The 144179-nt window shown below is 42.8% G+C and overlaps 1 protein-coding gene across 4 annotated transcripts; it reads right to left on the minus strand.

The window, feature by feature from the left end:
* Nucleotides 1–2340: 2340 nt before the first annotated feature.
* PPP2R3B (protein phosphatase 2 regulatory subunit B''beta) lies at nucleotides 2341–105547 on the minus strand. Of its 4 annotated transcripts, XM_074992183.1 has the most exons (15): nucleotides 105093–105325; nucleotides 99683–100138; nucleotides 34592–34777; nucleotides 33341–33444; nucleotides 32525–32627; nucleotides 31103–31177; nucleotides 23542–23628; nucleotides 22906–23062; nucleotides 21058–21106; nucleotides 19346–19435; nucleotides 15861–16036; nucleotides 13302–13420; nucleotides 13084–13190; nucleotides 11796–11853; nucleotides 3458–3595 (listed from the first exon to the last, which is right to left on the minus strand). In XM_074992183.1, the coding sequence occupies exons 2-14, from the start codon at nucleotides 100028–100030 to the stop codon at nucleotides 11829–11831; spliced, it is 1626 nt and encodes a 541-aa protein (XP_074848284.1). In that variant the 5' UTR covers nucleotides 100031–100138; nucleotides 105093–105325; the 3' UTR covers nucleotides 3458–3595; nucleotides 11796–11828. The 4 variants fall into 4 exon arrangements, with proteins under 4 accessions (XP_074848276.1, XP_074848266.1, XP_074848294.1 ...); XM_074992175.1 differs by lacking the exons at nucleotides 11796–11853; nucleotides 105093–105325 and adding an exon at nucleotides 105412–105547 and having other exon boundaries at nucleotides 2341–3595; XM_074992165.1 differs by lacking the exon at nucleotides 11796–11853 and having other exon boundaries at nucleotides 2341–3595; nucleotides 105093–105322.
* Nucleotides 105548–144179: the final 38632 nt, after the last annotated feature.

Raw genomic sequence — 144179 nt, forward strand, 5'->3', positions numbered from 1 at the left:
GGAGGTATTTCACACCTAGTGGCAGAGCTAGGAATATCAGTAGCAGCTGTTAAGTTGTTGCCAGCATCAATACTGGTAGAGGGTGAGGTTCGAGTGTGTACACCAGGGAAAAGGGAGTGCAGCAGTGCCACCCGAAAATCCCTCTGTGCCTCTCAGTGGAGATGATTCATGTTCTTCCAGTACCCAGAGATCTTCATGATAGAGGCAAGTGGTCAGTACCCATGAGCCAGAGCCCTGTTCCTCAATGAGGTGAATCAGCACCAGGAATGAGTCAGCTGGTTGGCCTGTATCTGCCTTGTATTCACACCTCATAAGGTTGCTTGGGGTGGGTCAAAGTGATTTCTCTGTGCCCTTGGTTCTCAAAACTTCTTCATATGGACTCGAACTCTTTTCCCCAGTACTGACATCTATGTACCAGAAGGTTTAGGTAGAGCTGAAGGTCCTACCAGGACCAGTTCTCCTCATTCTCTGACCTCTGGGGCAAGGTTTCCCTTTCTTTTCAGGCTCCCTGTGAGGAGCAAAGCTTTTCTCCTTTTTTGAAGGCTCTGAAGCCAGCCTTTAGTCTTGGCTCACTGGAATCCAATCAGAAGTTGCTGGAGTGGTTTGGGAGCTGATGTGAAAGTCAGGGGCAAGCCTGAGTGTGACTCCCCTACCCCCTTCTGCCCAAGTGACTCCTAGCCTTTGAGTGTGACTCCCCCAGCCCGACTGGGGGGAGCAGTTTGGAGATGAGTGTCTTTCCAGCAGCACAACTCTAACTATAGTAAATGTAGTATTATTTTACTAACCTTTCCCCCTTTTCTATGAAATAACTATTATGACTATATAAGCATGAGGGGGAACCATTTTATATTCTTGCATCAGGTGCAAAATTAGCTAGTTACAGCTCTGCTCTCCCCCTGCCCCCCTGATTTTTGAATTGCCTTGAGTTACCAAGTCTTCCTGAATTGTGAAAATGGGTCCCCATTTGGAAAAGGTTGGGAACCGCTGATCTATCAGAGCTATGGTTGGAATTCCTGATAGTGAGGCAGAAAGACCTATGGAAGTTTTAGCAGGCTTTGAAACCCAGAGTTGGGAGCACATCATCTAGAAAAAAGGGCCACAAACCAGGGCAGTGAAGTCCTTGATCCCCCAAGGGGAAGTGGAAACTCCTCTGAAAGCAAAAACATGTTCTATAAAAGCAGTCAACTAAATAAAACAATAGTAATACAAATGAGAACATGCAAGCTGAAGGAAGGAGGGGGAGTGTTGTGTATCTGAGAGCTAAGCTCCAAGTGGTAGAGAAGCATCTGCCACACCCCATACACCCTGACTGAGGATGTGTAGTGTGCAGCTGTGCACCCATAAATAACACTGAAAATCTCACATCTAAGTGCATGTCCCTCTATGTTCTCCACATTAGGGATGCCTACAGCCAATAGCTCAAAGAACCTTGATTACTGGCAGTGAAACAAAACCAAAGTGACAGATTATGAAACACTGGCCCTTAAAAATTAGAAAAGCAACTCTGCTGTAATGTCTAACAGCGGAACCTGCTCTCCTTTGCCACTTTTCAGACAAGAACTGCAGTTTAAGTGCAGGAATGTCAGTTCCAGAGGGGAACCAGGTAATTAGCAGCACATCTGTGTTTACAAATACTTTTACAATGCTTATATAGCATCCAACAGCGTACATCCTTATTCATGTTTTGAAGTTGTATCTGTGTATGCTCTGTGAAGCCAATTTACTCATGGGAAGGCAAATCATCTCCATGGTATCCAGGGAGTCATGACGAAGCTTGAAATTAAGTTGGTAGGAGCCCTGCTCAGAAATGTGGCTTCAGGGTCAGACTTAAGTTGGTGGCTGCGAGGTGTTACAAGACTGAAGAAATTTATTGATGTAATTTCCACTACAGAAATTGCAAAAACTAGTAGATGGGGTTCTATTTATAATCTCCATCAAGTGATTGGAACACTGCTTGCATTTTCTCTTATTACATTCTGGTGCTGGAAATCAACACTGGAGCTCATGTTACAAAAGGGTATTCTTTCATTATGTGACATTTTGAAATATAACTCAGGCTACCAAGTACCTTAGATCATTACACAGTATCTTGCTTGTTTAGTACAGCAGCCTTCATACAGTTTAGAAACAAGCTGCCTTCTTTAAACAGTGGAAAAGTCCTACGGATTTTCACGTTTTAGTTCTAAATAAATATGCCAAGCTGATCCACACTTAATATTTAAAGAGGCATGTATGAACATGCACAACTTCTACTATTTTTAAAAAGGAAGCTTGAAATTAAAATAGTTAGACATTTACTGTCAGTATTAAGTGAGTACAGGTAGATTACATGTATGAAAATCTTTATTTGAAAATACAAACATGATCTTATTTTAAAGATTTTAAACAGATCTACACTGCAAACAAAAATAACTTACATCTTTTTGTACATTTTACATGAAATCAGTTTAGCAGTAAAGTATTGCTGAAAACATTCCATACCTTAATTCTCTATTATATTTGTACATTTCAAGGCACTACAACCTTATGATTTAACTGTGTAACAAATGTCAACTTGTCTAAGCAATTTGTTGCTGTAAGTAGGCAGGTGAGGCGACAATTTCAAGCTGCTGTGACACAGAATATTTATGGAATGTGTCAATAGCTAACCATCGAAAAGGAGGAACGAACAAACACTGAATGCCCACAAATTAGTGCACATCACAGATCAAGTAACATTTATACAAAGTTTAAAAAAATTGGTTCCTTCTACATGGAGTAAAATACCCATTTCGGCATCAAGTATGAACACTAAAACAGACCTCAGTATTCGAGAAGTGGACATTAATGAAGGGATGTGAGGTTTAAAAGGGCAAAGTTAAAGTTAGGCAAATAAAATGAGAAGGTGGTAGGGAAAGAGGAGATGCTTGTTTCAGCCACTGTGTGGTCTACCTGGCATACCAATGTATTCAGCTTGTCAAATGACCCTTTACTCAAAAGGTACCAAGCCAAATCAAGATTTTTATCATGACACCACAAGCACCAGCAGTCACGCACAAGCATTCTCCTTATTTCCCATTCTAGCACAGGGACTTCAGTTCACAGACACTGGATGAAGCTGGTCAGTGCACTATGTATCAGCTCTAGAGAATTATACAGTCATCTCTTAAAATCAATAGAGTACTTTAGAGAAGAACTCAAATAGGGTTACTCTTCCATTAAGGAATTATGCAACATCTATAAATAAATATTTTCATCTATTTTACAAGCTATAGTAGACTACTAATAAATATAAAAGAGTTTCATCATTCCATACAAATGCACTTCATTTTCTTTAAATGATAACCTAATAATTATTTTGTAGCACAAAGAACTAACTTTACTTTCTCTTGAGACAAATCCATTCACTTTGTATATGTATAGCAGACCTGCTGCAGACTGTCCTTTTCCTTCTGCATGTGTTGAACAGAATCATTCAAAGTCCTCTTCATAATCATAGTCATCCAAGTCTACATCAGCCAGATGGGCAGGCATGTCAAAGAAAGGTCTCTTCTCCAGCTGAAATTTTAGGACATTGACCTTCTGATAGTCTACAGGATTCAGTTCTGCCTCATAACTAGGAAACAGACAAGGAATAAAAAGAATTAAAAAGAAGGGTCCAGAGTCACAGGGAAGTGTGTATTAGTGTACTAACAATGCACTTGTTTTAAGAGATTTACTTCTGACAAAATACAATTAGCATGTAAATATAGGTAAACACATTTGAATACAGCAACACTCAATGAAGTTACTGTATTAGTTTTATTGGCTAGTCAAATGCTACTGGCGATTGTGTACCCCCCATTCATAAAAAGTACACGAGACATACTACGAATGGAATAAATTAAAAGGACTCAAGCTCATAATGTACAAGTGGAGTATTTGTAAGTAAGAGGTAGAGATCGCCACAATGTATCCATCCATGCACATATTTAACAAATAAACAAAAAATCCCTTCTTTAAAAAAAATGTAGAAATTAGATTTGGAAATTATCAAATTTTGAAGAGTGAAATTACATAATGAAAAGTAGGCCTGAACTAGGAGGAAGCCGCAATAACCCAGAAAGTTAGAAAGTGGGTGATAAATCAAATTAAGCAGGTGCTAGAAAACAAAAGCCAACCATTTGCATTACTGACAAAAACCTACAGGTTGCACCTCCCTCATCTGGAACTCTCAGGACCCTACTTGTTCTAAACAAAGGAATTTGCTGGATGAAGGAAGGTCCCTTGCCTGCAGCCACCCAGTCTGCTGCTCCTCCCTGCTGCTAGTTCCACTTTTGCCTTCCCGTTCCCATCTCCGGCCCTACTGACCCCTTACATCCTGCCCAGTCCTTGGGCTGACACTGGCCACCCATGCTCGGGCTGCTGGACATGGCCTGCAGATGCCTCTGCCAGCTCCAGCCCTGGTCATCCTAGTGCCAGACACGATCAGGGCCCCATGGGCACTGGCTCTGGATGCTGCTAGTGCAGTCCTGGCCTGAGCTCCTAGTGGAAGCCGACTCCAGCCGTGCCTTGGGTGCTAGCTCTGGTTCCAGCCCAGCCACCGGAGCAGGCTGTGACCCTGGCTGGACTGCCAGCTCAGCCACAGCCCAGTGAGCATCAGGGTCAGCCCCGGCCAGGCTGCTAGTGTGGCCCCAGTCCTGCTGAGACAGGTTCTGACCCAAGACACGAGTCCTGCTGGGCTCCTCTGCCCAGGGTGGCCAGGCTCCCATATCACTGGGCTCTGGCTGGCCCTCCCTCTAATAGCCTCCCAACCCAGGTCTTTGGTCCTGGGTCATGCTGGACAACAGATGTTGCTGGACGAGAGAATTCCTGTTTTGGGACATTGAACCTGTACTTCATAAATGTTCAAATATCCCAATCAAGAAAAGGATTTCCCCTGATTTTGGCAGAATCCAAATGACCGGTTTTGTCTCTGGTGTGTTAACTGGCTTCCCACTCCAAACCTGAGAGAATTCCAGAAAGAGTCTTCTGAATGATCCCCAGTTTCTAGCACTCAGGAAGGAGCAAATGTCATGAGTCGTGGTCAGATAAAAAATTCCTGTGCCTCAGTTATTTTCTAAACTGGGGTTATTTTACGGTTTCATGTTTGTCATTCAAACCATTACTGATGCCATCGCTTTGCACGGATGCTGCCTTCCCGCAGAAAACAGCGCTTCTGAGCGCAACTGCTTTATAAAAGGTACAGCAAGGACAAGTTGGTATACAGAGACACTAAAGAGACCCAATCCACAACAAAGTTAGTAGCAATCTTTCCACTGTCTTCAATGGGATTTGTATCAAACCCATAAGTGAGTGGCTCATGTGACATATCATAAGAGCATTCCTTCAGCAACCGACATATGAGCAAGTTGGGAAGTTCTTTTCATGAATATGCAGCACCTCATTAGCATAATGGCATCCACATGCAATTTGAAAGCGCCACCCGTGTAGACAGGGGCCTTTCAAGAGGATACCCCGGGCCCCTTCTTCCTAAAACCAAATATTCATAGCAGTGCCTCAATAGCATCTTCCCAACTCTCTCATTACCATGCTCCTTCCGAAAGGAGGGGGCTACTGTAGATACGGCCTTAGCATACCAGAAATCCACTTAACCCTAAAACAGAATGACAATATTACAGCTGGCCTGAAAAACTTAAGGTATAATCAATTTCTGTCAGAGAAGTCAACTTCATCTAAAACCTGTGAAATTGTATGAATTTTAAAAGTTTGATATAGAAAACAAAAAGTTTTCACATCGCCAAAACGTCCCATTTTAGCATTTTTCAGACAAAACATTTATTTTTTCCTTTCGAAATGACTGAATTTTAAAATTTTTATCACATGATAATGTCAAAATTGAAAGTAAACATGTCAGTCAACCCAAAATAAATTTTTGTTTCTGGATTTTCTTTCAAAGCAAGTTTAGAAATTCTAGAAATTAACTGGAATTAAAGAATTTTCAAAATCCTTCGTGAAAGAATTTCTATGCTCCAAACTACTCTCATAATTATAAATGTTATCAGATGCCTATTTCAAGGGGTAGATGGGATTCAACTACACAGCTACATAAACGTGTGTGTTGGAGTGGGAGAGGGTAAAGCTTCTACTTCACACAAATTAAAATTGAAACAGACTAGTCAGTTTTCCCTGACAAGCTTTAAAAGAAAATGTGTGTTTTCTCAGATCCACTGATTCTAAATTATATGAACTGGTTCACAGCAAATAGTGCCAAAAAAGACATAAAATTCACCAATTAACACATCCCTTCACACTATGTCCATCTGCTTAAAAAACACAGTAGATGTGTATGTGAAAATACATATTTAAAATCACTGAATAACTTTAGGTGGGATCTGCAGCGGACTGCACGAGTACACAGTCCAGACAGAAATTGTATTGGTTTACCTTTAACTTCACTGCAGCCTATTTCAGGATGGAACTGAAATCCACATTTGCTGTTTTGACTTCTGATGGAACAAAACGTCTCTCTCTCTCTCACACACACACACACACACACACTTTGAGTGGGAGTACTAGCCCAAATTTTCACAAGTTTTCACAGGCACAACTTAGTGCCAGTATCAAGGCTGATTCCCCACTCTGATACTGGGTGCAGAAGGTGAGAGCCCTCAAGAGACCTAAAAAATACCTTCCCTCTGCAGGCTTCTGCTTGTATCTTAATGTTATGCTAGAACAGGTTGAACCTCTAATCCAGAACTCTGTCAAACTCAGTAATCCAGCATGATTTTAGTTCACTAGTCCTGTTCTAGACACAAGTAGGTGACAGCATTAACAATGGCCAGGGAAGACAAAAACAGAAGTTTGGGAACAAGCGAATTGGGCTACAGGTCACAAATGGAAAAGTCTTAGAGCTGGAAAATGTATTATGACAGCAGCCATTTACAAGTTACGCAGAAGTGAGAGTCTACTTCAGAATTTTCTCTTCAATTTTTTCTAGTTTTATTTATAAGCTTTTTGGCTCTCATTACTCTAGCGTATGTGCACCTGTCTCAGTGACAATCACACTGCCCACATACAGGATAAAGGATCACTATGTTGATGCCAGTCCTTTAAGTATGCCCCTTCAACATTTTGTTTCAAGAGGCAGGACAGCTGTTTGATAGCAGTGCTGAAAGCTAACAATATAGAAATGCTGATTCTGTTCTCTGCCACTACAGAAAAGCAAGCAATGGCACAATTAAGGACAACTATATTAGCTTTTCCAGTGTTTCCAAAAACAGAATGCAGGCATGTGTACACACCCACAGCCATGATCACAAGATCTCACATCCAAGCTTTGTACATCCCAGATACTCAAAATTTTGGAATAGGGGCAGGTAGATACCATCATGGCCACTGGGTCCCCAGCTATGTTAATCTAAGATAGAGTTGGGAGAGAATTTAAAAACAATTCACCGTTAAGCTAATATCTAAAAAAGGGGGCCTGTAAAGTTTTTTATGCACTTTCATGAGTCTTTAAAGTTTCAGGTGTCTCAAGATATGCAGAACTGCACATTAAGGTAAACAGTAAAGGTGAATTTAGAAATAAGGACTCCCAGTGACACAGTAAGAAGGTTCAGTTTTAATAATGACCAACAAAACAATGTGGCAAAGTCCTGGATATTTATATATATGTAAGTAGAGCGCCGCAGTTTGTGTTAAATCAGTGAAATGTCCAAGCAAGTATGCGTGGTACACAAATGTCTAGTACTTTGCTTCGTTCTTTGCAATCACAATTAATTTTCATGTGTCAGAATATATTTGTCTCCATTTAAGATTCAGCTGATGAATGTATAAAATAAAAATCAAGAAGCTGTTTGAGTTCTGGGACACAAGGTCAGTCTTCAGTGATGCATATTTTCCACATGTATGTGCAGTAAGTTTTTCCATATCTGACATTCGATCATCTGGAACTCTCAAATAACTGGCATTTAAGTAAATTTTAGTTACGTCTTCCATAAGTACAGTCTAGTTAAAGTAAATACAAATAACTACAGCAAATACAGTATAAGTTTGCAGTATACGATATTACTGTTGTTGGTAAATAAAGTAGTCTGCATAAGTGTTTGTTTCTTAATATCTAATCTTGTTTTTCTTTAGTGTTATGCATTGCTAGGTATACCTCTCTATTATTCAGAATATCTTAATATCCGGCAACCTCCTTATCTCTGGGCTGCCGGATATGAAAGCGTTTACTGTAATCCTAAAAGCAGACCATTTTTTCCCCAAAATTTCCCCCCCAAAATTCATCACTGGACTGAGAACAAACACGAGAAACTTCTTCCTAAATGTTAAATTTTTCACTAAAGTTAGAAGTGTCTAAAACCAAGAGTTTATAATGAGTGACTCTTCAGCCATAATAATGGGGTTGCTAAAAACACTATAATTTACAGACTTCTACATCATTAATGCCTTCTTTGGGAGACTGAAATAGATTCTTTTTTTTTAAAAAGAGGGGGGAGCAAACACCCAGAATGTACTGTTTGCATTTATGTCACTGTGCGCACACTATGCAGTCAGAAAGCAGTGGCAGCATGAAAGTATCACCACAGACACTGTCCTACAGTACGAAGTTAGGACACCCATGTAGTTAAGAATTTGTAAGTACTCAAGTTGCACATATGCCAGCTTTTATGCAGTTTTGTTTATTTCTCAATACAGCGGAGACCAGCCCCACACCCACCATATCAGAAACTCACCAGTTCCTTTATATAATGCACTAACTTAAAGCCAGGTGCCAACTTAGTCATCTGCAGTAAGAAAAGTTTGTGATTTTAAAATCACGCTTACTCTTCACTGTTAAAAATCTTATATCTCTCTTAGCCTAAACAATGACATTCAAATGAAATCTTCACTTGCAAAGTTCTTACATTATATTTTCAGGGAAAAAAGTTTAACTGTTTCTTTGGAATATTAAAATTGTAAAAACTACTAGTTTATCAAATCTTGTTTTAACAGCACATCAATCCTAAGCCAACTTTGACTATAAAATAACTTGTCTTATTCTTCAAACACCTTTTACTATGCACATGGCTTTTAGTGGGTACCTTAGTTTTGATGTATTTGAGACATATTCATTGGGTACTTCCAAGCTAGTGGTCTCTAAATTGATAATGTACGATTTAGGCACACAAGCCCAATTAAGTAAGATAAGTTGCAATTAGTAGTGGTTTCGGTCAGGGAGGACAGATTTAAATTAACATAAGGACTGCCATGCTGGATTAGATTAATGGTTCATCTAACCCAATATCCTATCTTCCAACAGTGGCTGATGTCAGATGCTTCAGAGAGAATGAAAAGAATACGGCAATTATCAAGTGATCCATCCTGTGCTCCAGTCCTACCATCGGGCTTTTTAGGGTACATCTACACTTACTGGAACATCAATGCAGTGTCTGCTACCTTCCAGGGTTCACTTTAGCGCACCTAGTGGGGCCATGCTAAATTGAAAGATCAGAGCTCCACTGTCAACCTTGGTACTCCTTGCAGTTGTGAGGAGTAAGGGATGTTGATGAGAATTTCTCCTGTCAATCTCCTGCTGCGGGGATGGCAGTTAAAAACAAAAACCAACCAACCAACCAGCCACTTTAGGATATGTCAGCTCTAGCTGCACAATTTATATAGCTGGAGTTGTGTATCTTAAATAGATTTTTTTTTCCCATAGTGTAGACCTGGCTTTAGAGAAATCAAGGCCAAATGATTTAAATTATGACAAATCAGGAAGCAAGAAACCTGGATTTAAATCCTGAGTTTTAACAATGTTTTGCATTTACATATTTTAGTTATTTTGTTAAGGTAAGACATTTGCTTTGGTTGGTAAACATTAAAACACACTGCTTTGCAACTGAATATACCCTCTACTTTAAATTTGGTGCTTTTTGCTAACCTGGATAACACTCTACATTTACACATATTTACTAAAATTACATAAGTCACCTTTTACACTAGAATAAAAAAAAAAGTTACTTAGAACTTTTGTCAAGCTCTGTGGATGGAAATTCAAATTAACATGCATAAATATGGTATTAAAAAATACCTAGAGCTACCTTAATTGTGCAGGACACCAGAAAAAACAAGATTTATCAAAACATTTTGCATTTAAAATTAACTGAGTTACTAGACAAAGGAAGCATTATCTGTACTCATTCAATTGAGCTGGGCTGTTTCTGCTCACTTGTCCTTCAAGATCTTATGTTTTCATTTCAAGTATTTTATTCATAGATTGAAACAGAACAAAGCTTTCCTGTTTTTGCAACTCCCCAATGCTTCTTAACTTTGAACGTGCTAGTCACCAACCTGAACTAGTTTAATAAACTGAAATGTAAAAATATATTTTCTTTGCTTGTGAATGAATCTCCAATTGTCAAAAGCTGGTTTAGCACTTCAACAAACTTCCAGGGACTCGGACATTATTTCAATAGTTTGACCTTTTTTTAAAAAAATTGCAACAAATGTGTACTGCTTAAAATAATTTAAATACAAAAAAAACAGTTATAACAGGTTCAGACCTTAAAACATCATCAATTTCAACTATTTGAGAGCAACTCCTCCACTGGTTTTGAGCTCTTATTGCTGTCCTATTTATTTCCATTACATAAAAAAGCACAGTTCCTTCAAAAAGTAAAGCTCTTTTTCATTTAAAATCAATCCCATATCTTTATTTTTATAACAAGGTTATATAAAGGAAGGAGGATAAAAGTATTTTATCCACCCTTGCTCCAATTAGACAACAGAAGTATACTGCATCACTTGAAAGATTAAAGTAAATTAGGACACTAATACAGCATATTATGCTCAATAGCAACTTGGATATTAAAAAAATTTCCACACTGCACTGGAAATCAATCCCATCCCAGTGATTTCAGTGTTAATGGGATTCAGATTTTGGCAATGGCATGTTGCTTATCAAGGACATTTCTGGAACAAGGTCACAACTGCAAAGACTGTAGCCAGGGGCGAAGTCATGGGACAGGTTTTCCTTGGCTGCAGTCTTGCAGTCCTGCCTGTGGATGGCACACAATTGCCAAAGCTCTTCCTTTTGAGGCTCCAGCCCCAAAACTTACCTGTGCACAGGGACCACACACACACAGGAACTACGGAGTTACAGGTTGGGAAGGGAGGCCGTGGGCTGCTATGAATCCCTGCACCTTCTAGATTGCACACTGCTTGGGCTACACACAAGGAATGCAGTGCTGGGGAATGCAGAGCACCAAAACCCCAGAAAGCAAATGGAGAAATATTGTGCATCTCTGTGGGCCCCCACCACATCTACTACCAACACAAAGCCCTGGCATCCCCATCCCCAAGGCAGGTTTGTAGCCAGGATAGGCACATCCTATTGATTCCTTCCCTAGCTCTAGTCTCACAAACTTGTCGTATTCACTGACAATTACCAGATAATAGCAACTTTTTGCTGGCATCTGAGAGGTTGCTAATCATCAGTAGGATCTGCTGTAATTTTAAAACATCACCTCAATGATTAAAGTGTCAGAAAATTAATCTTAAGGCAATGAGTGATTTACGTTACAGAATAAGAAAAGCAGCAGCAAGACTATAGAAACAAGGATAAATTATGCCTATAGAAATATTTAACAAACTCTCTCGGGAACCCTCAGTTAAACCCTACTCTAATTACCCTGCCAACTGGGGATGTCGATGTTTAGGAGGAGAGAAGTTAGAAAGTAAGAACATTAAACAAACTCAACCCTGAATCCTATACGAGTATGTGATATTTAGAAACATGCAGCCCTACACCAGTGGGAACCTCTGGACCTTTTAAAAACAAGCATCCTTACCTTAATATGTCCTTACCCTTGCCTTGGGCAAGGCTAGTAGTCAGAGAAATCAGAATCCCTAAAATTGTTACAGAAGGAATGTCAGTTTCTGCTGATGCAGTATTTTTATTTTTCTGGTTAAAAACAGAAGAACATAAAACCACTAATAGCTGAATCTGAAGGCACATCTGATAGTTTTTGCTGTGGCAACACAGATGGTAGGTTTACAAGTATGAAACTGAGAAACCCAGTCTCAATTTATCCTGTGGGTGTCTAGGTACATGTTTATTTCTCCTGTAAGTATTTACACATAACAGGTTTGCACTGATTCGTTAAAGATACCAAGGATACCAGTAACATTTAAAGGACAGAGGTTTTTTCAGTCTGGGAATTTGAAACAGGCTACACTTATGCCTGGACATCTCTCTTAAGCAGGCCTTTTGGACTCTAGCTATTAGAGCCTCTTGCGTGAACAAGCTCTAGAGCAGAGGCTTGCAGTCCTTTCAATCCTTTTTAGAAAAGATGTTGTAAGGCTGAAGGTCCAATTGATTGGAGGCAGATAGGTACTTTTCATGCCCATCTGACATGTAAAACCCAGGAACATCAATACCCTTTATTCTTCCTAATAGCTTTTTCACCTTTAGTCTCATGGGAACTTTAAAAAAGCAAAAATTTAAATAGTGAAACAAAGCTACAACAGCAACTACAAAAGCTTAGTAGTCAACACTTAATATAGAAAAGTACTTAAACTATTTAAGACTAGATTTGAAAATCTAACATGGAGTAAGGTAGATGAGGCATGACTGGATGCGGAAGGAGTGTTCAGTAGAACAGGAAGAAAAATGAAGTTGTGAAATAATTTAAACTTGTTTCCATCTTACAGGGTCCAAAGTGGACCTTTTTTTTTTTAAAAAAGCTTTGTAGTCACGTATTTTGCTTATTCAAAAGCAGGGTTTTCTGTAACTGAAATTTAAAATTCAAAAATTGTGAAAAATTTTTTTTTAAATTGGTTTGCCTTGGAGAAGTGACCTTTTACAAAAAAAACTTTGTAAAACTTCAAGAACTTCTAGCATTTTATACCTCCGTCATTGAAATTTACTGCTTGGAGATACATCATCAGGTCTTCTTTCCCCCTCCCCCACTTCCAATACCATCTATTCTACTACTCCAAAAGGTTCTTTGGCCATAACACTCCAACAGGGGGCTCTGTGAAAGCAAGGTCATGTTGAACATCAAAAAGAGTTTAATGGACAGTACTCTAATTAGTTCAGCTAACTCATAGTATTAACATTCCACACATCATTCTTACCCCTCATTCCACTGGTCACCAGCTGCCTCTTCAGCTACCAGGATATCATATTCTTCAGCAGCATATTTCTCCCAGTCAGAAATCTCTTGGCTTTCATTTTCACCATCCTGAACAGAATCCAGGTTTATGTTTTATTATATGAAATACGTGCATAAAGCATAGTATTACATTGTACACGTTGTTCATGATCAACAAGACAAAGTTTACTTGGCACTTACCCTCAACATAGAAAACTGATCCTTCTGCTCATGGTCAAGGTATTTTTCAATGTTGAAAAAGGTATCAAAGAACACATTTGCTAACTTGCACTTCTTTAAGTCATGGAGAGTAATTTTCTCTAGAAAAAGATTAAAAAATAAGTTGTGAAATATTTCAAAATGTAAACTCTGATTCAGTTGTGATTCATTCCTTCCCTGAAAGTGCAAGTGGGCTGAAAATACAAAAAAGAAAAAAAGTCACCACTTTCCTCAAGAAACAAAAAATGCTAAGTTAATTGGCACTATTTCAGTTTAAAATTACAATTTCCAGTAGCCCTTTTGATGGAGAATGGTTTCATGTGCTGTGGGTACCTTTAATAAAAATATTCCAACAGGTCCCTATCTGCCTTAATGACAAACTTGGATATTTAAAACAAGTCAACATGTGGTCATTGAAGCATAGGTGTCTGCCTGTGGCAGGTCAGAGAGAATTAAAGGCAAGCTTCAAGGGTGCTGAATGCCTTCATGAAGAGGACACATCATAATGGTATGATAAGTTATCTAAAACAGCAGTTCCCAAACATTTCCAGACGGGGACCCATTTTGACAATTCAGGAAGACTTGTGACCCAAGGCAATTAAAACAAAGGGGTGGGGGACAGCAGAGTCGGAGCTAGCTAATTTTGCACCTGAGGCAAGAATATAAAATTGTGTCCCCCCCATGCTTATATATTCATAATAGTTATTTCACAGAAAAAGGGAATACACATTAATAAACGTAGTGTTATTATCATAGTTGATCTGAGTTGTGGTAGAGGTCAGACCCTCATCCCCAAACCACTTTCCATTCAGCTTAAACCCCACACCTCACAGGCAGGAAGGGCTGGCTGAGTCACATTCAGTGGTTGGTGGGAAGATACAAACAAAACAAAATAAAATAAAATAAAAACTGAAATCAGCTACACAGAACAAGTGTGTGTGTGGGCAGGGAGTGAAAATTACTTACTGCAGTAGTCTGTTAAGTGGCTTGCCTGGGATGTCTACAAATATCACAGAGGTGGAGAAACTGTTTGCAATGTGTTATTGCTTCTCTATTGGTAGAGATAGCTGCTGGATGCAGCAGAGGTAAGGAGCTGCAAATGGCTTCTTTAAGATCCATAGGCAGCTCTGAGCTGCTGATGACCCTTAAATGTAATTGTGACCCATGTTTGGGTTGTGGCCCATAGGCTGGGATTCCTGCTGTTTCAGAAACAGTTGGGAGCAAACTCCTCAGCTGGCTTTGAGTTCCTATTGCTGCCCTATTTATTTCCTCCACATATACAAAAAACCCAAAACACCCAAACCCATACTGCTCCTCTTCCCTGGAGGGTTACCAATGCTCCCTGAACTGTGACTGAGGCAAGTCTTCCTGGATGTTAGCTTGTCTTTTGCTGGGTTCCATCTGCCCCCAAGATTTTCCCATGGTCTCTGACCTATTTTTCCCCCACAGTAGCTTCCCTACTCTTTTCCTGATACAATCCCTCCACCTGCCTCTTCCTCTTCTTGTTCAGCAAACAGTCTGTCTCCAATGCATCTTTCTCTGCCCAATATCTCTTCCTCAGCCCTCAGCCTCTTCCATCACATTTCCATTGTCCCAGCTATGACCTATTTCAAACCACAGGCTTCCTCCTGTTTTTTTAAATTTAGTTTGAAAGCGTTCAAGAATGAGGGGTTCACATCACTACCAGTGCAAGATGAAAAACACTTATCTTCACAGTATAGGGGAAAAAAATCAGACATAAGAGGCTGCTGACAAAGGGGGTGGTTTTTGCCAGCAGAACCACATTTACACAGCATTTTTTTGTGCCGGCAGCAGCGTTTGCCAGTGAGCAAATATGCAAATGAGCATCTATTTGCATTTCTGAGACCAGCCATTTGCATACTGCTGCTAGCAGTTTGGGTCAGTGTAACTATAGCCTTAGAGTTTTTGTCCTCAGGCATAACATTTTCTATATTAAACTTGAATTTCTGTAGGTATCAGCAGCTAAGGGTCACGTTTCTGTCTCACGGTTTGGAAAATTAAAAAGCAGTAAGCCCCTAGTGAATTTCAAGTCAATGTGAGCTCCTCAATGCTTTTGAGGATCAGGCCACTTTTTAGGTGCCTAAATACAGAGTTAAGTGACCAGCATTAGGCACCCACATTTTAAAATTATTGCCTTTATCTTAGACTAACAGATTAAAAGGTAAATGAACCGCTGGTTACTTTTTGGAGCATAAGGGAAATAATACTAGTATGGAACCTGTTAATGTGAAATACATAGCTCTGGGTTGTAGTCAGTCCTGCTGAATTTCCGTTTTTGACCAAACTACCTTCTTATGGAGAAAGAATCTATATATTACAGGGTAAAAGCACACAGAAGGCCATATTTCACTGTCCATTCCATGTTTTACACGGCTGTGAATTTGGCAGGCCCCGAAGTAGTAGGCCTGAACAACTAGCAAAGGCAGATTCACAACACAGTGCAGTGACTCTCTCATAGGCTAACAGCAAATTGATCAGAATCAGCAACAAATACTTATGGAATGGATAGAAGCCCATTACCTTCACATTGTGGCTTTACAAGATCCAGCATCTGGCACAGGCAGTCTTCAAAAGGTAGAGGTTCAATGGCCATGTTATCCAGTTTTTGGCACTGTTCCTCATAAAAGTACTCCAGTTCATACATAGACAATGCACCATCCCCATCAAGATCCATGCAGCGAAACCAATACTCAATGCTGAAAAAAGTGATGGTACTTTTTAATTGCAAAGAGCTTTTTGTGCAGTAAACAAAGGTATTCTTTAAAATTTTTATTTAACTTTTACAGGCATTGGACAGCTCATACATCTCACTTCACAACTTCATGGTTTACCTAGTAGGTATTTGCATTAAGGCAAGAACGGTCTATCATGACACAGCAGGTATCTGCATAAACCCCTCTCTCCCTGGTTGCCAGCTCAAATAGTACAGGATAAAACTATGCTGTGTCATATGCATTTTAAAAATACCTATAAATAAGTAAGAGAACCAAACTCCATCCTCCACAATTCCCAGGAAAAGCAATGAAAAGTGAAGTCACTAAGTCAAATTCTGGCTTCATACAAGAGTTCATATTATTTTTCATCAATATGTCACAGCTTTATTTTGTCATAGCTCGGGCCCGATCAAATTCACAGCTGTGAAAAACATGTTGTTGACCATGACATCTGGTCTTTGCATGCTTTTACCCCACACTATACAGATCTCATGGGGGACTACAGGGGAAGACTAGCATTTCTCAAAATTGGGGTCCTGACCCAAGGGGAAAACAGAGTGTGTGTGGTGTGTATGTGTGTTGGGGGAAGTAGCAGTATTGCCTCCCTTATTTCTACGCTGCCTTCAGAGCTGAGTGGCTGATGAACGGAGGCTTCTGACCAGGAATCCAGCTGTGAGGGCAGCACCCCATCACTGGCAGCAAAGTAGTAAGGATAGTAATACTGGACACCCCTCCTTCCCCACCACAGAATCTTGTTCCCTCTCCCATCTCCTTTTTGGGTCACAACATCAGGAATTTTCAGATAGCTGAACTCATGACACTTACGAGTTTTAAAATCTTGCCTGTGAAACTGACCAAAATAGGCCGTGAATGTGGCAGGGCCCTAGTCATAGTGCAGCTCTTACTGAAGTCTTTGTTGCCGTATCACTATGCAGAATTTGATTATTTGCAAGCCTATCCCTACTCAGTACTAGGGTTGAATAAAATATAACCCCATAAAATATAAGCACCACTTAGTTAACCATATTCAGTCAAAGTACTGCTTTGGGGAAGAATTAACATACACCAAAACTGAAAGGAGAAAAACTCTAATGTAAAGATATTCCCTCAGTTAGCTTTGAAAAAAATTAATATATGGAGATACACATCTCATGGAACTGGAAGAGACCTCAGGAGGTTGAGTCCAGTCCCCTGCCTTCTTGGCAGGATCAACCACCATTTTTTTTTCCCCTCCTCTTATTAGCCCCAGATCCCTAAATGGCCCCCTCAAGGGCTGAACTCATCTCACAACCCTGTCGCTCAGTGTATGAGCTAGTATATGAAGCTAGATTACTAAATCTAGTTAGTAAGAATAATTTTACATGAAGGATAGGCAGACTGTTTAAGCCTGGGTATATTTAAAAATATTATTCTAACACAAAACCCCTCTTCAAATTTAATCATTCAACAGCTGAAATGAGGACAGAGAACATAAGAACATAAGAATGGCCATACTGGGTCAGACCAAAGGTCCATCCAGCCCAGCATCCCATCTGCCGACGGTGGCCAATGCCAGGTGCCCCAGAGAAGGAGAACAGAAGACAATGATCAAGAGATTTATCTCCTGCCATCCATCTCCTGCCCTTGTACTGAAGGCTTGGGCACCATACTTTACCCCTGGCTCATAGCCATTTATGGACCTAACCTGCAAAAATTTATCAAGCTCTTTTTTAAACCCTAATAGAGTCCTGGCCTTCACAGCCTCCTCCGGCAAGGAGTTCCACAGGTTGACTGTGCGCTGTGTGAAGAAAAATTTCCTTTTATTAGTTTTGAACCTACTACCCATCAATTTCATTTGGTGTCCCCTAGTTCTTGTATTATGGGAAAAGGTAAATAATTTTTCTATATTCACTTTCTCCACACCATTCATGATTTTATATACCTCTATCATATCACCCCTCAATCGCCTCTTTTCCAAACTGAAAAGTCCCAGTCTCTCTAGCCTCTCCCCATATGGGACCCATTCCAAGCCCCTAATCATCTTAGTCGCCCTTTTCTGAACCTTTTCTAATGCCAATATATCTTTTTTGAGGTGAGGAGACCACATCTGCACGCAGTACTCAAGATGTGGGCGTACCATAGTTTTATATAGGGGAAGTATGATATCTTTTGTCTTATTATCGATCCCTTTTTTAATAATTCCTAACATCCTATTTGCCTTACTAACTGCCGCTGCACACTGCGTGGATGTCTTCAGAGAACTATCCACTATAACTCCAAGATCCCTTTCCTGATCTGTCGTAGCTAAATTTGACCCCATCATGTAGTACGTGTAATTTGGGTTATTTTTTCCAACATGCATTACCTTACACTTACCCACATTAAATTTCATTTGCCATTTTGCTGCCCAATCACTCAGTTTGCTGAGATCTTTTTGTAGTTCTTCACAATCCCTTTTGGTTTTGACTGTCCTGAACAACTTGGTGTCATCTGCAAACTTTGCCACCTCACTGCTTACCTCATTTTCTAGATCATTGATGAACAAGTTGAACAGGATCGGTCCCAGGACTGACCCCTGGGGAACACCACTAGTTACCCTCCTCCATTGTGAAAATTTACCATTTATTCCCACCCTTTGTTTTCTGTCTTTTAACCAATTCCCGATCCATGAAAGGATCTTTCCTCCTATCCCATGACCACCTAATTTACATAAAAGCCTTTGGTGTGGGACCGTGTCAAAGGCTTTATGGAAATCTAGGTATATTATGTCCACTGGGTGCCCCCTGTCCGCACGTTTATTAACCCCTTCAAAGAATTCTAATAGATTAGTTAGACACGACTTCCCTCTGCAGAAACCATGCTGACTTTTGCCCAACAATTCGTGCTCTTCTACGTGCCTTGCAATTTTATTCTTTACTAGTGTTTCTACTAATTTGCCTGGTACTGATGTTAAACTTATCGGTCTATAATTGCCAGGGTCTCCTCTAGAGCCTTTTTTAAATATTGGCGTTATATTGGCCGTCTTCCAGTCATTTGGTACCAAAGTGGATTTAAAGGATAGGTTACAAACCACTGTTAATAACTCCGCAATTTCACATTTGAGTTCTTTCAGAACCCTTGGGTGAATGCCATCTGGTCCTGGAGACTTGTTAAGTCAAGTGAAGCAAAGATTAAAAACAATTATTAGGAGTCTTCCACTGAATTCCAAAGGAGTTTAGATGTGGTCAGAAAAGTATATTCTGCCAGTGTATAGCTAGAAACAGTACCAATAAAGTAATTTTCTAGTACGCTTGAGTTTCAATTAATTCTTACCTAGTTGGAGTCTTTTTATCCTCTTCAGATATCAAAAACCACACAAAGTCAGCATAGCTAATTTTTCCTTCTTTCTGTGCTTTTCTTCCCCTTAAAGAGCAAAGCAGGTATTGACATAAATGGAAAACAAGAATATGTAAGTAATTTAAGACAATGAAATACTAACAAATAGGACTCAATTTCACCTCTGTAAAGAATGTCATGTTCATTTTGTGAATTTTAAAATTTACTCACAAGGATGCAACATAGTTTAACATAAAGTACTACAGTGTTGGCTAAGGATCAGCAACACTCCATGCGCTGGCCCAGTCCTAAACCATGCTGTATGAAGGAAAGAGGAAGTGGATGGCATAGAACATGGTCAGGAAGAAACTGGAGCTGGTTTTTAGAGCAGCTGATTAGGCCTCAGCTGGAGAATTACGACCAGTTCTGGGTGCCACATTTCAGAAAGATGTGGAAAAACTAGAGAAAGTCCTGAGAACAACAAAAATGAAATGTTTAGAAAATATGATCTGAGAGAAAAATTGTAAAAACCAGCCTTGTTTAGTCAAGAGAAGGTAAGCCCGAGGGGAACATGGTAATTACAAGGAGAAAAATTGTTGTTAACCTCTGAGGAGAGAAGAAGCAGCAATGAGCTTATATTGTAGTAAGGGAGGTTTAGGATGGAAATTAGGAAAAACACCTTCCTAACTGTTTAGGTGGCTAAGCACCGGAATAAATTGCCTAGGAGGTTGTGGAATCTCCAGCACTAAAGATTTTTATGATCAGGTTAGACAGACACCGCTCAGAGATTGTCTAGAGTCTAGACAATACTTAGTCTGGACAGGAGTACAGGGGACTGGACTAGAAGACCTCCTGTGGTCCCGTCCAATCTTATGATTATTGCTGCCTTGGCAGCAAGTGAAGCTGACAATATCGTTCACTATAATGTATATATAAATTCTCTCTCACTCACTCACACAAAGAAATAGAAGCAGAATCAGGCAGAGCAGCAAACTGAATCCTAGTCTTCTATTATCCCAAGTGGACCTCTTGCTTTTTGGGCTACTTGCTATTCACGGTGATTCTCTCATTTTTAATCAAACAAAAAAATCTGACAGGTCCAGTTTTCGTTCTGATGCAGAAGTACATGTCAAAACCTCAGGTTTTAACAAAATGGAATTACTTTTCAGTGAGCCCTAGTCATCATGGCTCTCACAAGTCAGGAAATACTCAGGACCATAAAAAAAATGAAGCTCATATACTGTGTTGTCAAAGACACTTCAGATAAATATTTTTTTAACTTTAATTACAGTAACCTTATGTGTTACTTGTAATACTAGTAGCAAATGTTTTCAAATGGAAATCTGAGTTTCCAGCTGGAATCTCTAAAATTTTAAGCTGGAGAATGTAAAAAAACAGAGAAAGCCAGTGATTGCTTTCCACCTTCCTCTCACCCCAAATTAGATCTTAAAAAGCAATGGTCAACTTTGTTTTACCTCATTTACCCAAAACAAACACCTTTTCCCAGAGTACGTTATGTACTAACACCACAAAAATGCCTGCTGAAACAGTGGATTTAAAAACTTGGAGTTGGAGTGATGACTCCTAAAACCAACTATTTATTTTAAGCAGAACTCAACTCTCCTAGGAACTTAATTTTCAATTTTTCATAAGCAAGTCTGACCATTAAATTGGATTACCTGCATTTAAATTAGTATATAAAAAACTACCTTGTAACTGCTCCTGAGAATATCCTCTCTATCATTCTGTTTGATATAGCTGTGAAAAAGAAAAAAAAATTAGAATTTTTTTTATATTTTATTTAGCTGATTAAATATAGTTATTGAAAGCTACCTAATTACATACATATAAAGGTACATAACTCAAAATATTAGCTCATTAATATTTGACTCCCCATGAATGGGACCATTTTGACAAATAGAGCCTCCAAAGCTGGATCCAAATGACCTTAATTCTGATATGGAGCATAAGTTCTAGAACAATGAATACACAGCATAATCCTTTTCTATTAGGCTGTATTTAATGAGCTCTGCGCCTTAACAAGTACATCTTACTTTCAAGGTCTTTGCATTTTTAAAGCCCTATAATTCATCAGAGAGTTGACATGAAATTAGGGATTTTAATGTTCAAAGGTAGTACTTAAATATCTCTGACTCACAGTTTTGAGATGCATGTTTTTCTTTTGTTACCAATTCTGTTTTTTTTTTTTAAATAAAGATGAAGTTTATTTGGTTAAGTGATTGTGTCTTAATTTGCATAACATTATGGTATTTTTTAAGAGTATACTCTAAGTACAATTTCTCTACCAGAATACAAAAGGTATGACTAACGAATTTAGACTTAAGTCTTTAACAGTTGTATGTTCTATAAAAAATACTTCTACCTTTCAAAGTTTAATATTAGAAAGCGGACCCAGAATTGCATCTGATTAACCTAAACATCAAAACCTTTAATTTCAAAGTTAAAAAAACAGAACAAAACCAACCCCCAACCCCTCCCCCCCCCAATAAAAAAAATAAACACCCATCAATGTTTCTATAAGCCTTGCCCTATGGTACACATTTGTTTTTGATAATCATCATACATGTAATAGATTATAAGGCTCAAAGGACCACTCTGCATAACACTGGCCGTTGGATTTCCTTGAATGAATTCTTCTTTGACTTAAGTTTTATCTTTCAGGAAAACATCATTATGATGTTCTGAGTTAATGGTTCTGAACCAGGGGTATATGTACCCCGGACGGTATACCGACATCTTCCAGGGAGCACAGCAACTCATCTAGCTATCTGCCTGGTTTTACAAGAGGCTACGTGAAAAGCATTAGGGAAGTCAGTAAAAACTAAAATTTCACACAGACAATGACTGGTTTATACTGCTGTATATACTAAATGCTAAAACATAAGCACAATTTGTATCCCACTTGCATTATATTAAATTGTAAATTAAGAAAGTAAGCAATTTTTCAGTGGTAGTGTCCTGCAACGTTTTTGTATTTTTATGTCTAATTTTGTAAGCAAGTAGTTTTTAAGAGAAGTTAAACTTAGGGTACACAAGGCAAATTAGACTCCTGAAAGTTGTGTAGTAGTCTGGAAAGGTTAAGCCCCACCATTGTAAGGGACACCAGCAACCTATGAGCTACTTATTCCAAGAACTGTATGACACCTCCGCTGCTCTAACTTGATGCCACTGACTCAGAGTCACAGTCATGCACTTCTCCCACCATGCATGCACAGAGCAGCGGTCTGCACTCGTGGTGTGTGACTCTGGAGGCACGCTAAGCACAGCTCTGCAGAACACCAGTGTGCCACGGCACACTGGTTGCAGAGCACTGATTTTAGGCATACCTCGCTCTGTGAATAGTAACAGACAGGAAGCCGTGCTAGTCTATACACTATCAAAACAAAAAGCAGTCAAGTAGCACTTTAAAAGACTAGCAAAATAGTTTATTAGGTGAGCTTTCGTGGGACAAACCCACTCTATGAAGTGTCGCATGGCTTTTCAGCTAATGTTTCTGTAAGTAAAGTAGGCTGTTAAAGTTGTTCGATGTGCCATACCATGATCATTATGCCGGGCTAAGTCCTTTGGATCAATATAGAGGTCATGGTCTGTATCCAACTCCCAAAATTTACAATAGATGACATAGAAGTGCTCATAAGAGAAGTATTCAGTCAGTTGGTTAATATCAGCCTCTTCTTCCAATAATGCCACGTTCTATTATCAGGGGGAAAAAAAAAAATCTCATTACAGAACCTGCAGCTGCCAACTGGTTACAATAGCAACTGGAAAGATAATTGAAAGTTTTCATACCATCAATAAGTGTCACTAGTTTCTAATAGTTTTGCAGTGGAATTATTTTATCATCAAAAGCCATGTGCACAGGACAGCATGCTAAGAGAGGATTTTAATAAAGTGAGTTGAAAATTAAGGTGCCAGAAAAAGCTGTAAGTATCGTGAGGATGGCCAACTTTTTGCTAAGTGAGAAATACAGCTCTGAACACAGTAATCTAAATTGGAACGATCTTGTATTAATAATTGCTCCTTTGAAAATTAACACACTTCAATCTTCATTGATCTGGGAAGAAGCAAGAACAAATACCATCTTTATTTGTACCCTTTTAAGTATTTAACTTAAAGCTTTTAAGTAAGCAAGCAAGCACACATCTCTTACTTGAAAATTTTTATGTAAATACCTGCAAAAAGCTGCTTTTCCTGAGCTCATTACATGTGATTCTTCCAGACCAAGACCTATTTACTGTATAAAATATCCTTTGTATAACCTGGAAGAGAGAGGGAAAAGGTGACATCTACTTTTAGCTATCTGAACTAAGCCCAGTATTACTCCAAGTCTTGGTTAAGTGTTTAAAAATACATGGGTACAAATACAAACAAAGGAAATATAAAATAAGGTCCTGCAGTCTAATGCTGTATTCACTTCCCACTGTTTATTATTATTACTTAATAGGGAATGTTTGGTCACTGTAACCCAAAGAGTCTCTCTCTCCCTTTTTAAGTACGTTTTTCCTTCTAAATCTAGTATACAGACCTAGTACCAGGTTGAACCCTTAAACTGGGATTTTCTGATCTAGCAATATCCATCGTCCAATGTTTCTGGACCAGAGCGCCCTGGCAGCTGGGATTCAGTTAGCATGAGGGCCACCTACAGGTGCTGCAGGCTGGAGCCGGTGGCAGCAGGGATGGTAGCCCCTGCCAGAAGGGGCTGGAAGTGGAGTAAGTCTGGGGGACCAGAACTGACCCTTCCTGATCCAGAAAACTTCCTCCACTGAAACCAGCCACGTCCCAAGGATGCTGAACCAGTGAATTCTAACCTGAACATCCAAGATACTAGTTCTACCCACAAGGATTCTATCAGTGATGTAAATTTATGTCAATTACACAAAAGCATATTTCAGCTGTCTGGGATCTTAATCTAACTTAGAAAGCACAAAACTTGTGTATGTATTCATACTGTAAATTCATGTTTAGAAAAGCAAGAATAGATGATATTTCCTAGTTTAAAAGAATTTACAATCTACAGGTATGTCTACACTTACCACAGCATCAATGCTGCGGAAATCGATCTTCCAGGGTTCTACTAGCGTGCCCAATAGGGATGCACTAAATCGAATGCTTCAGGTCTCCTCCAACTCCAGCACTAAGAGAATTTGACATCGATCTTTCGCCATGGTGACAGCAGAGAAAAGTAGACATAAGGTATGTCGACTGCAGTTACACTGTTCTCTTTGCTAGAGTTGTGCATCTTAGGTTACAAAAACACAAAAGCAGTCCTGTAGCACTTTAAAAGACTAACAAAATAATTTATTAGGTAATAAGCTTTTGTGGGACAGACCCACTCCAGATCTGGAAAATTCTGATCAGCTAATAAACTTTGTTAGTCTTTAAAGCGCTACAGGACTGCTTGTTTTGTTTTGTGAAGACAGACTAATACCTCTGCCTAAATCTTAGGATGACTTTCTCCCCAGTATAGACCAAGCTTAAACTAAGGAAGCCATCTCCAGTCTTCCTCCAGAGAATTATTTGGAGGAAAGGCATGAAAGGAAAAGAGTCAGTTTGAAAGATGTCCTTTATCGTATAATACATTTTGTTTTTATGCGAAATGTATAAACTTTAAAACCTAGTATTAGATGGTTCAGTTCAAAGAATGCATGATTTTAATTCCAGATTCACTACTAAAACCATTACCAATCTGGCAACGAAACTCTTGAAATCCCAAGTTATAAATCAAATGAAATTGGCTTTGAGCTATGAGTACAGGGTATTAAGTGATTGCTGATATTTTTAAACATGAAATTTTACACATAGTTAAAGCTGCAGCATACAGCACACTCTGCTGCTCATATTTTGAATATGAGCAGCTAAATTCATAAGTCTGGAAAGGGGAACAGCCTAATTTACTTCTGAAACTTAGTTTAGTCTCAATTGTGTGTTTAGGGAAAGCCCATTTTTGGCTTAAACTACAAAGCAATATTTTTCTAGCAAAATTTCGCCTTCTCTTTGCAATTTAATCCATCTGGACATCATTATCTCATCTGTAACACATGTAACTAGCCTAAAAATAAAACCCCAAATTGAACGTTTGCTAGAGACAACTAGACTAGTCTTGAGACCTGGGTCTCTAAAACAAACCAAAGCAAATGACTACTTTTTTCCATTTACTATGCTCAAAAAGTCAGTTGCTTCAGTAAAGTGGTCTTGATTGTGGGAAGGAACATGACACTGTTGAAATTCTAGAGATATGTTTAATTCCTATGGAGGCTGCCTACACAAACCTTGTGTCAGTATTTTTTCTACAGATCAGCTTTATATTAAGCCCACCAGACCTGACTCCTAAGACCATGGGCAATTAGTCCTCTGAGGTACTGCTCAGATGGCATCTTACATAGAAGGGGAAGCAAAGCAGCAATTACATTTCAATATTTAAAATAAATTGTTGTGAGAACCCACAAAAATGCCAGCCTACAATTTTAATTTTGTGAAGGCCACATCCTCCAGAGACAGCTTCCACCCAGCAGGAGGATCATTAAAGGTACAAGGAGCTACTTAGACAACTCCACTTGAGAATATAATGCTTATCTACAATATTTAACTAATGGGAAGATCAACTGATGTGTTATTCTTCAGATAATTACAGGACTTAGTGTCTCCACAGATCTGTACTTGTCAGCAGATGCTTTGTTTTCTAAAAAGGAACAATACAGCTTCCCCCGACCCCCAACATGACTGATTGGTGGACTGGTGTTAAGAGTTCCTTTTTCAGGAGGAATGTACAACGCAGTTTGGGCTGCTTTTCTAGGACCTCAATATAAAACGATAATTTAGGGGCAAAAGTAAGTAATTGAAATTTCATTAGCTATGCCTGCTGGACAACTGCTAAGATGAATTTTTCAAATGTTATTTCAACCCATGCCACCTAAACAAATCTGTTCCTCAACTAAAGAAAGGATTGCGGAATGAGGATTTAGCTGCTGCAGCATGCAGAAGGAACAGCAGTTTTCCCACAAATCAGACAAGCCAGACCCCACCTCCGTTGCTTGAGAGAGATACTCCCAAGATGATGTTTCTCCTTTTTAACTTTCTTTGGTTCAGCCATCTCTTGAGAAATAATTAATTGAGGAATTGCTATGGCCTCACTGGAGATAGGCAAAAACTAATACCATCAGCTCCTAGCATCAAAAACTCAACAAAGCAGTTGCATTGTCAACTCATGAAGTTATGAGTCCCACACATTTGCACCTGTTGAAGGAGCTCTTGTAATGACATGAAGAGCTTCTGACCTCATGTGACTGGGGAGCAGTTGCCTGCAACAACTGTAGTGCACCATGTTCCAAGCTCTTCCTGCTCACTGTGGCAGTCTTCTTGTGAGGACCTGGTTGTTTTAATCCCTGCCTCCCCACTGCATGCTTCTACAGGTGACTAATTGGTCTGCATCCCTCTCTTTTGGCAGCCTACCATAGGAAAGGAGGCAGTTTTTCCTTTGGGTGGACTACATAAGCTGTCTCAGAAGTAAAAAATCTCCAATCCTAGCAAGCTATCTATCTGAAGAAAGCCCATAATGGACAGGTGGAACAGACATCCATTACAGCCCTTTTTGGGGGTTACTCTATGATTTTTGAACTCTTGGGGATAGGTTTATTACAACTGATCCATTGGCAACGTCTGTTGGAGTGAGAAGCCTTCAACTCCAGAGCAGGGTATGAAAGGTGCAGAACCAAAATTAATGTCTCAAAATAAAAGAAGACTTGCTCTAGAGGCTGTCAAGATCAGTAGTTGACGCAAACTGATAGAACAGTTACCTGCTACGGATAAGGACAAAAAGAGGACTTCAGTGACAGGAGCCTCGAGCTGGAACCTTTCATATATACAAGAAAAACCTTGAATTGTGAAGGTGAAAGTAACTTAAAAAAAATCAAATCTATCACAATCTCTTTACAGTCATATGATATTGTGGCGTTTATACATTATCTCCATAGGTCACTTTCGTGAGTGGGATGAGTCATGAATAAGGTTCTGACTCTCCACATCTGTCTTCCTCATTGGCTGCATTGGGATAGACCAAAAACTGAGAAGTAGATGTAAATGATGTAACTGCCAAAATTGAAATAATAAATCAACTTGCCTCTGGCTCGGTAGCTGGAATGTTCAGACCATGCGTCCAGGACTTGAATCTGCCCATGACCTTATGTACACTGACTCAATATGCAACACAGCAGTCAGATTAACAGCTGCACAAACAGAAAGTTGACATCGCTGCTCTCCAGAAACACCACCTCTACGGAGTTAGATTTGCTGTTCAGAACAAGCTGCTGAAATCTATCAACACACCCACAGCTGAATTGGAATGTCTTATATCCCTGAAAATCTGCACCAAGTCAGGATACGTCAACATCATCAGTGCTTAGGCACCCACATTGGTGTCACGTGTCGAAGACAAGGACCGCTTTTTTTATAATCTTCACAAAGTTATCAACTCCTTTCCAACTGCAGAACAAATGTACATCCTTGGTGACTTCAGTGCTAGAGCTGGATGCGACCATCAGCCCTGGCCTGTTTGCCTCAGTCATCATGGTATTGTGAAAATGAATGAAAATGGTCAAAGGCTTCTCAAATTCAGCTCTCAGAAATCAGCCCTGCATCACTAATACTTTCTTTAAATTGAAAGACTATCGCAAGGTTTCATGGTGTCACCCCAGACCCGGTCACTGGCATCAACTTGATCTTGTACTGGTACACAGGAAACATCTCAATGCCATCAAAATTACAAGCACATATCACAGCACAGATTGACACTGACCAGTCCTTGATCAGCAGAGTGCAAATCATTCCAAAGAACCTCTATATGACAAAGGAATGCAATAAGCCAAAAAATCAATACCCCCAATACCAGAGATACCCTGAAATGCTCTGTCTTTACAGATGATCTCACTTGCAAAATGGAACACAAACCTGACCAACAAACTATTGATGAAACATGGTCCATGCTGAGAGATGCAATATACAAAGGTGCCAAATCTGCCTATGGAACACGTAAATTCTCTAAGACCGGATCGATGAAAATGCAGACAGACATTCTTAGCCCTCTTCTTACAGAAACACACAAGGCACATCTGAATAACAAAGAACCCATCTCATCAAAGCACAAGAGATCAACTTTGATATGCAATATCCGTTCTTCAGAGAGAATCCAGGCAGTGTGTGAACAAGTATTGGGCTGACCTATGTTCTAATATTCAAAAGGCAATTGATTTGGGTGACCAGAAAACCATGTGTAATGGATTGAAGAAAGCACTCAGACCAAACATTACCAAAGTCACCCCACTGAAGCATTTAAATGGGCAGGTGATAACAGAAAAATGCTGCAGCTGTCCAGATGGGTGGAACACTACTCAAGTCTTTATTCCCACAAGTGTATAATACAACCTGAACTTGACAACCTCATCCCAGCTCTTCCAGAAATGTCTGAGCTAGATGCACTGCCTACGGAGGAGGAACTCTCTCAAAACTCTTGATGCTTTCTCCAATGGAAAAGCACCAGGAGACAACAGAAATCCAGCTGAAGTCCTGAAGGCAAACAAGGCTGTGCTCTTCCCCTTCCTCTATGATTTATTCCTAAAATGGAGAGCAGATGATGTTCCACATGACATGAAGGACAGAAACATCACACTCTATAAAAACAAAGGCAACAAGGGTGACAGCAACAACTACAGAAGCACCTCGTTACTAATCACCACAGGCAAAGCTTTTGCTCGTGTCATTCTCAAACACCTGCAAAAACTCGCAAATCGAGTCTATCCAGAAAACACAATGTGGCTTCAGGGCTGGCAGGTAACAACAGACATGATTTTTCTCACTTCAACGATTACAGGAAAAATGCAGAGAACAAGGAAAGCTGTTATGCATAGCATTTGTGGACTTAAAGGTGTTTGACACAGTCAGTAGATCAGGACTATACAGAGTATTTACCACAACTGGCTGCCCACCAACTCTATTCAAGCTCATAACATCCTATCATGAAAACATGAAAGCAACAGTGCAATATGATGGATCTACATCAGAACTGTTTGCAATAAACAAGTGTGTGTTCTTCCCCTACCCTCTTCAGCATATTCTTCTCAGTTCTAACAAATTGCGCATTTCAAAACTCATGCAGCGATGTATTTCTCCACACAAGATCAGATGGCTCTCTACAACCTGGCAAGACTCAAGGCCAAAACGAAGGTCAAGGAAGTCCTCATTAGGGATTTCCTCTTTGCAGATGATGCAGTTCTTGTTCATAATGAAGACACACTACAATAACTAATGGATTATCTGTCCAGAGCCTGCAAGTTGTTTTCCCTTTGCATAAGCATGTAGAAAAATGTTGCATTCACTCAAGGTGTACCTCAGTGACCCAATGTCATTCTGGAATCACATCTAATGGGCTGTTAACAATTCTGTTATCTTGGATTTACTGTCACCACAAGACCATCCATGGATGAAGAACTGAACACCAGAATCGGGAAGGCAGCTACAATTTGGCAGATTTATGAAGCGAGCATGGAACACTCCTAAGCTGACAGTGAAAACAAATATACTAATCTACCAGGCATGTGCATTGAGTATCTTGCTATATGGTTCTGAGGCATGGATCACCTTCTTGAACCAAGAAAAAAAAACTGAACAGCTTCCACCTTCGCCGCCATCTTCCATAATTTGCTCCGCAGAATTATGAATATCAACTGGCAAGATAAAGTTTCAAATGCAGATGTCCTGTCAAGATCTGGCATTCCCATTCTCATAGCGATCCTCAACAGCAGAAGACTATGATTGCTTGGTCATGTGCGAAGAATGGGTGACGAATGTCTTCCCAAAGAAATCCTCTTTGGTGAACTGTCACGTGGGTTGAGAACAGCAGCAAGACCAAAACTAAGATTCAAGGATACATGCAAAAACACCATGAAAAAAATTCAACATCGATCCAAATCCTGGGAATCCACATCATCAGACCGAAATACCTGGCGACAATTGCTATGACAGGGCACATCATCCTTCGACAGTTTATGTGCAAGCCACGCAAAAGAACTTTGTCTTAGAAGGAAAAACTCTAAGACTCAACAATTAAGAAATAGACTGATGTGCAGTTATTGCAATCGACCGTGCAAATCCAATTTTGGACAGATAAACCATAAGAGAAGCTGCAGACTCAAACACTGCCCATAGATCCTCACCACCGCTAACCACCATCTCTTGAGATGAAAAGGGGCCATATTAACATACATCATCTACTTGATAAACCTGAAATTTAAAATACAGAAGCCATTTCAAATGTTTAGGCTTTTTTATTATGAAATCCAAACCAGGGTAAGGCATCTAACCAGCCACAGGTTGTAACCACAGCCAAATAAGCATTCAAGTTAAGTAATTTTGCTCGTTAATAGAAATTCATTGACATGTTCCACACAAACTATTTCCATTTCTTATTCCTATCTTGACTGCTATTCAAAAGCTCTTTTAACATGCTAAAGTACAGAAAGACTTACAACCATAATGTTGCAATGACAGATGCTCTTCCTCCTATTATTGTGTCTCCTGAAGATTTGAATATACTCAATAGCAAGCATGAGAAGCATGTAAAGTTGAGATGAACAGACTACTTGTTTCTGAAGATAATTGTGAAAAGGTTTAACTTGTTTCAACTGACCAACGAATTAGCAGTTAAGAAAAGTTACTTTTATACAATGTAAGTAAAACACTTACTGTGGTAATGTAGCGAGAATGAAATTCAGCTGCTTCTTTTAAAAATGATAGTCCAGGATGACTATTTACCACATCCTAAAGGGATGGGAAGAAATGAAGTGCCAATTAGTATTCCTTCTTACTCTGGGTATCAATTAATTAATGCAGAACACTACCTCCAATTCCTTGACAGTACCATTCCAAATTCAATTTTGAGCAAAGCAATCATTAAATATAACTTCATCTGTAGTGTACCTCATGTAAACATCCCATGGTGAGGTTTGGTTTTCAAAAGAATTTGGCATTTAAAAGCCATTTACAATGAGCTTTCTGAACTGTAATGGTGATATGTCAGAAACGATAGGCATAAGTGTGCAAATTATATGTTCCTCTTGGAGAAAAAAAATCCTACTGAAAGTGGGGCTTCATGGCTACGTCTACACTAGCCAAAAACTTTGAAATGGCCATGCAAATGGCCATTTTGAAGTTTGCTAATGAAGCGCTGAAATACATATTCAGTGCCTCATTAGCATGCGGGCGACCGCGGCAATTCAAAATTGATGCGGCTCCTTTTCGAACGGACCCCGGCTACTTCGAAGTCCCCTTATTCCTATGAGCAAATAGGAATAAGGGGACTTCGAAGTAGCCGGGGTCCTTTTGAAAAGGTGCCCCGTCTGGACGAGCTGTGCGGCGGCATGCTGTGTCAATTTTGAAGTGCCACGGCTGCCCGCATGCTAATGAGGCACTGAATATGTATTTCAGTGCTTCATTAGCAAACTTCAAAATGACCATTTGCATGGCCATTTCAAAGTTTTTGGCTAGTGCAGACACAGCCCATGTGTGTAACGAGTAAGAAAGAGCTCTACTGAAAAATTAGATGATGTTTTTCACTAAAAATAAAGAAATCCTATAAAACCACATGGAAGTACACTACAGATAATGGTAGTCCAGGTAATTTTGCTTTTGGTCAAAGCAATAAGACCCGTAACAGTCAAAGAAGAGATGCAACTGCCATTTTTTCTCCCCCTCCTACCCCCATTACCCCAATAACTTCCGTGAAACCTGAGAATCACATTCTTAACGCTACTATGTTAATCACAAGCTGCCATTCGTAAGGTTAAATAGATAATGATGTATTGGTTGAAATCAGACAAGTAAGAGCTACTGTAGGAGGTGTAGGATTTTTTTTTCTTTTCAACTTCTTCCCCACATAAAAGCAAGCTATAAATATGTCACTGTAAAATGGACTTGTAATAAACTAACCTCATTAGCAGGTCAGTTAGCCATGCAAGTTGCCTGCAATAAATAATCAGTAGTCTTTTCAGTAAAGAGTGAATAGAGTAACTATTTGTTTGGAAATTAAACTTATACTGGTATATCTAAGTCTTTTGTTTGGCTTTGAAAGACACAAAAAGGTAATGACTAATGTTAATTGCTATTTACTTGTAAAAATGGAATGAAGTCTTCTTGCACCAAGTAGTTGCATCCAGGGCTCATCAGAAGATGAGCAAACTTTGCAGCATCATCATGGCAGGTCTGTAGTATTCTGAAATGCAAATATAAAATGAATTTGCGTTGTAATGTTTTTCTCCTCCATTTTAAAGAAGAAAAATACTAATATTTGTATTAGGAAGTACGATACCAGGATTTATGAAAAAAGGTGCACTCTCAGAATTTAGTCCCAACTCATTAATGTAATGTGTGAGCACCTACAGATTTGGTTACCAGAATATATAAAAAGGTAGGCAATGTGGTCAGTTTTTTCAGCTTACTAGCAATTTTACCTAGCTCTAGCCACTGCACTGGCCAATAATCCCAAATTGCTTTCTCTTATACTAGATTTAGCCATCATATATTTACACTGAAATATCTATATTATACATATTCCCATCAATGGAGCAGTCAAATGAGAGTACAGTTCAAAATAAGGACCATGGTTCTCTCTCTGGGACCTGTGAGAACAGAAAGAGCTAGAAAGGAGTTGTGTCACCCACAAATGTTGACGGATTCCTGAAAATTAGGAGCACACTGTTCAAAAGCTTACATAGTTGGGGCCACTAGGAACCTAACATTAGCAGCTCCATATGATATGTTTATACAACAAATAAAGATTTTAAACTTCATACACACTGGACTTGCTAAAAATTTACTCAGTGTTGAACTACAGAAAGGGATTTTGTTTGCAGGCTGGACCACAATTCTAGTTTAATATATTTCTCAATTTAAATGTAGTATTTTATTTCAAAGCAGCCTACTTACTTTCGCCACATTGCAACAAATTTATGAACTGAGACATATCCTGTTCGTTCTCCTCCAGCACAATAGAATAAGGGACCTTTCCAATAAAGTGGGCATTCACAGGCCTGGAATTAGGGCATAGAACAATGCAGTCAGTGTATTGATTATTTTCATGATTATTACTGCCTTACCAAAAACACTAGCATTAAATGAAAACTTGCTAGTGTAGTTGTAAGACAGTAGTAAGGGAGAGCAGAACAGATATTTGTTCCACTGCACACTTTTAAAGAACTGCCATGAACATACAATTCCTGGAAAGTTTATTTTCTGACTGGTAGCCTTGAATTTGATCAACAGCTTTAGTCTCTTCTGTATTGTATAATAAAGTAGACTTTCAAGATAAGTAAAAGAAATTAAGGGCAAGTCATTTCATTCATTAATTTTTCCCCCAAATTTGAAAAACATTTTTTCACTTGTGCATTTAAAGAAATGGGAGATCCCCTTATGATGACAAGGATGTTTACTGTAAGCAATTACATTTAGTGTATGTGTTCCAGTTTTAGCCCAGTGCTACGACAGAAAGCTATATGGAGTAATCAACACCCTTGGAAAAAAAGTCATCCATTTACTTTCCTGCTTCAATACTACATACAGAAAAATACCAAACTCATCTAAACCAATTTGCTACATGTTATACAGAAGCAAAATGTGTCAGTTTTTTTGGATCAATCAATCCCACGTTCTAATAAATCTAGTGACTATTGAAGCACTAAGTCAAAGTTCTCCAAAGAAACAAAGCCATTCTGGATACAAAGTGTTTCTTTTAATGGGAGTTTTTAACATCAACACATTCAGAATGAGAACTCAAAATTCTAATCTTGCACCATTTAAGTAAACCAAGAGCAATGCATTTAAAACATCTGTAATAGTACAGTTTATGGATTATGAAGACACATGGACAAACTGACTTGATGGACAAGGCTATCCCACTGAAATATATGGGACCGAAAAAGATACAATTCAAAAAGGCTGCTTGAATTTCTGGTGTTGACATTTATCGGCTTTCTCCAAAACCCACTGAGGTTGAAGACTCCCATTGACTTTAATGGGATATGGGTCACAGCACATATGAGCTTAAATTTGACTGGTATTGTCTTGACTTGACTTTCCAGAATTTGATCCATATCACACAACAGATAACATACGGAAAATACCATTTGTTTCCTATTTGTAGGTTAGCCTATTTAAATCAAACACCTACTGAATTCTCACCTTTGCAACTTTGCCCATGTCTTCTAAACTTGCTCTCTCATTTGGAAACTGAGAGAAGGTTCTCTCTATTTTGGCAATCACAGCATCTATATTCATTTTTTCTTTTGGACATCCTCGAGGAAAATAAAATGTTGGAATGGTTTGGCTCAGAGACGGTGTCAGAGGTTCTTCTTTCTTTGTCTGAACCTAAATTGATAAATAGATCTGCCATAATGAGAGGTATCAAACTGTATACTATGCAACCCTCTTTTGAGGAAAACTGGAAGGCCTTTATCCTGTTTTGTATTAATTACTGTAAAACACTACATATGATGGAATAAGATCTGCAAGAATGAAGAGACTGGGAAATTTCTGAAAAAATGGCATCTAGAACATTTTAAAATAGATTCAGGTTTGACATAAAGAAACCAACTTTGGCTAATGGAAGAGCACCTACTTCCCTCTTTCACCTCAAATTTTTAATTCTAACCAAACTTTGTGAAGTTTTGAAGTATTCATAATTGTTATTTCCACTTCCAGTTCTAACTTAAGACCAGAACAGCCTAAAATATCACAAAGCAAGGCTGTTCAGTATTTCAACTTGTCACTGAAGTGCTAGAATCATGTGAGATCTTGCTTTTGCAAAGTTTCCATGCATGTTTTACACTCAACAGATTCAGTACGCATACAACTTCTGAATGTTTGCATGCTGCCCATTTTTCTTCTTTCATTCAAGTAGTCATAACTGAAGAAAAAAGTATCAGTTGAATCCTGAAAACAAGACAACTTTCCCTGAAATATTTAAGGACTTTCTCTCAGTATTTGTGTACTAATGCTTTTGCATACACAAAGGCAAGAATATAGGGATCTATGCATGCTAGATTTGCGTAACTAACAACTTGACAAAAATGATTAAAGTTTGTTATAAGTAAATTTATTCAGGTAAGTGACGACAATATGGTTAGTTCAAATAAAAGAGAATATATCCTTTATTTGTTTGATCTCTTTTCTGGGTGAATGGTGAAGCTTGGAGTTTACCAAGTGTATCTTCCTGGGCTAAAGAATGTCCCCCTCCCCACTTCACGGTGGCAAGAAAGGTATATAAGATTCCCCCCCCGCCCCAGCTGGGCTCCCACTTTCTGCACTCAACTGGGAGGCAGCCCTGACGTGGCCTATGATTAATTCATGATCCCAGTGGTCTCAAATTTTCTTCAGTAATATGGCACCATCTGACAGATTCAGCAGCAAAATTAAGGAACACCACTATTACCATGTCACTCCTCAAGGCGGTTCTTCAACAGCTAGGCTGAGATACATTAAACCCTCGACTTAATGGACTAATGGGGGAGGGGGTGCCCGCTAATGCCAAAAGTTTGTTAAATCCAAAAGGTTATACTATGTGATGATGCACTGACCTTCCCAGCCCTCAACGGTAATGCTCTGCATCTTCACTTTTTTTAGTGAAGCTGTAAGACTATCAGGCTATGTCTACACTAGCCCAAAACTTCAAAATAGCTATTTCGAAGTTTGCTAATGAAGCGCTGAAATACATATTCAGTGCCTCATTAGAATGCCGGCAACCGCAGCACTTCGAAATTGATGCGGCTCGCCCAGATGGGGCTCCTTTTCAAAAGGACCCCGGCAACTTCGAAATCCCCTTATTCCTAACAGCAGATAGGAATAAGGGGATTTCGAAGTTGCTGGGTCCTTTCAAAAAGGAGCCCCATCTGGACGAGCCACGTCAATTTCAAAGTGCTGCGGCCGCCGGCATTCTAATGAGGCACTGAATGTGTATTTCAGCGCTTCATTAGTAGACTTCAAAATGGCTATTTGCATGGCCATTTCAAAGTTTTGGGTTAGTGTAGACATAGCCCCAGTGACTTTAAAAAGTATCACTGGCATTCAGACCATACAGAGAGGTCAAAAGGTCACATTTCAGCACTCCACATCGGAAAGGTTGCTGACCCCTGATCTCAAACATTTTTCCATTTCAATGTAAGGATATTGCTAGCACTACCAAATCTGCAATAAACAATTCCTTTAAAATTTTAAGGTATTTCAGTGCCTATGTTAAGTTCTATGATGTAATTAATCACTGAAGGCCTGTGTCACCCAGGTGTTAGCTGTTGTGCCTTTACAAATGACAACCTGAACACTGGTTAATTACAGACTGATTATTCAACCTGGTGATATTCTAAACGAAAGGAAATCTCACCAATGTTGGTTTCTGTTTCCATCACTTCAAACTGACTGAGTTATTCTAAACTTCAGAGCATCAACCTTGGATTAATATTATATAGATAGCACGTTTTGATCTTCCGTGCCAGCGTGGAGTATGTGTCTCTAGCTCCTCCCTCTTTGTTGGGCTGCTAAGTTACACCTAAACTGTAGCCCTATTTTGAAATAAACTATTTTGTAATAGCTATTCTGAAATAGCGTATTTCAAAAAGCATGTGGACACAGCACCATTGGAGCCAATTGTGGCTTATTCAGAAATGTGCTATTCTGTGTCTAAACAGAGCCTATTTTGAAATAGGCATTATTTCTCTTGCAATGAGGTTTACTGATTTTAACCCCCCCCCAATTATAATCGATTTTATTTCAAAATAGTGCATGCATAGTGTAGATGTTCACAAAGTTACTTCAAAATACAGCAGACTCTCAATATTCACAAACGGTAGGCTGCCGCTTCCCCCGGGGCCTGAGGCAGGGAGTGCTGGCAGGCAGGGGCTGCATATTTGCAAAATTCAACATTTGTGATGGTTCCCAACACAGAACCTTTGCAAACATTGAGATCCTACTGCGATGGCTGTTATTGTGAAATAATTTTGTTGTATAGATGTAGCCATAGCGTATTCTCAGTACTGTTGGCAATGACTGAATTTCTACCAAAAGAAAACAAGGGAAAAAAGTGGGTGGAAAAAAGATTGAGTTGTGATTCAGCTACTTCATTCTTCTTCCTCATCTTTGTTATTTCCCTAGGCACCAGCTTTCAACTGCTGACAAGACTGGCAGGTAGCAAAGTTCAGGTCACCAGTGCCCATTCTGCCTTGAGGATGGAATGCCAGTATACTAAAAATTATTGCAAATGCCTTTAGTTCCAAGGCAAGCCTTAAGTAAAACAGTCTTTCAGTGCAAGTCCAGCAATAAACAGAGAACAATGTGTTTTAAAATACAAGCTTAAGAAAATGTAAAGATTTTATAGGTTGCAAAACTGGTTTCTTTGTGAAGTAGGCAAAAATAACTTAGACTTTGAGAATGGGAAGATGACTCAGTAAAACCAAAACAGAGGAAAATAACGCACCTGAAAGTTCTGCAGAGGCTTCTAACAGTGAACTTTCTTCAAAGATTGTCCCAACAATTCCACAAAGCATATTGCAAACATGAGATAAAAGGTAGTCTGTTGGTTTACAAGTAGAAGGTTTGGGATTTTAAAGGCTACCTAGAATTTAGAAGGTTAGCTTTACACAACAAGGGAAACAAGCTTTATACAAGCTGCTCTTTCCCGATTAACACTGTTGCCACTTCAAACACATTCACTTCATCACAACAGGAACCTCCTCTTCCCACAGTTGCTTAATTGTATCAGTGTTTAAATACTGTTGTGGATTAACCTGATGTTCTAGATTTGATGGCTTTTTAGGTAACAGTAAAATCAGCTTTTGTTACATAAATTGAAACCATCTTTAGTGTGCTATTTAAAAGACCTACATAGCATAATAGATGTGTGCTACTTCAGTATGTGCTTCAATTTTGACAGTGACAACATACGCATAACTGGTTGCTTTTGTGAATATTTATATCCCAGACCTTGAATAGGAAGCAACAAGATGTGTAAACCAATTCAATCTGCATATGAATTGGCATATAGGGTGTGCTTTGAGTTTGGAGTAGTCTAACATGTCATGAAATGAAGAGGGAAATTTGTGTATAAATAGGATTTCCAAGTTCAGGCCCCTTTAAGGATCAGATTACAAAAGCTAATAGTACCTTTTACATTTGAAATTTTAGTGCACCAGGTTCAATTGTCCTATATTGGATGCAAAAACAGAAAAGGAAATAAAGTAAATAACCTTCCTTTGCACTACTGGGGGACCTTATCTATTGATTCAAGTTGGAAGAGGTTAATAACTCAAGGGGTGTGTCTACACTTGCATTCCTCTTTCGAAAGAGGTATGCAAATGAGGTAAACCAGAAAATGCAAATGGTATAAATTTGCATAGTATACATCTCATTTGCATATTCTAATTCAGAAAGCTTCTTTCAAAAGAAGAAAGCCAGTGTAGCTGCTGCTCTTTTGAAAGTAAACCCATCTTTGAAATAATCCTTCCCTTTATTTAATGGGAAGAAGGATTCTTTTGACGATAGGTTTACTTTCGAAAGAGCAGCATCTACACTGGCTTTCTTCTTTTGAAAGAAGCTCTTTTGAAATTAGAATATGCAAATGAGGTGCCATACACGCAAAGTTATGCCTCATTTGCATGTGTCTTTCGAAAGAGGAGTGCAAGTGTAGACACACCCCTGGAGTTCATACTCATGAGTGATAGCTGACTGGAAAAATGTATGGTGATAAACTGTAAACAACTGAACAACAAACTTTCTGGAATAGCTTCCAGAGTCACTGACCTGATATTTCCCTCTTCCTCATAATCATCTGCCTTGTTACTAAATAGACTGTGGCCCAAAAAGGGAAAAACGCCAAATTGCCCTGAGCATCCTTTAGCTCCTTTTTGGGAAGGCAGTTGTAGTTCAAGAGCATGCTGTTACAAAAGGCATTATGCACTGCTTGAAGCATATGTATAATTACTCTTTGCCCATCAAACACAATTGATAGATCTTCTTTCCCTCTGAAGTGAAAAAGAGGCAGCTAAATTGGTTTTGGAACAGGAAGGTGAATGTTTCTCACCTTTCGGGAATTAGAAATCATTTGAAGAGTGACCAAACACACACAACTTCCTCCAAAGCAGTCAGTTTTCATGGGCTCAATATCTAGGTCTCTGAAGCAAAGAAATACCTTCAGAATATTTCTTCTGAGGCAAAAGATATTTGGGCTGTGGACTATGGCCACAGCAAGAGGTCAGCCCCAAACCATTTATGCATATCTATCCCAAGATACTGATTCCAGGCCACCAGTCTTGGTATTGGGATGGAAGTAGTTCCAAGCTAGTGCGAAGACTTTGTTGCCTTTACTTCCTGCATCTATAGGAACCGAAGTAAATGCTTGAACTCTTCTGGTTAAGGTGGCTCTTTTCAGTTATTTGAGTTGGGATCTTCCTAAAGACTTGTGACACGTCCAAATACAGCTCATGGAAGTCTTCAGTCAGCAATTCAGTAGTATAAAAAGTGAGGGTGGCCTTAATTCATATTACTTCCATGGTGCTAAAAGGAGCAGGGAGGGGAGGATTTGTTTTCTATAACATCCCTCAGAGTAGTTCTGGAAGATGGTATAAGCCTTGGTTTGTTTCCCTAGTTAAATGCTAGGGGAATAGTTTTGATGTGGCAGGATTCTTCAAAGGAACTACCAGTGAGTAGTGCTTTGATACAGTTGCTTCACTTCAGTATAGTCTGGTTCACTGCCAGGGGAATGATCGGAGTTTGCTTGCTGAGGAGTAGCGCGGAGTTACTTCCTAGCATTCAGTTTCCTCCTCAGTGTGCCTTAGGAACCATCCCTGACCTTGCTTTCCAAATATGACAGGTGTTGTAAATTGCTTTGGCATAGCTCAGGGGTGGCCAACTTGTGACTCCAGAGCTGCATGCTTCTCTTCAAAAATTGTGGCTCCTTGCATAGATGTTGACTCTAGAGCTGGCTACAGGCACCAGTTTTCCCAGTATGCCAGGGGCAGGAGGTGGGAAGGGCTGGGGTTCACGGCTCAAACCTCAGCTCTGCCCCAGGCCAGTTCTCCCACAGCTCTCCTGCATGCTACTCAAGAAAAGGGCTATTTCTGTTCTACATAAAGACAGTATCTTAGAATGCACTTTCCTAAATGACAAAGGTTAAAAAGCCAGCCTACGAAGAAAGGTTTGAAAATTGTGTAGGTTTAGTCTTACAAAGACGACTGATGGGGGAGTTGGTAAGTCTTCAAAACACGTTAAAGGCTGTTAGTAAGAGGACAATCATCAACTCTATGTCCACTAAAAATAGGACAAAAAGTAATTGGTTTATTCTGCAGCAAGAAAGATTTAAGTTAGATATTGGGGAAACTAACCTCACAGTAAGCCCTCAAAATGCGCAATTTCGAGTTGCACTTAACTGTCATTAACTTGAGTTAAGTGCAACTCAATATCTTGCTCCCCCAGCCCTGGCCCCAGGTCAGCCCCCATACCTGGCTCTGGCTCACCCCCAACCCCTGCACCCAGCTCCAGCTCACCCCCCACCACACGGCTCCAGCTGAATCCCCCACCCTGGTTCAAACCCCACTAGGCAGAGCTCCAGTTCCATCCTTCTGCCCTGGTTTAAACTCCACCCCACCCCGTGCGCTGCTCCAGTTCCATCCTCCCACCCTGGTTCAACCCTGCCCACCCCCATGGCTCCGGCTCACCACCTCTGCATGTGGCTCTGGCTCAAATCCACCCCTGCTCCCACTGAAGCTCTAACCCACCACAGGCTTAAGCCCCCCAGCCCCCCACCCACCATCAAGTTTAATCCACCCCAAGATTTACCTTTCTGCTGCTTCCCCAGCTGCAGAACATGCATTCTGCCAGGGAAAAAAACGCACCGATTTATGCAAAATTCAGGTTTGTGAGGGGGCATGGGAATGGAACCCTCACGTAAATCAAGGGTCTATTATAGTGAAAAAGTTTAAAAATACACTAACCAGTGCTTTTTTTGTGCTGGTATTGAGTACTGGCACCTCAGCAGCCGCCACCACAGAATTGGCTGAGGAGAGTGTGTGTGGGGCAGAGAAATGGATGAGTACTGGCTCCTCTTTTCTTTAAAAAACATTCACATTAACTATATTTAATATTGAAAAAAATCTTAACTATAGGGATAGTTGGTACTGAACTAGGTTGCGATTCTTGAAGGATTTTAAAAAAAAAAGGTTAGACAAACTTGTTGGGGTAGTCTGGGCCAGGGGTCAGCAACCAAAATAGGAAAAAGGCATTTTTTGAATTTGGTAAAAAACCTCAGTAATTCAGGAGCCTCAATGCACATGAATGGACACGGTCCTTAATAAATAATTTCAAACCATACTTTTTGTAGCCCCTATTTTAAGAACAGCACAACTTTTTACAGATTATTTCCTCACCACTTTACATGTATATACAGTAAGTCCCCAACTTACATTGTTAATTTGGTCTAAAGGTTGCCATGTAAGTTGAAAACCATGTAAGTCAGGGAGGGCTTGGGGCCCTGGAAGGTGTGGGGGGCAAGCCTGGGGTGAGTTAGGGCTGTAGGGAAGGTGCAGCTGAACTGGGGCATGCAAGGAGTTGGACTGGGGCAGCAGGGGGTTGGAGCTGGAGCCCCACACGCATGTGCAGGAAGCCCTGGGCAGAGGCTGAAGCCTGAGCCCATTGTGCTTGGGGGTGGGGATGCAGGGAGTGAGCTGGGGCCACGGGGGTTGGGGGGCCTGCAGAGGCTGACAGCTGGGTCCCCCAGCACATGCTAGGCGGGGGGGGTGAGCTGGCAACTGGGGGAGGGTTGAGCCAGGCAGAGGGGAGATTGAACACGTGAACTGAGGCAGGGGTGCGTTGAGCTGGCAAGGGGGTTAGGATCCACAGGGAGTGTGTAAGGTTATGGGGGCTGGAGCCAGGTCCATGGGGGTGGAGGGCAAAGCCCCAGACATGAAGATGGAGCTAAGCCCCAGGTGTGCAGCTGGACCCCCCTGCTGGAGGAGGTGAGCCAGAGCATGGGGGAGGGGTGAGGTTGAGCCAGTGGGGGGTTTAAATGGGGATGAACTGGTGCTGCTGTCAAGTGGCACTGCTCTGAAGCAGGGGAAGGAGGATTTAGCTAAAAGCCTTCCCCCTGCCTTCCCAGACTGGTGCCTAGTGCTGCTCTGGGAAGGGGCTCTTAGCCTGCCTAGCTGCCCGCAGCTGTGGGAAGCTATGCAGGCTGGGAGCCCAGCAGCTCCACATTGTGCAAAAAACTCTTGTTAAGCGAGTTTCACATGACATGCAGCAGCGTAAGGCAGGGGATTACTGTATGAATTGGGCATGACCATGTAAGATGCAGGTCTTGTACTCTTGGATTCTGAGACCTTACTGTAGCTGTTATATGGATCCCTAGATTAACTCGGACCTGTGTGACTTGGGGACTTACTGTATTTGTTCCACTATCTTCCTGACTTTCACTCCCAAACCCACTTTTATTATGCTAATTTTACCTCACCTTCAATTTCAGTTTTTGCTTTCTTAAAATGTGTTGCCTTTCACTGCAGGAATGCCACATGCTTCCTTTTCATAATCAAGACTACTAGCAACATGATCAAAACAGATACAGTATCATATCCCACAATGCACTGCACATATTAAAGAGAAAGTTATCCAGCATTTCAAGATCACATATCATTTGCTATTTAGATATGAGTGAGGTAAGTGAAGTGACTGCTGGCCCACCCACATCTAACCCTAGATAATCCCGTCCCTCCTGCTTTCTACAGGCTGCTTTCTGCCCTCTCCTAGGACTAAACAGTTCTTTGCTCTGTTTTGACATGATACAGTACATAGAATTACAGTGAATTTGCATTCATATGGCAACCCTCGTGTTTTACAGTATCAACTTATACAACTTTGTTATTTGGTATTATTTAAGAGTAGAGATTTACGGAAAAATGATTTTTTCTCATACTAAAACAATCAGTGAATTTTGGGAACAAGGGAATTTCAAAGTGTGGGGTTTATTTCGAAGTGCCTGCATCTACACAGCCAGTCTGTTTTGAAAGCAGAACTTTCAAAACATGCATGGCTGCTATTATGCTAATGAGGTGCTGAATATTCATGTCAGCATCTCACTAACCTGTTCCAAAATGCCTCATTAACATGCTCGTTCCAAAAGGGAGGGGCACGTATAGATCCGGCCTTAGTATGTGGAAAAACACTTTTTGACACAGACTATGTGCTGCAGTGTACATGTGACAGTGACATTTATAAATGATCTGGAGAAGGGTATAAACAGTGAGGTGGCACAATTTCCAGATGATAGTAAACTGCTCAAGATAGTTAAGAGCAAAGCAGACTGAAGAGCTTCAAGAGATCTCACAAAACTAAGTGGCTGGGCTACAAAATGGCAAATTAAATTTAATGTTGATAAATATAAAGTAACACTGGAAAAAATAATCCCAACTACACGTACAAAATGGGGACTAATTTAGCTAGAACTACTCGGGGAAAAAAATCTTGTGTCATTGAGGATCACTCAATATGCAGCAGCTGTCAAAAACGCAAATAAAGTGTTAGGAATCATTAAAAAGGGAATACAGAATAAAACAGATAATATCTTATTGCCTCTACATAAATCCTTATTACACCCACACCTGGAATACTGCATACAGATGTGGTTGTCTTATCCCAAACAAAGATGTATTGGCATTGGAAAAGGTTCAGAAAAGGGCAACAAAAATGATTAGGGGTTTGGAATGGGTGCCATATGAAGACACATTAAAAAGACTGGGACTTTTCAGCTTAGAAAAGAGGAGACAGAAGGAGGCTAAGATAGAGGTCTATAAAATCATGACAGGTGTGGAAAAAGTGAATAAGGAAAAGATTTTCTTGTTCCCCTAACATAAGAACTAGGTCACCAAATGAAATTAACAGGCAGAAGGTTTAAAATTAACAAAAGGAACATTTTCTTCATGCAGCACATGGCAGGCCTGTGGAATGCAGAGGATGTTAGGAAGACCAGGACTTTAACAGAGTTCAGAAAAGATAAATTCACGGGGGTTAGGTTCATCAGAGGCTATTAGCCAGGATGGGTAGGAATGCTGTGCCTAGCCCGTTTGTCAAAGGCTGGAAATGGATGACAGGAAAGGGATCACTTGATAATTACATGTTCTGTTCACTCTCTCTGGGGCATCTGTCATTGGCCGCTATCAGAAGACAGGATACTAGGCTAGATGGACCTTTGGTGTGACTCAGCATGGCTGTTATGTTCTAACAGACTAGGTATGTGTGCTGGCTGTTGCTGAGTAAATTTGAGACATCACTCCTGTCTCTTTAAGGTAAATCTGTCCTGCTCTATTGTGTCCTCCATCCCCATTTGACATATCTGAGTGAGTCACTTACCATCCGCCCTTCAGACTGCTGCAGCTCTGTGCGTCTCCCTCTCCTCAATCCCTGCTCTGCAGAGATTGGGCACAGGGTCAGGGGAACACCTGACTTGAGCACCTCCCTCCTCCTGTGCACAGCTAGCAGGAGAAACACAGGAGCTGCTCAGGTGAAGATGGAACAAGGTGTGGGGAAGGACATGAAAAGATGCTGCTAGGTGTAAGTATGCACACTCTGCTAATCAGTTGGGTGGGCCAGAGAGAAATACTTGGTGGATCGGATCTGGCCCCAGGACTGATTTTGCAATAAAGTATGAGGAAAGTTTACATTACCACTTACAAGAAACGGTCTATCATAAAACTTTATTCTTAAAAGATAAACAAGTAAAAAAAGTTTAAAATTGAGAATGCAAGAGCCACCTTAAACTTGGTAAAGATTTCTGATTTTGCAGAAGTTTAGTTCTTTAAAATAGGTGATTTAACAAAGCCTTATGATTTATAATCCATTTTACACAAGACACTCCTTTTAAATTCATTTAGTTTTAGACCTATTTGTAGATTACACACTTTATTCAAATACTATATGGATTTACAAAAGGCTGAAAAATATTTCTGCAGGTCTCCCACTCATCCAACACTTTGAATCCAAAACTTATCCAAACAACCCTTTTTTAAAAAAGTCTTATGAGCAAACAAACAAATAAAGCAGAGAAGAGTTGAATGCTGAGTGACACAGATGGGATTTCAACACATGCATTAAAGAACAGTCGAAAGTAGGATAAAAGTTTGATATTTTGGGTACGAAAGGACCCAAATGCCCCAATCAAGAAATTCTGAGGGGATCAAGTTTCCATGAGGGGGAAAAGAGGGTGGGAGGGAGTAGTTACTCGGCTCCTTAATATCTAATCCCACATTTTTCAGTCAATTAAATAATTAACTATTCTTATGTTCTGAATGAAGCTTCTGTCTGAATTTAATAGCTATTGTAATGCAGAATTTCTCAGATGGGCTATTTATGCTCTCACAGTACATCATATGTGCTATTCAGTCCATGAGTAGAAAATGCTAATATTCCAAAAGGGAGGGGCACGTACAGACCCGGCCTTAGTGTGTGGAAAAACACTTTTTGACACAGACGGTGTGCTGCAGTGTACATGTGACAGTGACATTTATAAATGATCTGGAGAAAGGTATAAACAGTGAGGTGGCACAATTTCCAGATGATAGTAAACTGCTCAAGATAGTTAAGAGCAAAGCAACAAGCATACTATAAACCTTATGAAGAAAATTTCTCATTTGGCAAACGTGGTGCATTTTCATGGGATAGTTGTGGACTGAACCACGAGAGAGAGTAGGAACACAAGAAGATACAGCCAACTTGACTTTATTAGCCAGCTTATTGTTCACTCCATTTGATTTTCACTTAATTATACTTAGTGCTTTCTTTACTGAAGTTAAAATCACATTACGGCTAACTGGCTTTATGAAAATGAAGCCGGAAACATTCTAGAAGAACTTGTTTCACTGTGCCAATAAACTAGACACAAGGTCCACCTACCTATGAGCCAATTTGTCAGAATACAAATGGCTAAAAATAACCAAGCCAACCAAAACTATCAATAACTCAGTATTTCTTTGAGCGTATAGTCACTTTCATCCACAATTGTCATTCTCTCTGTATATGAGACTTATTAGCAAAATGTATGAATTTTATTCTCTTGTACTCTGCTTTACCAAAAAGGTACTGAAAACAAGAACTGGGTTCTTTCAAATAAACTAGTGTACACCTTGGAATGCTTTTCATGTAGAAAAATGTGGATTTTTTTCTTCCCCTGCCACTTTCCATGCTATCTTACTCCCTCTTTTCCAGGAAGAGGTTTCCACAGCTGTGACCACAGCATTTACTATGATATTCTACTACCACAAGTTCCCTAAAATAGCTTACCCTGAGGTAGCTATGTTTATCTGGATGGGGATGAAGACTCAGCACACAGAAATTAAGAGACTGGAATGAGAAGATAAAAAAATATGGAACAGAGGCTGCCTAGAAGACTCATTATGAGCTGCTATATTGAGATGTCAGGAAAATGGGATTAACATATAAAATTATGTATATGTATTTCTTAATTCAGTATAGGAGTTCACAGGAAAGAATTTAATGAATCATCTTTAAGTATGTGTCACTCTTAGAGCTAGTCAAAGTCCTAAATTGGTTTAATTGTGTTATATATGGAAAGCTCAAGAATCAGCATTAGATGAAGCTAAGTGAGTAAGTGCCTAAACAGAACTCAAAAGCACAACTATCTAGCTTTTCCTCCCTCATAACTCCTAGGCTGAAGCCATGACGTGTCACCCTCAAAAACAGAACTGCTTCTCCCATGTGGGTTTCAGTTACATATATAACAAGCAAAGAACTGCCAAACAATCATACCAATGTCCACCTTCATTACTGTCGTGTTCCTGATCCAGTAGAGTAGTGTTCTGCAAAGTAATAAGTCATCTTTCTTGAGGTTCTTGCCACACACCACTCTTGGAAACAAAGTAGGTCTTTTACAAGTTTATAGATGAGGGAATCTACACTTATTGGTATGGATCACAAAGACAGTCATGGGAACTATCATCCTTCTGTTTATCACCACAAAATTCCCAACAGCAGCAACTGACTATGCAGAAAAAGTTATTTTAGGGGATAGATTTTAGTTGACTTACAGTGATTTAGCAAGTGGAGTGAGAAGTTAGCAATATGACTAAGAGCTATTTGCAGACCCCCAGGAGGATGTTTCTATGTCTAAAGTGATGTCAGAAGAAGCCCACTGATCTATACTTCTGAATAGATCAGAAACAAAAAGGAATAAAAATATTCTAAAACTAGTAAGAGTAGCTAGGTAGGACAAACTGTTATGAAAGTATACCATCAAGGAACAAGTTTGTTGCTAGCTAGGAAACACTTCTAGATGAAGGAAGACTCCACTCTTGTCAGGAATGAAAACATATGGCCATTCTAAACCTAAAAATAAAATTAGGAAGGGTTAAACTGAAGTTGCTTCAGCAAACAATTCCAAGGTTAGGAAAAAAAAAAGCAGTCATGTAACACTTTAAAGACTATATAGTATAGTAGTAGTAGGCATCCTTCAGTCTGCATAGACTATGGATCGTGCCCTTTATAGTTTCAATTGAGGACTTCATTTACAGCGTCTACTGTGACTATGAAGGCCCACACAAGAGTGACAGTCCTTGCTGCATCTCTTGCAAATGTGGTGGGTGTCTGGCAAGTCATTAGTGTGCTGTCTGTGCGCTCGCTTCTCCTCTGCTAGCTGTCTGATCTTCTTCTCTCCCTTCTGAAGGCCCTTGTGTAACCCCTGCCTCCATCTGCTGCGGTCATCTGCTAGTTCTTCCTAGTTGTCCAGCTCGATATCTACCTCTGAGGTCTCTCTTGCAGACATCTTCGTAGCGCAACTGGGGGCATCCGGGAGGTCTTTTGCCAGAGGCTAGCTCGCCATACAGGATGTCTTTTGGAATCCTTCCATCATTCATCCTGTGGACGTGGCCAAGCCAGCGGAGCTGACGCTGCCTGAGGAGGGTGTGCATGGTTGGGATTCCAGCTTGCTCGAGGACGGCGGTGTTGCTCACTCTGTCCTTCCATGATATTCCAAGGATGCGCCTGAGGCAGCACAAATGGAAAACGTTCAGCCTCTTTTCCTGGCGGGCATATAGGGTCCAAGTCTCGCTGCCATAAAGGAGGGTGCTGAGGATGCAGGCTCTGTAGACTTGCATTTTGGTGTGAGTGTACAGCTTGTTATTCCACACTCTTGCTGAGTCTGGACAGGAGTTGTGGCTGCTTTTCTGATCCTCCTATTTAGCTCAGTGTCCAACGACAGGGTGTCAGTGATGGTGGACCCAAGGTAAATGAACTCGTGGATGACCTATAACATATAGTTGTCAATGCTGATTGATGGGGATTCAGCAACATCCTGACTGAGTACGTTTGTCTTCTTTAGGCTGATGGTAAGCCTTAAGTCCTTGCACGCTTTGGAGAACTGATCCAGCAGTTTTTGAAGCTGGTCTTGTGTGAGACACTACAGCAGCATTGTTTGCAAACAGCATGTCTGTGATGAGGACTTCCCGCACCTTAGACTTAGCTTTCAGCCTTGCAAGGTTAAACAGTTTCCCATCAGATCTTGTGTGCAGCAAGATGCCCCTGTTGAAGATCCAAAGTCATGCTTCAGGAGGAGTGCGAAGAAGATCCCGAACAACAACATAATTTATTAGGTGATGAGCTTTCATGGGACAGACCTACTTCTTCAGATCTACAGCCCTACCAGAACAGGCTCTATATATAAAGAGCAAAATGATGTCTGTCTAGATCTTGGCGAGTTTTTTAATGTAGCTGATGGATCTCCATTCCAGAGAGCATCATCTTTCTCTTTTTATATATTGAGTCTGTTCTGGTAGGGCTCTGGATTTGAAGAAGTGGGTGTGTCACACCAAAGCTCATCACCTAATAAATTATTTTTAGTTTTTAAAGTGCTACATAACTTTTTTTGTTTTGACAGATTACAGACTAACATGGCTATTTTTCCAATACAGTTTCAAGGTAGGAAGGTAAATTTACAAATCAGTATTATGTTCTAAACCAGTACAGAAAATAAGCCTTCTGTGATATCTATTTTGTAACTTCAAGCAGAGATCAACACACTCAACTACATAAATCAAAGCCATGATTAGACCGTACCTTCTTACTTACATGTGTTTAATTCTTTCAGCCAAACCAGGAGGACTTAAGCTTTACATCACGAGACCGCAGACTTCACTTTCTGGGGATACTTTCCCTCCTCTACCCTGTGTGCTTTAGTAATCCTTGAGAATTTAACAGGAGGGTTTGTTTTTTGTTTGTTTTTTTTTTTTTTGGGGGGGGGGGGGAAGATATGTTGCACAATTTACAGTTTTCCATATTAACTTCTGAGGGCATCCTTTTCTCTTACAAAACGTTCAAGACAGCCCACTCCCTGCCCCACCATTGCAAAATAGCATAAAAGAGCTCTCATTCAGGCTCAGTTTCATCTTAGAAATTAGATTGTACCTGGAAGCAGAGGCCATTATGTAGTCCAATGAGATTAAGTACACAAACTAGAAGATCATGGTATGTCAAAGTGTTCCAGTTTCTATCTGAAATCGTCAACTACAGCAAAAGCAATGAAGTGTTTAAAAAACAAAAACAAACAAGCAAACAACCTGCCTGAGAATGGGATCCAATGAGACTTAGAACAATGAAGTTCTCTTCTGGCTGAGAAGACTGATTCATCCCTTCTTCAAATTGAAGCACAATTCTCATTTTCAAGAGGTCTGAACTTTGCCTGGAAACATTTAACAGCAGAAAGGCCCACAGTAGAATGTTGCTCAGGACAGTGTTCAGAACAGGGATGGTAAATAGGACTAGGAGCTCCACAGCTCAACACAGGCTATTTGATCTTCCACTTGCCGTTGCTACAGATGGCAGGGGGAGAGGGAGAAGAGAACAAAAACATTCTAAAGATGAAGAGCTCTCCATGCATGCTTTCACCATGTGCTTGAGCAGAGATTTATAGGAGAAGTTCAGCAATTCAGTGCACAATCATTGTTGCTGTAAAGGATGGATACAGCACCTGGTAAAGATGAATATAAGTAAGTTTGTTCTTTTTTCATTCGGGGGACAGAATACACAAGAAATGAATAGCTTCTGGTGGTTGATCAACATGCAAAGCGCTGAAAGCCTAATTTGCCAGATAAACCAACTGGCTCCCACCCATTTTGCTTTCAACCAGAATTCCACTGCTCTTCTGAACCCAGTTATAAGCTAACAAAATATTCCATATATTGCTCATTATGTACAATTTTGAGGGCAGAAGTTGACAGAAGTTTCAGATTTCCATTGACTGCAATATTTCAGAGTCAAGTGTTCAAAATGGGTTTTTCAAAACCTATAATTATCAGAACAGAAGCTAGACCTATTTATTCCACTAAGTACTTCAATACCAATTGTTAACCTGGTAACTTCTAGTTCATTAGTCAGTCCTCCTACTGCTCAATGGTAGGATCAAGCCTATCTGCTGCAGGTAACAGTTAATTGTGTTTCCTCTAGGTTAGCAATGAAGATACCAGGTAAAGCAATATTCCACAAGCTTCACTGAAATTGATATGGCCCCTCCGCTATTACAGCATCTCAGCAATGGCCTATTACTCTATATTGCTAGATTATCTGCATGTCCTTGGATGACCGGAGGCAGGATCTCATAAGTTTACTGGACCACAAGGTGGTGTCACTTGGAAGAATACCCCTAAGTATTTTTTTCATCCAAAGGATCCAGTAAATTCACCATAACAAAAGGCACCAGCAGAGGACCTATTACAATGTACTGGGAATGGTGTCTCACTTTGGAATCTTAAGTGGGTGGCAGTTTCTCCAAGCTCTAGCTAGTTTAACCAAATTTGACCCCTTCAAATTTTAATCAGAAAGTTCACACGTTAAAAATGAAATGCCATTCAACTTTCTTAAAATCCTTCCAAAATCATAGCATTGAGCAAGAGACCTCCAGAAACAGTTTAAATGAATTTTTACATGTACACTCATCCCTCATGTAAAAAGAGTACTCTACTTATGAGTACTCGCTAAAACAAGGGACACACATGCTTAAAATTGTTCACTATGCAAGTGAACTTCCCCACTTATATGAGCCAGCTGCAGGGTCCCTGGCCAGGGCATGGGGAGAGCCGCAGCCTTATGGCTGGAGCAGAGCTGGCCGCGAGGTCTCTGGCTGGGGCGTGGGGAGACCCGCAGCCCTGCGGCTGGAGCTGAGCCAGCTACGGGGTCAGGAAGACCCGCACAGTCCGCTCCCAACATTCCCCCTGTGGCAACTCCCTGCTCACCCCACCCCCCGCCCAGTCCCAACATTCTCCCAGCCCACAGCTCTCCATGCAACCACCCCATCCCGTTCTGAAACCCTCCTCCTGCCTCCCACCCCCTGCACCCCCGCAGGTTCCTCTGCCACAGCCAGGAGGAACAAGCCACCACCACCTCCACCTGAGCCACCTGCAGGTTTTAACCCTCCCTCCTACTCACGGCCCCAAACTGCCCCCAGCCTTTAACCCCCTCCCAACCCCACATTCACTTACCTTTCAAAAGCAGTGCCGCCTGCAACGACCCCAAGCACTTAGAACCAACCAGAGACTTTTACATATATTTTAATAGGAATTTAGTGTCCTTCTTATGAGTTTTCGCCTACAAGCAAAAAGTTAGGAAGCAATTGTGCTCATACAGCGAGGGATGAGTGTATATATAATAATATGCCAGTATTCCACTGCATTAAAGCTTTCCTGTACGCTCTAGCTCATTAAGTCTTAAAACTAGTCAGTCAAACTGATTTTCACTCAATCAGCAACAGAGCTCATACTCTCTCCCTCTTGTGGCACACTAAACATTGTAAAAAAACCAACAAAATGCACACCTATCAACACCACTTCAACTATTGCTAACTGACAGTTCACCATTGTAGAATGCATCTTACACTCGCCTCACAACTAACTATATCCATACTCAACACTCTTGCCCCAATAGGTAAGAACACACACTAACCACTTTACTCGCAATCACTTGTAATTTCAGAAGTACAAGGATTCTGTTTTCCTTGTTCTTGTTGGCTCTTGATATATTACCACAGACTTGGACAAGTACTTCAGTTCCCAGTAAGGCTGCATACAACTACCTACTGCTTCTGTGTTACGGCAGCACTGCTGCAGCTGAGATATGGCTTTTAGTTGTTTGGTCAAGCCCTCCTGTCATGAATAAATGCCTGTAAAGGGTTACACTCAGAGTAGGTTCTCTGTTGGAAAGCAGCCAGGTGAGCCAACGGGAAGAGAGGAGGCTCTTTTAATTGAAGCAGTTACCTGCTGAGGGGTTTTTCTTTTGTCCAGCCAGAGGAGAGAGAGCCTAAGCAGGATTTCATGAATCCAGGCAATATTCAAGCCACATGATCTGAGCATACAGATACGTAAGTAGAAATGAAACTTTTAGCCAGAAGCAATCAGGTTATTTTTTTATTTTGTGTTTGGTGCAGGGCTTCTCAGGCTGGCTGATGTACCCCCATGTACACTATACCTTTTAAACTGAATCCCAGGGAAGTAATTCTCTGTGCTTTTATCCACCCTTTTTTAAAAGTTTCTCTAACACTCAGCAACCAAGTATGCTTGATCACTTTATTTGTATACCTTCTTTTGTATTGTTAATAAATCACCTTTTTAACTTAAGGAAATGATTTCATTTGTGTCCTAAAAATGGTCTGTGTATATGGATGCCTAAGACTGAAAGCTCAGCTAAAGCGGAGATTCCAGCTTAATTTCTTCCTCTTCATTTTCAAGCTCTCACCTAAGAGAGTTTGGGATTACCCCCCCATTGAGACATCTTAAGTGTGCCTTCTTGGATTTTAAAGGGGAGTTCTCACTTGGGTTGTGACAGCTACCTCCAAAGGTCAGGGAATCTGTGCAAATGGAAGCTTTTAGCAGAAGCGTAGAGAGGCAAGTGTAAGGTAATGCACATTGGAAAAAATAACCCAAATTACATGTACAACATGATGGGGTCAAATTTAGCTATGACAGATCAGGAAAGGGATCTTGGAGTTATAGTGGATAGTTCTCTGAAGACATCCACACAGTGTGCAGCAGCAGTTAGTAAAGCAAATAGGATGTTAGGAATTATTAAAAAAGGGATCGATAATAAGACAAAAGATATCGTACTTCCCCTATATAAAACTATGGTACGCCCACATCTTGAGTACTGTGTGCAGATGTGGTCTCCTCACCTCAAAAAAGATATATTGGCATTAGAAAAGGTTCAGAAAAGGGTGACTAAGATGATTAGGGGTTTGGAACAGGTCCCATATGGGGAGAGGCTAGAGAGACTGGGACTTTTCAGTCTGGAAAAGAGGCGACTGAGGGGCGATGATAGAGGTATATAAAATCATGAATGGTGTGGAGAAAGTGAATATAGAAAAATTATTTACCTTTTCCCATAATACAAGAACTAGGGGACACCAAATGAAGTTGATGGGTAATAGGTTCAAAACTAATAAAAGGAAATTTTTCTTCACACAGCACACAGTCAACCTGTGGAACTCCTTGCCGGAGGAGGCTGTGAAGGCCAGGACTCTATTAGGGCTTAAAGAGCTCAATAAATTTTTGCAGGTTAGGTCCATAAATGGCTATTAGCCAGGGGGTAAAGTATGGTGCCCAAGCCTTCAGTACAAGGGCAGGAGATGGATGGCAGGAGATAAATCACTTGATCATTGTCTTCTGTTCTCCTTCTCTGGGGCACCTGGCATTGGCCACTGTTGGCAGACGGGATACTGGGCTGGATGGACCTTTGGTCTGACCCAGTATGGACATTCTTATGTTCTTATGGGTTCGGACTTTGACTTTGCGAGGTTGATGGCTAGGCCCAGCGAAGAAAACATGTCCGCTGTGACGCATACCATGCATGAGACCTCTGCCTTCGAGGCCCCTTTTAGCAGGCAGTCGCCCAGATAAGGGAAAAATAAAACACCCCGTCTGTGCAGGTAGGCTGACACCACTGCCAGGGTTTTGGTAAAGACTCTGGGGGCCGAGGAGAGGCCGAACGGAAGAACCCTGTGCTGGAAGCGCTCCTGGCCAACCGTGAAGCGGAGGAAGCGTCTGTGTGCCAGGTGGATTGTTATATGAAAGTAAGCATCTTGTAAGTGGAGTGCTGCAACCCAGTCTTCATCGTCCAGTGCCGTGAGTATCAAGGCAACTGTGATCATCCGAAAACGTTGCTTGCGCAAGCAACTGTTGAGGCCCCAAAAATCTAAGATGGGCCTCCAGCCTCCTGTTTTCTTCTCTGGTAGGAAGTAGTGTGAATAAAAGCCTTCCCCTGGAATTATTCCGGCACTCTTTCCACCGCCCCTATGAACATAAGGTGATTCACCTTCTGCTTGAGCCTCGCCTCGTGGCAGTGTCCCTGAGGTGAGGCCTGGTGGGAGGCTTCGTCGGTGGAAGCGACTGGGAGGGGATCGCGTAACCCGTGGCTATGATCTCCAGCACCCATTTGTCTGTGGTGATCTTTTGCCATTGGGAGTGGAACGGTCTGAGGTGATGATGGAACATGAGATGAGAGAGGCATTGAGCGAGGGTATCGATAGTGCAGCCCCCGACATACCCGTCAAACTTGTTGCCTTTGGGCCTGACGCGAGGGTGTACGGCTTTGTTGAGAACATCGCCTAGGAGTTCTGTACTGTTGCCGCTATTGATAGCGCCCTTGGCCGTAGCCCCGTTGATATTGAGCACGCTGTGGTTGTAAGTGTAGCGTCTTTGCTGAGGATAACATTTTTCTTTCCTGTATGGGGGAGTATAAATGCCCAAGGTTCTAAGTGTAGCTCTCGAGTCCTTGTAGTAATTATCAAAATTATGGTTTGCTGGGTGTGCCCATAATTTGCCACTCTCAATAGCAGGGTAGGAGAGGAATATACCTTCCTGCCAAACAGCTCTAGCTTCTTAGCATCTTTGTCCGATCCCCCCCGATTTGTACTGAGAGCCTTTGACCTCTGCTGGGATGACTCGACCACCAAAGAATTTGGTTGTGGGTGACTGAAGAGGAACTCCATGCCCTTTGCCAGGACGAAGTACTTCTTATCCACTCTCTTGTTCGTAGGCGGACCAGAGGCCGGAGTCTGCCATATAGTAGTGGCTGACTCCAGAATGGCTTCATCCAGCGGAATAGCAGTTCTGGATGAAGCCAGGAGTCTCACATTTTCCAGGAGTTTGTGATGTTTCTCCTGCACCTCTGCCGTTTGAATGTCTTGCGTGAAAACCACCCTTATAAACAACTCCTGAAACTGTTTAAGGTTATCCAGGGGAGAGACATCCCCGGGGGCCATGGCCTCATCTGGGGAGGATGAGGAGGAACCACTAGGGTAAACCTCCCCTCGAACCCTCGGGCTCCTGCGGTTGATGATACACTTGCTCGCTGGAGGATGGTGAAGGAAAGTCTTGGGGTTCTAAAATTAACTCCCCTTGAGACAACTGTGTTTCCGTCCCCGATCGAGAGTGCCCACGGGGGTATTGAGCGGCCGGAGGGACCTGCCCCTGGGTGTAGGCCTGTGGTGTCTGTGTCCAGCATGATAAGGACGACCATGGCAGCATGGGCAAGGGTCTGGGGATGGAGACCTAGACAACTCACGGGGTGTGCACCCCCGATGTCTGGGAGAGCGAGACCTCCACGATGACACAGAGGTGAAACAGGCTTGTGATAGTACTCCAGGGGATCCAATCCCAGAAATGGTGAAAGTGGCCCAAGCCATGGTGACATTGGTTGGAGGAACGGAGAAGGAGGTTCCTGGATGGGCTGGTGGAGACACAGGCCTTCGGTGCGGTGTGTGTATCACAGGGGTAGGGCTTGGTGCTAACAGCAGCGCAGTCCTGTCCAGAGATGGACTGCGGTGCCGGGCTTTTGATTTTGCCTTGCCCCTCCCCTGCAGGGCCGGCACCACCCCCTCCCGGGGATCTCGGCCCCGCTGTCAGCACCGCGCTTGGCACCGTCAGCTGCAGTGCCATGCGGGTATCCTCCTCCGGTGCCTGCAGGCTCTGTGCCTGACGCCCCTGCACTGTTGGTGCCGCAGGGGCCGGTGCCACCTGTGGTGGTGCCGCCGGGTCCGGTGCTTGCCTGGCTGACGCTCTAGGCACCGCCCGTGTTGGCTGTTGTATAACCAGAGGCTCAGCCTCTGCCACGTGCGCTGCCACTTGTCTGAGTATGCGGCTGGGGGCTGTGTGCTCCGCTTGTCCTGCTCGCTGCAAACGCCGGCAAGGATCGAGCCAGGGAGAGTTTCCTCCATTTCTGCACTGAGGGGGTCAGAGAAAGCTGCCCTCCTCTTATGCCTTAGCACAGTGAGAACTTCTGGGTAGCCTGTGATTCCCCCAGACATTGGATGCATTCGCTATGCCCCACAGAGGCCGGCATAGCTTCACGGCATGACTCACGCTTTTTAAAACCTGAAGAGGTCATTGCGGTGAGTCCTTTACTGTTAATAGGGTACTTAGCACTTAATCCTTTCCACCCCAAATAGTGATCACCGCCCTCCGGGGCAGCGAGCGGACTAAATGGCCTTCACATCCGCTCTTCTCCGCTCCTCTTTTCTTTTCTTTTTTTGGCTGATATTCTCTGTCTTTGCTTTCTCTCTCTTTTTTTTTTTTAATAACCAAAACCAACAAATTACATGTAGAAAAAAACCACTATTTAATCTGACTCTGGCCTTAGCCTGAGTGGATTCCGTCTGCAGCCGATGGTGGTTGAGAAGGAACTGGCAGGGACCAGATTGCGCATGCGGCCAGGGGCGTGCAGGGGGGGCGTCACGCGCCAGCGCATGCGCGATCCAGGAGAAACTGCTGGAAGGTTTCCGATCTGCGGCGCTGGGAGAGCCCGACACCTATTGTGGAGCACCCACGGGGACCACTTGAATATCTGTTAGTCTGTAAGGTGCCACAGGACTTCTTGATGTGGAAATATGTATTCTATATACTGCAGCAGCTTCTGGAGAACTCAACTTGCAAAATCCACCAGGGACATTCTGCACACTGCTCATACACCACTGCAGGGATGCATTGTCACTTTTGGCTCAACCACTGCCGACCCTACAGTAGGCTTCCAAAACTCAACAGATTTTCCCCTTAATGGTAAGCAAGTTTATCAGTTTCTTTAGATAAGGAAGCAAAGCTGTATGCAGGTATGGTCTGTTCCAGTCTGCTAGTCTTGGTCTAGAGAAGATTTGTGATGTACTGGTTCTGACTGTCGTGGGGAAGATAAGTTTCTAGCTCCTGATCATCTGAGAAGGAAGTTAAGTCTTCATTATGAAGTTGAGATGAGTTCCTCCAGGGCTCAGAACTTAAGATACACCAGAATTTCAAGGATGCAGGAAATGAGATACCAAGACAATGAGCATCAGTTTCTGGAATGAATATGTGAGTGCCTACCATAGTATTTGGAAGCCTGGCTTAGATGCTGTCTTTGATGCTGTCTTTACGATAGAGTATACAGAATCCAAATAGCTGCCATCTTGTAGAAGATGGCTCTCCATTGGCCTCTGAAATAAGTGAGGTTGAAGTCATCCTCATGAAAAGACAATTCTGCCTCCCACTGGCACAGTGAATATATGCTGGATGCTCTTTGGCCACTACCAGCTCAGCAGACTGAACTACAACCAGTGCTACAGACTGAGCTAATGGGAGCAGTCTGGTGGAGGCAAGAAGTGGAATCAAGTACCAATGAAATGGTAAGTTCTGTGGCAGTCAGTGGCTCTTTGGTGTAGTACAAAGGAAACGGGCACGGAAGGGAGTGCTAATATAAAAGTTTTGTTGATGCCAGAGTTGCACACAGAATACCCGTTTCTCTCTAGTCAATGGTGTGGATACTATTGGTGCTAAGGTAGACAGCCTTGCTAAGGGCTGATCATGGTATCTTTTCTAATGAATCCAAATGGCCAATGATACATGGTGAGATATGACAAGTCCAATTCAGTTCAAACAATACCAGTGTGGCTGCTCAGGGACTTCCTTTGAAGATGAGGCCCTTTTTATATCCAAAAGCCTCACATTTATGACATCTAGGAGTCGTACTTTGAGATGATCTGTCTTCTCACTGAGTCTTGCACTCCCTCTTACTATTGTTACCCAAAGACTTTGTCAAGAGAAGTGATTTGAGGGCTATTTCTACCATCTGTAAGGACAAAGCTGCAGGAGCTCCCCTCAAGATCTCTTCTACTTGTTAGCAACCAAAACCAGGCCTGACTGCTGTGTAACAACTGCTCAAGAAAGAATTCTTAAGAAAGTTGTTAGGTTGTTGAATTCTTCTCCAGAATGGCCAGCAAACGTCGCGCTCTTCAGGGATGTGACTTTCTAAGGCAGACCGAACATGTCAGATAGTCACCATTCTACAGCCTGATAGTTTTACAAGATGAGGAATGTTTGAATCCTGAGAACCTATGACCAGTCATTTTGAACAGTCTAGTACACACTACCTGGATGAAGTTAAAAAAAACCCAAGACGCCTTCCTAAATGCAATTAAAATGGAAAATATCAAGAATCTGAAGCAAAACTACTTGTGCTAAGTCACTATACTACATTTACAAGATAATGGCTAGCATGGTAACAGAAGTGCTGAATTTCAACTCATACCTGTGGGTTGTGAGAAGGAAATGGGGCCCTACACTTAATACCTGTTGCTTGCATAAAGGGTGCACGTACCAACTTAATGAGCACGACTGATTATGAAAGACAGCATTTGCATGTTGAGCATGCTAACAGTGGAATATGTATACGAACCGTCATCTGAACAACATTGCTTTGGGTCAGGAAATTTTGAGATATCGCTCTTTTTGTCAGAATGCCTTCCTGGGTCCAATATCTTATGGATCGTCCCACATAACCATGCTTTGGACAGTTACGGAAAGGTACCAGTGTCCTATAATATCCTGCTCCAGCAACAGCTGAAAGGAATGTGCAGTGAAAATACGCTAAAAGTTTACAAACAACTGCTTGCTGTAGCTATAGGGATCTGCTTCAGAACTAAATAGCAATGCAGCAGTTATGCTATATTGTCTACAGCCTGCCACCACAGAGAAGCTGGAGGTCCTGAAGATACTTAATGTTTGGTGATAGCACTCCAGGTACTCTCCAGGAACATGGGAGGGCAAGTCCTTTATAACTATGTTTACAAATTCACTTCAATTGTGAGTTGAACTATAAGAACTAAGTTCATAAGAGGACACAATAAAGTATAACAAATATTGCTAGGAAAAACTGAGTTAGTTGAAGCAAAAGGCCTGTTGATATAATTCAAAAACAGAGTTAAGATAACGCCTGGTAAACAGTACCAAAACAGAAAAATCAATTAACAAAAATTGGTATGTCAGATTGGTGGACATGAGGAGGAGGAGGATGTGCTACTCCACCCATAATTCCCCTGGGAGTCCTTAAAGAGACTGTAGAAGGAAAAACTGACCACTGGCTTCACCACCATAGCAGCAACCTGCCTCTGGCACCCAGACAGTCTTTATCCCAGTTCTGAAAGATGTCCTGATCAGACTTGGCCAGAGGGAAGCCAGATGACATTGCTATCTCAACTAGCTCTAACTGAAACCCAATCATCACCTGGAAAGTGAGGCTGTCTCTCTCCCCTGCCTCTTCTTCTCCCCCACTCCCCACAACCATGCTCTTTCCTTTTCCTTCTTTATTTCTTCTCCTTCCTACTTCTCTTTTTCCCTTTCATCTTAGTAAGAACCATACTCAGCCCACCAAGACTCTCAACAATGTTAAGCCTGTGACCAAAGAAGCCACAAAAACGAATGTCCTAGACAGACCAACACTGGTATGGAGTTAAGTGTTGGAGAAGCTAAGATGATGTGCTGTACTTATGTTTTTCTAGAAGCGAGTGAAAGTCAACACCAAGGGAAGATGTGTTTTCTTCGTTATTCTTCTCTCTCTCGGCTGTTCTTTCTTCACAGAAAATGGAAACTGGATTTACAAGCTCTAGCCAGTCTCAATGAACATCTTTTCCTAGTTCACCCACAGTAGGATATTTGGATGCAAAATTATAAGTTAACTTGTGTTATCTCTTTTGTGCTTTCAAGTTCAAATACATCATCACACTATGTAGCTGTTTGTAAGATAGCATAGATGACACCAACCATTGGGTGAAATACCCTACTCCGTGATCAGCGGGAAACAATCCTTTCAGTTCCCATATTTAAGTTTCCAGTACATATATTTCAAGTGACTGACTTCTGACTCCAACATGTCAAGGAAAACTGATGAGCAATTGGCATACAGCTGCATTTTACAATTTCGTATTACCAATTCACTCCACACTAAGGGTGCGTTTACACTAACCCCCTTCTTCAAAGGGGGCATGGTGAATCAGCCAGAGCAGAGAATACTAATGAAATGCTGCAATGAATATGCAGAACCTCATTAGGCTAATTCTCCCCACAGCAACTTGGAAGTTACAAATTTTGGGAAGTAAGGGTACTTCAAAAAAATCACACACAGGTACTTTGACATGCCCATGGCTACATGGCATGCTGGTGCTTAGAAGTTTGCAACTTTGAAGTTGCCATAGGGAGAATTACCCTAATGAGGTGCTGCATATTCATCGCAGCACTTCATTAGTATTCTCCACTCAAGCTGATTATTCTTCCCCCCCCTTGAAGAAGGGGGCTAGGGTAGACACAGCCTAAGCATTACGGGTTAAGAGTATCTGAAATCTCCTGACTAGTCCTTTCTGCATATAAATCAAGACAAAATTCTGCTTCTGATGAAAAAAATTGATTACCGAGAAAGCCAATATTTTCAACAACACAGTAAAATGTGGATTTTAGGCCTTGGCTATTTTTTCATATCAATTTTGAATGTCTGATCCGATTACTTTCAAGGCTTTTTGGGGGAAGGGGGGAAGTCAGCCTCTGTTTTAATCACCCCTATTACATGACATAAAATGGAGCTGCTGGAAAAGAGTGTCCCCAGCTTGCCAGTGATTCCTATTGCCATTTTAAGACTTTCACAAAAACAAATTGTTTGGTTCCAGAAAAGAGACACTCTACTTTGGAGTTATTTATAAGTGGAGCTCTGGGAACATCAATCTGAATGACTTCACAAGAGTTTTAGTCACACACATTCATGCACAAACTAAGAACAAAGCCTTGCTTGACACTGTTATTCCTTCTTTGAGTATTCATTTAAGAGTTGAGCGTTCATTGTAATAAGTCTGCTAGAGAAAATCTGGAGCTTGTATAACAAGTTAAAAATTCATCTCATGTCCACATTTAAAAAACTTAAAAGGCAGTGTACAAAGAAAAATGTGTGTTCATTCTATTTTTGCTTCTTTAGGATGTCTGAAAATTGAAATTTATATTCTGTTTTTTACATAAAAAATTGAAATCTTGTCATCTTCTCCCCTGAAAGATATTATTATATTACCAGAGAAGTAGGCAAATGATGCCATCAAAAATGAAAGTTAAGCAACTTGGAGGGGAAGTAAGCTATGGTCAGACAGCTTAAAGCATCTATCCACCACCACCCTAACTGCTACATAATTCAACATGAGCTTCATGAAGCATGGATGATCTCTACTTCTATTTAAAAAGCACCTATCACATAGTGGGTACAAGTTATTTGGATTAGAACTGGATGGGAAACAAACAAGCAGTCCTATAGTACCCTAAAGACTAACAAATTTGTTAGATGGATAGGACACTCAACATTTGATACTTCAAATGTTTCCTATTCTGCATTGGGGTGGAACAGAAGTCACCTGACTTTGTGTGCATGCGTGCGAGAGAGAAGCAAGAGACTCCCACTGCACTTACAATAGCCAATAGCCTGGTGGTTAGAGCACTCCTAAAGCAGAGGTGCCCAATCAGAGATAAAGAAACAAAATAGCTGTGGATAGAGTGCAAAGAGAACATTATATATTTTTATTTATATTTATATTGGAGATATCTAAAAATAATGTGGCTCAATGCTCTCCCTCTCCTCCAGACCCAGGCAACCCCAACCTCCCTGCTCTAACCCAATGCCCTCCCCATTCCCCAGAATCAGACACCCTCAGCCCCTTGCTCTAACCCAATGCTTGGGACTCAGAGCTGAATTTCATTGCTCAGAAAGCTACACCTAGCTAGAGGTGTGCAGGTTGACAACACCTGTACCAAAGGATGTGAGGGCTCAATCAAGATATGCCTGATTCAGAATAGGGATTTGATTAATATCCTAACCACCACATGTCTATTGGCTATTCTGGGTGCGGTGGGAGATCTCTGGCTTTTAACAAAAAATGAAACATCTCCCACCAATCCAGTCTTCTGCGCTCAAAGGCGGCCATAAGCTACTACTTCCCTCTTCTCCCACCTCCCACTTGAGAGGATTTTGGTTTACAACTACATTACAAGTTATAATCATGCACACATTGGCTACATCTACACTAGCCCAAATCTTCGAAATGGCCATGCAAATGGCCGTTTCAAAGATTACTAATGAGGTGCTGAAATACATATTCAAACACCTCATTGGCATGCCGCAGCACTCCAAAATTCCTTTGGATAGAGTGCAAAGAGCCATATATTATATATTTTTATCTGTCCATAACAGATGTATTTTGTGTACTAATCTAGTCATAAAAACATTACAAGACATGAACCAGGAGAGGAACTCTTCAGCCTGCTCACCAGCTGGAATTGCATTCCACCCCCCATCACTCCTCCATCTGCCTATCACTGGGACTCATCCTGTACTCTTGTCCATGAGTCCCACCAGTAGGACTGCACTATGGACCCACCCAGCATCACTCTCCCTCCCACATGAGCGGGGTAAGAAGCGAGGGGGCAAGGAAAGGGCACCAATTGCTGCATCCCAGCCCTGATGACCCACCCAGCACCTCTCCAGCCCAGACGGCCCTGAGCTCCAGCACAGTCACACCCAGGAAGTGGGAGCCAGGATGGAACTTGGAGCCTTGGAACACCATGGGGAAACAGCAAAACCTCCCACTCTGCATCTCCTGCCTCTCCCAACCTCTTCCCTGTAGCTAATGGGAAGCAGAGAGCACTCCCCTCAATGCCCCACCCCCATCAGTAACAGCCCTGTCACAGCCCCCGACGCAAAGGAAAAGCAGGGACCTGCACCCCAGTCTGCAGTATGCCAGGGCCCCAACCCCTCTGCAGCAGCGCAACCTGTAGCTGCTTAAGCCCCAATGTCCCTGTGGCAAGGATCGACTGCGGGGAAGAGAGATTTGAGAACCTCCAGGGTGGCCCCAGAGTTCACTGTATCTGAGCCCTGTGCTTTCTGCAACATGAGTTTGATCCTCCCATCCCTCATGTTAGAGTCACTTGCTCTCCGGTCATCTCTCCACTACCACCAGCTTGCTCAATCCCCTAATAATGGGCCTCTAATTCCCTAACAGTTCCCCGATATCACAATTCCCTTATACCTCCCCTTCATAATCTCCAACTAATCCTACTTTCCTGCCCAGTATCTCCACTCTCTAGTTATCCCTCATCCCCTCAATCCCTTATTAACACCCCATCTCTATCTTTCTAACTTCTCTTCACTAATCCCCATCCAATTTCCACCCCCCCCACCCCCACCCTGCCTCAGGAGCACCACTGACCCCCTTGCCCCACCCCCGCACAACAAACTAACACCCATGATTCAGGAACCACTGAATCATTCTCTTAACCTTGGCTGGGCTTTACCATGCAGCTGCCAGGCAGGGGAAGGCAGAAGCACTGTCAGCATAGATTAAGGGAAAGGCAAAGGCAAAAGGGAGAGCGTACCACCCCGATAAGAACACGGTCACATCCAGCAGCTCCCTGGCAGGTTGTGAGAATCCTCAAGGTCCTAAAGCAACTCACATCTGCCACTGCCATGTCTGCTGAACTGGGTTCAAGTCCATTTCCACGACAAGTTAAACATGAAAGTGGTTTTGAACTAGCAAGAGCCGCATTTCTTTGCTCAAAGAGCAGCATGCATCTTGAGAGCTGCGGGTTTGCAAGCGCTTAATCTAAGTCTCCTTTAGTGACACTCTGTGCCTCTTTCCCAATATACACATACCCTTATGCATACAATAACCTACATATGTGATGTTTAGTATTCCCTTCCACCTGATACAAACAAAATTTTCATGACAAAGTATCATTTTTGTTGTACAAAGATATTATATTCAAGCTATAGGGCACCAGAGAGGGCAATACTCATTTGTCTACAAAAAGGTATTCTGACTAGAGTAAGCCATCCTCCATCTTTGATAGCTCTAAACATTTAGCTGAATTAGCAAAACGTCAAGATTAAATAGCACATGTAGCATTTCTGACTTCTTTAGTTCACAGGCTGTCTTCAGTTTGTGCCTTTCCATTCTTCAATGCTCAAAGACACCAAAGACAAGTTTACAGCAATAAACCTTTTCATCTTACTGCAAGTTTACATTAAACTCTTTAGAAACAGCAGGATCAGCACTGTGTTTGCTTTAAAATAAAGGAATTACCTCCCGAAATCAAGTTTACGTAACCAAACCTGTACCACCACCACTCACTTTTTAAATCTAACCTAACAGGAGACAAAAGCATTATTGGGTCATGGGGTTCTTTGGCCCTTTCTTGAAGATCACCTGAAGAAGTCTAATGTAATAGACTCAATTAAATTGCATGTCATATTTGTATTAGAATTACAAAAATTAAGAAGTTCTAAGTTCAGCAGATAATCTTTTCCTAAATAGTATATGAAAATCTCAGGCACATAAGTTAATTTGGAGACATCTTTTGCCCATAGATGATGAGGTAGGTGCAAGTTAACAGGGTTGATGCTTTAACTCAAACTCTAAAACATCTGGAAATTATGACAATACTTAAATGATGCCTGAACATATGCTTTAATAACCTTAAAATTACATGTTAGTTTTTCAGAACTAAACTAGCACACTTGCCAAAGTTTAGCAAAATAATGATTCTCCTCCAGCACTTCTGCTCTATGCAAATATAAGTTTTATTCATTAACATTTCAAATTTACAACCACTCCAATAGTTACGAAGCCACTTTGTAAAATGGTGGATTTAACTCACTGGTTGCAAAGCAGCAATTATGCAGATACATGTGCAATACATAGTAATATTTAATCATATTTACTATAGTCTGATCTGAACCATGAAGTCCAAAATGGTAATGTCATATTGAGTTACATTCATGTATGGAATTCAACAAAGAATGCTTGACTGGGTACGTTCATATTTGGGCAAAGCTGTGGACTAGTTGTGTGTACCTAGTTTTAGTGAGGAGTAACAAAGCCCATGGGGAAAGTGCACAGATTATAATGGAATTATTCTTTTAATGCTATTAGTGCAAATTAATTACACCAAACTTTTTATTTCACACCCACACACACACACCCCCACCCCATGGGCAAATCATGTATGAATTATTTTAGATTTACTAATTAGTGTTCACTTTCAAACCAATTCACAAGTCATAACAGAACTAAGGCACAGTATCTACTTCTTAAAACACAAAAACATCACATTTTTAAATATAGAGAAATATTCTATTATTCCTACTTAATGAAGAACTCATGTAGCTCATGAGTTTTACTGGTGATCAGAGTTGTGCCTTCACAAGAAAGGGAAACATCATATGGAAAAGAACAAACAAACCTGAAGCTGCTGGAAAGCTTTTAGTCTCTTCTTGAATCGAGAAGGTAAAACAAAATCGCATCCTCGAGCTAGCAATGCCAGCTCCTTCCTTAGATCAGGATCTTGCCGCAAGGAAATCTCTTTTATCCTCATGCTTTCAGATTTCATAAAATATCTGTGTGCGCCAGTCCAGGCACTTGAGTCCAAGTAAATAGCAGAGCCTGTCTGTTATCACACAGTGCCACTTCAAGCAGCAGCTGCGCTTTAGTTCCGTGGCTTTCTAAGAGAGCCAGCTGAACTTAGCCTGCACCATACATTAAAGAGAACTTGGCTGGAATTACAAAAACAGATTGGAAAGTCACTTTGGGGGCTTGCCCTTTTGCTGCATGCATTCCAAAGACTACTTGGGATAGTATGGAAAGAAACAAACCTGTTCAGAGAACCATCTACATAAGCAGCTTCCAACTTGTTAAAGGAAGTTCTGAAGCAATATAAAGATGCCAGTCCTAGTCACTTAGCAGCTTCTTTTTTTGCCCCCGTCAGAAACTACAGTGTAGCCTCAGTGAAATAACTCACTGAAGGATCAGGATTATTACACAGTAATTAAAATTTAAATTGTTCAGCCTTTAACAATGAACTATCACATTAGAGTGCACAAAGCAACCACAAGATAAATTTCCAACAAGCTTGCAGAGATATTTTTAAAACTCATTTTCAGTTTCATAAGACTACGTTTCTGTATTTGTCTGAACAATTATTTACATATTGAAGGATTACAGTGATTTAAAATAGTAAAGCAGAAAACACTTAGGAATGAAGTGGGCAAACATTCCCACAACTGAATGCCTTTAAAAGATATTTCACAGAGATTGTACATTATAGTATGAAAGGGAGGATTTAGTTAGAACATATGAAAATGTTTTATCAGGATGAACTTTTGTTATCCAAATAAAAGTACTTTTAATATTGCAAAGACAGCCACACCTTAAAGAAGACATGGCCATCATGTTTCAGAAGCAACTTTGCAGTATGAGACAGCTGTTCTAGATTCTTAGTTTCAATACTGTAGTTTAAAGAATATTTCTACGATTCTTTCAGGTCAGTTCACCATATTTCCCTCCTCCTCTCTCTCCTCCCACCTCCAAGTTTATATTTTTTCCATATGGTTTTGAAGTGCAGAAATACTTACGCTCTCTCTCTTCCTGTGTTCTAATGTTTCAGAATAATTTTAAAAAAAATTAATTCAAACTGTATTTCTTTAAAATTTCAGATTGTCATAGGTTTCCTCTAGTTATCACTGGGAAAACATTTGGTTTTAGATAAAACAAAAAAACAGCCATGCAGCAGTTTAAAGACTAAAAATAATTTACTAGCTCATGAGCTGTCATGGGACAGACCCACTTCAGATCTGGAAAATTCTGAAAATTTGGTTTTACATATACAGGTTGAACCTCTCTAATCTGGAACTCATCTGGCAGCCTCCATAATCCGGCATGATTTTAGTTATCCAGCTGACCATTTGAGCATAGCCAAGTTTCTCTTGGGCCAATAAAGTTTGTTTACGGCCACCAGTCCTGGCTCTCTGTATTCTGTATACTTATTTAGCTGTAATTTACCCTTAAATGTCTTGCAAGAGCCCAGTAAGCAGTGGAAGTGCTGGTAATGTGCTAGAAAATATTGACCTCCTGTGGTCCACCAAATTCTCTTGTCCTGCACTGGCCAGGTCTTCAGGGTGCTAGACAAGAGGTTCAGCCTGTATTTGTTTTAACTGTCACAATTATCAAGAACTGTATCCTGTTGAATATTTCCAGTTTGTTAAATCTTTTAGACCTCAATGCATGGTTGTCAATACGTCTCAAAAAGTGGACATAATGTTTCATTCAGTACCTGTATGTAACAGAATGGGTACAGTAAAACAAACATTGTGAAAGATCTAGTCAGGATTTTATCTGAGGGCAGGGGTGAGTGGGAGGTTGGAGTGGCTTGTAGGAAAGAAAATTACTCAGATGCCCACATACCAGGGCTTAGATTTAATTCACAAAAACCACAACAACTGAAACAAACACTTCTTCTTCGAGTGTCCCCGTGGGTGCTCCACATTAGGTGTCGGGCTCGCCCGGCGCCGCAGATCGGATCTTCCAAGCAGTTTCTGCCGGACCGCGCATGCGCCAGTGCGCGCCGCTCCCCCCGCGCGCTCCCGGCCATGTGCGCGATCCGGTCCCCGCCAGTTCCTCTTAACCGCCGTCGGCTGCAGACGGAATCCAACTAGGCTAAGGCCAAGTAGCGTATTCAATGTCTTTATCTGTTTTTCTTTAAAGTTTTTTTCAGGCACTTAGGCTACTACGAGTTAGCCGGTTGTTATTTTGTAAAAAAAACAAACAACAACGAACAAGCTACGAGCGGGACAGCTCAGCCAGTCCCAGTAACAAGCGCTGGAGGCCAGGAGCTAGGGCCATCAGCCCTCCTGCTAAGGCAGGACATCGGATGGGGAAAACGGCACAAAGAAGGTGCTAAGTACCCACTTAAAAACTCAAAGACTCACCAACAATGTCCTCTTCAGGCTTTAAAAAAAAACATGAGTCCTGCCGAGAGGCGATGCCAGTGTCCGATGGGCACAGTCTATGCATAAGGTGCCTGGGGGAGTCCCATGTGGCACAGAAATGCGCCTTCTGCGCTAAATTAACAACCAGAGCATGGAGGGACAGGGAGATGAGGATAAAAATGCTGCTTCTTGATAAGGCCCTCCAGCCAGAAGCGCCGGAGCGGCCACAGCAGGAGGGACCCTCCGGGGCCCTTAAAAGGAAAGCTGCCTCCCTCACTCCATCAGCGCAGAAACGGAGGAAAGTATCTCCAGCCCGATCCCTGCCGGCAGCAACAGCGAGCGGGACGGGAGGAGCAAACAGCCCCCAGCCGCAGCAATAGCTGATCGGCGGCGGCACGGAGAGACACGTGGAAACGGCTCAGCCTCCGATACTCAGCCAGCCACCCCGCACCGCAGGCAGGGCGGCGGCTAAACAAGTGCCGGTACCGGCGGCACCGCAGGCAGCGGCACCGACCCCCGGGGAACCGGCGGTGCAGAGCGCGCAGGCACGCAGCCTGCCGGCACCGCCCTCGAGCGTGCCGAGCTCGGTGCGGATGGGGCCGGAATCCCCTGTATGCTCCCCAGCCCGATCTCTGCCGGCAGCAACAGCGAGCGGGACGGGAGGAGCGGGCAGCCCCCAGCCGCAGCAACAGCTGATCGGCGGCGGCACGGAGAGCCACGTGGAAGCGGCTCAGTCTCCGATAATCAGCCAGCCGCCCCGCACCGCAGGCAGGGCGGCGGCTAAACAAGCGCCGGTACCGCGGGCAGCAGCACCAACCCCCGGGGAACCGGCGGTGCAGAGAGCGCAGGCACGCAGCCTGCCGGCACTGGAGGACACCGCACGTGCGGCACCGCCCTTGAGCGTGCCGAGCTCGGTGCGGACGCCGGAATCCCCTGTATGCCCCCCAGCCCGATCCCTGCCGGCAGCAACAGCGAGCGGGACGGGAGGAGCGAGCAGCCCCCAGCCGCAGCAACAGCTGATCGGCGGCGGCACGAAGAGCCACGTGCAAGCGGCTCAGCCTCCGATAATCAGCCAGCCACCCCGCACCGCAGGCAGGGCGGCGGCTAAACAAGCGCCGGTACCACCGACCCCCGGAAAACGGGCGGTGCAGAGCGCGCAGGCACGCAGCCTGCCGGCACCGAAGGACACCGCACGTGCGGCACCGCCTTCGAGTGTGCCGAGCTCGGTGCGGACGGGGCCGGGATCCCCTGTATGTCAGGGGCGGAGTTACCTCCTCAAGGGAGGGGGAAGACTGCACACAAGAGGAGGCATTGCAGCCCCTCTCCGCACAGGGCTGTGGAGTTGCTTTCTCACAGCCCTCCGCTATGTTGCAGACTCCAACTAGAAGGCAGGGGTCCCCCCCCAGCCTACCCGGAGCCCCCTTCTCCATTTCTGCAACCAGCCTCACCCTGGCTGGGACCACGCAGGGCATAGACACCATCGGCAATCTACTAGGGAAAAATCCCTACAAACGATCTCGTACCCCCGAGGGCAATTGCGACCGGGGACAGAGACTTAAGCATCTCAGGGGGGACTGGTTATGGAACCCCGAGATTTTTCCTCGCAAACCTCTAGTGAGAGGGTGTACCATCATCAGCGGGAACCGGAAGGGTCCAGGGAGACGTACCCCAGCGGTTCCTCGCTCTCCTCCCCGGATGAGGCTACGGCCCCGGGGGACGTCCATCCTCCGGACGATCTCAAACAGTTCCAAGAGCTGTTTTACGAGGGTGGCCTTCACGCAAGGCATCCAGACAGCAAAGGTGCAAGAGCAACACCATAAGCTCCTCAAAAATCTGAGACCTCCGGCCTCCTCCAAAATAGCAATACCACTGATGACGCAATCTTGGAGTCTGCCACTATGATATGGCAGACTCCTGCGACTATTCCGCCTGTCCACAACAGAGCGGAAAAAAAAAAAAAACACTTCGTGCCGACGAAGGGCATGGAGTTCCTGTTCAGCCACCCACAACCAAATTCTTTGGTGGTGGAGTCGTCGCAACGTGGGGGAACAGACAAACATGCCAAAAAGCTAGAGCTGTTGGGCAGAAAGGTCTACTCCTCCTCCACGCTACTGTTGCCAATGGCAAATTACACAGCGCATCTAGCGAACCATAATTTCGACAACCACATTAGGTTAACCTCCCTCATGGACTCGCTTCCAGAGGGCACGAAACCAGTGCTCAAGGCCATCATCCGACCATTTTATAACCAGTGGCAAAGGATCACCACAGACAAATGGGTGCTGGAGATCATAGCCACGGGGTACGCCATCCCCTCCCAGTTGCTCCCACCGCCATGACCTCCACCCGGGGCACCACCTCCAGGAGGCCTCCCATGTAGCGAGGCTCAAGCAGGAGGTAGACCATCTCATGCTTGTAGGGGCAGTGGAAAGAGTGCCGGAGCAACTGCAAGGGAGAGGGTTCTACTCGAGGTACTTCCTCACGGGGAGGTCCATCTTAGATTTTCGAGGCCTCACCGGTACCTGTGCAAGCAACGCTTTCGGATGATCACAAACGCCTCCATCCTTACGGCACTAGACGATGGAGATTGGTTCGCAGCCCTCGACTTACAAGGTCCTACCGTTTGGGCTCTCCTCAGCCCCCAGAGTCTTCACCAAGACCTTGGCAGTGGTGTCAGCCTACCTGCACAGACAGAGGGTATTTATATTCCAGTATCTGGATGACTGCCTACTCAAAGGGGCCTCGAAGGAGGAGGTACTACGCATAATGTGTCACAGCAGGCACGTTCTCTTCGCTCGGCCTGCTTATCAATCTGACAAAATCAAAGATAGACCCCACACAGGACATAGAGTTCGTAGGGGCACGCATAAATTCTATTACAGCGAGGGCGTATCTCCCAGAGACTCGCTTTCGGGCCATCGGCTCCCTCGCGCAAGGCTTCACGTTCAGCCCTATGGTGCCGGTTCTGACGTGCTTACAGCCGCTGGGCCACATGGCAGCAGCGACGTTTCGTAGAACAGAACGCCAGGTTACACATGCGCAGCATGCAGCATTGGCTGGCGAGCGTATACAAACCGGCAGCACACACTGTTCACAGGATGGCGTCGCCCACAACAGAGGTGCGCAAATCCCTGCAATGGTGGGTAAACACCGGGAACCTGCTAACAAGGGTACCCTTCCACCAACCACACGTATTGGTTTTTCTTACTACAGATGCCTCCCTCATAGGGTGGGGAGCACACATGGGCGAAGAGGTGACGCAAGGGCTGTGGTCCTCCATGGAGCAGTCACTGCACACAAATATACTGGAGCTCAGAGCAGTGTTCAACGCCTACAGACACTTTCGAGACCAAATGAAAGGCAAGGTAGTCGGGATCAGTACAGACGATACCTCCACCATGTTTTATATAAAATCGGCAAGGAGGAGCTCGGTCCCGTGCCTTATGTGTAGAAGCAGTCCGGTTGTGGAACTGCTGCATCGCCAACAATATAACCTTGAAAGCCTCGTACTTACCAGGCGCTCGCAATGTGAAGGCAGACCAGCTGAGCAGGCGTTTCGCACTCACGCACGAGTGGCAGATCCGTCCCGATCTGCTGCAACCGATTTTTCCACGCATGGGGTTTTCCCCAGATAGACCTGTTTGCTACTTAGCACAACAAGAAGTGCCCACGATTCTGCTCCAGGGCAGGACTGGGATGGGGGCCCCTGAGGGACGCCTTCGCGATCTCATGGAGGGGCCCCCTGCTTTACGTTTTCCCTCCCACAGTGCTCATCCACAAAGTGTTGCACAAAGCCAGGAGGGAAGGAACCTGAATGATCCCGATAGTCCCAACGTGGGATCGACAGCAATGGTTCCCCCTACTCCTGTGCATGTCGGACCGGCCACCGATGTCCCCTCCGGTGGTGCTGGATCTGCTCACGCAAGCCCAGGGGTCCATAGTGCATCCGCACCCCCAAGGCCTGCGACTACAAACGTGGTTAATCCATGGCTCAGCTCCCTAGAGAGCACATGTACGGAGGAAGTGCAGCAAGTCCTAGAAAGTAGCAGGAGGACTTCCACCAGGAAGACCTACAAGCAGAAATGGACTCGCTTTACGGCATGGTGTTCTACCAAACAGCTAGCCCCCTTTCGGTGCCTATGGCTGTGATATTAGAGTATTTACTGGACCTCAAGAGAGGAGGACTCTCGCTATCCTCGTTTCAGGTCCACCTGGCCGCCATTTTGGCGTTCAGACACGAAGAGCAAGGGCACACGGTGTTCGCCCATCCCATGGTTACCAGGTTCTTCAAAGGGCTGGTAAGCCTATACCCCCCTCAGAAACCGCTTCCACCTCCATGGAACTTGGACCTGGTGCTTAATGCGAAAAGGGGACCACCGTTCGAGCCTTTGGCCACGGTTTTCCTCCGCCTCCTTATGATGAAGACGACCTTTCTTCTCGCAATCACGTCAGCTCACAAGGTGAGCGAGCTTGAGGCAGTTATGGCAACGCCACCCTGCGCTGTTTTTCCAAGGAGGCGGTAACCATACGGCTGCATCCAGCCCTTGTTCCTAAAGTTTCTTTCTGAGTTTCATACTAACGAACCTATTGTTTACCCTTGTTTATCCAAAGCCTCATAACTCTAACAAGGAGGCGCGCCTACACCTCCTGGACGTGAGGAGGCGCTAGCTTTCTATATGGACAGGACCAAGTCCTTCCGGAGAACGGATAGGCTCCTAGTCTCTATCGCTCCCAAATCAAAAGGAGAATGTCTCTCTTCGCAGAGAATCTCTAAGCACATCGTATCTTGCATAAAAATGTGCTACGAACTCAAAAAGACTCCTTTACTGGCCACGCCCAGGGCTCATTCCACTAGGGCGGTGGCAGCATCAACAGCCTTTTTTTCAAGGGCGTTGTGCTAAAAGACATTTGCAGAGTGGCGACCTGGTCATCCTGTGACACCTTCGCCAAACATTACGCCCTTCACAGGGTATTCCAAGAGGATACCCGTCTCTCGGCAGCGGTCCTCTCGGGGACAAGCTGCACATAATCCGATTACCCACCTCCTATCTTGGGTTACTGCTGGGTAGTCACCTAATGTGGAGCACCCACGGGGACACTCGAAGAAGAAAGAAAGGTTACTCACCGTAGTAACGGTGGTTCTTCGAGATGTGTCCCCGTGGGTGCTCCACTACCCGCCTATCCTCCCCGCTCCGGATCTCTGTTTAGTGTTTTGCAGGAGCATCAGAGGCGGTTGGTCAAGGAACTGGCGGGGACCGGATCGCGCACATGGCCGGGAGTGCGCGGGGGAGCGGTGCGCACCGGCGCATGCGCGGTCCGGCAGAAACTGCTTGGAAGATCCGATCTGCGGCGCCGGGCGAGCCCGACACCTAATGTGGAGCACCCACGGGGACACATCTCGAAGAACCACCGTTACTACGGTGAGTAACCTTTCTTTTCTACAGAATCATAGATCACAGGCGTATGTAACATATGTGGCAAAGACAACATTTTCTGAGGAACAAGTTACAGTTCTAAAAGTATCAGATAGGGCATAAGAAAAACATTATGAAGTTTAGTTGTAGTTATGAAAAAATGTAAACCAGGAATTTAGGTTGTGTTTTTAAAATCTCTGGTGTCTCTGTGGACTAGTCAACAACTTGTTAATCTATATTGCCTCCCTAAAAGCACCCAACATGTTAATTAGCATACAATTGGATAGAAAATTTCATCTTTTTAACTCTGTTAATCTATTTGTCTCAGTGATGACTGGATCAACTTCCACAGGTTATAGCTGTATAAAGTATTTCATATCACATTTAGATTTAATGTCTTTCAGTATCAAAATTTTCCCTCTGTGAGAGAGAATCCATGCTTCTCTGTTTACAGAGAGAATTTCATCCTATTATTCAGCAATGTTATAAGCCACACATAATATTAAGGATGCATTTTAATATGAAGTAGTGAAAGTCAAAACTAAAAAAACCCAAACACCGCATATTAAAGGCATTCCCTATAACTCCATATTGAAGTCCAGAAAACCATTAAAAGCACAAGCAAGCTAGTTTGAAGTCTCGCTTAATTTTTGTTATCTGTATCTGATTTAAAACAACGTAAAAAAGGAAACAAACATTAGGATTTAATCACACTAAGTATCAACAACATCCCCCTACCTCCACCCCACCAGCTTGAACTATTTTAATCTGGACTCTCCTTTGCTTCCCAGCAAGGACTTTAAAAACAGAAAGTTCTAATACAGCCAAATGAGAGGTTGTTTGCATTCCTAGAGTATCTGTTTATTTGTGGAAGCCTTGTACCAGTAGTAGACTTGTATGCTCAGAGAACAGTTTTCCTCTGTAGTGTAGAGGAAACACAAATACATATACATATATTGAACAGACTTGCCACATTTGCAGTAAAGCAGATTTCCCAATACTGAGCTAACTGAAGTGCACATAACTGAAGTGCTGAATCACAACAGTGCAGTTTACATAAATTCTCCATTCCACTCTTTAAGGGTTACTACTGCTTTGTATTGTTAAGTCCTTGTATAGCCTGGACAATTTCTGTAGCAAGTTCCCTGGCCCATGGAAGCAACAGATAAATTAGAATAGGAAGTTCTATTGAACTGAATATTAGACCAAATCAGGACAGTAGTCTACATTTTGATGTCAAGTTTAGTTTTGTGCTATCCCCACATTTTCACTATGTGCACATTTTTGTTCTGAAAGACATCTAACTTGCATACAAATAGATGGCAAAACTGGAGGCTTTAGCAGTTACCCAAGGGAGAGTTGATGCTCATGAGATAGCAGGTGAACAATCAAGCCGATGTTTCTGCTAAAAAGATCAGCAACGAAACAGTTACTATTGACAAAGTAAGCAAGTTGTAATTTCAGAATTACACTGTTGAGAGTAATGAGAACTATAGTTCTCGGGAAGACAGTGTTAATGTAAACTAGTCCATTTTTCATGGGTCACCTACCCCATAATGTTAAAGACTCTGGGGGTGGAATTAAATTAAAACAACTTCTACAGCTTAATTCAGTGTCAAATATCACCTTGTTGGAGTGGAACTAGGCTACCACAAGGATTTCCTTGTTCTTTATGACTCACAGAAGTGCTCATCAGAAATGGAAACCAAAATGACAGACAAGCTACAGTAGTCCCTCAGGATACATGAGGGGTTGCGTTCTACACAACCCTCACCTATCCCGAATTTCAGGTAAGTCGGAGGGGGGAGGGGGCTTGGGGCTGAGAGGTTAAGCCTGGGTGGGTTAGGGCTGCAGGGGGGGGAAGGGTGGAGTTGAGCTGGGGCATGCAGGGGTTGGAGCTGGGTTTGTGGAGATGCCACGCCAGGGGCTGGGAGCCCTGTGCATGGGTTGGGAGCCCTGTGCATGGGTTGGGATTGAGCTGGGGCCATGGGGGGGTGGAGGGGGCTGATCAGCCCCCCCAGCTGCTTGCCCATAAAACAAGAAGCTTGGATGCTTACTGACAAGAAGGTAAGCATTTGTATTTCCTGAAATAGGAACTAAAAAAAGCGGAGCTTGATCACATTCAAAAACAGAATTTTTTTTGGCAACGACCCTTGGTATTTTGTCTAAGTATATGTAGACCAATTTGGAGAAAAAACCCTGGTTTGGTTTAAGAACACCGCAGCGCATAAGAACCCTAGTTTGAGGTTTGCTAACAAAAAAAGCATAATTGTAGTCTAGGCTTGCATTTTGCATTATATGATTTATTAAGTCCTGTAGTCAGATTTAGAAGTATAACTACGTTTACACATACATTTACCTTGAATCACCTTAACTTAATGCTGACAGAACAGTAATCTGGTACAGGGAGAGGTATTTTTCAAGTATATGAATGACAACTCTTTATCAGTAGCTACTTCCAACACAGCACCAGCTGTTCAGTGCTTCATCAGTCCGACATGAATTGAATTTTTAACTAATCCTTTCAAAAACGCATTTGTATCTTGGAATTTCACTGTTTCCAAAAATAGAATGCTTGCTGTATGAAAGTACAACCACCACTTTACTTCAAGCACCACATATTACTAGTACATGTAATTTGGTCCCTCAAATCACAAGACAGTAATTTCGTTTTAATTATAGCAGCAGAACAGATTCCTGCATGTGTTTCTACCACATTTGTCCCCTCTGTGACAGTCCTCAGGCTCAAAGACAACAGAATAGGAAAGGTTGGGACAAGGATTCCAGAACATTTAAGATATCAAGACAACTAAGAACTGGTTAATTGGTAGATTACAAAGTAACTGTAAGGGAGAGGTTTCTTACGAAGTCCCACAAAAATCTGCTCTCTGGGCCACAATATTCAATATCTTTACCAATGATGCAGTAGAAAATGTAAAACTCTGCTGATAAAGTGTGTAGATGACAAAGGCTGGTAGTAAATAATGACAAGGACAGGTCAAGGACAGACCCTCTTGAACACTCAGTAAGGTATGTTCATCTGAACATGTGTTAACATAAGCAAATGCAAAATCATTCATCTAGAAAACCTCACATACCATATGGGGATGTAGCCTGGAAAGCAGTGACTTTGAAAAGGACGCAAGGGTCACAGACAACCAATGTAACATGAGCACTGATTGCAATGCTATAGGTAAGAGTGAAAACAGTTTTGGATACACAGACTATGGAATATCAAGCAGGTGTAAGAAGATTAGTATTACATCTGAATATATTAGTGAGATCATTACTGGAACAACTGTACATATCCGGTGTGCACAAAAAAATGTTAAAAGCTAAAAGAGTTAAGAAAAAAACATCAAAAAAGGAAAACCTGCCATCATGGATACCAAGCATGTGCTATGCACCTCAAACTTTTGCAAAGCTTTTCTGTAAGTGTATCCTTGTTAGTTATAGGATCTGACCTCCTGCTCAAGGGTGACCTCTATTGATCTGTTACTCAGACTGCATCCCTGCATGCAGCATCTGCTTCCCAGCGTACATACACACCAGGTCAGGTCGAATTTCTTAAGGGTGATTTTTAGCACCTAATTTTGTAAAGTCAAGGGTGCATGTCTACACTGCCACATGAAACTGATGGAGTGCAACCCCAGTAGGCTTGGCAGCTTTGATTTTGCCAGCAGTGCACTCTGGGTACCTATTCCAGAATTCCTGCTGCCTCCTTACATTCTGTGTTAAGCTCCCAGTGGCTGACAGGACAAAAAAGTGCCATAGGTGATTCCGGGGGTGTCATCAGTTTCCCCACAGTGCACTGGTTTCCTCCTCCTCCCTTTGGAAAGCAACAGCAAAAGTGTTTGATCCCTTTTTTCCACTGGTTATGCTTGCAGACATCATGGAAAACCTAGCATGGACCTCAACCCACTTCAAACTGTTGCGGCAAGTATTATGAGCACTTCACGCATCGTGCTCTGGTATGCATGGAGCCTAAGCAACCTGCAAAGCGATGAAGGCACTGAGGAGGACATGGATACACACAAACACTGGAGGGGAGGAATGGGGAGACGCTGACTAAATGTGATGCTTTGTACACAGTGCAGCACTGGTTCTGGCGCTGTGAAACAAGCTCAGACTGGTGGGACCGCATTGCTCTGCAGGTATGGGATGATAAGCAGTGGCTACAAAAACTTCCACATTTGTAAGGTCACTTTCATGGTATTTTGCAAATTGCTTTCCCCTGTTCTGAAATGCAGCAATACCAGAATGAGACCACCTCTGACAGTTCAGAAGTAGTGAGCGGCAATAGCTCTGTGGAAGCTTGTAACAGACAGCTAGCAGTCAGTGGGCAAATCTACAGCAGGGCCTGCTGTGATCCAGGTAGCCAAGGTAATCAATACCCTTCTGCTATGAAGGACAGTGACTCTGGGAAATTTACAGGACATGGATGGTTTTGTAGCAAAGGGGTTCCCTAACTGCGGTGGGAGATAGGTGGAACGCACATCCCTACCTTGGCACCAAACCACTTCGCCACAGAGTACATAAACCACAAGTGGTACTTCTCAATGTTGTTGCAGGTTATTTGTGAAGTGACCCTGGTGATTCATACAGCTTTAGGAACTTTGATCTGTTCACAAAGCTACAGAATGAAACTTTCTTCCCAGACCAGAAATTCAGAATTGGAGATGTGGAGACGTCAGTAGTGATCCTGGGAAAGCCAGCTTTCTCCCTTGGCTCATGAAGACATACACAGGCAGCCTGGAACACAGGAAGGAGCAGGCTGAGCATGTACAGAATAGGAGTAGAATGTGCCTTTGGCTGTTTAAAAACCAGGTTCAAGAGCTGCCTGACTCGGTTAGACCTCAGTTAAAGCAACAGTCTGCTTGTGGTAGCATGCTGCTGTATTGCTCCATAACTTACATGACAATAAGGTGGGAAACTTCATGTCAGGCTGGAGGGCCAAGGAAGATCACCTGGACACTAATTATGAGCAGTAAGACACCAGAGCAATAAGGAGAACATTGCAAGAGGCACTGCTTATCAGGGAGACTTTGAAAAACAGTTTTATGAATGATCAGACAGTGGTTGACAGTCATGGCTATTGCTCCTAAGGTGCCCCCTGTATCTGTGCTGGCCTGTAAACCCACCCACCCCATGCAACATAAGCAATAAAGTCACTGTTTTTATGAGCTTAATCACTTTTATTTGTGGGACACTAACAGATCATGGCAGAACAAAAAGCAGTCAAGTAGCACTTTAAAGACTAGCAAAATAGTTTATTAGGTGAGCTTTCGTGGGACAGACCCACTTCTTCAGACCATATCCAGACCAGAACAGACTCAATATTTAAGACACAGAGAACCAAAAACAGTAAGCAAGGAGGGCAAATCAGAAAAAGATAATCAAGGTGAGCAAATCAGAGAGTGGAGGGGTGGGGGGGGGAAGATCAAGAATTAGACTAGTTAAGTATGCAGACGAGCCCCTATAGTGTCTCAAAGTTCACATCACGATTTAAACCATGTGATTGATCTTTTGGGGTGCAAATAAGGGGAGGGTATGGAACATGGTGAGGAAGATATGGCCTCCCATGGGGCTCTGTGCTCCTGTACCAGGCATCTCAGGAGCATTATTTGCTGCATTATCATCTTCATCTCCTCTCCCCATGGGTCTAGAGTTTTCATACTGAGCACTCTCCTCCCAATTTGCTCTCCTGTCCTCCAGCATAGTTCCAGGAACATACCTTCCAGCGTTTGTTTCCTCCTTTGGATCTGACTGGTCTAACAGTTAGGTGCCAGGGAGTGGCAGTCAGAGTGTGCGGTTGAACACACCGCAACAAAACATAAGTCAAGACCAGACATTAGGGAGATACATTTTCAGTAAACCCTCAGTTTAATGGACTAATTAGTGGTGGTCGGGGGTGTTTGTTAAATTTTGGCTTTTCAGCATCCTCTGTATAGCAGGTATTACACAGAGCTCTGAAGGGACCTGCTTGACTGTGTTTGCTTCCAGTCGTGGTAAGGCACAGACTGGGGCATGCTTTCAAACCTGTGATTCCAAAAAACAGTTTTTGCAGCTGTGCACATGGCAAGTGGGGAATAGGGGACACATTGGCTTTTGGGACTGTGTGACTGGCAGTCACTGCATGCTCCCCACTGCCAGACTGGGATGCTGACAGCTTCCTTTTCCCCAGGAGCCCGGGGAAAGAGAGCGAGGGCAAGCATGGCAATGCATCATCTTGTGCTGTCAGGGCCGTGTGGCTCTCTCAGATGCCACGTGCTCCCCTCTACTCTTGGCTGGGACAGGGAAACTTTCCCTTTCCCCAGGAGTCCAGGGAGAGTAGCTTGTGGTATCGTAACACTGCTCCTTCCTATTCTTCCTCTATATTGCAATATGAGATATTAGCCTGCTTAGACCACCACACTGACAAGGAACAGATGCTGACTGAATGTGTCCAGAAGGCTGGTCAGCATGTTGCACTGCTCTGTTGTGCAATGATGCCAGATTACTTAGTGATGGCATGGAAAGATGTCCTATTGCGGCAGACTGAATAAGGCAGGCCCACTGCAGAAACCTCACGAGAAGCATTAAAAAAAAAAAGAAAAAAAAGTACCTGTCAGAGCTTTATGCAGATGTGCAGGGAAGACTGGCATTCTGTCCCAAGACAACAACAACAAATGGATCTTGGGGACCCAGCCTGTGTAGGTACAGTGCCTGCCACAGATCATCCCATTGCTTTAACCCACTTGTAGCACAATTAACAAAATTGGAACTCAACTAAGGTGCCATTCCCACCATCAGGGTCTGGCTGTGAAACATCCTGGGAACAAGAGGTAAGATTCAAAAAGTTAAGGTTCTCAGCTGTGAGATCAGCTGCTGTGTTCACCAGTTGACCACTGTCTTTGTCCTCCTCTTCCTCAACCCCCACATCTTTGCTGTTGGCGGACGCTGTCTGAGAAACCTCTTTGGAGGTATCCACTGACTAAGGACAGTGGCTAGGTTCCCCTTCGAATCCTGTGTAGCTGCTCATACAAGTGGCACGTTTGCAGCAAATGACCCAGAACATCAGTTTGCTTCCTTTGTCTTCTGGTATAACTGCCTGACCTCCTGTATTTTCATGTGGCACTGCTGGAAATCCCTGGTGCATCATAAGAACAGCCATACTGGGTCAGACCAAAAGGTCCATCCAGACCAGTATCCTGTCTGCCGACAGTGGCCAATGCCAGGTGCCCCAGAGGGGGTGAACTGAAGACAGTGATCAAGCAATTGTTCTCCTGCCATCTGTCTCCAGCCTTTGACTAAAGGCCAGGGGCACCATACTTTACCCTTGGCTAATAGCCATTTATGGACCTCACCTCCAAAAATTTATCAAGCTCTTTTTTAAACTCTGTTAGAGTGCTGGCCTTCACAGCCTCCTCCGGCAAGGAGTTCCACAGGTTGACTGTGTGCTGTGGGAAGAAAAATTTTCTTTTATTAATTTTGAACCTACTACCCATTAATTTCATTTGGTGTCCTCTAGTTCTTCTATTATGGGAACAAGTAAATAACTTTTCAATATTCACTTTCTCCACACTGTTCATGATTTTATATATCCCTTTCTCACCATGCCCTATCAAATCTTGGCATAGACGTCCTCATTTCCTTTGCGGCCTTGTAGTTCTACCAGCACAGCTACATCCCCCCCGCCAGCAACAAGGTTCTGGATCGCCTGCACACTCCATGCTGGAGCTTGTCTGCAAATCTGGGAACTTTTGCCCAGATGCGCTGCTGAGGTATGCTGCCTGCTCTGCTCACCATGCTGACCAAACAGGAAATGAAATTCAGGACTTTCCCAGGCCATTTCCTCCACACCTGGAGTGCACCAAAGCTGAAAGTGGGGTCCAGAATGGTCATACTGGGACTCCTCCAGGAGACCAAGATCATCAAATTTCACAACACTGCATCTGTAGTACACTAAAATCGACCATGCAAGGTTGATTCTAGCATTACTCTGTCAAAAGCACAAATATCGAAGATAACCTTAGGAGACCTTAAAACCATCAGAATGGACCCTGTCGCACGGACTGATTGCTTAGAACCAAGTCTTAAATCAGCTAATTCCATCTAATCTCCTAATGTAGACCAAGCCCTGCTGTGGCTTCTTCGGTGGATCCAAACAAGCTTGGACCCCAGCCCCAACATTGAAGGCTTACCCTCAGCTATGCAACCAGTTACTGTTTGCTGTGAAAAAAGTCTCAGAACGGTAACCATGTTAGCCTGTAGCTTCACAAAAAACAAGCAATCCAGTAGCACCTTAAAAGATTAAATTTAAATTCATTCGGTAACAAGCTTTTGTAGTAAAGACCCACTTCATCAGAAACTTCATTTTTCCACAAAAGCTCTATACCCAATAAATAAAATCTAGTCTTTAAGGTGCTACAAAACTGCTTGGTTTTTGCTGTGGGGGAAAAAAAAAAAAAAAAGACATAAATTGGCATTTATTTCTCCACAAGGACAACCTTATTTAATGTACTGGTTAAAATGATCAAGCAAAACTAAACATCTCCCATTTAGCTTGTAGCATCTCCTTGTTTAGTTACTGGGTCTCGTTAGTCCTACTCTAGCAGACAGCTTTCCACATCTTGCCTGCTAATGAGACCGAATTACTATCAACTGTAACACTTTATAGCACTTCAAACTCCCTTGTCTCAAGTTTCAGTCATGCTATTTTCACATGTCCTGGGAAGAGTAGAACTGTGGTCAAACACGTCATTTGGCTGTCCAAATGCACAAAGTCCCCTTAGTTGGCAGCTGATCTTGATAGTCCATTCATATCAATTACAACATGATCTAGTCATTGGTCTCTTATACACCCCCACACCCCCATTCTTAGAAAGAAATCCTTTTACAATCAGTAGGTAACACCACAGTAGTCTGTAAACTGAGTAATATGTCTTTTAATAAAAATACAGAAATTTCACACACCCCCCTTTGAAGAAAAATCGAAAATACTCAATCTCTTCAGTTTAGACTAGAAAAATCACAGTCCAAAAGAACCCATATTTGAAAGAGATTTGAATCCCCCAGAAACCAGTATAACAAGATTCTATGATTGAAAACTAAAGTTAGGCAAATTCAGACTAGAAATGAAGTGCACATTCTTAATGACAAGGGTAAACAGCCACCCAAATAGCTTACATACATATGTGGTGGATTCTCAATTATTTGAAGTCTGGACATGAAGAATGCATTTCTTCCTAAATGATACACTATAGCTCAAGCAGAAATTCTGACTTAATGCAGCAATTACAGGGTAAGAGTCTTTGGCCTGTGTTATGCAGGAAGTCAGACCAGATGATTATGATTTCCTCTGGCTTAAAGAAAAGGACTCTTTAAAAGAAGAATTTGAAGAAAAAGGTTGTTACAAAAGGCAAGAAGCATGTAGTGATTAATGCTACACTGACAAATGAGACAAAAATCCCTATACAGTAGGGTTGCAACATTTGCAAAATTAAGGTTCGCTAATTCAATTATTTGCAAGCAGTCGCTTCCTGCAGGCCCCAGGACAGGGAGTGCCTGTGGCCGCCACTTCCCCAGGGCTCCAGGGCAGGTTGCCATATTTGAGAAATTCAACATTCATAAGGGTTCTCAACACAGAACCCTCGTGAGTGTTGAGACCCTACTGTGCATGAAGCGTTTTCAGCATAGATATTTATATTCATTAACCCTGAAAGCATGTTGACTCTGGAAAACTAGACTCAATATGGAAAGTTTACTCCTTAATTCCCTCAGTTTAACCATTTTATGGCTATGAGAGAGTTATCTACAGCAGCAAACAAGTCATATTTAAGAAAATGTTAGCTGACAGTAATTATCATGGTTTTAGACACTGGTGCATACAGGGTTTAAAATGTACGAACCCACTTTTTTTGATGTTCATCCCTAACCTCTCCCCCAGGGCTCATCACAACCACTAGGTCTACTCAAAGATAGAGAAAAAGAAGCAATGACACATTTGGAGCCACATAGCTTTGACTCTCAGGGCTGAAAACAGTGTACTTGCATATTTTCAATTACTTTTGTTTCTAGATTTCTGAATTTCAGGGGCAGTAAGGGAAGGGGCGACTACAACATGGAGAAGTTTTCACAGTCCACTACTAACTGCTGGTTAATAGTAACTGCAATGTAATTGAATTTAAACACCCTTGCAGGATGGGAAAATACTAAAGAAAGCCATCAAAGCAGCTAATTAAATAGCAATTAAAAGGAACAGTCACAAGAGTTGGATACCTGCAAGCTACATGGAAAAACAAAAACAAAAAACCCCACATACCATGAGAGTTTCAAAGCAAATGTATGCTCCAAATAAAATTAAAATTAGTAAAAAACCAAATTGTGCCACTGTGCCTGAACAGAGTAAAAGATACAATTAGACATAAAGACATCCTTTAAATATTGAAGTCCCACTGAAGAAAATAGAATGGAGTATAAACTTTTGACAAGCGTGAAAATACATTTAGTTTGTTTTTGGCTAACCTAGTGAAAGCAAAAGTTAATTTTTTTATATTATATAAAGTTCATCAGAAGCAGAAAGCTTGCCAAACACAAACAATGGGGACAATGGACATGGATGAACATGATATGTTGCAGATGAATCAACACTGCTTTTGTAATGGGAAATTATGCCTTAATCTGAGAATTCTTTGGGTCAGTTGACTAGTCTATGCACAAGAGTGATCATATGAACATAGTGTATTTGGACTTTCAGAAAGCTTTGACAAGTTCCCACACTAAAGACTCTTAAGCAAAGCAAGCAGATGTGGAACAATTGGCCAGTTTTCACAGTGGAAGAGGTAAATAGCAGGGTTCTCAAAGAATCTGAACTGGAACCAGGTGCTGTAATGTTTATAAATGACCTGGATAAAGGGTAAATAGTGAAGTGCCAAAGTTTACAAGTGATAGAAAGTTACTCAAGATAGTTGATAAACTGAAGAGGAAGAACAGGAGATCACAAAGACATGTGACTGAGCAACAAAAATGGCAGATGAAGTTAAATTTTGATAAATGCAAAATAATGCACACTGGAGAACAATTCCAGCTGTACATACACAAAATGATAGGATCTAAATTAGCACTTAAAGATCTTAGAGTCCTTGTGTATGGTTCTCTGAAAACTTCAGGTCAACATACAGCAGTCAGTCAAAAAAAGCAAATAATGTTTGCCACCAGGTAAGATGAAAAAAGTGTTATAATGTCATCCTATAAATCTATAGTATGCTTATACCTTGAATATGGCCTGAAATCCTGGTTGCTTCATCTCCAAAAAAATGGATCAGAATTGGAAAGTGTACAGAAGAGCAACACAAATTAGGTTATGGACTAGCTTCTATATGAAGAGATGCTAAGACAACTGGGACTATTCATCTGGGAAAAGAGATGACAGTGGATTTGAGAAAGGTCTAAAATTTTGAATGCTGCAGAGCAAGTGAACAAGCGTTATTTACCTCTTCACATAATACAAAAACTAGGAGGTCACTCAATGACATTAATAGGCAGCAGATTTAAAATACACAAAAAAGAAGTACTTTGACACCACGCTTAGTGAACCTGTGGAACTTGCTACCAGAGGATGTCATGAAGGCCAAAAGTGTAACTGTATTCAAAAAGAATTAGATAAGTTCATGGAGGATAGGTCCATCTACATCTAATAAGAGAAGATGATGTAGGTAATTACCCAATTTTGGTCATTCCATCTGAAGCCATTGTTGGAAGACAGGATAGCAAGCTAGAAAGACCATTGATACAAAATTACTCAAGATGGTTGATAAATTGAAAAGGCAAAACAGGAGGGCTATTCTTATATTAAGAAAAAAAACATTGCTTTTGGTAGCTGGTTGGTTTCTGTGTACTAAGGAGCATATTTTATTCTTACCTGTCAGCTAAAGGACTGCAAGCTAGTCTTATTTAACAATGCAGTACCATCTCCTGGCGAAGTGATTTCTGAGAAAACAGTTCACAATGATCTACCTATTACCGTATGCTCCCATTTATTTAAAGATCTATTATCCAACTTCCACATTATCCAAATCATGTTTTTCCCCCTCCATAGCAGGAGATGGATAACATCCTGCAACAAGTATCGCATGCTGAGGACAAGACAAAGATTTGGACAATGCAGATGGTTCAAAAATCGAGCAGAGTCCAACCAGGTGTGTGAGGAGAAGGATAAGTCTCTAAGCTGTATACCTCCCACTGCTGAAGAGTTCCTGCCCTCTCAATTATCCACCTCTGCATTACCCATAAAACCCACTACCACAGACCCCCATTCTCTTTAGATAGCTGGAAGTATACTGCATAGATAAAGGAGTGCATCATATAATTTTAATTAAGCTGGACCTGCAGTGTCCAATACAGTCACCACTCTCCGCATGCAGTGAATAGGACACTGCACTATAGCAAATAAGGTGGCGGCCAACCTATGGCTCTTGAGCTACATGCAGCTCTTTGAGCCTTCAAATGTGGCTCCTTGAGAGCCACACATGGGGAGTACCACCTGCCCATGTGCCCCACCACTTCATGGAAGAAACATGTGCTGGCAGCAGCCCCGGCAGCAGCTCCAGAGGCTCTGGTGAGTTGCCAGCATTGAATTAGAATGGAGAGGCTGGGGGTAGACGGCTCTGTGGGAGGGAGAGGACATTTATTTAGAGCTGGGGTGGGGAGTGCAAATAACCACAAGTCTGGGATCTTAATTCCTATTGGACACTGCGGAGCTAGAATCTTAAATGTTGTACCCATCTAATAAGAACTGCAGGGCATAGGGAAAACAAATGTGATATTTCCCCCAGATCAACAAAGTTGGACTACATAAATTTCTTCCATGTGGTAGTCATTTGGAACATAAGGCCTCCAATTTAAAGCAATAAAGGTTACCTGATGTTACGGATTCTTTTCAAATAGTTTTCTTCACTGAAATCCATACAAGTGAAGTACAGATGTGACAGACATGTTCACCCAAAGGATTACAGATTTATTATATCTCGTGCATGTAGCCACTACTGTAACTAAGGCTGACTTTGTGCTGCAGTCTGAAGGACCCTTTTTGATTATATCTGAAACTGACTCATTATTGATGTTGGAACAAAAATCAATGATCAGCAGAAACACTTTTTTTTTTTTTTTTTTAAAAGATTTGAGAAGGATAAGTTTACATCTTAACAGAATCTAGCTGTTGAATGGTGTGGAAGGGTGCTGTAGGAGAAGTCCCAATCAGCTCCTGCCACTCCAGCCCCAAATCAGGGGAAATGGGCTGGGGCTGGGCAATTAGTGTAGAGTGGCCTAGAAGCTGCCTACACCTGCCAGGCTCATTAGCCAGGATTAAAAGTTCTGAAGCAGTGAGAGCTAGAGTAGGGAAACAGCCACAAGTTGAAGAGGAGAGAGACAGCTCTTCCCCGCCTTTGGGCTGTACATATGAGTAACTACTGTATGAGGGAAGATTGTGAGTACAGCCTATAAATAAAAGCATGAAGTGAACACTGCACAAAAGGTTTGACTCTCAGCTCTACAAGGGCAGCACCTGGAGAGCCCTACACCTGGGGGCTTGGCTGGGCAGCCTGAGATGAAGGAAACCTTGTGGATGAAAGATCATGTAGGAAGACAATCTGCAGAATGCAGAGTAAACCTGGCAGCAGTTCCAGCAGCTGGAGAATCAGGCCCTGCTCAGCTGGAAAGCTGATTAGCAATGAAAGCTGCAAGACTTTATCCAAGAACAGCAGCTCCTCCAGATGTCAAGTCCCCCAGGAGGGAATGGTATGCAGATGCCAGGTGTGGGACCATGAAAAATGGGTCCTACTGATGACCCTACTGCTTTTGTGGACATGTTCGAGTGGCTAGCCATGGGAGTAGGCTGGGACAGGCTAATCTGGGCACTGTGGCTTTGTTCTCTACCTGACAGGTAAAATCCAAGCAACCCACGTGGCTCTGAGTAAGGAGCTATGATAAGGTAGAAGTGGTTGTCCTAAACTGGCTGGTGCGTTGACAAAAATAAAATTATACACAATATTTACACACACACACACACACACACACACACACCACTTCTGTGAAGCAAAGTGGACAGGGGGTTTGAGGGCCCATGCCCTGCCCAAAAATTAATGGAGTGGGCCACCCAGTGGCTGAGACCATGGACATGTTCATCCTACGGGAGGTTTTACAAAGCCTCCCAGAGAAGACAAGGGTGTGGGTGAAATGGCACCAGCAAGGCACAGTGGAGGCAGCAGTAAAGATGGTGGATGAGTACATGGAGGCAGACTTTTCCAGGAAAGAGAAACATTCATATAACAAGAAAGTCAAGGAACATCCAACTGGGAAAAGTCAGAAGAGAGAGAGATAAAAAAAAGAGCCACAGGAGACCAATCAGAGAGTTCCCACTTAGATCAGACCAACTGTCTGTTGGCAGCATGGGCAAGAAGGACTACATGAATATGGACTGCAGTTTTGCAGAATTTTGCAGTTGGACCAACACAGGAGGGCAGAGGAAGGTGTGAAAACTGACCATCATTCTTTAAGGTAGCGGCGGCCGCAGCCTTGGCCAGCACTCTTGTAAAGAGAGGAGTAGTGAAGCCACAGTGGATAATACTTAGAGCCAAAATAAATTTGGAATGCATCCCTGGGGATAGGAAGGCAGTGCCCAGTGGCCCAGGTGCCTCTTCAGATTTGTTATCTGTTTCACTGGATTCAGGGTAGGGTGGTAGAGGGCCTGCTATACTAGTGGTGGGAGGCACACATTGGAATTCCTGCCCAAGAGGAAAAGAAGACTGGGGAGGTGGTCCACAGTGAGAACTGAAAGATGTGCCAAAGAAGGGGTCTCTGAAACAAAGCCCGAGAATGGGAAAGGATGGGAGTAGGAGGTGAAGAAAATAAGCCCTAGACAACAGCACCTGAGCTAGAGAGAAGGCAGAAAAGGAGTAACAAAAAGGGGGACCTTACTGTTGAAACCTCAGTACATGAGGTCCAAGAGACAGGAGGGAACAACCCTGGCAAAAAGTCTGAATAGGGATCCACTGGACTGAGAGAACCAGGCCCCTGTCTTGGGCCCAAGATGGGCAGCAAGAGGGCCAAGCCCAACCAATTCCACTAACAAGCAGGAAGGGGAAGACAATCACCTGGTTGTAAATGGTGAGGCCATGTGGGCAGGAGTAAAGCTATTGGACCCTCCACAAGATGGGACTTTTGTGAGTGGGGAATAAACTTCTCTAGGAAGACCTAGGGTACCAGCCAGGGAGGTAGCAGGCTACCCATAAATCATATCCCCAAACAGGGGGAGGAAAGCTGGGCTAGGCCAGTTGCTTAGCAAGGGATATATTGGCAGGGTACTGTAAAAGCAGCCCAAGACACTCCAGCACAATCAGGGAAAATGGGCTGGGGCTGAGCAATTAGTGGAGACTAGCCTAGCTGCCCACACCTGTCAGGCTCATTAGCCGGCATTAAAAGTCTGAAGGCAGTGAGACCAGTGGGGAACTGGAAAGAGGAGAGCTGAAGTAGAGAGATATAGCCTTTGCTTTTCTCCTGTCTGTGTACTGTTACAGGATTTATTATATGGGGGAAAAGGTGGTTGGAGCACAACCTACAAATAAGCACAAGCTCAGTGCTGTGCAAAAAGGCCTGAGTGACTCTCTCAGCCAAACAGGGCCAGAGTCAGGAGGACACTGCAGCAGACCTTGCTACAAAAAGACAACTGTGGTATCAACTAGTTCAACACTTAACTTTAACAAACCTTGAGGAAGCTAAGGACATTTGTTCTAAATTATGATTACCTTATGATTAGTCTAGTTTTTTTCTGATTTCACTCAATGTTAAATATTTTGAATATTTAGGGAACACAAGGAAAGCCCAATTTCTATCTTGCTGTCTTTGAGCTAGTTCTGTTTCAATTCAGTATTACCATTTTCTAGTGACTGCAGACCACAACAGGGCAGTAAACAGCATGTATCCAATCCCCTAAATTACTTAAAATGTAATTACTGGACCAGCCAGCCCTGGTGTTAACGTGTGAAACATCATTAACTTAAATAAGTTGCAGCCAATTTCCAAAATACATATTTTTCTCATGCCTATGGTTTAGGTAAATGCTATATTCTGGAGAAAGCTAATCATACTTGTTTTCAACTGTGAAGAATTGAAAAAGGAGTATATGAATAAGTGTGGAGGAAAAGCACCTCAATATGTAAAACCTAACAATTACTACTAAAGTTAGCAGAAACCAAAGAATTTTAAAAAAGTTTAAGATTAAGATGAATGTTTAAAACATGGCTAATTGGAAGATTGTTTTTAATTTTAAAAACATTGTCTTGAATAAAGAAATGTGTAATCAGAACTAGCCTTCTGGTTATGACGACATAAGAAGAAATTAAAAATTCTTTGCTCCAGGGTCACCTGTGTGGTGAGTGAATAAAGGAATTCTGCATAAGAAACAGTACAACAAAGAGCTAGGTTTGTGAAAGAACACAGCAGTGTCTCAAACTCATAGTTGGTTCTTCAATTGTAGACAAAATGCTTCCTTTAAATTGTTCTATATAATATATATTAAGAGTGTCACAAGGCACCAGTGGTACGCCAACTTGCATCAAATGCAATAATTTCATTAATGCAGTTGAGGTATTGAGATGCTCTTCAGAGGAAGATTCGTTTTTTAGATCTGGAAAACTAGCTAAACAATAGAAAGATCGCATAATTTAATGCATTGATAATCCTTGACACCTGAGATGGCATGACACTAATCATGAAAAAAAAAAAGTATCTTTTCAGGAAAGCATACCAGAAAAAGGGCATGCAACGATACCTACGGTTTCCGGAAGACCGAAGAGTTTGTTGTATTTTTAAGTAAAAGCCCTAAACTGATAGTCACATGTATGAACCCCCCTGCCCCCCGGGCAAGGCCCCAGGGGAGGCTAGTACTGTCAGTGCTACCCCGCTACCCTTATTTAGGTATGTTTATTCAGGGGCTTTGCCCAGTCCTACACAAAAGCATAAGGTGGTATCTTGTACAGTATAGAGATGGCACAACTGGCATAAAACAAAGGACCTTCCAGTCTTACATTGCAGATTACTAAACACAAAAACATTTAAGTTTGACAATATCAAATTATTTGTAATTTGCTATTAATTAGGTTACCTGATGGACAATTTCTTTCCTCTCTATTAGCAGCTTCTCTCCTTATACACCACTAATAGTTTAATGCCACCTACTTAAGTAATTCATAGACTACTTAATTTTGCTGGAGGCTCCACAGTTTATGCCCAGCTCTTCAGATTAGGCCACTAAGATTGTCCCATGCTATAGAACTGCTCCAGCTACTCAGTATTCCATTAAGACAACTACTTGACAATGAATTAATTAACCTTGGAATAATTATACACAGATGACTCCATTTAGGGAAAGTAATCAGTTTGTATTCTGGTCATTTACCAGATTACTGGAAGGGACAGAAGGAGAAGTGAGTCTGCCAACACACACACACGATTTTTTCCCCCCCTCATTCTGCCCATGCCTTCTTGACTCATTCTCGCTAATGGGATGTACTGATCAGAGAACAGCAAAGCACAGTAGTAGGACAATAAGCAGTTTTAATTTGCATAGAATAAGATTGAATACAATTTCCCCCATATAAAACAAGGAACTATGTGGGAACATTAGCAGCTTCTTACAAAAGGATGCTGCTGCAAAGAAATACAAACTGAACTGCAAATCTTCCTCAAACAAGTTCATATATTTAAAATGTCTGTAATGCATCTGATTTGATACTCTAACATTTTGATTTGAAATGGTATAAAATTAATATGGTCCAATTAAATGGGTTTAAAAACTGGCTGATTTTATCTTTATAGTTACATTTTGGGATCTATCACTGAGCGAAGAATTCCAAAAGGGGTGTGCTCATCAGTTCATGGTCCTACACAATTTAATTACTTGGAGGAAAACAAAATCACTGATAAAGTTTGAACATGACAAAAATTGGGAGAGTGGGAAGTAAAGCAGACAGATTACCAATCGATCTATCAAAACAAAAAACAGTCAAGTAGCACTTTAAAGACTAGCAAAATAATTTATTACATGAGCTTTCATGGGACAGACCCACTTCAGACCATAGCCATACCAAAACAGACCGTTCTGTTGGTCTGTTTTGGTATGGCTATGGTCTGAAGTGGGTCTGTCCCATGAAAGCTCACGTAATAAATTATTTTGCTAGTCTTTAAAGTGCTACTTGACTGACTGTTTTTTGTTTTGAGAGTTTATAGACTAGCACAGCTCCCTCTGTTACAATTGATCTATATTACTCTATCAGTAAAGTGGGCACAAACAATACACATGTATACATCTACAAACAAAGAATCAAGGACACAGCCATCCTCCCTAGATGGGGGATTCATTCTCTGCTAGGAAGCAATCATTGAAGATTCAAGGTCTTGGTGGACAATCAGTTGAACATGGGTTTGCTATGCCCAAAAGGGCTAAGGTGGGACTCTTGACTAGTGTGATCACACCAATGCATGACATTTTCTTATTTATGCCTGGATACCGAAATGTAGCACAGGTAAAAGGAGAATCTTGTGCTCTGATGGCCAAGTTGTTAATTATACGTATTCCTGGTTACGATGGAGATCCTAGTATCAGGAAATCTGATCTTTTCTGCTAGTTCATCATGAGTTCCTGGATTATCTCAAATCCAAAGTGCATTATGCACCAGTGGAGCACTAGGAGGAGTATTTAAACTCTTCCTTTTTGTGTAACCGTTATGTGAACTAACCAGAAAGCTGGCAGGTGCTTCTCTGCCAAGGACCTCATTTTCATTGCCACGGAAGACGACTGACTCCTGGTGACTCCCTAGTTTTGGGAAAGAAAAAAAAACCTCATGCCTTAATTAAAAGCAAACCTCCAACAGAAGTTAAGAGGACACTTCCCCAGTGAACACCATAGCTGCATGCTACATGACTTTTTACACCTGTTTCTGAAGCAGCTGGTCTTAACTTGGACAGAATATTGGACCTCATTACTAGCCTGAACCCATCTGGCCATGGTTCTATGGCTTTTTGGTTTATTGGAGGCAGGGAAGTTAGTTCAGACATCAGAGATATAGCTGCCAAAACAAACTAATAGCATGTGTACTCAAATTCTGGAATCTGCTTCTCTGAAATACTTGCTTTCATAGCAAATATGGAAGGATTACAGTTAAACAAAGATTTCATGTTTGTACTTGCCCTCCCACACAGGGGCATTTTATGTGAGCTGAACAATACACCTAACTTCGTGGGTTGTGAAGGAATCCCATGCTTTTTTGCCCCAAAGGAAATTGAGAACCTAATCTGGTATCCTGGGGGAGTGAATATGAATCCTTTCAGGACTTCCTCCAATCTTGCCCAGGTCTTCATAGACTATTCAGTCTGGCGCCCAACTGAGCTAGCTAGCTTCCTTCTCATCTCTTCCTAAAATTTTCAGAAGCTTCTGATTAACTTTTTGAGTTGAGTTGCGGCTCCTCAGGACAAGATGTAAGACCTGACATGCTGTTCTACCAGAGATCCATGCTCAGGAAGAACCACGGCTCTCCAGCGAAGCAGGAAGGGCATGAAACGCCCTTTGTAAAGTCTGCAAGTGCTGACTCATCACTTTAGCTCAGTGTTTGTAGGTCAGCTCTGCCATGCCCCAAAGGGGGCAAAATGCCTGAGAGATGCATCAGCATTGGAGCACTGAAGCCACTCTATTACCAAAAACCCAAACCAACAGGGCCAAGGAGAAGAAAATGTATGTTACCGCTGCACAAAAATGAATAAAAATAAAAATTTTAAAATGAAGAAACTGAACCATCACCACTACTGGAAGCAGGTAATCTGATGACCTCAGCTAAAGGATGCAGACTTAGTCCCAGAGCATCCACCAACAGTGCATCAACTCCAGATTCCATAGATGAGGTTATAAATCTTTTAGTAATGAATAAGAAAAGAGGCTATGCAACAGAAGTTGTCTGCAATGTTAAGTATACTTCTGAAACAGTCTTAGAATACTTATTACATAGCACCGCTGAATTAGTATACACACACATCTGAGGAAGACAGAATAATTTTCCCACCTTCAAAAATAAATTTGGGGGTTCCAACAGCTTTCCTGCCGTGTAACTGATAACTGACCTCTTTCCAAGTTATAACAGTTGATCAACTGCAAAATTTGACAATTTCTTCTAATAATGCTATTTGAAGAATGTAATTTTGAATCATACAAAAGGAAAAAAACCAAAAGGAATGCAACCAACAAGTTACTGGCACCAGGACAAAGCAATGTCTATTCTATACAGCTTTTTAATACCATGCACACTTAAGAGCCTTCCAGTAGTGCATTAAGCAAGACAGATGTCACCTGCTGGATCTCATCCCCTCAGAGGGAGAAGAATATGTAGTGAAGCACCTTGGTTTGGTATGATTTTATATTAGAGATTGCAAGGTAAAAAATGTGCCTTACACTTGCGGGGTAAAATGGTGAGAATTGTGGGAGCCTTCCCTCTTGGGACAGTTCATTCAAGTTTCAAATCATCCTTGCAGAAAGTTGTGTTTCCCACACAGATGAGCTTGATCCCTATTGTTGAGTTCCATTGTTTCAGAGAAGTAAAAGTTCCTGACCCTAGGCTTTTAAACCAAAAGTTTAGATGAACTTGGCCAAAGAATATATTGAAGATAAGGACTGGGACCTTCAAGTTGATTCAAAATTCTGTGGGAAGCTACTATAGGGAAATTATGGGTGTGAAGTACTTGTGCTGCTGTGGAGGCATACTGTAGTGTATATATTAGTTGGAGTTTCCTAAATACTGAAAGCTTCATGCCTGCAGATACCACATTACTGTAATCCAGCAGAGAGTTGAAAAAGCATGAATAACTGAGGCCAGATCGTCGTCCAACAGCATGTGACAGTCTTCTAGCCACCCAGAAATGATAGCAAGTGTGACACACAGTTGTTGCTATGAGAGCTCCATGTCAGCAAGAAATCCAGGCATAATCCTTGAATGGACTGAACTAAGTGAGGATGCAAACCATCAACTAAAAGAAAATGCACTGACTGAAAACTGTGCCCACCAGCATCATCTCTGTTTTGTATGGGGTCAGCTTCATCCAGCTGCTATTCACACATGAGCTGAACTTCTCCAAACACTGGGCCATCTTAGTGGCAGTAATATGGGCACACTTCAAGAATGATAAACAGAGCTGGAATCAAGTGCCAGTAATAGGCAGATGACACACATCTGATCAGTTCACCTAGTGGCAACACAGTTATTGACAAGAACTGGAGAGAGACAGAATGTCCTTGTGGAGCTCTTCAAGTGAGGAATCTAGCAGTGGAGGTGCAGTTTCCTCATCCATCACTAGCTGTTGGATGACTCCCTCCAGAAAAGACTCAAATTCTTTTAAGTGCATTATGTTGCACATCATCTCTCCCTGGCAATGCAGCAGTATAACATGGTCATGTGTTCAATGCTGAAGAATGGTACAGGTGGATGAGAATGGATGTCCCTCCTCTATTCACTGAGAAATCATCCATTAGTGCTGCTCAGCAGTTCCAGTTCTATGTCTTGGCCTAAATCCAGACTATTTCAGTTACAGAATATTCACATCTCTTAGATGAGGCTGTTGGCCTTTTGTTAGCTTTTCTGTGAACTTGCTCAGGAATAGGAGGCTTGAGACTAGAAACAGTTGGTTAGGTCTAAGTATCCAGGGTGGGTTTCTTCAAGCTGTACTCAAACTATTGTGTATTTGAAATAGGAAGGGAATTACCTCTCCAGACCATTATCTTTTTTTTTTTTATTGTCGTCACCAGGATAGAATTGAGAGGGCTGTTACAATTCCTTGATGTCATGTAGCCAATAAATTACAACTTTCAGTATATTTATAAAATATTACATCAAAATCAGGATAAATTCTGGTGCTTATTGCAGTGAAATGAGAGGTTGTGATTTCAGTAGTTTTGCTCATGTTTAGTAATGGAAGACCAAGTCATTTCTTTGCCATCTGTTCTGCTATTAGCTTTAAGCCTCCAGATAATTAAATGACTGAAGTTATTTTCAGGCCTCAAACAAGAGGCAACTCTTTTCATTGCACTGTTATAGTCAAGGAGACTATACAAATTATGTAATACACTTCAACACCACACGGATTTTGGGGCACTTTTATTGTAATTCAGAAGTACAGGTTACTGGACTAGATGTGAAAATTAATAGAGTACTATAGAGCCAGTGTACCAATCCTGCAGATCAGATTATGTATTCTTGTACTGACATATACCTTAAGGTTTTGGTCAGCAGCCTGTGGCCCATCAGAGTTACCCGACAGTGGGCTGCAAGACATTTGGTTGACTGACTGTCTGCAGTTACTGTTCCCAGCCAATGGGAGCTGTGAAAGGGCTGCAGTGACATACTGTCTGCTGCTTCCCAAAGCTTCCATTGGCCAGGAATGGCAAACCACTGGGAGCTGCAGGGGGCAGTGCCTGAAGCTAGGCAACATCAGCAAAACATTTTGAATCCTACCATCAGATTACCCTGATAGGGCTGCAGGTTGTCCACCAGAGTCTTAATTGTGGTCCTCTTGCAGGAGTTCCTATGGTGAGTCACTGCACAGATGTTTTTCAGAGCACAGGTTTGCCCCAGACAGGTTCTCTGACTTCTGATCTGCCCCCAAGCCACCTGTCTCTGATCTGCCTGCACTGGCCCGCATACATCCTGCCCCAATGCCTGGCAAGGGTTCCTAATATATTAATAGTGCTGTTCAGGGATTCGTACACCGCTTCTCACCTCAAGTTCCACAGGACAGTAATTAAGCCCACATTTGAACAGGCCAAATCTTATGCTAGCAAAACAAAAAAGCAGTTCAGTAGCACTTAAAAGTTATTTTGTTAGTCTTTAAAGTGCTAGTGGACTGTTTTTTGTTTTGATAGTATCTAGACTAGCATGCCCATCTCTCTGTTACTAAATCTTATGCTGTCATTTTCAGTTTATGACATGATATAGACCTTGGAGAGAAAGCAAAGGTAAACCATAAAAATCAGCTGGGGAAGCCAGAAATCTGGGCAACATGTTAATGTGCTTGAGAATTCCCACCCATTTAGTGCACACTGCTGCACTGTTTAGACAAGCTCTCAAATAATTTCAGACTGTATGACAACTCTGTATTGGTTTACACTCAGATTTCCTTTTTGGGTTTTGTCAGAACAAGGAAGGCTAACTCCTTTAAGATGGAATTTAGGACAATTCTACAGCAAATTATGCAACACTGCACAATACTTGCGACCTTAGTCTAACTGAAAGGAGAGCTTAGAAACATACCATCCACTCTCTCTCTGACCTAGTATTTTACAAAGCAAGGCTTTTTATTTAAAAAAATTAAAATGCCACATTTTAACTATTGTATGGATAGGTCTGGATAATTAGCACTACACGTCACCTATATGACTGAAATTTGGCTTCTAGAGTCAGTAAGCTTTCACCCCAGGCTTCAAAACAAATGGTTTTCCTGTATTTAGAGCTCCTATCTGATCTGAGCCTGAGTAAATTCAAGAAGTTAGATGTGTACAAAATCTGGATGGCCGGGTCATAAGGGTTTTTTTTTGTTTTTTAAATATAGCAAGCTGTAAATCCATCATTTAAATCCCAACCACATCCCCAACCCTTAGCTTTTCCAGAAGGAAATTGCTGGAAAACAGATACAGGTTGAACTGTTGCTGGACCAGAGAGCTCTGGTGGCCAAGAGGGCAAGTCCAGGGCTGAGAGCTCCGAACAGGTCTAGGAAGCCATCAGCAGTGCCGGCTGGGGAGCTGGTGGCTGAGGTCAAAGATGGAGCCATGGCTGGGCTGAGAAGGTGGCTGGGGAGCCAGCAAGGGCCGAGGAGATGGTGGTGGAGGCTGGAGCAGCAGCCCCACCCAGGGCCAGGAAACCAGTGGCCACAGCCAGGGAGGGAGCCACGGCTGGGAAGCTCTAGCTGGGCTGGCAGTAAGGGGGCCAAGCAGCTGGGAGCCCTGCTGGACCCACAGTGGAGCCCAGTGGCCTGGGCTTGTGGCTAATAGGGCAGAGCAGAGCCAGAGAGCACTGACTTTCCCTGATCTTGCAAAAGCCCTCATTTGGGACAGTTCAGGTCACAAGGGTGCCACACCAGAGAGGTGTAACCTGTACCAGACTTTGCCTTATTGCACTGGAAAGGGATAACTAAAAACAAACTGGCTCTAATACGACACTGATACGCAATTTTTATGAATTCTTGCATTTATAATGTAGTCAGTAGTATCTGCATAATAAAAGAGCATTAGTCCACATAACTAAGTTTTCCACATTCATTCTATTTTATGATGATTCCACAAAGATGAATTCTGGGGCATGTTTTCACTGCAAAATTTTAAGACCATTCTGCAGCTGCCGGTATTGGCGGGGGATGGGGGGACCACACCAAGAGTAGCTCGTTCTGATCTCCTTGCTAAGATATTCTACAGCTAGCAATCTTCCACTGATAATTCAAATGGAAAGCATCTATGATCATCACGAATGGAACAAGTGGAAAGAAAGGGACATAGTTTAAACTCATTGTCCATTTGCATGTGGCTATGAGCCATTTATAGCTTCTACACCATATTGACAGAAATTCCAAGTTTAGATAACTATTAAACAGATTCAAATGATAGGTCCTCCAGATCCAAGGACAAAATACCAGTTAACTTGCCCAGAAGCTAAGGACAGAGGACTAAGACCTAGTTTTTTTTTTAAAGGGATTTAGTTGTTGCTTTGCTCAGCATTGAAATGCTTAACTGATACAGGAGTTTAAGCTTCACTTTCAAAGTGATTTCTGTGCTTAAGGAAAAGAGACTTAAGCAACTATAATAGTTAGGTATTGCAATGTAGAATAAAGAAACATGCAAACACCTACAGAATTGCAGGCCTAGGCTTTTCACCAGGACATTATCCATGTCTTGGAAGACAGTATCACTCCTTTTCCAATTGAATTAAGTGTGTACGATATATTTTTCAAACTCTGGTAAAGAGCACTGTACTGTATCAATAACAGGAAAAGCAACACATGGCCCTTGGATAATCAGTTAACTAGAGCTTCCAACCAGACACATCAGTTTGTAATGTTATCCTCTACACCTTAGGTCAAATGAAATGCCTAATACCAATTTCAGATACTAGCATAGCTTGTAAATCCAACAAGTGCAGTAAAGATTTTATCAAATGCAAACTCGCATAAATGTGGAAAAGAACTTAAAGGCTAAGTTTATTAAAACAGCCACTCTTACTAAAAATCAACAATATTCTACAATTCCTAATCCTATCAGAGGAAATGATTTTTCTGCAGAAATAGGGTTTGCTGTGGTACATTTCACGTCTAGAAAGATTACATAGTTCTGATTAAAATATACTGTTGTATTATGTTTTATTGGTCAGTTTAAATGTCTTTGTATTACTTTGTTAAACACCACAATACTGAAGAACTAACAACCACCATTGTTGATTTTGAAGAACTGAAGAGTCAAGAGAGGGAAAAAAAAAGTTACTCAAAGTAAAAAAGAAACCAGCAAACAATCAAGTATAAGACTATCAGTATCTTGGGATTTAGACAAGTATTAGTAAAAAGATTACTGATGTATGTCTCCAATTCACTAAGCACAGAGGGGAAACAAACATCCTTATAACTTGCCCACACCATATGCTTCAGATTCATCTATTTCACAAGTATTCTAATTTAAGTCTCAAAAAGTAAAGGAACTTACTACTCTTGTCCCAGTAGATCTACGTATTCCTCTATTAGATATATTTCTTGGGCTAGTTGATGTTCCCAGTGGGAGAGCTGTAGAAAGATGAGGAGGACTGGAAGGAGTCACCAAAGGAGACATCAGGTTATCTAGCATACTTTGCTTAGATTTGGAATTTTTATTAGTAAAAATGAAAGGTTCACTCTCCCCAGCATCTCCACTACCAATTTCAGTCTTCTCTTCATTCTTAATCCTTCTCAAACAATCCTTTAACATCGACTGGGTTGCTGGCTGACTCAGCCAGCACAAGAAGAGTTCATCCACTTTCATTTTTAATACAGGCTGCAAAACTTTCCCAGCTGGCATCTTTTACCAGTTCACCTTTGTTCCAACAAACTCAAATCAACTAGAATAAAAGAAACATTCACAGCTTATGCTGCAGTCTTTCACTCTGTTGCATAAAATCCAAGGTGCCTGTTTAAAAGAAAAAAAGATTGTATTAATAAAACCTTGTTGCAATGATAAGACTTTACTAAGTGGTAGAAACTTGGATACAAGGATTGATGACAAACATACACATAAATAAAGGAGAATCAGATCACATCCCACCAACTATGGATTAGTACCACAATCAAAGAAAGGGATTTTAAAACTAATTTGGGGTGTGAAAATTATTTCTTAGTTCCCATCCTGTACAATCACCACATAAGAGAAATATACTACAGACCTATTTTTGTATAAAACTACATCATTCAAGGTATGAAAGATCCACACGCCTAACACAGTTATCCTGAATACCAAAGACCCTTTCCTGTCAATTTCGTAAAGGATTTTTGGGGAAATGGATCAATTACACTACAGCTATGTCTACATTAGCCCCAGCACTTTGATAATGAACCTAATCAAAAATGCTAATGAGGTGCTGTCATGAATACACAGCACCTCATTAACATAACAGCAGATGCAGCACTTCAAAAGTGTCACTTTCGATTGCATGCAGCCCGTCTTCACAGGGTCCTTCTCGAAAGGACTTCAGACTCCAAAATCCCCTTATTTCTATTTGGTTATAGGAACAAGGGATTTCAAAGCATGTGGGGTCCTTTTCAAAAGGACCCCGTGTAGACGAGCCACACGCTATCAAATGCGGCACTTTGGAAATGCCGCAGCCGCCATAATGCTAATTCATGGCAGCGCCTCACTAGCTTCTTTCGATTAGGTTCATTATCATGCTCCTTTCAAAGTTCTGGGGCTAGTGTAGACATAGCCGAGGAGAACCTCTTATCAGGCTAGGGGTGTGTTTTCACTAAAGCTTGCACTGGTGCAGTACTGTTCATGAAGGCAAATCACTTATATTTATTTCCAACTTTGCCAGAAATCTTTGTCAGTGTAAACGTGCAAAGTTTCAAGTGCTTTTGTTTTTTTTTTAAATGAAAATAGAAGTCAGTCTTGACTAAGGCTTCAAACATGACTGATACTACAGAGCCTTTACATACAAGCAATGAAATTCCATGCAAAATAAATTAGTATTAATGAAATGTTAAGACTGAAGCTAGTATGCATGAGTGTCACTCAATGCAGATTTAAGCCTGAAAACTCAGCCTATAATCTACATCTCATGCTTATGTTTTAAAATCTTATCCCTTTGCCTCCCTAAGGACATGGGTACACCACACTTCTCTTTTGGAAGGGGCATGTTGGAACAGTCTGGACACTGTATGAAGCAAGCAGGAAGATTTATTACACACAGCGCTGGTGGAGTGTCACTTCACCCGTCAGGACTCAGTGGAGCACTGCAAGATAATAGGCTACAATTGATTATATAGGATGCTAATGGGGTGGGGAGAGAGAAACTATGGCATAGGTTTACCCAAGCTGGATAGATTCTAACAGCCAGATGAAATGAATACAATAAGCCAATGATCTAAAAAGGTAACACAGCATCCCCGCCCATAGTTTACAGTACAGCTTAGCTCTAGTACAAGTGGTTTTCCTTAACAAGTTACTTAAGCAAAGCAGACATTTAATGATATTTATGTCTCATTGGATTAATGGTGCATCTACAGAAGTAATGACGATGCCTTCAAATGGGTATATGTAGAAGATAAAAGCAAAGGACAGTAACAGCATAGAGTAATACCACATTTGTTTTGAGTGCCAGCCTAGGATAGCAAATGGGATGGTGCTATACCTTGGCTCTCATATGCATGGCCTCTTCTTGGAATGTGGTTGCTCAGGCAACCATCCCTTCCTCCGAACTCCAAGGCCCTGTCTGAGTTGAGACAATCTTCCCCAGGTCTTGTGAGTGACATGAGGGGGCCTAGCAGGGTAGCCTTCCACTCATGTTAACTTGGTTTCTGAACTATGAGTATAGGCCTACTCCAGGCTTTAGGATTCAAATAGGGGGTCTTTAGAACAAACCACGGCCTGCCTCAGAAATTTTCACCCTACAAGGCATGTAAATTATGGCCATTCAAAAATGCAAGTGAGATGCTAACATGATTATCCAGCACTTCATTTGCATAATGGTAGCCATCAGACCCATCAAAAGTGTTGATTTCAAAATAAAAATAGCCATGTAGCCAGTGTTCCTTCAAAAGGATGCTCCAGATATGCAGCTTTTTTTGTGTTGAAATCAGCACTACTGACAGGTCAGGTGGCCATCACTATGCAAATGAGTCACTGAATACTCATCAGTCTCATTTGCATTTTTGAACAGCCATAATTGACATGCCCCTTCCAAAAGTGAGGAGCAGTGCAGCCACAGCCTAAGTAATTTATCCTGCAATCCTATATTAATTCTCCTCTTGTTTACAGAGCTAAGTTAAGGTGCTGTCTTCAAACTATTTGATTCTTAGGTTTCAGTCAGAACTACAAAAACAAATCAATGTTGAAAACACCAGTTAATTTTATTAGCCTTTGCAATGCATAGAAGATTCTGCTTTTATAAGCCAACCCAAACCTATCATGCTTAAAATGTTGGTATAGCTGCATGATGTTTCAGCTTTGAATTGCTCTCACTTTTGAGGCAAAACTACATGTTGAACATGTCCGAGTTTAGAGGTTTAATGGTGGAAGAAAAGGATTATAGCAAAATATTGAGAAAATATGGATTTTTCTCCCAGTTACGTAGTTGATACTGATACTTGTCTCACACACACCACTTTTTTTTTTTAAAACCTTCACAAAGGGAGTTAATGTTTGCATAGCAGTCTTATGCTTAGGTAGAAGGCTTTAAGATGTATAAATTAGTTGTAATTATTACTGAATTCTCAGTTAAGGAAAAAGCATATCTGAAGTTTTTGATACCATAACTTACATATGCTTAAAATTAGCAAGTTTGAGCTTTTATCCAGTTTTCCAGCTAGCGTGATTCACAATAAGGATCAAATCAAATTCAGGATCCTTTAAACATCCATAGCATCACTTATTCAGCCTTTTAGATATGTTTTGCTTTTCCTGGTTTAAGTTAACATTAGATTTGCAAAGTAATACGTACTGCATCAGGTTTAACTGCAAGTTAGATTTTCCGCTAAGTATTTGCAGACTGTTCCATGTTAGTCTGTTTTCCTAACAAAACAAGCAAGCAGTCATGTAGCACCTTAAAAACTAACAGAATAATTTATTAGGTGATAAGCTCTCATGGGAAAGACCCACTCCTTCAGATCTGGAGATATGCAGTACAGCACTGACAGTTTTATAACATGGAGATCCAAAAAATTGAAATAAACTGTCAGATCAGATACATAGGCGTGAAAGGGGAGGGTGGGGAAAAGGGGACCGCAATACTAAGTGTTCTGCCTGAGATCCCTGCGAATATCAAAGAACAGAAAGCAACTTTAGCAACTACCTCACACATTACAAAGACAGCTTCGTATTCTTTGATATTCCCAGGGATCTCAGTCCCCTTCCCCCACTCTTTCCCACCCCACTTTAGTCCTATGTATCCGATGCCAGTTTTTCTTTTTGGATCTCTGCGGTTATAAGACTGTCAATGCTGTACAGTAAATGCTGCTGCCACTTGGTTCCCAGCTTTTTGCAACTTTGGGAGCCAGGAAACCAACCAGTCCTGCTGGGCTGGTCAGTTTCCCAGCTCCTGCAAGCCCAGGGGATCCAGGAAGGAGGCTGCAGCTTGGCTCCTGTCTTCCCTGGACTTGCACAAAAATTCAAGTTGTGTGGGGATGGCAGAAACACAATCCCCACATAACTCAAGGGTTTACTGTACTGTATATCTCCAGATCTGAAGAAGTGGGTCTACCTCACGAAAGCTCATCACCAAATGAATCAGGAACACATGTAACATTAAAAGTTAAACTGATTTGCACACTGTAAACCAGGGGTCAGCAACCCCCAGCACAGGTGCCAAGAGCAGCACACAAGCTGATTTTCATCAGCACATGAGTTGGGAGCTCAGTCCTACCCCTCTTCCCTCATGCAGCCAGGAGCTTGTACAAAACCTGTGGATTAACAGAAGAAAAGCTAATGCTACCAACTACCACCTAAACAATAAAGCTCTGTATCTTACTTTATTTGTGAATTAAGCCACTGTAAGTAGGCCTATTAGTAATTTTAAAAATCATCACTGGCACTTGAACTGTACATAGGGGTCAAAAAGTGAGGTTCAGCACTCCACCTGGGAAAGGCTGCTGACCCATGCCATAACCCACTGAGACTTTTAGAAAATATCACCCACGGTTCATGTTTTAGGCTGTCCTCAAATAAGAGCAGAGCAACAACTGAGTATTCCATTTTTCCTAAATTGCATACGTTTGCTTCCGTAACATTGATGCCACTTTTGCAGTAGTTTTCTGCAGGAAAAGCATGTGCAAGATGCAGCTCAGACAAACTGCAATGATAATGGCTGCAATTAAACAGGCAGAGCTACAGTCAAATAATCTACTTTATATCTCTCACACAGACCCTTTACATTGGTTGCTATAGTTTTTTCCCCGCACACATTGTTTACAAAATCAGTTATCCATGGTATTAAACTCATGCCCTATTCATGGAATGGCAACCATCTGATAGGGAAGGAACTCAGTGAGTGGCCCAGATCACACAGCACACTGAAGGACTAATCATGAACCATGAAATTAATGGACTATCAAGAGGAAATACTTCACAGAGCACATAGTCAAACTCTGGAACCTGTCACCAGGGACTGTTAACGAAGCCAGAAACATAACTCGGATAAAAAAAAACCAGAGGGATTTAAATAGGTTTACAGAAGATGGACTAGCCATGGTTTTTAGCAGGGCAACCACACCGCCGTAAAATTACCGGCTTTGTTTACCCTGCTCTGGCTTTTCACATCGGGCATCCAATCACCCCAGCCACTACCCAAGATGATGAGCGACGCAACCCCACCCTCCCGCTGGGCACACCGATAGCCAGGAGCTGAGAGGCGACGGATGGGCTGTTTGGTACTTGCCCGGTTTTGTTCACGCCCTCTGCAGCGCCTGACACCGGCCTCGGTCAGAAGACAGGGGACGGGGCTGGAGGGATCCTTGGTCTGCCAGGCTCGGGCCAGTCTGATGGCCTTCGCGGCCTCCAGCCCTGCTGAGTCCCAGCGCCGGGGGGCTGACAGGTCCCCACCACACCCCCTCCCTGTTTCTGTGCGGTCCCTTCTCCACCGGGCGGCCCCGGAACCCGCCCAGAGCCCGGGCTAGAGCCACACAGGGCCCCGGGAGCCCCTAGACGAGGTGGGAGGCGCAGCGCTCTAGGGGCGGGGCAGCTGCTTCACGTCTCACCTCCAGCGCCTCCCGCCGCTGCCTTCAAACCCCCCACGCCGCGACTCCTTCCGGCCCGCCCCGCCCGGGAGCGCGCGCTTTATACACCCGCAGCTCTCACGAGAATCTCCCAGCGAGAAGCTGCGTGCGGTTGCCCAGGGTAACGGTGGGGAGGGGGGCGGAGAGGGCCACGTGGCTAGAAGGAAACACGGCCGCGCCAGGAAGAGGCGCTGATTGGTGACGTCACCGCGCAGACGCCTTGCTTTCCCAACAGCCTGTGCGGTGTAACAGCCCCTCTCACCGCTTCTCCTTTCACAGCAGCCCTTGGGGTCCGTCCAGTCCCTTTGCTGCAGAGCTTCGTGCCTGTGGTGTCCGTGGGCAGAGCTTCCCCCCTGCATACCCTGCGAACTGCCGCCCCATCTCCTGTGGGACAAGGGTTGGGGCTTCGCTCTGCCCCAGGTTAACCCTGGGGCTGCTGCCTTCCGCATCACCAGGTGCCTTCTCTCCCTCTTGGGAGCCCCCTGTCCCGTGGCTGAGGGGACATCCCTGGGAGTGGTGCTGCTGCTGCCTGGTTTCATAGTGCATCATCACATAAGGGGCCCAGCATGTCACTGCAGCCCATTAGTCACACCTGCAAGGTGCTGCTGCGCATCAGTGCCATTTGTAACTATTGTCCTAGGCCGCTTCTAAGAACTACCCCATCCTCACCCAAATTCCCTTGTGAATGGCAGCTTCTTTTGGCGATAGCTGTCAAGATCTGCTTCGTGGTCAACAGCGTACTTGTTGGTATTCTGGAGAGAGCTGACTAATCACGGGATGCTGGCTGTCCTTGTTTCCAGCTGCTAAGTTCCATTAAAAGGGAGCTAAAAATACATTAAATATTTTCCTATTACGTTTCTATGTAAGCAATTGCTGCAGTTGCCATAGGAATAGTATGGTGGAGTTTCAAATGGAAGGAAAGGTGGTTTCACGTGACTGCAAATGGGAGGGAATGTAAAGTCAGGCAATGACAAATGTAAAGGTAGTAGGTGGTAGACAATGTTAACGTCTCAGCAACTCACTGCTACATAGTCTCAAGAGAAGTAGCTGTGTTAGTCTGTATCTTCACAAAACAAAAAAGCAGTTCTGTGGCACCTTAAAGACTAACAGTGTAATTTATTAGGTGATGAGCTTTCATGGGAGAGAAAGCTCATCACCTAATAAATTATATTGATAGTCTTTAAGATGCTACAGGACTACTCTTTTGTTCCCTGCTACCTAGTTCACTTCACTCTTTATCTTGTTCTGCAGCCCCAAAACTCCTGTGTACTTTCATACATAGTATAAATTTATGTATATAAATCTCTTAGGCTGTTTACATAGGTGTGGGGGTTGAGGGTATTAAGAGGGACGTGTTTAACCCCTTGTGCACATACAACCTTTCACTCATCTATTGGCACCTGCTCAGTAGAGCTGCAGGCTCCCTGTATTTTTACCCAGATAACCCCACCCACTCTTCTGATATTATTGCAGCTCCTTTCATATATTATCCATGTGTCACCGTGAAATAAAAGAAAGGATTTAGATAAATTTAATCTACTTGGTATGTAAGCTTCCTATGGTATCTTGTTGTTGTGATGGAATGGCATTTTTTGAAATGTCATTGTTACAGGACTGGGGCAGCACTGGAGGTGTTCTTTCCCTACCTTATAATCTATATGGAGCAGCAACAAAAACATTGGAATGGAGTTCAGAATTTCAGAAGGTATGGAGAACATAGCTATGCATACTCTGCAATAAAACACCCATGGCTCACCCATGTCAGCTGACTCAGGTTGCACAGCTATAAAATTGCAGCAAAGACATTTGGGCTTGAGCTGTAGTCTGGCCTCTGGGATCTTGCTGGTAGGGAGCGGTACAGAGTCAAGACTCTGGCACAAGCTCAGACATCTACATTTCAGTTTTAGAGATACACAGCCTGACTCCCGCTGCAAGCTTGCATTAGGTGACACAGGCCATGTGCAGGTGTTTTATTGGAATGTAGATGTACCCTGACTTTAAATTAGGTGAATCTAGAAGCATTGAAAAAATGGGCTTGTTCCTCCATCTGTGAAAAGTGAAGAGGAAATAGGTAAGAGGAAGCTAAGATTGGATGAGTAAAGGAGAAGATTCCTATGAGCATCAAGAGACGATCTGATATAAATCAAAAGGCCAGCAAAATCAGGAAAGCAATTTCTGTATTAAAAATGCTTGCCTTTTACCCAAAACAATGGTACTATTGTCATTGGGTTTGACCTTTTTGAACTATTCCTCCAAATAAGTTCATATTTTACCTCATTATAACATTAGATTCAGAGATGTTAAGAAAGCCTGTAAATTGATGAAGCATAGTTTGAGGGGCCCTCCCTTTTTTGATCAAAATGGTACTCTGACTCCAGCATGTTGGACTGAAAAGTAAGGAGGAGGATTTTAGGAAGGCTAAAATGTAATGAATTCCACTATTCAAGATAGGAAGTGATTAAGGCATTGAGCATAAGGTATGCAAAACAAAACTGGAAGTAAGGATAAATCTGTGAGTGTTCTGGAGACAGCCTAGGATGACTTCAATATGAGGATGAGGGAAGGGGAAAAAAGTTTATGCGCCATGAATTACAAGATTTCTAGCCCTAGGGTTATAGGTCTGAGTTAAACAGTGAGTGGTAGAAGAGTCAGAGATGTGGCAAAAAGAGGACTCTTGAAACATTTTGAATGTCTTTGAAGCATTTCTTAGTGAGGATGTAGCCATCTGGTGATTGACTGAGTGACAACAGGTGACTGGAGAGGGATCAGAGAGTGAGTTGTAAAGCTGGATAGTATCTGCATAGAAATGATTCCCTTTGTTGATGCTGGCAATGAGATCTTCCATAGAGAGCAGATGGAGAACTCAGAGAAAGGAAATAAAACATTGGTGAAAAATACACAGGGTCTAAGTTTTGTCTGTGCAAGTTGGTGTAAATTCAAATAGAATTGGTAAAGAAAATAGAATTGGTAAAGATTTACACTGTTTTCTGTGAGATGGGAATTGGACCCTCCATGTCTTCAATGAAGCAGGTAGCACTTGGGAAAGATCATCAGCTGGTACAGTTGGCATAACACTTTGGCAAGTTGATCCAAGGGAAAAACTTGAAGGATCTGGAACTGGTTTCCTTCAATAGGATGTCTATCTATGCTTATGGAACTTGCTTCCACTATTGATGTCTGAGCCCAACCTTGTCCCATGTTAGAAAAAGTTATAAATGCACCTCTTTGCAAAGGGCTTCGAACTAAGAGCTGACTTTGGACTTCCCTATAGAACCTTGTCTTTTTTCAGGTATTGCCATATCTCAGTTGGCTTAAAGTGCGATTGACAGAGGTGTGTTTTGGTTCAATATATGCAAAATGAACCTATTCAGTTTAGTGATGGACAACACTTAAAATGTATATTTAAATAATAAAAATGAGTGCATGCATAATGAGACAATATCCAGTGTCTTAAAATGAAAGTAGTTCAGTAGTTATGCAAAAGGTGGTAAAGGTTACATGTGGGAATGACTGATGATCAGGAAACAGGTTTAGGAGGATGAAGTTGGTACAGTAAAATAATATACACCAATAAAGGACTCAGAGCATATGCAAAATCAGTATACTTTTCATGATTGTGCACTGATAATTGGAGATATAAGATAATTGGGGCCTAGTAATTCAGATCTTTGTGGGTTGTAGTTAGTACCTCGATCTTCACCTGGAATTTGCAGTCCATACACAGTAGGAAATAGAAGAGGCTGACCTCCCTACTTATATTACTGCACATGTATGCTTTTCATATATGATTTATTTGTACCTTTACATTAGGGTGACCAAATGACAAGAGAGGAACATGTGCAGGATACCCATTCCTCTCAATGGCCAGGCTACTGTCTCTCGTCTTCCCCTGTCTCTCCACCTGAGGCCCTGCTTCTCTTCTTTCCCTGAGGCCCCATCGTTGCTCTGACCAGAAGCTAAAGCCAGGGTGTGGCAAGAGCCTTCCAAGGAGCCTAGACTGCTGTGGGGAACTCTGAACTGTCCACCTGCCTGGGGAGCTGGGAGGCCTGAGAGCAGCCATTAGTCCGGGTCTCATCCCCACAGCAGCGAGGGCTCCCTGACTCTTACCATAGCCTGGCTGCCACTTCCAGCCACACCTCAATGCCTCCTCCATTGGAATGAGGCTGACACACGTGTGCCTCAGGCAGGCACTAAGCATCACTGTAGAAAATCTGGGCAAATGCTTTCTGAAGATCATTCAGCCTGGGACCAGGACTTGAACTCTGCAATGTGAGTCTGTTCTGCCTCATTTAGGGTGGTTTGTTGCCCTTCTTCAAATATAATATTTTAGAAGGGTTATTTTGTGAAGCCTTTGGCTGTAGTTCTAAATCCACCAATAAGAATCTACATTAAAACAATATTAAGTGGCCAAAATTAATGGTTGCTTTTTAAAGCCATAGAGTATAATTTACCAATATTGCTTGGTAACATCATTTTCAGAGTGTGTATATAGATCATCTGATGTATGAAAAGTAGCTCCAAATACCGCTTCATCCTAAAACAACTTCAGCTTTTTCTGTGTCACTTTCCAGAACTCACTCTTCACTATAAAGTCACCAGCGCACCTTCTAATCTTCTCCATCCATGTGCAGATTTTTTTCCATCCATGTGCAGAATAATTTTTATGTGCACTGAGACATGCAAACTACAACACTTTCATAGGATATAATTTTAAAAGAAAAGAACTACTATTGTGTCCATCTTCTAATATGGTTGTTGCTAATACAGACCACAATTTTTACATTTAGGTGCCTAAAGTTAGTTGTAAAACCGGTATTTCAGCATTTAAGACATAAATAGTGGCCTGATTTTAAAAATTGCTCATGACTTGTAACTCATGCTTAGATCAATTGGAGGTTGGTGTGCTCAGCATTTCTAACAATCAGGTCACATTTATTTAAGTGCCTACATTTGACAGTTTAGACCATAGCTGCTAATCCGGTTTGTGTCTCAAAATTTGCTGTTGCTTTTCTGACGTGGTAATGTGACAGAGACGGCTATGGAAAGGGATCTGGGTGTCATAATGGATCACAAACTCTATGTGAGTCCACCATGTAACACTGTTGTAAAAAAATATTGGGATATGTTAGCAGGAGTGTTGTAAGAAAGACATAAGAAGTAATTCTTCTTCTCTGCTCTGATCTGATTAGTCCTCAACTGGAATATTGTCCTGTCCAGTTTTGAGTGCTGCATTTTTGGAATGGTGTGGATAAAATGGAAGAAGTCCAGAGAAGTGATCTAGAAACATGACCCCTGAAAGAAGATTGAAAAAAATTTCCTTTTTTTAGTATGGAGAAGAGAAGATTGAGAGGGGCCTTGATAACCGTTTTCACATTCACAAAAGGTGTTACAAGGAGGAGGGAGGAAAAAATGTTCTTAGCCTCTGAAGAGAGGGTAAGAAGCAATGGATTTAAGTTGCAACAAGGGCAGTTTAGGTTAGACGTTAGGAAAAGCCCTCTGGTCCAGCACTATCTTGTCTGTCAACATCTGTAATTCAGCATGATTTTAGTTAACTGGATGACCACTTACCATGGGTATGGCCAAGTTTCCAGTGGTCCCACAGAGTTTGTTTACAGCTACCAATCCTGGCTCCCAATGTTCTGTGCTGTTATTTAGCTGTAATTTATGCCTAAATGGCTACGTCTACACGTGAAGCCAACATCGAAATAGCTTATTTCGATGTAGCAACATCGAAATAGGCTATTTCGATTAATAACGTCTACACATCCTCCAGGGCTGGCAACGTCAATGTTCAACTTCGACGTTGCGCGGCACCACATCGAAATAGGCGCCGTGAGGGTACGTCTACACGCCAAAGTAGCACACATCGAAATAAGGGTGCCAGGCACAGCTGCAGACAGGGTCACAGGGCGGACTCAACAGCAAGCCGCTCCCTTAAAGGGCCCCTCCCAGACACAGTTGCACTAAACAACACAAGAGCCACAGGGCCGACAACTGGTTGCAGACCCTGTGCCTGCAGCATGGATCCCCAGCTGCCGCAGCAGCAGCCAGAAGCCCTGGGCTAAGGGCTGCTGCCCACGGTGACCATAGAGCCCCGCAGGGGCTGGAGAGAGAGCATCTCTCAACCCCCCAGTTGAACGTCAAAGTAGGGCGCTATTCCGATCCCCTCATGAGGTTAGCGACTTCGACGTCTCACCGCCTAACATCGAAGTTAACTTCGAAATAGCGCCCGATGCTTGTAGCCGCGACGGGCGCTATTTCGAAGTTAGTGCTGCTACTTCGAAGTAGCGTGCACGTGTAGACACAGCTAATGTCTTCTAAGAGCCCAGTAAGAAGTGGAAATATTGGTAATGCTGCTAGACAATATTGACCTATTGTGGTTTGGGAAATGCACCAGTCAGGTTCCGAGGGTGCTGGACTAGAGAGGTTCAACCTGCACTAGTGTTGAAACTCATCAAGTACTGTAATCTGTGTGGATCTAGAACTCTGACTTTTGGCATTTCAGGCATGCTCTTGTCTGCCTGGGTTAAAAGACTGAGAATCTCTTACACTACAGACCCACACCACCCAACAACCGTGCTACTTCAGCCTTTCTTGCAGCTGCCTACCAAAAATAGAGTTAGAATGGGGAGCTAGATATCATATGGCCTCCCAAAGTAGAATCATGTGCAGACAAAACATTTCAACAATGCTGACTTAGTCCACATGCTCTGCAGTCAGCTACAAACTCGGGAAAGCATGAAATTCAGAGTTAAGATTCAAAATTTGTCTCTCTCCCTTTACTTTGTGACTAGATATGGCAGAAAATATAGCCTGGGTAATCACTTGCAGATCAGCAATTCGTACACCACCAGGCAGCTTGTAGCTGGGATTAATTATGAATTGCTTTGCTGCCTGTCAACTTGTGTCATGGATTTAGACATTATTTTAAAATATTTTTGTCCATGAGTATGTTTTACTCCCTCTGTATCACACGGTGTGTTTACTGACTGTTGCATCATCACAGGCTGTCTCTTTATGTTCGTGGTGGTTGCTACATGGGAGTATAAACATTTCAGAAAGGAAGAAGAAAAAGTACTTTAAAACGTACTTACTGTAAGAGCCGGTGCACTATTCACCAAACAGGAAAAGCAGTTGAGCAGTTGTTTGCCATTAAAGTTTTAGTCCGATCAATTTGGTATTTTATATTGCTCCAGAGCAAGAAAATTGAGCAGTTGTGCATTTTGCTCAGTTAAGATATAGGGGATTGTTTCTCTTTGGCTGTGGCTTGGACCGTGTTTACTGTAATCCAAATATAAAAGGCTAGATTCCCATTAAGTCATCCTGATCTTCTGATCCTGGGTTTATGGAGTTCTAAAACTGTAAGTAAAGGTTTTACATGACTGTGTATCCAAGTATCAAGCCTGTGTGAGAAAGGAGGAGGGTTAGGGGTAGGATTAGCTCCTCTTCCCCATAAAACAATCCCAGCTACAGAAACATTACTGACAGTTGAACAGATTCCACTCCTAGGAGGAAAAGGGGCCTCTTCTCATTTCTGTAATGAAAGCTGCAAGGAAGCTACATCGATGACCACCCTTTTGTCAACTAGGAAAATCCTGGTCAACAGAACATAGAACATTGGAACAATGTATGAAACAGGAGAGACAGTGCAAGTGTCTGCAGAAATGTGATGCAATAAGGATACAGTACTTGGGCTCAGTGAGACCAGATGGCTACAGCCAGGACAACTAGGACTGCCAATAGGAGAGATGCTACTCTACTCAGGTCATGAAGATTACAATGCTTCACACACAGAAAACATGGCACTTACATTATCAAAAGAAGCACAGAAGTCATTGATTGGATGGGAAGTCCATGGACCAAGAATAATAACAGCCTCATTCAGAACTAAAAGGAAAATCAAGAGGAATATCATCCAGTGCTATGCACCACCAAATCATCACAGTGAAGAAGCAAAAGATGACTTCTACAATAGACTGCAAGATGTACTTGACAAGCTACATAACAGAGGAGTGAACATTATGATAGTATACTTTAATGCCAAAATTGGAGCGGATGACACTGGCTATGAAGAGGTGATGGGCATCTGTGGATTGGGAAACATGAATGAAAATGAAGTAAGGTGTGCAGACATTTGGGCCCTTAACAACTTTGTCACTGAAGGCAGCGTGTTCCCTCACAAAAGAATTCTCAAAGCAACAAGGATATCTCCAGAGAATTTACAGAGAACCAGATCAACCACCTTTGTATATCAAAAAAATTCAGAAGATCACTGCATGATATATGAGTGAAGAGTGGAGCTGATATAGCATCAGACCACCATCTACAGGTTTCCAAACTGAATTTGAAGCTGAAGAAGAACATGCCAGAAACAATAACCAGAAGACAGAAATACAACATCAGCCCCTTGAAAGATACAAAGACCCAGGAATGTTATCGACTTATGTTGACCAGCAAGTTCCAGGTTCTACAAGATCTGTACAATGAAGACACAGATCTACATATCTGGTGGCAAAAGTGAAAGAAACAGTAACAGCAACCTGCGAAGAAGTAGTTGGACCACAAAAAACCCCAACAAAAGAAATGGATCTCGGCAAAAATAATGCATAAGATAAAAGAGAGGAAGTACATAGAAGAGGCAGTTAACACCAGAGCAGCAAAGGCAGCAGCACACAAAAAATACACAGAAGTCAACACAAAGGTGAAGAAGATTGTGAAGACGGACAAGTGGAATTGAGAATCTGGCAGAAGAAGCAGAAGCTGCGGTGGCAAGTGGAACCATGAAAGAGCTATATGCCATTACAAAGAAGCTTTTGGGAAAATGCAGCAGACTTCAACAACCAGTGAAAGACAAAAAGGGACAGGTGATAATAGGGACAAAGCAGCAACTGAACAGATGGGCGGAACATTTCAAAGAGCTCCTCAATGGAACAGCCCCTGAAAATTCACCAGCCATCCACCAGCAGAAATTGATCTTCCACTAGACTGTGGCAAACCAACTAGAGAAGAGATCAGGAAGGCCATTTTGAAAACAAAAACAGTGAAGTTGCAGGCCCAGACGGCATGCCTGCAGGAGTACTCAAAGCGGACATCAGTACCACAGTAGAAATGCTGTTCCCCCTGTTTGAGATGATCTGGGAAGAAGAGGATATACCAGCAGACTGGAAGAAAGGCTACCTCATCAAGATCCCAAAGAAGGGCAGCTTAAGCAGCTTGCGAGAATTATAGTGAAATCACACTTCTGTCAGTATCAGGAAAGATCTTCAACAGCATTGTCCTGGAAAGAATGAAAAACACAGTGGACCGAGAGCTGAGAGATCAGCAAGCGGGCTTTCTACAAAATAGGTCATGCATTGACCAGATTGTAACATTACGAATAGTGTTGGAGCAAATTATAGAATGGAATTCACCACTTTACATCAACTTCATTGACTATGAGAAAACCAGCATTACAGAATACCAACCAAGTTAGTCGGCCTCATTAAGAACTCTAAAGAAGGAATGACCTGCAAAGTTTACCATGGGGGACAGTTCACAAGGTGCTTTGAACTGAAGACTAGAGTCCAGAAAGGCTGTTTGTTGTCACCATTCCTCTTTCTCCTGGTGATAGATTGGGTCATGAAGACGGCAACAACAGGGAAAAGAAATGGGATTCACTGGACATTCTGGACCCAGCTGGATGACCTGGACTTCACTGATAATCTGGCACTTCTGTCGTACAGCCACTGACAGATTCAAGAGCAGATGTCAGACCTTGCAAACATCTCAGGTACAGGTGTCTTGAACATCCACAAGGGAAAAACTAAGATCTTGAACATCAACATCAGTAGCACAGAGCCAATCATATTTGGTGTCAGGGCACTGGAAGAAGTTGAGGTCTTCATATAGCTGGGCAGCATCATCGCCAAAGAGGAGGGGCACCGATGCTCATGTGAGAGTAAGGATTGGGAACCCAAGAACAGCTTTTCTTCTCATGAAAAACAACTGGAATTCTAAGCAGATCAGAACTCAGAATAAGATCTGGTTATTTAACTTCAATGTCAAATCAGTCCTACTGTATGGAGCAGAAATTTGGAGAACAACAAAGAGGACTGTCAAAAAATCCAGACCTTTATCAATAACTGACTGTAAAATCCTCCAGATCCACTGGCCATACACCATCAACAACCAAGACCTGTGGCAACTACCTCACCAACTTCCTGCTGAAGAAGAAATCAGGAAGAGAAGTTGGTGATGCATTGGACATATGCTTAGAACACCAACCACCGACATCACAAGACAAGCCTTAAGTTGGACCCCCCCCAAGGAAAAAGGACAAGGGAGTGCCCAAGAAACACCTGGCATAGAGATCTGAAGGCACTAAAAAGGTGGGATACATCTGGTCAGAACTGGAAAAGGTCACCCGGGACAGGGGACACAGGTGAATGGTTGTCAATGGCCTATGCGTCAAGATGTAGGAGTGGAAGAGGCTTCCTACTACTACTGTATCCCAGCTGTATGAAGCAGATGGAAAACTGCTCAAAACACAATCTTAGGTGCTATGCTTAGTAAGGTGTGTGTGAGGACACTTAAGGGACACAGCAGAGGGAATCTGTTCATTCCCGAGTTTGAATGTGATTAAGCTAAGCTCTCCTGTCACACTGATGTGATGATTATACACAAAAGGAGAAGCTAATGTACTGCATTCAGAAACAGCCAGCTGTGGCTAGGCCTACCAAGCACTTCATCTGCCCCCAAACACCCTTGAGCCTCTCATAGACCAAGGATCCTAACAACTCTGTCTAGATGGCCAGGACATAGCATTAGAAGCTGGAGCTGAGTTATATTGCTGTGACAGAATATGCATTTCTTTGTACTCTTTATTTACTTACTGCATATGTATTATGTGAGCAGCACAAGAATTACAATTTCTTTACTCAAACAGTACTTGGGTTTTGCAAAGTTCATGACAGCTGAAGTATATTCTTGTTAGCAATAATTTCTTTTATTCGTGGAGTCTACTCATGCATTATATGTGTTCCAAGTGTCAACTGAGAAGTGAAACACGGTATCATCTTGGCTAGTGGTGTTCTAATTAGTTCATACATTTAATAATAATTAACCAGATTAGTTCATAGAATGATAGAATCATAGAATCCTAGAGCTGGAAGGGACCTGAGGTTGTCATTGAGTCCAGCAACCTACCTAAAGCAGGATCAACCTTAACTAAATCATCCTAGACAGGACCTTGTCAAGCTGGGACTTAAAACCCTCTAGGGATGGCGATTTCACCACCTCTGTATGTAATGCATTCCAGTGCTTCACCCCCGCTCCTGGTGAAATAGTTTTTCCTAATATCCATCCTACATCTCCCCTTCTGTAACCTGAGCCCATTGCTCCTTGTTCTTCCATCCACCACTACTAAGAGCAGCTCTGCTCCATCCTCTTTACAACCCATCTTCAGGAAGTTGAAGGCTGTTATCAAATTGCCCCTCACTCTTCTCTTCTGCAAACTAAACAAGCCCAAATTCCCTGCCTCTTCTCAGAGGTCATGTGCTCCAGCCCCCTAATCATTTTGTTTGCCCTCTGCTGGACCCTCTCCAATGTCTCCACATCCTTTCTATACTGGGGTGCACAGAACTGGATGCAATACTCTAGATGTGGCTTCGCCAGTGTCGAATAGAGGAAAATAATAACTTCTCTAGATCTGCTGGAAATGCTCCACCTAACGCACCTCAATATGCTATTAGCCTTCTTGGCTACAAGGGCACTCTGTTGACTCATGTCCAGCTTCTCATCCACTGTAATCCCCAGTTCCTTTTCTGCTGCACTGCTACTTAGCCAGTCAGTCCCCAGCCTGTAACAATGCTTTGGATTCTTCTGTCCCAAATGCAGGACTATGCACTTGTCCTTGTTGAACTTCATCAGATTACTTTTGGCCCAATCCTGCAATTTGCCTAGGTCACTCTGAACCTTTCCCTACCCTCCAACATATCTACCTGTTGCCCTATCTTAGTGTCATCTGCAAATTTGCTGAGGGTGCAATCCATTTCCTCATCCAGGTCATAATAAAGATAAATAAAGATGATGAACAATACCAGCCTTAGAACCAATCTGGCTATAAGCAGCCATCTTCCTTTGCTCTTATTAACATCTTTTTAGTGGTAACTATAACTTTACAAAGGAGTAAATCCACAACTCTTTAGTGGAGTGTTACTAACACTCATACATGAGTCTCGGAATATTTGGTGTTTTTTTTAAAAGCCCAGCTCATGGAGTGTTGTGATTATGAAAATATAGCAACAAGGAGTGAATTTGTAGGCTATCTGGTTGGAGAAAAAAGCCTAAACAAGAACCCTAAGTGCTCAAAACCCAAAATTCAAATAAAAAGAAAATCACATTTATATCTTTATAAAATCAGGATTTTTTAAAGACAATTTCATGACGGTGGCGGGGTGCGGGGGTGCTGGCGGGAGGCTGATTCATGATTTCTGAATGCTTAGGATTTGCAATTTTATGTCAGTAAAATCAATATTACAACTGTATCCAAGTATTCCAGTACAGGACTTTGTCATGCATTCTTAAGAGTCTATTTTTAACACAGTGATTTATTTTACGATACAAAGAATTGTATGTTTTTGAGATATAAATGAGGCACAGTGCACTGAAGTATAAGGTTAAGAGTTGGTTACATATTTAAAATATTAAAGACAGACAGCAATTCAGTCTAATAATATGCATGTCTATGATTTCAGCTTCTTCATTGAATTGCTACCCCATTCGCTTATATCCAGAGTGAACGCAACACAGCACATTAGCAACTAATTCATAGTGTGCCAGCTAATATGAGAACCTGTATTTTTCCCTATGCTCATGAAACTCCCATTTCCATAAGTCAGAGTTAATCATGCATAGGAAGAAACAAACATCACTGAATATCTAGTCACAGTACCTTGTACAGTTCAACAAAGTACTGTGATGATTCGCTTTGAAACACGTATTTGGGACACAGTAGCAGACCTTGAGCTAAGCCATTCCCTTTAATAGATTCCATTATATTTACACTCCTTTTTGTCTTGTAGTCTGTAGTGTCCAGAACTCAGAAATCTAGCATTGTGGCTTTAAGATACAAAGCAAATTGTACAGGCTGTAGTCAAAACAAAGGTATGCTGTGGGGTTAGTTAAATCTTAGTCCATTGTTGGTAACTGAATTTTCTGTGCCAGAGAAAAGTTTAGAGAAATATTCTCTATGCCTAGTATTAATCCTGTAATATTATTATATGAAAGGACTTGAGACTCACGAGGTCTGCAGCTATGACTGCAGATTGCGAATGGTAATATAATTTTAATCTGTATAATAACAGTATTTAAATCATTAGAGGAATATTGGATTTATGGAAATGAAACCAGTGCAATAAAAAAAAGATTTTTAAAATTACAAAATACTGAAAATGTGTATGTAGGGCTAGAGAGAACATATGATCAATTCTTGTGGTTTGAAGATTTGTACTTAATGATATAATTATAGACTGCATCACAGAATAGTAAGATTGAAAGGACATATAGTCCAGTCCCCTGTGCTCATGGCAGGACAAAACATTATTTAGACCATCCCTGGCAGGTGTTTGTCAAACCTGCTCTTTAAAATCTCCAATAATGGACATTCTGTAACCTCTTCAGTAATTTATTCTGATCCTGACTGTAGCTGTATCTTGTAATCTGTATATAATAGACCACACTGTTAATACTCTGTGTGTATCATAGCTTTGTAATTTTCTGACTTTTTAGATGTTCTCCATGTAACCTTCATGTTCTGTTAATGCTCATTCTGGTAGAGCACTGAGCAATTCTGCAAGGTGAGGAGAATGCTCAGCAGCTGGCAAGGTCAAGTACTTTTTCTGTGGAACCGTAAAATGTTTCTACTGTCCTATTGTACTGTGCCGTGGCTTCCACATATATACATTATTTATATTTGTACATAGGATAGAATTTTCAGAAACACTGATAAATGCATTTCAACAATAAGATTTGTGTGGAATGCAGGGAATAAATTTCCTCAGGATGAAGGACATTTGAGAGATGTGACCATGACCAGTCCCACTGGCCTTCATGCACGACGCTAAACACATGCACAATGTGTGTAGGATCAGAGCTTTGTGTGCTGTTCCTTGGGCCTTAAAGTATATTTATATGCAGTAAACCCTTGATTTGACAGACCCCGCTTTATTGGACTTTGGGAACAATGGATGTCCCCCCATTGTTCCTGAATGGGGTCCATAAGAGCATTCCATCCACTCCCCAAAAAGCTTGAGACTTACATTGCTGCAGCCTGGAGGAGCCACCATCTCCTCCGCCAGAGCCGCCATGTGCTCTTCCCATCTGGGGTAGGGCGCATACACAAGCATACATGCCTCATCTCTGGTGGCAGGACTGTGTGTCAGCTCTGGCAGTGGTCCCTCCAGCTGCCCGCAGCTTGAGGCACAGCACCTCCAGCTGTGCTGGCGGGGTCCCAGCCACACAGCAGGGTCCATCAGTCTTCCAGGGGTGTGGTAAGTGGCAGGGTTTATTTTTTCTTGTTTTTTGTTTTTGTTTTGTTTTTGGGTTGGGAGGACTAGGGCTGGGGGAGTCTGCTGGGGGTGGGTGGGCAGTAAACCCACAGTAAACCCATTTAACGGATTTTTGGGAATAGTGGACACCCCTCCCCCCATTAGTCCATTAAATTGAGGGGTTACTGTGTCTTGATTCAGGATATTACCAAAGTATGTGGTTAAGCCCATCCCTATTTGAGATAGCATTTAAGCACATGCTTAAATCTCATTGAAATCACATGCTTAGCCCCTATCCTGGGTAAGGATGCATTTGTTAATCAGGGCAACTGCCACAAAACTAACTAAAAGAAGACACTCTTATGCAAGAGACCAGCTGTCCATGCATCCTTCGTTATTTCTGCTCACTTTAGTTTCTAAAATAATAATTTTTAATATTTATTTTAGTTGCTGTTCTTGCAGAGGTAATACTGCTCTGGGAGATAGATTCTGCTCTGGCTAGGTCATTGATCAACAGAACTGGTAACTAAAGTCCAATTGTGGAACTTGCAGTACTAGTAACAAGGCATGTCATCTTCATTACCCAGGATGTATTTCCAGGGTCAGCAGTTTGGAGTGGGTGGAAGCAAAAGCTCATCTTCATCTGAGTGAAGCTAATGTAGTTATATCAGTCTGGGTCCTGCTTATTTCAAAGTAGAGTTAATATGCTGGTGAAATCACAAACTACAGCCCTTTGCAGCATTCTCCATTTCATAACAATATAGTTTGCGTTCTGAGGGGCTACTTTAATTTTAGGGGTGACCTATATTTTAAGGGCTTCTAAAGGGCTACTATTCTGAAGGGCTATTTTAATTCCACACATCGGTGTTATACTTGTGAGTGCACAAGACTGAAAGAAGTAAAGATACAAACAGCATGGTGTTAAAGCTTTCCATTTCCATGCAGGAGACCTGAATCTTATAAATTGTCCTGTGGGCTGTTAATGGTGTGGAGGGAGGATGATCAAGTCCCAAGTGTGATTAGTGCCTCCCATAAGTCAGCTATGGAGTTGCACTGGTGGGCTCTGGTGCAAATTCGTCTCATGTGCCTCAGCTAGAAGGAAAAAGACTTTTATAGGGCCTTGAACAGAAGAGGCTGAAACACGGAGATTAGTCTTCCCCTTTGCACATTGCACAGTAAAATTCATTGTAACAGACTACCCAGTATTAAAACACTGAATACAGTGCCTTCATGTTTATATTTGTTATAGTGCTTTTAATCAATTGTCAAAGGTGCCCAGGAGACCTTATAAACAAAACAAGGTTGTTCACAGATTTTTAGCAGGGGTACAGGGAACTTACACCTTATCAATATATAAAACAATTACATAGATGCAAAACCATTAGCTTTTGCTCCACTGGTAATATTTTGTCCAAGTACCATACCTCAGCAGGCTGCGGCTGGGCTTATGTTGCTACGAGTAATTATTTTGCGATCATTTACGACATTTTTTGGCATGGTAATAAAATATCAAATTAATTTACAAAATTGAATTTTTTGAAATGTTCTAAAAAGAAACCTTTCTATTGTTTACTTTTTAAAATGCTTTTAAAGGCTATATTAAACACCACAATGATGGCAGTTGACCAATATTTAACATTTCAGTTGTATATGACTAACATATTTGTTCCCCCTCCTGCTTCCCAGTTTAAGTACCCGCTCATTTGAGCAGCCTCTAGTGCCCACCTCCTATTGCTCTCAACAGTTGCTGCTTTTCACATGTTCTAACATACATACATTCTTAATTTTTTACTATACTTTCGGCAGTGGAGATGTTATTCATAAGGTAATAAAGGAAGGCTGCAGTTCTACCATGTAAAGTGCATTTTTGTACCTTATAAGAATGTTGACTAGACTTCATTATTTTTTTCAATACAAGTCTGAATTTTACCATTTGATTACCTGAACCCAAAGTGTTTCAATATGCCATCCATCACCCTGACCAGTGTAAAATGCTGAATATTCAGATTAAATTGGAACTTTTTTCTATGAATAAGGAATTTGATTCAGTTCTATAATATACAGTGTCTCTAGGGAAAGGAAATTGAGATGAAGGTCGCTGAAGGCAAGTGAGAAAATTGTATTATCCAAATACAAAATTCTTTTTCTTATCATCAAAACCTGCAATACAGCCATGGGGAATAAGGGGGTCAAGAGAGAATTCAATTAGAGATGAAAATGGAAAAGGTGCATTTTTCAACTTACCTTTCAGTTTCCCAAACAAGTGGAAGCAGTGAGTGCTATGAAATATTTGTCAAATGGTTTAAGCTTTTAAAAATATAAATCAGAAATCATCCTCAATTGGTTATAAAGAGACGGTGAAAGTCCATGTGAAAATAGAGCTTCTGAGTATACACAGTCATTTCTACTTCACCATTAGGTTGTTGATCATCAGCAAGGGTGAGATAATTAGCAAACGTCTGACAGCTAAATGTCTAAAGCTAAGTGGTTAAGTAGGAACAAATTCTAATTTTATAACATATTGCTCGTCAAGGATTATTTACAATGTCAATATTAGCAGACAGCCTTTCAAAGTCTGAGGACATGTCTGCTTAAAACATGGCAGTGGTGCAGCTGTAGCCAGGCTACTGAAGTGCTTTGGAGAAGACCTTACCTGCACTAACAGGAGTGTGTAGGTGACCTACCTCCCTGAGAGGCAGCGTCAATGTACACGTGCTTCTGTTGATGTAACACTGTTTGTTTATAAGGGGTCTCTCAGGAGTGCGGATTTTTCACAGTACTGAGAAATGTAACTATACTGATATAAATTCCTTGCGTAGGCCATGTCTTAATGAGCAAACAAAATAATTGTGCAAGTGCTTTTGAGCTGTGCAAAAGGAAGCTAACGATTTCCTCACCCATCGGCTCCTGCAAGAGACCCATAACCTCTGGCTGAGTTACTGAAGTTCTGCAATAATGATTTAAAGACTTCAAGTTACAGAGAATCCACCATTTACTGTCAGGGTCCAAACAAAAGCCGTCAGGCAAGGTTCAGAACAGGGGCAAAGCTGTGGCTGGGAGCAAAGGAGGAGTTCATAACTGAGTTCCAGCCCAGGGTCAATACCAAGGGTTAGAGTCTGAATCAGAGGTCAGGGTCTGAGTCAGGAAACAAAGATCAGATTGAGCTGAGGTCAAAGCCAGGAATCCAGGAGCAGAAATATTCATAGGAGATCCACACTGTTGACTTGACAAGTTCTGGAATGCCCCATGGGCTTATATAAGGCTGAGAGCCAATCAAGTCCATGAAGCTGCTTCTGGTGAATTCTTGAGGTAAAAGGTCCATGTCCATACTGAGTCATGGTAAAGAGAGTGCAAACTACTAGCAGCTGCTGCTTGGTGGTAGCCTGAATGTTAGCTCTGCAGGCCAATCCTCTAAAGCTATAGGGCAAAAGAAGGCAAAAACAACCCAAAGTTTCTGCCAGTGTGACTGAGGGGAATATCCCTTCCTGCCCCCAAATATGGCAATCAATTGTTCCCTGAGCACGTTGGCAACACTCACCAGCCAGACACATAGGAAAGAATTATCTGTGGTAACTCAGGGTCCTCTCTGTGTAGTATTCTATCCCTGTCCATTGGGAAAATTTGCTACTAGGAGTTACAGAGGTGTGACATGCCCTTGTAGGCAGTCCCATCATACCATCCCCTCCATAAACGTAATAAACTTAGTCTTGAACCTAGTTAGGTTTTTTGCCTCTGCCACCACACTCCATTTGGAAGGCTGTTCCAGAACTTCACTCCTCTGATCCTTACAAACCTTCATCTAATTTCAAACCTAAACTTCCTGATGGCAGTTCACATCCATTTATTCTTGTGTGAACATTGGTATTTAATACTGTATCTCCATATATCTATCCATCCAAGAGACTATATGCTCAAGGCTGAACTATACAAAACTGGGATTACAAATCAGCTTCTTTTTTAATTTTGAGTGAGGCAAGACTCAGATTCACGTGAGTTTTGGATTTGTGTTGGATGCAAAACTAGTTGAAATCTAGTGAAATTTCCACCAGATAATACTAAAAATAATTTACAATAGCTGGGTCTACATGTGAGCACCCCGTCGAAAGGGCAAAAATCGACAGGGAGAGGTGGCTGTTCTGTTCCTTTGAAAGAGAGCATTCACACAGCTCCAAGCACTTCTTTGAAAGAAGGGAGGCAGGAAACACCGTGGACAGGGACCCATGGCCAACAAGCCCTTCTGAGGCCACAACCAGCTGCTCCCTTAAAGGACCCGTCCTTCCACCCTCCACCCTGCTAAAGCTGAGTGCTGCCCAGCTGTCCCCCACCCTGCAGAGCCCACTCATGCTCCAGGATGGACACACAGCAGCAGTTCCTGCAGGAGGATACCCTCATTCTGGAGACCCTGCTGTCAGTGCTTTGCACTGTTGCTGCAGCTGCACCCAATCTACTCTGGTGGCTGAGCGGTCCCGCAGGGACCATGGGGTCCCCCCACCCAGGGCACCACCAGGCTCCCCTTCCGGGTCCCCCGGGTGCTTTGGCACCTCATAGAATCATAGGGCTGGAAGGGACCTAAGGAGGTCATCTAGTCCAGCCTCCTGCTTCAAGCCAGGATCAACCCCAGCTAAGTCATACCAGCCAGGACCTTGTCAAACCGGGACTTAAAAACCTCTAGGGATGGAGAATCCACCAGCTCTCTAGGCAATGCATTCCAGTGCTTCACCATCCCCCTGGTGAAGTAGTTTTTCCTAATATCCAGCCTACACGTCTCCCTCTTTAACTCAGACCATTGCTACTTGTTCTGCCGTCTGACACCACTGAGAACAGTTTCTCACCATCCTCCATAGAGCTCCCCTTCAAGAAGTTGAAGGCTACTATTAAATCACTCCTAAGTCTTCTCTTCTGTAAACTAAACAAGCCCAAATCCCTCAGCCTGTCCTCATAGGTCATGTGCTCCATCCCCTTAATCATTTTGTTGCCCTACACTGAACCTGCTTTAGCACATTCACATCCTTTATATGCTGGGGGGCCCAAAACAGGACACATCATTCCAGATGTGGCCTCACCAGTGCTGAATAGAGGGGAACAACCACTTCTCTAAATTTGCTTGAAATGCTCCTCCTAATGCACCCTCATATGCCATAGGCCTTCTTGGCTACAAAGGCACACTGTTTACTCATATCCAGCCTTTCATCCACCATAACCCCTAGGTCCCTTTCCACTGTATTGCTACTTAGCCAGTCGGTCCACAGCCTATAACAGTGATTGGGATTCTTCTGCCCCAGGTTCAGGACTCTACACTTCTCCTTGTTGAACCACATCAGATTTCTTTCAGCCCAGTCCTCCAATTTATCCAGGTCACTCTGGATCCCATCTCTATCTTCCAACGTACCTGTCTCTCCCCCAGCTTTGTGCCATCTGCAAACTTGCTGAGGGTGCACTCCCGTCCCTCATCCAGGTTGTTAATGAAGTTGTTGAACAACACTGGCCCCAGAACTGAGCCTCACGGCACTCCACTTGAAACCGACCACCATCCAGATATTGAGCCATTGACCACTACCTGTTGGACCTGACTGTCAAACCAGCTTTCTATCTGTCCAAGGCTCCAATCCATATTTCCTTAACTTATGGGCAAGAATGCTGTGGGAGACTGTATCAAAAGCTTTGCTGAAGTCAAGGTGCATCACATCCATTGACTTCCCCATGTCCACATTACTTATTACCTTGTCATAGAAGCTAATCAGATTGGTGAGGCAGGACTTGCCTTTGGTGAATCCATTTGGCTACTTTTGATCACTTTCCCCTCTTCCAAGTTCTCCAAAATGGATTCCTTTTTGAGGATCCCCTCCATTATTTTCCCTGGGATTGAGGTAAGGCTGACTGGTCTATAGTTCCCTGGATTGTTCTTCTTTTCTTTTTTAAAGATGGGCGCTATGTTTGCATTTTTCCAGTCATCCAGGACCTCTCCTGATCTCCAAAAGTCTTCAAAGATAATGGCCAAAGGCTCAGCAATGATGTCTGCTAATTCACTCAGTACCTTTGGGTGCATTAAATCCAGACCCAGGGATCCGTGTACATCTAGTTTTTCTAGATAGCTCATAACTTGTTCCTTCCCCTCAGATGGCTGTCCTCCACCTTCCCATAATGCCTTGTCTAGCACTGTAGAGTGGGAGCTGTCTTTATCCGTGAAGACTGAGGCAAAAAAAGCATGGAGTACTTCAACTTTTTTTACATCATCTGTCACAAGATTCTCTCTCTCTTCCAGTGACGGCCCCACACTTTCTCTGATAACCCACTTGTTGTTAATATGCCTGTAGAAACCCTTCTTGTTACCCTTCACGTCCCTTGCGATCTGCAGTTCCAGTTGTACTTTTGCTTTCCTGATTACTCCCCAGCATTCTCCAGCCGTATGTTTACCCTCCTCCTTAGTCAACTATCCACGTTTCCATTTCTTGTATGCATCCTTTTTGAGTTTAAACTGACTAAAGATTTCCCTCTTAAGCCAAGCCAGTTGCCTTCCATGTTTGCATTTCTTACTATGTAGCAGGATGGTTTGTTCCTGTGGCTTTTGTAAGACTTCTTTAAAATACTGCCAGTTCTTGTGAACTTCTTTCCCCTTCATCTTCATTCCCCAAGGGATCCTGCTCATCCGTTCTCTCAGGAAGTCAAAGTCTGCTTTTTTGAAATCAAGGGTCTGTATGTTACTGCTCACCTTTCTTCCTTTTGTCCAGATCCTGAAATCTATGATCTTATGGTCACTGCAGCCCAGGTTTCCCCCCACTTCAATTTCTCTTACTAGTTTTTCCCTGTTTGTGAGCAGCAGGTCAAGTTGCGCACGGCCCCTGGTCGGTTCCTTCAGCACTTGTACCAAAAAGTTATCCCCAACATTCTCCAAAAACTTCCTGGATTATCTGTGTGCTGCTGTGTTGGTCTCCCAACAAGTGTCCACGTGATTAAAGTCTCCCAAGAGAACCAGGGCCTGTGATTTGGAAGATTCATTAAGCTGTCTGAAGAAATCCTCATCTCCCTGATCTCCCTGATCTGGCGGTCTATACCAGACACCAACTACAACATCACTTCTGTTACTTCCACCTTTAAGCTTAACCCAAAGACACTCAACTGGATTTTCTCCCTCCTTATACTGGAGCTCTGAGCAGTCATACTGCTCCCTTACATAGAGCGCAACTCCTCCTCCTTTTCTCTCCTGCCTGTCCTTCCTAAACAGTTTATAACCTTCCATGACCAGTTATGTGAGTCATCCCACCAAGTCTCCATTATTCCAACCGCCTCATACTTCTTTGTGTCAGGGCCTCTAATTCTTCCTGTTTGTTCCCTAGGCTTCTGGCATTCGTGTATAAGCATCTTACAGAAGTGGCTGATTGGCCCACTTTCTCCTCTTCACCCAGGAAACCTACTTGATTTTTCCTTCCTCCTACTCCACTTACCTCAGGGCTTGTGTCACCTTCTCCCGACTAACCTAGTTTAAAGCCCTCCTCACTAGGTTTGCAAGCCTGCTCGCAAAGATATTCTTTCCTGTCTTCATTAGGTGGATCCCATCTCTTCCCAGCAATCCTTGTTCACAAAAGAGAATCCCATGGTCAAAGAAACCAAATACTTCTCTGCTACACCACCTATGCAACCAAACATTTACCTCGGCGATTTGACCGTCCTTACCTGGACTCTTTCCTTCCACAGGAAGGATGGATGAGAACACCACTTGTGCTCCATATTCTTTGACCTTCCTTCCAAGGGTTATGTAATCCACCGTGATCTCATCAAAGTTGCTCTTGGCTGTATCATTGGTTCCTACACAGAGAAGCAGGAAGCCTCTGGACCCACACCAGCAGCACTGACTGGTGGGAGCACCTCGTGCTGGGGGAGCGGAATGGCGAGAGGTGGCTGCGAAACTTCCACATGTTGAGACAAACCTTTGATGAAATCTGCCACTGGCTTGCCCCCGCACTCTGGCACCAGGACACCTGCATCAGGACTGCTCCCACCCTGCAGAAGCAGGTTGCGATCGCCATCTGGAAACTAGCCACTCTTGACTCTTACCACTCCGTGGGATAACAGTTCGGGGTGGGCAAGGCCATCGTCGGGGCCATACTCATGGAGCTAAGTCAGGCCTGAGTCACACGCCCCCCCATGGGTGGCTGGGGAGGCTGGGACCAGAGGAACCCCTGGCCGCAGGGGCTCGGTGAGCAGGGGGCAGGCAGGTGGTAGGCAGGCTGGGAGGGAGTAGGGGAAGACTGGGAGGGGGCAGGCTGGGGCTGGTGGGGGGCAGCCCTCCATGCCCTCACGGGAGCACATATCCCCCTCCACGCCATGCAGGTTGTCAGAGCCATCAACATGCTGGGATGACTTAGTGGGGGTTATCCTGTTTGACGCAGGGGCTGGACTAGATGACCTCCTGAGGTCCCTTCCAGCCCCATGATTCTGTGATTCTGTGATGCTGCTGGACAGGGTCATCTGCTTGGGGGATCCAGATGCCTCTGTTGCAGGCTCTGAGGACCTGGGTTTCCCAGACTGGTTCGGTACCCTGGATAGCCATGCACATCCCCACTGCACCCCAGCACAAAGCGCTGGGCAGTATGTCAGCAGAAAGGGCTACCATTCTGTGGTCCTCCAGGCCCTGGTGTATGCTAGGGGCCGGTTCACGGACATATACATGGGCTGGGCCGGCTGCTCCCACGATGCCCCAGGTCTTCTGGAACTCAGCTCTGCTGGCACACGGGGGCTGGCACATTTGTCCCCCAGCATGAGATTTCGGTGGGTGGATCATCACAAGGCTGCTCTACATGGTGTCACACAGGGTCTACCCCCTCCAGCCATGGTTCTTGCGGCCGTACATGGGACTCCTCGACACCATTCAGGAGGTGTTCAGCCAGTGCCTCAACCATGCCCCCAGAACCCTGGGAGTGCTGTGAGGCTTGCGGGGGGAGGGCTGGGGCTGGGACTCCTGCAGGGGCTGTCTGCTGGCCATCATCACCTGCTTCTGCTCCCAGGCTGTGCAGAGGACATGCTGCTGGACTTTGTGCTGGGGCTGCTCCTAGCACGCTCTCAGCTTCCTGCCACGGGGTTCTTGCATCCACCATGCTGCTTTAAGGTAGCTGGATGCAGGGATCATAGAGCCCTGCTGCTGCCAGCTGGAGTGGCCCTGTGCTCCAGCTGACTGGTGCTATGGTGGACACCTCTTTAGAAAAAGCGAGATGTGGAACGTCTACACATGCACTCTTTTGATTTAGATTTTCGTAAAGGAATGATCTTCCTGATATGGGATAAGGGTTCAGATTTTGACATCTGCGCCCTGTTCTTTCAAAACTGGGTCACATATTTTGCACGTGTAGACACAGCTAATGTGTTGGTGTTGCAAGCCATATTCAGTCCAATCCTTTACATAGTCTGGGAAACAAACCTTTGGACTTCAGTTCAGCAATCTTGATCTGATTGTTGCCTCTTGAATCTGCTTGTATTACTATACCATCAGTAGAACTGTCCCGTGTTCAGTCTGAGATAATCCTTCCTATCGGCAAAAACATTCTTGTCCTACGAAAATGGAAAGGACAATTGAATCTGCTTTCTTTGAATAAAGGCACTTCAGCATGAACCCTGAATGTGAAATTTGGCTCCTTCCTACTCTGAGAGTCCACAGCCTCTGATTTTTAGGTGTATGGGAGAGGAGGAGATTGCTAGTCATCACATTTGTGAGTCTGCCGGGGGAGGAGAGTTCAGATGATACATGTGGACTGTTTTTAATAAAACATACATTAAGGCTATGTCTATGCTACAGCATAAATTCAAATCTAAGGCACTTAGCTCGATCTGAAATTGTGACTGTTCACACATCAAATACCATTATTTTGAATTTAGGGGGCACTATGGTTGATGTTCTTACTCCGACAACCTGAGTGGGATTAACAGGAAATTTGAATGTAAGTGTTTGGATTACTGGTGGTGTGGAAACAGCTTCCATTTAAAGTGGTTTTATTGGTCTCCAGAGGAGTCCCACATGTATCCCACAATGCCCCACAGTTGTCCGTTCTGGCTGGTTGCATCTCAGATGCTCTCCAGGTGTTCAGGAACTAAGGTAACAGGAAGCCTGTGAATTTGAGTTTGAATGGTACCAGGAATGCAAATTAATTTTCTTTGTGACCAGCATTGCTAGCACACCTCAGACATCCAACACATCCGTCCATCTCATCCAGCCATCATGAATACTCAGAAAAACAGCTGAGCAACCAGTTTACGTAGTTCAGCCACCTTCTGAAGCCAGCCTATTTGTTTTTCTTTCACCTGGGATTCCCTACTGTTCCTTCTGAAAAAATGGCTGTTTGCTTTCCATGTGAGGGGAATGAGGGCAATGCAATGAGGGAAGATGGCATCACATACCCACAACCATATGCAGGGCATGTTTTCACATATTATACCAGTGGAAAAAAGCCCTGAATTGTACAGGGCTGATGGAACTGTGGGATAGGTTCCCACAATGCACTGCTTGAACAGTCAATGTTTGGCAATTTAGTGTGGCAGCACTAATTCAACTTTGTTGGGACTTTGTGGAGAGGTGAGGATACTCAAATTTGAATTTATAGAACCCAATGTTACAAAATTGATTTGAATAAATTGAATTTATGTCATAGTGTAGGCTAAAACGTACAGTACTGAGTGTATTTGAGCCTACTCCAAATGAATCCCAAATGTTCCCTGTTTGTCTTATTTAGGGAGCTTTTGAGGTGAAGGAAATTACAATTAGATTTTTTTTTAATATTAGACCTGTATTAGACCTGTTTGAAAAATGGAACTTCTGTTTTGTGGGAAATCCAAAATTTCAAAATTTAGTTTCATCCTAAATTAAGATGACTGTTCTTAACAAACAAGAAGAAATTGGAAATAGGTTAAATGGATAATCCCATAATAATATAATATGTAAAACAGATTGCATGCTTGCAGAAAGATTTATTCTTGAAAAGCCTACACCTACAAGTTGCTGTGCACCCTCATCTCCCACAGAGGTCGGTTGGAATTGAGGACAGAAAAGTAGGATCTGTATCTTCAAGCCCTAAATGACTAAATGGAAAGCTTCAAGCAAATAAATAACGGCACAACACATATGTGCCAGTATAACTCAGGTGAATAGTTTTCATAATAACTTACGTATTAAATATAGAATAATGGCTATGCTGTAGGAAAGGGAAGGAAATCTGTGCTCAAGGAAAGACTGTACTGTACCTAACGAAAGACTTTTCAGAACTCTTCTTAATACCAAAAAGTAGCATTCATACAATGTTGAGATTGTCCGATCAAGCACTCAAAAGGTCAGGAAGTTCCAAAAATTAAGGTAGGCCTGGCAATGTCAGTCCAACTATGTTATGTTTCTGATGTGTTGTATATTGTATTCTAGTTTAAAAGAATACTATACTGAGGCTTACCTTTAACAAGGGAAAGAACAGAAAATATCACACATATGATATACGAGCCACACAGCCTTTTTGTCAACAGAATCATTTGACAGCAGCATTCTGCCTCAAAGCCTTGTGGCCTTCAGGCAGAATGCTTCCAGTGAAAGTGCTGTGTTTTGTCCAGATACTGTCAACAAAATGCATTTTGGCTGTGTCTACATGGGCACAAATCGGAACAAGGGGATTTTGAAAGGTGTGGGGTCTTTTCGAAAAGGAGCCCTGTGTAGCTGCACCGAGCCGCGCGCTTTCGAAAGCGTCCTAATGCTTTCAATATTCAATTCAGCGCCTCTTTAGTAATCTTCGAAATACGGCTATTTCGAAGATTTGTGTCCATGTAAACACAGCCTTTGTGTGCACATGCTCCACAAATTCTGGCAACAAAACCGGTGTTGCGCTGTCAAAACTTGCTAGTGTAACCATAGCCATCTAGTCCAGTTCCTGGCACTGAGGCAGGACTAAGTATTATCTAGACCATCTCTGACATGTTTGTCTAACCTGTTCTTAAAAAATCACGAATGGTAGAGATTTCACAACCTTTCTAGGTAATTTGTTTCAATGCTCACTGATCCTGTCCCATTGCTATCTCAAACTTGTCATACAACACAATACCTCTTCTCTTTTTTTCCTTGCTGGTTTCTTCCTGAAAATAGCTGTACCCATTTATTCCAATGTTTGAGTCATATGAATTATCCCAAGTCTTCTGGCACCAATTATGCCATAATTGTGATTAGTCACTTTGCATTGCACCTCCCTGGTCTTGTATGCTTGGGACCTCAGTGGTCCTGAACAAGGAATTGTGAAGATCAGGGGAAATTAATGCATCCACTCCCTGGCCACCCCTGCTGGCCCTCCAGCTGCAGTTCCCCAGCTCTCTGGCTCTACCCCAGCTGCTGGGGGATGCTGGTGCTCCGGCTTCCCCTCCACATAGGGCTGCTGGGGGACATAGGTGCTCTGGCCCTGGCCCCAGGCAAGGATACTGGATGATGCCAGTGCTCCAGCCCCAGGCCCCAGGTGGGGAAGCCAGCACTCCAGACCCAGCCATGGACCCCTGTGGTGCTTCTGGAGAACACCACCTCCAGCCCTGGCCCTTCTGCCCTCCGTCACCCACGGAGCTGCTGGGAGGCCTGCTCTGGTTGCTCTCCTGCTGTGGCTCTCTGGTCCAGGAACATACCTGGTCTTGCTGGATGAGGGATATTGCCAGACTAAAGAGTGTTCGTTTTGGTGATGTGCCAACCTATTCCGGGTCCTGTGGGTGCGTGTGGGGTTTGATACAGCGGGGGAATGGATGGCCCGGGACCAATCACCCCACCACTATAGCAGCCTTATATAGTGTAGCAGCAATATGTGATTCAGTGTATCTACTTTAAAACCTGGGTTTCCACAGTATTATGAGTACCAGGAACAATAACACTCTGATTGTGAACACCACAATGCCCTGTGGCTGTTCTAAGTCCCACTAATTCTCTATACAGCCCCAGCTAGTCCAGCTAGTGGTATTTACCAATAATGATTGATTCATTTATTCGTAACTACAACTACTTAACACTTGTCTTATATATATTTATTTATTTGGCATAGGCTAAACACTAGGTTACATATAGCTGTATATGATTACATGTGACTTACCAATAACATCCAATGCTCCCACATCTCACCAACAACTACGTTACAGCAGCCCTTCAAGTTAGAGATACGGCTTGGTTGGGACCTTTTGTGGTGGTGATGTCCGGGTGATCAGGCCGGGGTCTGCTGTCTGGACTGGAAGTTGCTAGCCTCCGCCTCTTGTCCAGGAGCCCACACCCTCGTCCCTGCTAAATCAGCTTTTATACTGTTTCTTACTTGGGGGTTCAATACCTGGCCAATTAAAGCGTTTGTTACCTACTTTGGGCTGTCTATCCTCCTGGCCTGTCAGAACATGTTACAAGATTTCCTCTGTCCTTGGTCATTTTCCGAACCTCCCCCCAGGACCCTCTGATGTTGCACAACCAAGATGTTCTCTTTGGGGGGCTTCCAGCTACTAGCCCCAGCTGTTCTCTTTGGGGACTTACCATCTGCTTGTCAGGATGTTCTCTTTGGGGATTCTCCAATTACTTGTCAACTTTCTGATTTCTTTCTCCTGGCCTGGCTTCAGACCTTCCCGCCGTTGTATGATAACGTTCCAAGATGGAGCGTATGGTCATTCTGCCTTGCGAGTGAGGCCTGACCACCAGGTGCTCGTGCTCCCACATGCCCCTTTGTCCATGGCCGAGCGAACAGGACCTATACCTCCACACCACTATCGCTGTCAGCAGCTAACAACAGCTGAGTATCTGCGTGGAGGGCGAGAGAGTTGACTTGAGTCCCTATTGAGGTTATCCTGCGTACAAGTTGACACCCCATAGAAACGACAAGTAATAGTGCTATGAGTATTATACAAATAGACCAAAATAATTGTTTTGACCCTCCCAATCCAAATATGGATGGGATACCACCAAACCATTTGTCCCACCAAGATGCCGCCTCTCTGGCCTGTTGACCGATTTGTTCTATATCTTGGATTATATCACTTACATTTTACTTGATCGACTTAATCTCAAAACAACATTGTCCATTAAATTGTGGATACTTGCTACCTAGCCATTCACAAAACCCATTTTCTTTAGCAAGTAAATAATCTGATGCCAAGCGATTTTACATAACATGTGTACGAATTTCTTCCATTTTATCGTTTGTTAACCCTAATGCTTCTGCAGTTCTATTCCCTAAATGTTCTATACTTACACCTAAAGCTAATATTTGCTCCTGCATAACTAAGTTACCCAACGGATTAAAGCTAACAACAGTTTGGGATGTTTTTGATACCCAAGTTTTAAAAGCAACCCAACCATCCCATGTCCAACCTCGCTTTTTCCGGCCTATAAATCGTGATTCAGAATTCTTTCTGGTATAAATGGTGCCACCAGAAATTGCTAGTTTTCCTACAGTATAGCAACCAATAGGGTACTTCGGCAATGTTGAATGAGCCTGACTCCCACAAATCCAAAGCCAGGCTGGGGGTAAGCTGTTTTGTTTTATCCACTTATGTGCCTATAAGTAGTTGGAAACTTTGGTCTGTGGCCGGATGTTATTAAACCTGTGCCACCATGGGCATCCACCCAGCACACCCTGATTTTGCATATTTTTGGCCTTACTTTTGGGTGAGTGACCCAAACACGTCATGGGTTTTATGATGGTAGCATTAAAGTGCTTAGTGGAGTGTTTGGTAATATTACACCCTCGTTCAACCATATCCAATTGCCAAAAAACCCCATTGGCTGCAAAAAATGCCAGATGCGACTTATTATTATTACACACGTCCGCAAGTGATAACCAATGGGTATTATTCTTACTAACAAAATTATCGGTTACATTTATATTTGAATGGTCATATAACTCAAACAGTGAAAGCGTTAAATTGCAGTTTTGTTGAAACCCAACAAAAATTGGCTTATAGTCTTTTTGCTGTTCTCCAATACATCGATATATTGTCTGGTGTAAGTGCGGAAAGTCCCAACAAAAAGTTCCTTCTGGGGTGGGGGTATCTGTTATAGCCAATGTTATAAGTGTACCTGCTCTGGAATTTCTTTCTTGATAATCGGGGAAATATCTGAGTTTAGTAGAACTGAAATTAGAACTATTCATAAACACAGGGTCCAATCGAAATGGAGCCTCATTAGCAGAGGGTCCTTTATTAGTACAAACTACGCATTCAGTGGCGTTGGCTAAAACCGGGAATGCAGCTGCTCATAATTCAACAGTATTGGTGGAGTTTCGTGCTGCCGATTTCCATATGGGATTGCTGCTCCCAACGTGGATTAGGTCGACCTGTAATAAAACAAATTAGGCTCAGAAAATTATCCTGGCCATATGGTTAGATTATTTGTTACAAATTGTCTTCTGCTAAGCCATTTGTGATGCACCGGCACTTCCCCTTTGTGCTGTAAGCGGGTTACCCAATAAGTATTAGGGTACTGGGCCTGTTGTATTATCTTTCCCTCCTCTGGGATTGGTCCCTTCAATTGGGGTATATGAACCCATACTAACTCTTCCGCCGCAAACTTTCAGTGCCACGGCAGTGGGATTTTGGGCTGCAAATCCGGCCACCTTGATGTTTGCTGGTTTAAATTAATAAGTACCTTTGGCAAAATTAAATCCTATCCCTTATAACCTTTTCCTTTGTTTTCTGCTTTAATTCCTAATTTCAGTACCCCTATTTTTTGTTCTACTACCCCATTGCTTTGCGGATGGTATTGTAAATGAACATGATGTTTAATGTTATAAAATGTAAGCCACTGTTCTAATTGGCCTGCAGTGAGCGGTTGTCCCCCATCCGTGTGAATTTCTGTGGGTATTCCCCAATGTGCCACTGCCTTTTCAAGGCCTCCTATTACCTTCTTGGCTGTTGTCCTTCGTAAGGGCAAGACCCACGTTTGTCTGCTTCCCAGATCGACTATTACCAGCCCCTTGGGGTATTGACGGGCCCCTTGTAATGGTCCCATTAGATCAACCCGCCAAACCGCTCCCAGTTTGAACTGTTCAGCAGCGAAAGCACCTTTGTTGTGGGCGATCGTCCCCATGGACTTTTCTGATTGACACACAAAACACTGCCGTCTTGCATGTTCCCAAATGTTCAGCGGTATTTCCGTTTTCCCCACTATCTCCCGCTGGTATCAGTGATAGTTCTTTCTAGCCCCATAGTGCCCCCATTCGTTATGTAACCAGTTTGCTAACCATTGCACTTCTTCCTCTGGAACCTTATTAGCCCCTATTGTGACGGGCTGTTGTGCCTGTTCATCCACAAATTTATGAGCCCAGTGGGTATCCGGCCTATGGGACCGTATATGCACTATATCGGCTCGGTGATACCTTTCCCTAACGCTTTGTAATACTTTCTGCCACCTGTCTCGATTTAAATCTGCAGTTCCCTTACCTGTAGCTATAAGGATGATGTAATGTGCATCAACTCCCATAATTAACCCCTCCTTTGGTGAATGCTTCTCCAAGGCGTGTTCTACACCCTTAAAAAATGCCTCAGCTTCTGCGTGTTGAGCTCCGTGCTTGAAAGGCAATGCTTTGACCTCTACGGCTTCACACTTTACACAGTAAATTGCCACTCTATCCTGTCCTCCCTTTGTGCTCCCATCTGTAACTATCCAGGGTTGCCCTACTGCTTCGCAAAACACAGGGCAAGTAGTTATATCCTCCATTTCATTAATCTGATCCTTAAGCTCCCAATTTCCCCAAAAATATTGGGCCTGTGTTGTTAGTTGTGCCCAGGTGCGCAGGGTCCCGGAAAAATCCGGGGTGGGGCAGTCCGGTGTAATCCATTTTAATGCAGTTATTAATGGAGCTTCTATAATTCCTACGTGCCCCTTTGACCAGAATTTCAAGTGTGCAAGTCTCAACAACAGCTTCCCTAACAGCGCATAGTTTCGTTCTGATCCATTTATGCTCCATTGCTCCAAATGTATTATCTTGCCCCTTTGAGTTATCCTGGTTAAAAAATGGTCTGCGGTCCATGCCAGCCATATAGTTATGGGACTCTCCTTTTCCACCCTGGTTGTTAACAGCTGGTTACTAACATCAATAAGTTTCGTTAACACCTCCAAATCCTCTGTGGTCCAATAAAATGGGTGTTTCTTAGTGACCTTTTTCTGCAATAACCTAATTGCCCAATTAATTTCTAAGGGGAGAAACTGTCGAATATAGTTTAATTCTCCTAAGATTTGTTCTACTTGTTGTTTATGCTCGGGATGCTTATTTTCCCACTCCTTTAATCGTCTGTCCTTTCCTTCCCTTGGCCTAATGCCCTTGGAGTCTATTTTTAGGCCTAGGAAAGAGAACTCAGTTCCAACTTCCTTTAACAACTTATCTTCACTGACCTGCCATCCATCCAGCTTTAACTGTTGATATACCTTATTTAGAAGCCTTTGTGTGGTTTCCGTCTCCTCTCTGGCAGCTAAGATGTCATCTACGTAATTTAACACAACCGTTCCCGGTTCCTCCTTTATCTTACTTAAAGTCTCCGTCAACTTTAAACTGCACACTGCTGGAGAGTTAACATAGCCTTGAGGGCAAACTTTCCATTTATATATTTTCCCTGACACTGAAAAGTTTAAGATGCCCTGATCATCTCTTAGGGGGACTTGAAAAAACGTGTCCTTAAGATCAATACTCGCCCCATATCTCAGTTTCTTAGACTGTAACATCTTCCAGAGTTCCGGCAAGGTGTATGGTGTTGTAAATTGTACCCTTTCTAGTCGCGTATCAGCCTGTCTGTAATCCACCACCAGCCGGTACCCGTCTCCGCTCGGCTTCCTTATTCCCCACCTGGGAGACAGAAACCTTGACTCTGGTACTAACTCTATTTTTTGTTCTGACAGCAATTTTTTTAATAAAGTTCTTATATGCCCTTTCCCTTCCTCTGGGGTAGGAATTGGTTTGAACTTCCATGGACTCCCGTTAACTACTTTTGGACTATGCACTGAAGCACTTGCTAATTTTACTGGTAAGGCCTGTCATATTAATGTCTTCAGGCCCAGTCGTCGAATCTCATTTACCCCTAGTAAATTTTCACGCCCTATAATAGCTTTAAGCTTATTAAGTTTATTACCCCTTTTAACCTTAACCATAGCCATTTCTGCGGCTTTTACTTCGTGCAATCCCTGGATCCATAATTTTGTCCCTAATTTAGAGTGTGGGACAGATGACTTAATTACTGAAACCTGCGCACCTGTATCTAACAAAAATCTGATTGCTTCCCCTTCTATATGTATTTTAGTATAAGGCCTTGAGTCTTGATTAAACTCGGTTACTTCAGATACAGCCCTGTCTGAAGCAACCCCTAATCGTTTCTTGCCTTGTCGTCTGCCCCATACTTCCCCTTCTCACTGTCTCTGTAAGGGACAAAACCCTTCGATTTTGCCAAGGTGAATTGCTCCTCCAGACTCAATTTTCTCAGTTCACTTCTTGTAAGATTGCTGTTACTCAGTAAGAACCCAAATACTGCCCTTTCAAGGGGGGAAAACTTTAGCTCTCCCTCTCCTTGCTTTTGGTTCTGCCTGCTCTTGCTTGCTGCTAGGACTTTCGTTTCCCCTCCATTTGTTGGAAACTTGAGTTTGCCCGTGACCATAAACAAAGTAACGAAAGGACGCCTGACTACTGTCTGCAGCCACATGAGATCTCCTGCTGTAACCCCTGCTGCCTCACCGGCCCCTTCAACAGCTACTGCGCTAATGAGTACTTGAGATGGGTCTCCCAAAAACAAATAAGGGCGGGGATTGCTAGCCTGAGCTGCTGTTGGTGCTAAGGGGTATTAGCGAGCTTGCCACATGATAAACGACGTGCCAGCAATGGTATTTATCCGCTCCTCCTCAGTCCTAATTGATCCCAACGGTATGTTAAACATTTGTAACGTGCCTTCTGTCATCAAGGAGATGACAGCTGGGACAGTAATGGGCCATTGGGTGTTATCCTCTCCTCCCGGCTATTCGCAGCACCCCCCGACCACCAGGAGTTTCACACTAAATATCTCGCCTCTTCTTTATCTACGAGATCTGACCCAAACTGTAATACTAACCGACCTAACCACTGGGGCAACGGGTCACCGGGTTTTCTGCTAGTGCTGTCTAACAACTCTTTAGCTGCGTCTACACGTGCACGCTACTTCGAAGTAGCGGCAGTAACTTCGAAATAGCGCCCGTCGCGGCTACACGTGTTGGGCGCTATTTCGAAGTTGAAATCGACGTTAGGCGGTGAGACGTCGAAGTCGCTAACCCCATGAGGGGATGGGAATAGCGCCCTACTTCGACGTTCAACATCGAAGTAGGGACGTGTAGACGATCCGCGTCCCGCAACATCGAAATAGCGGGGTCCTCCATGGCGGCCATCAGCTGGGGGGTTGAGAGATACTCTCTCTCCAGCCCTTGCGGGGCTCTGTGGTCACCGTGGGCAGCAGCCCTTAGCCCAGGGCTTCTGGCTGCTGCTGCTGCAGCTGGGGGTCCGTGCTGCATATACAGGGTCTGCAACTAGTTGTTGGCTCTGTGTATCTTGCACTGTTTAATGAAAGTGTGTCTGGGAGGGGCCCTTTAAGGGAGCGACTTGCTGTTGAGTCCGCCCCGTGACCCTGTCTGCAGCTGTGCCTGGCTCCCTTATTTCGATGTGTGCTACTTTGGCGTGTAGACGTTCCCTCGCTGCGCCTATTTCGATGTTGGGCTGAGCAACGTCGAAGTTGAACATCGACGTTGCTGGCCCTGGAGGACGTGTAGACGTTATTCATCGAAATAGGCTATTTCGATGTCACTACTTCGAAATTAGCTATTTCGATGTAGCGTGCACGTGTAGACGTAGCCTTTCTGTTCCCCCAGGGTACAGGTCCTTAACACAGTCTTAGTAGTTGTTCCCCCAGTTTGATCATGCTCTGTTTGCGTGACTGCTATAGGAAACGCTCGTACTACTCCCGTCCCTTCATCGATGGTCTGCTCACGTTCCCCTTTTCCTATGCTACTCGGTCCTTCCCCTTTTTCCTCCAGCTGCCTGAGATCTGGATACAACGTCGGGGCTTAGGGGACCGCTGACTCAATCACCGCTGGGGGAAAAGGGGGGGGGGTGGCTCTCTCGGAGGAGCTGACTCCCCGAGCTGGGCGCCCCGCTTCTCTACTTCCCCTAGTCCTCCCAGTTTTTCCTCTGGAGCAGATGTCTTTTCCTGTCCACTGACCAACGACCTGGCCAATCCTTCTGACATGTCCAGGGTGCATAACAACTTAACAAATTCCTCTGCCACGATTTTTAACAATCGCCTCGGGTCATGATCATCCGCTTTTACTTTATGAGCTATTCGCACTTCCCAACACTCCTCGGCTGTCTCTACCAGCAGCCTATGCACTCGTCCCCCATCTTCCAAGGCATATTTCGGAAACCACGGGATCTTTTCTTTTGTAGCTCTCTCTACACATCCTAACAACACTTTATAAGCATGCATCTGATTCTTCTTGGGATCCAGAGGTTTCTGTATGCCTTCCAACTGCAACTGCTTCTTTTCCGCCCTGGGATAAAACCTTGACCCTGGGTGTTTTCTTAAGACACAAGCCAGTCCCTCAACTGACACTCTCATAGTATGCTTCCTGTCACCCCCCTTATCAAACAGACATACATCAAGTCCCTCTTGTCCGCCCTGCTCAGTTTCCAATTGATGGAACTAAGCATGATAAAATAACTCTTCAGGGTTTGACTCCCTCCCTGTGAACTCCCACGGGCATCCACATCCCAAGGGATAGGACCCTTGACATCCTGTCTGTGATGCCATGATGATGTGCCGATGTATTCTGGGTCCTGTGGGTGTGCGTGGGGTTTGATACAGTGGGGGGATGGATGGCCCAGGACCAACCACCCCACCGCTATAGCTGCCTTATATAGTGTAGCAGCAATATATGATTCAGTGTATCTACTTTAAAACCTGGGTTTCCACAGTATTATGAGTACCAGGAACAATAACACTCTGATTGTGAACACCACAATGCCCTGTGTCTGTTCTAAGTCCCACTAATTCTCTATACAGCCCCAGCTAGTCCAGCTAGTGGTATTTACCGATAGTGATTGATTCATTTATTCGTAACTACAACTACTTAACAGTTGTCTTATATATATTTATATTTATTTATTTGGCATAGGCTAAACACTAGGTTACATATAGCTGTATATAATTACATGTGACTTACCAATAACATCCAATGCTCCCACATCTCACCAACAACTACGTTACAGCAGCCCTTCAAGTTAGAGATACGGCTTGGTTGGGACCTTTTGTGGTGGTGATGTCCGGGTGATCAGGCCAGGGTCTGCTGTCTGGACTGGAAGTCGCTAGCCTCTGCCTTGTGTCCAGGAGCCCACACCCTTGTCCCTGCTAAATCACCTTTTATACTGTTTCTTACTTGGGGGTTCAATACCTGGCCAATTAAAGCGTTTGTTACCTACTTTGGGCTGTCTATCCTCCTGGCCTGTCAGAACATGTTACAAGATTTCCTCTGTCCTTGGTCATTTTCCGAACCTCCCCCCAGGACCCTCTGATGTTGCACAACCAAGATGTTCTCTTTGGGGGGCTTCCAGCTACTTGCCCCAGCTGTTCTCTTTGGGGACTTACTATCTGCTTGTCAGGATGTTCTCTTTGGGGACTCTCCAACTACTTGTCAACTTTCCGATTTCTTTCTCCTGGCCTGGCTTCAGAACTTCCCGCCGTTGTACGATAGCATTCCAAGATGGAGTGTATGGTCATTCTGCCTTGTGAGTGAGGCCCGGCCACCAGGTGCTCGTGCTCCCACAGGTTTTAGGAGGTGCAACCTGTATAAATTCTAATTCTTCCTGTTTATTCCCCAGACTTTTCGAATCAGTATACAGCTAAGTAAGATGTTCGTTAGATTTCCCCACTATGTTCCCTCTCATCTCTCCTCTGTCCCTTCTGTGATTGCCGATGTTCTCTGTAGATCCAACTCTTCACTCAAGTGTACTGTGTAATAGACTGCATGGTGAGAATGGGCAGAACTCAGGACAGCTTAATCCAAAACTGAAGGTAGTGGGAGTCATTCTGCTAGTTGCCATAGGGAGGTTATGAGCGCCTCGAACTCTCATTCACTTCAAAGGTGTTTAACTCTGAGCAACAACTTGCTGTCTCCAACCCTATTATGGGTGGCAAGTATCACACTCTGCCCCTAGACTTGTTTTGCTCCTCTATCTGTGAATCCCACTGTGGTGCGGCCCTGGCTTGGACTGTGGGCACTGGGGAGGCTACAATCATACTGACCACCCTCCCAGTGCTCTGAGGCTGCAGGAAGGGTGGGGAAGGCTGTGGCTGCACTGCTTCCTTCCCAGTGCTTCAGGGTTGGGAAAGTTGTGTTGTGCTGCCCAGTAGGGTTTCCAACCCACTTGAATTGCCTGGGAGTCTTCTGGAATCAGATTTGATCGTCTGGAGCCTATGAAAACCAGTCCATGAAATTTTAGGCCAGTCCAGCAGTGCAGCAGGACTAAGGCAGGATTCCTATCTGCACATGCTCTGCACAACATCTGGAAGCAATAAGCTTCTCTAGCTACTAGGCTTGGGGCAGCTAGGGAGTCTTTGTGCACTGTCCTCACCCTGAGTACCGACTTGGGAGCTACCATTGGGCAGGAACCATGGGAGCTGGAAGGGTGGTGCCTTTCAGTCAGTACTGAAAGCCGCGTAAACACACCTGACCCTAGGGGTGGAAGTGCTGGTCACTTCTGGCAGCTGTCCATGGTAAGTACCACCTGGCCAGAACCCACACCTTGAAACCCCTGCACACCCCAAACTCCTGCTCCAGTCCTGAGTCCCCTTCTGAAACCAAACTCCCTCCCAAGGCCCACACACTAAACCCCTCCTGCACCCCCATTCCTTCCCCAGCCCTGAATCCCTTCCTGCACCCAAACTCCTTGTCAGGGCCTGCACCCCACATTCCTGCCTGCATCCAGATCCTCTGTCCTAGCCTGAAGCCCTCTCCTGAACCCAAACTTGCTCCCTGAATCCATGTCTTGCACCGCCTTCTGCATCCAACTCTCTACCTCAGACTGAGCCCAAAGGCTCCTCCCGTGCTGCAAAGCTCTCAGCCCCACTCTCAGTCCAGTGTGGGAGAGTGGAAGGGAAGGGTGGAGTGAATGAGGTCAGATCCTCTGTGAAGGAGAAGAGCAGGGGCCTGGTCTTGGGGAGGGAGAGGGTAAGGGGTGGAGGAAGGGTGTTTAAGTCGGTGTGATTAGACAGTTGTCATCCCTACTGCCCAGCCTCCCAGTGCTGTAGGGCTGGGCAGCTGGGGGCTTCAGCCTACAAGAAGGGCTGCCAAACAGAATGGGTGGGGACTTCTGGGCTTTGGTGGGGATGGATCAAGAGTGGGTAGATGCAGGGTCTTGGTGGTTGGGGGAATTGAGCACTCCACAGCTAGAGGGAAAGTTGGCACCTATGGGATGCACACTTTGTAGGTAGGTTTGTTCAGCAAAAAGCAAAAGAAATCAAAGGGAACAGAATGGGGGATACCCACAGGAAGAGTACAATAACATTATCATTTGATGCAAGAAAACTGCAGCTTGGAAAAAATAACCAATTCCTTCTCTTTAGTTTTTGTAGCTCCAAAATGATTAGGTTTAGAACACATAAACTATGTGGAAAACAGAACTTAACATACATTTTACTTTCTTAGTGCTTACTTTTGATGATGAACCAGCTTTCTTTTTCATAGCTTCAAAGCCGTAATTGCAGAGGTAAACAAAAATGAGTAATCAATTTTAAATTGATTTAAATTTCAAACTAAACAGTCAGAAATTTAATTGAATAAAGAATAAGTTACGCTGAGGTCATTGGATGAAAGCAGAATGGTGAAAAGCCCATTTTTGTGCTTTTCAAGCGCTTCTATTTTAAAGAATACGGTTTATTGGTTTTTTTTGTTAGCAACTTTTAAAATAGCAGTGCAACGATATATATCATGTATGCAGATTATGTAGTTCTGGATATGTGATGGGTAAAAATAGTTGCACCTATTTGCTAGTTTTAAGACATGGGAATTATCATCTTGGACAAAATGCACTTAATTGCTCTCATAAGTGCACTCCCAACCAGGGACATGCATAGGGTGGGCAAACAAAATAAAAATAAGAAAACATGCATGGAGGTGCACATCTCACAGAGCTGGAAGGGCCCTTGGGAGGTCATCAAGTCTTGTCCTCTGCCATCTTGGCAGGACCAAGTACCATCCTC

This window comes from Carettochelys insculpta, chromosome 1 (assembly GCF_033958435.1).
Source record: "Carettochelys insculpta isolate YL-2023 chromosome 1, ASM3395843v1, whole genome shotgun sequence".
NCBI lineage: Eukaryota > Metazoa > Chordata > Testudines > Carettochelyidae > Carettochelys > Carettochelys insculpta.

Excerpts from the sequence above, each read along its gene's own strand:
- PPP2R3B (XM_074992175.1), bottom strand. The coding sequence starts at position 100,030 with ATGCCAGCTGGGAAAGTTTTGCAGCCTGTATTAAAAATGAAAGTGGAT. Across the intron at positions 33,445-34,591 it reads ACATGGGCAAAGTTGCAAAG|GCCTGTGAATGCCCACTTTA; the intron begins GTGAGAATTCAG and ends CCCTAATTCCAG. Across the intron at positions 23,063-23,541 it reads GGAAAAGCAGCTTTTTGCAG|AACGTGGCATTATTGGAAGA; the intron begins GTATTTACATAA and ends CCCTGATAATAG.